This window comes from Acomys russatus, chromosome 28, assembly GCF_903995435.1.
Source record: "Acomys russatus chromosome 28, mAcoRus1.1, whole genome shotgun sequence".
Taxonomy (NCBI): Eukaryota; Metazoa; Chordata; class Mammalia; order Rodentia; family Muridae; genus Acomys; species Acomys russatus.
Genome location: NC_067164.1, coordinates 23,016,195 through 23,138,730, shown reverse-complemented (window position 1 = coordinate 23,138,730; position 122,536 = coordinate 23,016,195). Strand labels below are relative to the sequence as shown.

The 122,536-nt window shown below is 44.7% G+C and overlaps 1 protein-coding gene and 1 pseudogene across 4 annotated transcripts; one reads left to right on the top strand and one right to left on the bottom strand.

The window, feature by feature from the left end:
• Positions 1-37,908: 37,908 nt before the first annotated feature.
• Positions 37,909-117,890, top strand: Tmem150c (transmembrane protein 150C). Of its 4 annotated transcripts, none has more exons than XM_051170639.1 (8): positions 37,909-37,928; positions 98,993-99,082; positions 101,187-101,240; positions 101,327-101,359; positions 101,470-101,537; positions 109,743-109,870; positions 112,279-112,456; positions 117,268-117,890. In XM_051170639.1, the coding sequence occupies exons 2-8, from the start codon at positions 99,003-99,005 to the stop codon at positions 117,474-117,476; spliced, it is 750 nt and encodes a 249-aa protein (XP_051026596.1). In that variant the 5' UTR covers positions 37,909-37,928; positions 98,993-99,002; the 3' UTR covers positions 117,477-117,890. The 4 variants fall into 4 exon arrangements, with proteins under 4 accessions (XP_051026596.1, XP_051026592.1, XP_051026594.1 ...); XM_051170635.1 differs by lacking the exon at positions 37,909-37,928 and adding an exon at positions 38,191-38,426; XM_051170637.1 differs by lacking the exon at positions 37,909-37,928 and adding an exon at positions 38,393-38,519.
• Positions 96,958-98,219, bottom strand: LOC127210458 (chromobox protein homolog 3-like; annotated as a pseudogene).
• Positions 117,891-122,536: the final 4,646 nt, after the last annotated feature.

Sequence of the window (122,536 nt, the reverse complement as noted above, 5' to 3'; positions counted from 1 at the left end):
GCACAGGGAAACCCCCCCACCCCACCCCCACCCTCACCCCAGCAGAAACCTGTTAAGAGAGGTGGGGCAGACTGAGCTCTAGTGTCAGGGGGTACTACTGAGGGGAAGACAAGAGTAAAAGAATAAATTCATATTGCCAGGCATGGTGGCACACACCTTTAATCCCAGCAGAGGCAGGCAGATCGCTGTGAGTTCGAGGCCAGCCTGGTCTACAAAGTGAGTCTAGGACAGCCAAAGCTACACAGAGAAACTCTGTCTCGAAAAAACAAAAAAACAAAAAAACTGAATTCTGAATTCTCTTGGCAGAGCAGTGGGAAAGAATAGAATGTTCCAGAAACACATAAAAAAGTGCACAAGCGGGAAGATGAGAAGGGTCTTGGAGTCTTCATAAAGACCCCAACACTCACGCAGCGCACGCGTGTGTTTGTGTGTGTTGAGATGGGGTCTCAGTCTGTAACCCAGATTGCCTAGGCACTCATAGGCAGCCCTCTTATAGCTTCTGAGTGCTGAGATTGATAGGCAGGCATCAACCTCCATGCCTGACACAGATATTTTGACTTGATTCTTATGGCAGAGGAAGGTGATGGAGAGGTCAACCCTACACTGTGTCAGCCAGTCTTGTAATCTTTAAGTATTCTGACTGTAAATTTGCCTGTTCATTGCTCTGTTATATGTGAACAATTCTGTACCCTTTTTCCAGAATTATACATGGGGGTTTACAGGACATAAAATAGAGAGTAGGTTCTAAATGACACTTTAAAAACCTAATTAAAAAGTTACATTTCACATGCATATGCTCCTTTTGTGGCAGAGTCCAGTATGGACTCTGGGAGGAGATAAATAGGGCCGAAAAAATAGAACCTTTGCTTTTGCATTGCTTTGCATCGTTTGGCTGTTCGTTGCTCTGCTTCGAGACACTCCTAGAGAGAAACGCTCCAGAGAACACTTAGAGGTTCTGGCTATGTAGAATGTGTTTTTTAAGACAGCCTCTCGCTCCATAGTCCAGGCTATTGTGGAACTCACCATGTGGTCCAGGCTGGCTTTGAACTCTTGCTGACGCTCTTATCTCAGTCTTCCTGAGTGCTGAGGTTACAGGTAGGTGTGCTCCACCGCATCTGGCTTTTTTCCTCTTCCCCTCTTGCCCCACCCCCTCTCGTCATCAATGTCAGACCTCAGTGCACACAGGGCAAGCACTCCACATAGCCGCACAGGGTCCTTAAGTGAGTGGAATCTGTTTCACAGCCCTGGCACCGGCGCTCACTTTCCCGGGCAAGCTTGAGCAGGTAGGTTGCTTAATTTCCCTGCCTTCATTTCCTCGTGTGAAATGGAGCTAACAGTAGCATCTCGTGGGCTTTTCCTGCCAGCTCATGACTTAGAATAGTGCCCGGCACATGGTAAGTTATCATTCTCGTTGAGGTAAGGCCAGTTGTTGATAAGAAGATGAGACTGGCAGGACTTACCTTCTGGCAGATAAACAGGCAAAAGCATAAAGCACTAAATACACAGACCGTAGGTGAGTTTACAAAGACTGTCAGTTACTGATAGAAACAGCAGAATAAGGAAGCCATCCAGTGGGGTTCACGGCTCCCTGGTTTATAGATTTGGGGACTAATGTGCCCAGAAGCATCAATTAGATGAGCACTTAGTTTAGATCAGATTATTAACTGCTCATATAGCAGAAGATTTGAAGCTGGAAGGCAGAGATCAAAGGTGCCCATTCCTCTACTGTTAAAAACAATCACTATTCATGTTTTTGCTACACGGTCTTGTACGCGATGTGTCACTTTTCTGTATACATTCCCCGGTGTGCACACGCATACGTGGGAACGTGTGTTTACTTTTTCAAAATCAAGACCAGTCGAGAAAATCATATATACTAGCTTCCTATAGCTGCCACACAAAGTTCCTCAAACTGGGTCACTTAAAACAAAGGAAATGTATTCTCTCCCAGCATTGGAGCTGGAAGCCTGGAAACAAGATTCAAGCAAGGCCTCTGTCTGGTGTGTGTGGTGGGGGAGGTTCTGGTCTTTTACCCTCTGGGACTCCTTAGCATCCCTTGGCTTGCAGCAGTATTGCTCCCAGCCTGCTTCTGTCTCCTGTGTGTCTCTATCAGTCATCCACTTCAAGTCTCCCCTCCCTGTCCAGTATGATCTCTTTTTAGCTGAGCTCATCTGCAAATGTCCCACATTCTAAAGTTCCAGGTTAGCCCGAATTTCTGGGGACACCACTCAGCCAACAGTGTAGCACGTAAGGAAGCTATTTGGCTTCAACCATATGATATGCTATCCACCCCTCCATCCCACAGTAGCCCAGAGCGTATGTTGGAACCCCGTTTTCATTCCGGCCTCTGGTCCAGGCAGGCTAGCCCGGCTTCCTTCCATACCTCACTCTCTGAATGTCTGTTTGTTGACCAGGGTAGATGTGGAGTTCTTCGTGCTTCTGTGGTTATCCAATACCCATGAGAGAAGACTGGTTTTCCTAGAGCCACTGAACCGATAGCTTGAATTTCACCAATACACAATATTACTTTTAGCTGCCATGGTAACCACAGTCACTATAAGGTCACCCTCCCCAAACTGCTGCCTTTGAGTAGAGTCATGTCTACCTGTTTGTGGGCCCACAGTATCTTTTCAGGGTTTTTTTTTTATTGTATATCTGGCCACCAGGCCATCTCTGCTGACCTTCAATGTAATTTTCTACCAAAGCACCTCTGTCTGGCTTTGTTGGTGGAATTATCTAGGGCCCTCTCAATTTACCCCAGAAAAACTGTCAAACATTAAACTTCAGGGAAAGTTGCTGTCACCTCAACCACTTTCCAGTCAGGTCTTGGGCTCCTCATGCAGTGAGTCACCTCCATAGAAACAACTGCTGGCAGGAGGCAGTCTGGAGAAATTGTTGGCTCCACAGAACATGCACTAACTGCTCTTGGGCAACAGATGCCCAGATGCCTGTCCTCTGGTGCTTCCGAGCAGGTGAGTAACTGTGGTGTCACTTTCTCCACAGGAAGAACAGTATGTCTGAGGGGTTCTGCAGAACCAGAGATTCCTCCTGAAGTGTCATCTCCTCTTCTTTAGAAATGGCGCGGCATTATCTTTTCATATGAACACAACATATTAATGCTCCTCACATTTGATACCTTTAGGTGATTTCCCGCTATGATTTAATTGGGTTGAAAATCCTTATTCATTAAATAAAAATACATTAAACACCAACGAGGTGTTTATTCTTTAAAGCCCAGTAGATTTGATAGTCTTTTCTGCAAATATCCCACACTTAGTACCAGGGGGAAAAGGAGCAAACAGTGGGTAAAAAATGGTACCATGCAAATGTGAGTCCTCAGAGCCCTTGTAAAACCAGGCACATTGTGTGTGTGTCTGATCCCAGCACTCCTACAGGGACAGGGAGAATCCTCAGAGGTTTGCAGGCTAACTCACCTGATGTATACAGCACTGAACTACAAAGAAATCCTCTGAAAAGATAGGTGCCTGAGGTTGTCCTCTGACCTCTACTTTCTGACTGTGGTATACATTTAAACATGTATGCATCATACACACATACACACACCCGACACGTGCACATAGCACACACCACACATGTCAAACATACACACACATACATGTACACAATCACATACCACATGTCACACATACATACTAAATACATCGTTCATGTACACACATCACACATGCACACCGCACACATCATACGTGTGCACTTACACATCACACACACATACATACATACACGTACACGCACACTGAAGTGAAGCTGGATGATAAAAATACAGGAATCTCCAGTGGGTGAGGGAGGGACATAGGCTGCCCCCTTGATGTCCCATCTGCCAGGCTGGGAAGGGGTCTTTAATAAAGCAAGCTGCACTCACACATGGGTTTGCATTTGTTGCCGTCTCTCCTTCTGTTGCTTTCCTGACAGAAATCGGCCCACTATGTGAAGATGCCACCAAAAGCAATGTGCCTTTTATACAGGTAATTGATGAACACGCTGGGCTTGGAAAGCCAACAGTGCCCACCAATACAACTAATATGAGAGCTGCTCTAGGACATATGTGAGTCCAACAGAAAGAAGGATGGCAGGGATTGAAAAGCAGCCGGCAGACGACATCCTGGTGAGACATGGCCCAGTGTATTCACAGCGTCTTTTTTTTTTTTTTCTTGAGAGATTTCAGAATTTTATGCTTCTCCGTGGCTCTGTCAACAACCAAGTTGGCACAGGATGAGAGCTAGCAGAATTACCCAGACTCTGAGAGCACATTTCCCCAACCTCCTATTTCAATTTCTTTACTGAAGAGAACCTGCCTGCCTGAGAAATGCTGTCCTGAATTTCAAATGCTTAAGTGATTTTGGCACACCAAGAAGCAAGTTTTTCACAATTTTGTACTTCAGTTTTATCCAAATGCAACATTTTAAATAGCCATATGCCTGAATGTCTGAATGTTCTCAAGCTGGATTCCTGCACTTTTTAAAAAGTATGTGTGAGTTGTGTGTGTGTGTGTGGTGTGGTGTGTGTGTGTGTGTGTGTGTATATGTGGTATAAGTGGTGTGCGTGGGTGTATGTATGTGAGTGTTTGTGGTGTGTGTGAGGGGTGTGGGGGAGTGTAGGGTGTGGTGTGTGTGTGTGTGTGTTATGTGTGTGTGTTATGCAAGTCATCACCGGTGTTGTGTTTAGTGAGCAACAGTTAATGCACAGACTCCTCGGTGGTATAAGTGCTGGGAATAAGTGAATGTTAAATGCTCAGCCCTAAATGGGGTGTCTATCACCCCCTCAAAGGACCATGGACCACCACAGAATACCTTTTTGTGACTCAAAAGTTGGGAAACTATAAAATGGATCGAGACCCCTGGCCCTCTTCTGTTTATTTCATTCCCATACATACATATATAAATGCTTTATTACCTATATAGTTTATTTAAACAGAATATAAATATATACACATACCTATGTGTGCATACATAATTTTCCTCCTTCCCCCATTGTTACACAAAAGATAGTGTGTAGTGAGAATTTTAGTTTCTTTAAAAACACAGTTACGGGGATATGACTTTCTCATGTACTCTGGTGCCTCACATTTGACCATGTCCCCTGGAGGGGGAGACCTGGTGGCACTCAGAGGAAGGACAGCAGGTTGCCAAGAAGAGACTTGATACCCTATGAGCATATACAGGGGGAGGTAATCCCCCTCAGGAACAGTCATAGGGGAGGGGAATAATGGGAAAATGGAGGGAAGGAAGAATGGGAGGATACAAGGGATGGTATAAACATTGAGATGTAACAAGAATAAATTAATAAAAAAAAACCAACACAGTTATGTTCTGTGAGTGTTTTTGTTTTATTTTTGGTTGTGAGCCTAGCCTTTAGCGGCTGAGCCATCTCTTCAGCCTGAATGTTTTTGTTTTAATCCCAGGTGTAGAGTATGAGGGTCCTTCAGAGTATCCACAGCTGCTGTGCTTGTCTCATGCTATAGGAGGAGAGTAATTTTTGCTGCCTGCAGATAGTTTACATTTGGAATTCTGGGGACTCTGGCGAGGGTATAAACAGGAGAGCCATGAGAGGGCCGGTGGTGGCTGCCCCTCCCCTTGCTGCTTCTAGTTCCTGTTATTGCATTTGCTGGATCATTAGATATTCTGATGATGAAGATTGGACTTGCCCCTAGGAACCTGACACCCCTAATCAGCAGGAAGGTCTATGCCCCCTTTTCCCTCTAACTTTCTTTCTCTCCTATTAGTGTTGGATGGTTGAAAAGGATTAGGGTGGCACAAGGGATGGAAGGTTGGTAGATATAAGAACCCAATAAAATAGCTAAAAATGTACAGCTATGTATGTGCCATTCTATGTTCTAACTATAATTAAAAGTATTCCTAAATTCCTATGTAGCCCAAGCTGGCCTCAAACTTATGGCCATCCTCCTGTCTCAGCCTCCCAAGTGCTGGGGTCACAGGCACGAACTGTCACACCTAGCTACTCAAGTGAGCATTTGTCAGCTCCTCGTGTAGCTGGTGCCTCCCTAGTGTGCTGAGGGGTGAGGAGTATATGGTCATCACGGAGCCTGGGAGAGGTGGGTGGGAAGGTGGTGATACAGGAGAGAATTCTGGAATGCTAAGACTGAGAGCACTAATGCTCTCATTAAAGAAAGGAAAGAATTAGACATCAGAGACATGTGAAAGGAGGTGGGTGGGCCCCCAAAAGAACATCGTCTTCTTCCTAGCTGTACCCAAAAGCAGCTCTGTGTATTCAGACGCCTTTACTACAAACTGAACACTGAATTATCCTGCTGCTGTGTTCTGGCTTTACTACTCTAGCCATGGATTAGAATCTAGAGAGGGAACAAGGTCCAGCCAGGAAGTAAGTGCTTGTAGGTAGCTGGTTAGGGTTATTGTCAGCTCTGCGGTTTAAAACAGAACATTTTGTTTCACGATCGAGTTTTCAAAACTCTCAAACATATCATTACACCCACACCAAGAACACAAAGAGGCAGCTTATCTAGGAGCTACGAGCTTGAAGGGGGGTAACATGCAGGGAACAGAAGCCATGTGCACACGCTCAGAGACTAAGTGAACCTTTTCCAAAACTCAAGAGAAAAAAAAAAATCTCAGCCGTGTGCACGTCTCAGGCCTCCGTTCTTCCCTTTGTAAAGACACCAAGCGTTTGTAAGCGTGTTGCCGGAGCCACTGCCCCACCCTGTGTATGTCACGGTGGCCTCACACAGCATTGGTGTTTGAAGAGATTCGTCTGGGATTAAGAAACCCCTCATGCAATACCACGTGTGTTGAACCCACTGAAACTTGACACATATGAGCAGTAGTGTCCTGCCTCCTGAACCCTGTCCTCAGGGACTCCCCTAGCACGTGTGGGTAGTTGGTGGGTCCCCGGCTGCCTTTGCGTCTTCCCTTCTTAGTGACTTGAGTGGACACATATGAGCAGTAGTGTCCTGCCTCCTGAACCCTGTCCTCAGGGACTCCCCTAGCACGTGTGGGTAGTTGGTGGGTCCCCGGCTGCCTTTGCGTCTTCCCTTCTTAGTGACTTGAGTGTTTCTTGCACTCAGAGTCGCAGCAAGCACCACGCTTTGATCTTTTCTTCCTATACCTAATAAATAGCATCTCTACAACACCCAGCTGACATTATCCTTTGTTCGTTAATGATTTTTTTTTTATCATCTTATTTTGAAGCAAGGTCTTGCCATTGTAGCCTAGCCTGGCCTTAGACTCACAGCAATCCTCCTGCCTCTGCCTTCTGAATACTCAGATTGGTGTATGACTCGTCATTCATGGCTTGTTGATAAATTTTAAGCTTTAGAATCATTTTACATTTATATAAAAACTATAAAAACAGGAAAGAGGGTTCATGCCCCACACTGCTTCCCCACTTTTCACATATGGTGTTAAGATGGGAGATATAGTCAGATAAAATGGAATCTATCAGTATGTATTGAAATTCATAGCTTGCTTGGATCTCTTTAGAATGTTGTGAGTATCTCTGTAATATTGCAGAATCCTGTCTAAGATACCACATATATTGTTTGTTTGTTTGTTTGTTTTAGGTTCTTCTTGACTAACTTTTTATATTAGAATTATCAAGGCATCTCTAAGAGCATCATAATACAATAACAAATATACTCAGTACATTAACATGAAGATATGTAAAATGACCATTGGTTTGAAAGTGCATGCTATTGTTACTTTCTATGACATATATGTTTTTATTTAAGTGACACAACTATAGGTGTTAACTGTCCCAGTTGGTGGTAATTAATTATAGGACTAATTAAGCAATTAATATATTTGAAAAAACACTTTCCAAATACAGTTTTTATTTTATAATAGTGTTTTTTTGTGCCTTTGTTTTGGGTTTACTTTGTACTTAGCTGAGCTGCAGAAATCCAGACTGTGGGGGGGTCCATGGAGTCTATTTTAAGTGCATGCTGGTCACCTGTGAAGAACACAGGTCAATAATTCAGAGTGCTTCTGAAGAGGACTACTTGGGGAAACTAGAAAATAATATTAATTTTCTTTCTTTAAAATGAATTTTAGAGGTGCTCTTTAAAACAGTATCTAGTGTACTCATTGAATTTGGTTCTCAGCACAGCCTCATTAGGGTGTTTTCCTACTCACAAACCACCCTGGCGTTCGGCACTCTTGGTGCTGAAAATTTTTTCAACCCTGCACCTCTGGAAGAGGATTCACCTCTCCCAAGACTTATGGTATAGGAACCAGGCCCTACTGGGCTGCCTGCCTGTCTTGCTGTTTCATGTCCCGTTTGTAGCAGCTTCTGTGTCTGTGTTTATGTTGGTCAGCTGGTCATGTTTACTGCTCTGAGAACGCACCCCACCCCTCCTTGGGACTTTTCCTCCTGTGTGCAATCACCTCTTGAGGGATTTCACCTGCGAGTGGCATTCTTGTTTGGCTACCTATAAGAAGGCTCTTTGAACACTGAATAAAGACCGCTAAGGCTGCTGCCGCCACTGCTGCCGCTGCTGCTGCTGCTCTCTTAGCATGAAGGACCCGCTGTGTTATTGTGTGTGTATATGTATGTGAGTTAAATCCGCAGTCCCTCGCCCTTGACTGAGTACCGCAGTGCCACGGGGGCCACATTATGGTAAGAATGACTTCCTTCTTTCAAGCTAGAGTGCCCTTTTGGAAAGTCTTCTAGACTTTAGAGAGACGCAGGATGATACTCTTTCAGGGCCTGGCACCTGCATCTGATACCTAGAACTGTGGGAACCCTCATGAAATTGTGGGGAACTTGGCAAGAAGAGCACCAGCAGGCTGGAATGGCAGGTGAATAGAGGAAGAGTGCTGAGTCACTCAGCCAACCACGCTTAGACCTGCCCTACCGTAGCTCTCCACGCTACATGAGGTGAGGAGCCTTGTTATTTAAAGTAGCTGGTTATTGGTGCCAGAATTGTCCATTGGACTGCAGAAGGCAGCCCAAATCACATGCCTGACTATTCGAGATTAAGGTTAGTCCTTTGGCTCCATGGAGACCACTCTACCTGTACCTAAGTGAGTTTAAGTGTTGTTCTTCCTACGGCTCCAGATTCACCCCAACACTGAACTCACTAGGCAGCATGGAGATTATGACATCCTGGTCTTCACCCCTGTACGTCTGACACAGTCGGCCTGAGCTTTGCAGCTTAAGAGCTCTGCAGCTACTATACAATTTAAACCTGAGAACCATTGATCTCTAAGCCTCAAAGGACACAGAAGGTACATTTGGGAACACTGCTATGATGTCTTGTCACTCAATGCACTGTTCTTTGACTTTCTCAAGTACTAAGTGAACCATGCATTCTAGTTTACCTAAATAATGCCGGTTTGTAACTACAATGAAAACCCTTTAGTCTCGAAAACATCTTTATTTCGGTGACCTTATCTAGAGGACTCCTAGGGTACTAATCAAGACTCTCAACATTATTATTCCCCTGCCTCAGGACTGTGCAAGCGAAGGACTGGGATCTCAACCTTGGAGACATGATTTTAGGTCAGGTTGTTGGTTTGGGAGAATCTCAGCTGTCTTCATAGAAAGTTGAGTCTTTTCCTAGTTACTGTGTGTCCTGATTTGTTACCACTTTGGTGTGCATGTGTAGTTCCACCCAAAGGTAAGGGAATGAACATTCTAAAAGATCCACCACTACCACCACCCATGGTTCTTTGCAACCCCAGGATGCCCTGGCAACACATCCTGCAGCTGTCCTCAGAACTGGGCGACAACACTGTATGGTGGAGCTGCTGAAGAAAGAAACTCTCGATCCACAATGCTGGAGTGAGGCCCAAAACTCAGAAGAGTATCAGAGAAAAGTGGAGCATTTAAAAAACAATATCTAAGGGGAAGATTCAACTTTCTAGCAATGCAGGTTATGGAAGCTTGTATGGGTTCCATCTACCAGGGCAGGGCAGGAGCAGAGAGATCTGTGCATCCTGGAGGTGACAAGAAAGAAGTTTTAGGGGACTGTTCATTGACTCCCAAAAAGCTATGATGAGGACCCATATATATGAGGGAAACATCAAGGCTTCCCTCATTGACTCTTTTTGAGTTTAGACTCTGTTGGAGGGCAAAGTTAAGGCTCTTAGAATTGTCTAGAAACACTGACCCATCATTAATGACACTTAAATGTGAGGCTGGAGGATGACTCGGTGCTCACAAGCACCGGCTGCTCTTCCGGAAGACCAGGACCCATATGATATACGGCAACTCTCTGTAACTCCAGCCCCACAGGACTCCCTTTTCTGCCCTCCATCCAGGCCAAACACACACACACACACACACACACACACAAAACTAGTAAGAAATAAATAGATTTCTGAGAAGAAATGTAAATGACAGGGGCAGTCAGGAGTTTATTTAACACTGAAACCTGAATGTTCAAGTTTCTTGATCTTTACCCAGAGCCTATAGCTCTCCTGTCCCTCTAGGGAAAAAAATCTGAGCCAATTAGGGGCTGTCTCTGTTGGGCATTGCTGTGTATTCAGCCACTCAAAGCCAAGCGGCTGAAACTATCTCCACCGTTTAGTTGCTCATAATTTTATTACCAGGCCAGGGGTAGGTTGGTGCAATCTAGTGGTGCTTCAGGTAGCCTCTGCTGGGACATCCGACTTTGCACCTGGCTGCTGGTGTGGGGGTCTTGGTTCTTTTCCATGAGAACTTCCTCAAGTGGCCACTTAGGTTCCCTCACAGCATAGAGAGCAGATTCCAAGGATAGGAAGACAGCTGAGTGTATGGTTTATAGCCAAGGCTCAGGAGAGGCACGTACATCACACATTGCTGTCTTCATATCAGGTCCAGACCACATGCAGAGAGACGGGGAAACTGCCTCTCAGTAGGGGGAGTAACAGAGGACGTACGCTCTCTTTAATATGCCACAAGGATTGTGGGAAATGTTAAGAGTAGTATATCAAGCTGGGTAGTGGTGGCACTCTCGGGAGGCAGAGGCAGGTGGATGTCTGAGTCCTTTTTCTAGTCTAGCCTGTTAGATTTTGATTGCCAGGGCCCACCTAACAAATCCCTTAAGCAGAAGCAAGGTTGGACTCTGTTGCTTGAACCACAGACTGATAAGGGAACTGCCTAGTCCAGAGTGGAGGGTGCTGAGTCGCCACAGTACACAAAGGACAGGGAATTAGAAAAGAGCATCTAGAACAGTGGTTCTCAACCTGTGGGTCTTAACCTTTCACAGGGGTCACATATCAAATACCCTGCTACCAAATATTTACATTACGATTTTTTTTTAACAAATCTTTTTTTTAAAGATTTATTTGTTATTATGTATACAGTGTTCTGTCTGCATGTACACCTGCAGGTCAGAAGAGGGCATCAGATCACATTATAGATGGTTGTGAGCCACCATGTGGTTGCTGGGCCTTGAACTCAGGACCCTTGGAAGAGCAGGCGGTGCTCTTAACCACGGAGCCATCTCTCCAGCCCCTACATTACGATTCTTAACAGTAGCAAAAGTCCAGTTATGAAGTAGTGATGAAAATAATTTTATGGTTGGGAGGGGAGCATCACCACAACACGAGGAACTGTATTGAAGGGTCACAGCATTAGAAAGGTTAAGAACCACTGCCCTAGAAGGAAGCAGATATCTCCAATATATATATATATGTTAGATTTAAAAAATATGTGCTAAAGCTCATGCATGTGCAAAGGAAGACACAACCACCTCCCATTGAATGCATGGAAGAGACACAGTCTACTGATGTCAAGGCTAAAGTGTCTGACTTAGTCCACTTTTTGTTGCTGGCACAGAATACCCAAGGCTGGGTAGAGAATAGACATTGATATGGCTCACAATTAAGAAGTAATAGTCCAAGAGCATGGTGCCAGCCTCTAGTGGGGCCTTCTTACTGCCTTATAATGTGGTGGAGGACATCATATGGTTAGACAGAGGAGCATAGATGCTTTTCTTCTATAGTCATTTGTGCTCGCACCCAGATCTCATTCTCCTGACATAATCTAAACCTAATCATTTCCCAAAGGCCTGACCTCCAGGTTTCCAACACATAAGTCTGGAGGACAGCCCCAAGCTGTACACTAGAACACAGACTTTGGACTTTATCTGGTATGTTCCAGGGAAGAGAGAATGCTGGTGTTCAGGGGACCCGCTGGAGAAGGGGTGCATTCAGATGTGAAATCCGGTGGCTGTGGAAACGTGGCCCGATAAGACATGGCTGAAGACGTGCGCAACTCTGAAGTATGCTGGTGGTGGCAGAAATGGAAAAACCAATGTGCAAAATGGAAATAAGAATTTGTAAACTGGCAGCTCCCCTGCTTAAAAAAAAAAAAAAACACCCACAAAGCTGACTTTCAGCGTGGGTCTGCACACAGTCTCTGTCTTTATAAATACACTGTATTTACATAGAGTGGAGGAAAAGACTGTAACATTTCCATATGCTGCTACAATATAACTCTCCCCAGCTCTGTGACTGCAGAACTTGCTTCATACATTAGTAAGGAACAGGATAAACAGCCAAGAAAAAAAAAATAGTCTCTGTATCTGTCTATGAAAGCTCTTGTGTGAGTTTTGTATTTACATGTGTGTAAGTATATGTATCGTAAGCACATGTGCATGCACTTGTGTATGTGTATGCATGTTCCTATTTATGTGTGCATATGTATATTATGGTATGTATGCATATATGTGTATGTATGAGTGAGTGTGTGTGTGTATGCATGCACTTATCTTTAATGCAGTTTGCAGCAATGTCTTAGACTTCAGACTATACGTCCAGTTCCCCTGAGGAATCAGATTGCTTCCTGGAACTGTTCTTGCCGCGACTGGAACTGGTGGCGGATACAAGGACTGCTGCTGAATTAGAGGGAAATTCATTCCCTGGACGTGTCGGTAGAAAATAAACTTGGTAGTTCCCAGGACAATGACATTGTAGAGGCTCCTTAACAGTGAGCGAAAGCAACCGCGCGATTTGCAACCTTCCTTCGTCATCCAGTCAAGTCTGTCGATTCTACTTCATAATTGGAAACTTGAACCTCTTCACTGTCACCCACAAAATTCAACCCCCCAAACTACCTTTTGGGTCACAGCATATCCAGTCAGAGTTAGGTCCCAGCTCTCCCGCTGAGGAGACAAGCTGGTCACTGCTTCACATCTCCCTTCCCGCCCTTTGCTAAATAGACAGATGAGAAGCTGGTTCCTGACTCCTGCACCAAACACACCAGGACCAGATCCAAGATGGACCTATATGGTTCCTTCTTTAGGATTTTGGACTTAGGACTCAAAGATGCCAACAAGCTGCTTAAGGGTTGGATCCGAAGCTTGTGGGGGGCCTGGAAGCCATTGAGGGTGGCCGAGTAGACAGAGAAAGTGGAGTTTGTCTGGAGCAAGATAGCACCGATGATGTACAGATGGAGGATGCATTCACCCAGGAGGAGTGAGGAGCTGGAGAGAGGAGAGAGACCCCAGAGGGAGAGGGAGGGGCAGAAGGGGGAGATTACTGGCTTAGTTACCTGGTTTCTACAGTGTTCTCCTTCCGGCTCCCAGAGCTGGTGAGGCCAGCGTTCCTTCCTTAGGTTCAAGCCATTTCCCTAAAGCCCTACAACATCCCTGCCTGCTTTTGAAACAGTTTAAAACAATTCCTTTTTTTTTTTTTTTTTTTTTTTTTTTTGTACCAAACATGCCCTACTCAACATTCTATGGTATTTATTCCGTACTCTGTCTTAACACTAATTGTGTTACATTGTATCTGTTCATCCCGGGTCTGTTTCCTGGCTGGGTTTGAACTTCCATGAGGGTTAGAATTTTGTCTGCTCGTCTTTTGAATCCCAACACTTAGAAGAGTGACTGGCATACAGCAGACCCTCAGCAAATTATCTTGAAAGTATCTTTCAAGTTAGGAGTCAGCCCTTTCACATCCCGTGCTGATCCTGGCTTAGAATGACTGTTTCCCATTGAGTTCTGACAACATAGATATCAAACACAAGCTATTTCTTCTGACTGGCCAGTCTCTGAGTGCTGCAACAGGAACTGGTACATGTCCGACTCCTGGGGTAGGAGGGGCCATGGAGGTCACTGGTGTCTGGAAACGTGACATCATGTGCCATGTACCATCAGTCGTTTGGTTTTAGTTAAAAAAATATCTAACTTCACAGATATGAAACGTAGGCAAAGATTAAATAACAGCAACAAAAATCCATCGAAATGGCCACTTCTATACTAGAGCCTGTGTCAAAAGCCCCAGTTAGTCCTGGTTCACGTACATTCATACAACTTACAGAGCAAGAGTCATCCTCCTGATAAAAATGTATTTCACATGACAGTTATTCATTTTCCACTGTTGTCTGGATTTCCTACGTTTTAATAACAGCTCTGTGATAGCTTAGCTAATTAGATAGGCATACATTTCTTGAGTTTTCCTACAACTGATACTCAGATTGTTTCACTTCTGCCCGCCTTCCCCTTCACTTTCTCTCTCTCCCGCTGCTTCTGTCTCCTCCTCCTCTCTCTCTCTCTCTCTCTCTCTCTCTCTCTCTCTCTCTCTCTCTCTCTCTCTCTCCCCCCCTCCCTCCCTCCCTCCATCCATCCCTTCCATCTATTGCTGATGTGGTTTCTTTGGAAAGTACTGCATTAAACACTTCTTTCAGTTTATTCTTGTAGAATAATTCTGCTCAGATCCACATTGCTGGCATAAGGCTCAGCTTTTGCTCAACAACAAACATTTACTAAGAATCTAGTGCTTTGGCTGCTAAAGGTTGGAGCCACAATGACACCATGTCCTGACTCAAAGGGTTCTCTTGCTGTCTCTTCTGTTCTGGCTTGCCAGAGGATGCCATACAGGCTATAGTGGGGCCAGGGACTATCATCAAAAGTCTTACTCAGCTGTGGTCCCTGCATGTTCCACTACTGACTAGGCAGGCAATAGTGGCGGATCTGTTATGGGGGTAACTAACTGCTGCCTGATCAGAGCTGAGGCCTGCTCCACAGGATGGAATCCATATGTGGTACTGTAAGCCTGGTCAAAAGCTATTTTTCAGGTTGGGGTGGAATCACAGGCATTACTAGAAAATCTGCTGCTAAATGGGCATAATGTGCTCATCATCAAATTTTCATCTAAATAATAATGCTTATAGTTATAGACCAGTGGTACGATTAACTTTGGTCAGGGACACTCCTTTTTGGCAGTTGACAGTAGTAACTGCAGAAATTCATAACTGCTCAAAGTGATGAAAATAAGAGACAATTGAATGTTCAGCCATGGATAGGAGACTCTATAATATCCCTTCCCAGGCTCAGGGAATATCAGGGAAGATTCCAGAAGAAAATGTAAGAGTCAGAGGGAGTGTGGTGAAGCAGAACACTTATTGGGACATGGCATGACTGCCAAACTCTTGATCTCATAGCAAGATTGGGATTATTGATACAAGATCTTTGCCAGATTGGGCCCGTCAGCACCCTGCCACAGTGGGGGATGGTGTCTATGAGGCCTTTAGGAGGAATCGTAAGTACATAATGGTAGCTAGTAGAGATGGTTCATGAGGGTCCAGCCCTGCCTCAGTATCTATAGGCAGTTAATAATTGCTGGAGAGAGGAATAGAACTTTTCTTCAGTGGTGTAGCCACTGGTACACCTCTTGCCCAGGACTCTGTAGGTAACCTAGTGAAACCCACTGGGCCATCAAAAGTAAATAAATGATAGATAGATAGATACATAGATAGATAATATGAATTAGGTAGGAAGAAGAGGATTACAGGGAGCAAGAGGCTATGTAATGGGGGTAAGTATAAGAATACATGACATATATGTATGAAAATCCCATCATGAAGTGTGTATAATTTATGCATGCTAATAAATCAAATATTAAAAATATTTATTCCTGGCAATAGACAGATAATAGCAGATAAATTAGAATATGCCATGGCAAAGTGCTATCGCACAAGGAAGAACAATTAGCTATGAAGCCAGACTCGCCTGTCTTGGAGCTGGCTTATCTACTGCATCTGCTGTTAAAGGATGCCATGTTCTCTGCCCACAGCAACGCAAGGGCGTACTCACTTCCTGTGGGTCCTCTGAGCCCAGTGCCATTGCCAAGGCCATTCAAAGGAAAGAATGTGTGACTCTTCTAGCACTGCTAGTGACAATGACACCTCATTTACTGAGTATGTCTGTTTCTGGATTTTATGGTGTAATACAATGTGACCCTCTTAGTAATAACTGTGCAGGCCACTTTTATTGCCCTTGCTACTTCACTCAATAGAGGTTCAAAGATGTCAAAGAGAAAACAAAAACCAGCTTGCCAGGCTCACACAAATTAAAAAAAAAAAAAGTAATGAAAGAAGAAGCTGGGTGGTGGCTCACACTTGTAACCCCAATACTTGAGAAGCTGAGGCAAGAGAATTTTAAGTACGAGACCAGTCTGGGTTACACAGAAGTTCTGGAGGCAGGCTAGGAACTCTCTAGTTTAGCTGCCAAAGTGCAGCTAGGTCAATACATGCCACAGGTTACCCGAATTGCCCTCTCCCTGGGCCAGGGTGCAGCGGGGCTCTGTGCTACATACATGCAAAGTCCTTCTTCTGAGAGGATTGTTTTGTTGCAGAAGCCTTACAGACCAAATCCCAAGTCTCAATGTGGCCTCCTTTGTTTATCAACCCTCGTGGTTAGGCCTAACCCTCTCTGGGTCCTCAGACAGCACTGGGGTGATCCTTCGAACCTCTTTTGATAAGGCTGTTCTTCTGGGGCGCACACAGGACAATACGCACTCTTTCAGTTTTTATTATTCATCAACATGATCTTCCCAGAAGGTGGCTTTTGTCCTCCCTGGATATTTTGGTTTCTAGCCACAATAGAACATGTAGTACTGCATTCCTAAATGTAAGCTGCCATGACCTTCTGTATAGTCCAACACATGGCGTGCTCACATGTTTCCTCTGTGAGGAATTATTATTAATAAGCCTGAATCCAAATAGGGAGAAGTTGTGTTTGGCTGGGTTCCCAAGAAACAGTCCATGAACACGGGGTCATGAGCACGTGATTTATTGAGAACATGCTCCTAGGGAAAGCCAATAACAGAGTAGGAAAGCCAGACAAGGGAAAAAGGAACGCTGAGCAAGGATAGGCATAGTGGAACTTCTGCTCCTGTCTGACCCTGCGGGGGAGGGGGGGTGGGGAGTGGCACTTAGGAGTATTAATGATACCTCAGGGTTGGTCCCTAGCAAGGCAGAGAGCTGAGCTTTGGTACTCTCCTGCCAGGCAGGGACTGGTTTTAAGGATGTAACCTTGCATGTCTGGCTCTCTCAACTTGAATAAACCGAGCAGCTTCTAGGGAGTCCCCTGGAAAAGATGATCGGTGCAAACTGCTAGAGAAAAAGTAGGCAGAAGTGGGCTGGGCTCCCAGAATACCCAGAGGCACCCTGCTCATATTGGCGTGCAAACAACGTGCAAATGCAGCCTTGTGGTCAAACGCTCGGCCAGTGGGCACTGATCTGGGTGTGCCAGATACAAGACCTGGCTGGCCTACACTTGGTTTCCTCTGCTTCTAGGTGAGGGAGGAGACTTGAGATCTTTGGCTGGAGGGATTTTTTTGATGATGGTCAAGAAGTGGGTTTTCAGGGACCATTGGTTGGCTTAGCTCTTACCTCTGATTCAACACAAAGGTAAACTGTGAAGGTCCCCAGCCCAGATGGACCATATGCCTTTATCCTTGAAAGTTTGTTACCGCCTTCCCCTGTTCCACCCCCCTAAGGTCTTGTAGCTCTGGATACATTTTTTTTTTTAAAGTTCATGTTCATAACAAGACCTGAGTTCATAACAAGACTTTACAGAAAGTTACACAGTCTCCATCTCCCCTCACTTTGTCCATTCAGAAAGCCCCTGTCTTAGAGGCAGCCATAGGTCCAGAACTCAGACAGCAGCTTCTTACAAGTTCTCGCTCACCAGGCCTTTCTATTTTTCATTTTTTAGGATAGAGCTCTTTGAACAGATTAAGAAAGAAAGAAAGAAAGAAAGAAAGAAAGAAAGAAAGAAAGAAAGAAAGAATATAATGAGCCCCTGGAGAGAAATATTTTAAAACTCAGTTTCAACAATTTCAACTTCTCAGCCATCTTGTTTCATCTGTCCCCCACACTTGCCTCCTTGCTATTATCTGAAGCAAATATTGGATACCGTTACCATTCCACCCATGAATATTTCACTATGTACTTGCAAAAGATAAGAATGCCTTTGATTTTAATTTAAAATTAACATATACTAAGACTGCTTTTTTAAAAAATGCAATGAGTTCATGCCTGTGAATTTTTATAGATTTGTGTAAGCATCATATAGATTTGTGTAAGCATCCTTATGACCACGGTGCATTCATGGCTACAATACCATGACCTTTAAAAAAAAAAAGCAGCAACAATAAGATTTCGTGGACAAATGTGACCCTGTCTCTTTATAACCATGAGTCACCTCCCAGTATACTCACAGACTAAGGCATGCTGTCCCTCTTACAAAGGAAAGGGCCCTGTCTGGGCACTCTAGCATGTCCTACATGGCATGCATTCTACGTGGTCTCTACCCTTGGTTCTGACAAGGGGCCCACATGTACATGGGACGTCTCCGCTCAACAGTGCTGGGATGCGGCCCAGCTCTTCATCCATGCTAGGCCAGCTCTCTACCACTGACAGTGTTTTGCTGTGCTTCATTTTGAGGAGGGCTTTGTTACAGGACCTTTGATCCCAATGTGATCCCTGAGATTATGAACTGTAAAAAGCTGTCTTTGGTCCCATGTGATGCATGAGGTTGTGCACTGTAAAAATTTGTCTTTGATCCCATTGTGATCCCTGAGATTGAACTGCAGGAGGGACTTTGAGTTGAGGGGTATTTAAGACAGTATGTAGTAGAAGGCCCTGGTCTTTGGCACTTTTAGCTTTGGCTTCAGGTCTTGGGATCTTAGCTTGAGCTCTTTATCACTTGAGCTTTTAGCTCTTTGTCTCATAGCTCTTGAATTCTCATCTCCTTGGCCTTTGGCTTTTGGGGTTTTGGCCTTGGGTTTTTTGGCCTTTTCTTCCTGGGCAGTCAGCTGAGCTAGTGAGCCTTTGGGATCTTTTTCATCAGGATGTGAGCTGAGTAGGAAGGTCAGCTGGGTGCTTTCTCTGCCGCTCTGAGCTAGCAGGTTTTTCACCCCCAACATCTGGCTCCTGATTCTTTATTGGTAAATAGAACAAGCTGGGTTTTTATTTTTAATTAACCAAATTTCAGTTCTTTATTTATAAATGAGGCGGACAAGCTGGGATTTTCAATGAAAACATCAGGCTTCTTACTGTTACCCAGGCTGGTCTTGAACTCACGACCCGGCCATTCAGCCTCCCTCGTTGCTGAGCTCATAGGTTCTGTGACACTGCACCCATCCAAATGATACTTCTCACAATTCTCTCTTTCTCTTCTACATCTGATTCCTATGTTACCCAGATCGCTTTCTTTGATGGGGATTTTGTGACACCCCAGTTTTCATACAGTACAATTAGCCATCTAACACAACTTTACATTTTCCAGGGGATAGAGTGTTTTAAGATAGTTTTTGCCCCCCTCCCTTTTTTTTTAATGACATAGAATTTTATCTCAACTCAATACTGGTTTTCTTTCTTATGAAACTACCTTCCAGTGCTAGAGCTGAAAGGGAGGTGGAGTCTGTCCCTAAACTGATGGCAGATACCTGTAATGTCAACATTTTGGAGACTGAGGCATGAGGATCTTGAGTTCGATACCAGTCTGGGCTACATAGTGAGATCCTGCCCAGAAAGGGGAAGAGGAAAAGGAAGGTGAAGAGGGAGAAGGGGAGGAACAGGAGAAGGGCAGGAGGGGCAGGAGGGGCAGGAGGGGCAGGAAGGGAAGAGGGTGTGGAAGAGGACGAACTACTTAGTCAGGTCACCTTACTTCACAGATGAGAACGCTCAGGAGAAATGCTGGCACAAAACTGGGTCTAACCGTTGAGGTGTTGCCTCTGTTGTAGGGTTCTTTCTTTTCATCATGCCAAGTGGCAGGGCAATGCTAAGATACTCCCACCATTCCCCCCCTTTTACCCCCATTCCCTCACCCCCCCCCCCGTTGGCAGTGAGCTTTTGTTCTCATGGTCTCAGGAGACCACTAATCGGTCTTTGTGTCCAGACAGTATTCTCTGGATGGTTCATGAAGCACTTCCTTTTGAAACCTTTGAGTATTTCTACCTGGTTATGCATGGCCTGTGGCTTGCAGTAGGGGAACCAAGTTCCAGTGACAGAAAGAATGAAGGAAAGGGCTCCTCTAAAGGCCAGCTGTGTGTGTGGATATTCAGCAAGCTCCTGTAACAAGATGTCTACAAGAAGCCGTGAGGCTTGGTCCCAGCTGCTCTGCAGTGTCTCCATCGTCCTCCGGTCTCCAGTGTTCAGTCCTGAAGACCACCCAGACCTCTCAGCCATCGCTACCCATCTCCCACCCCACCCACCCTATAGGTCACCCTTCTGGCTCCTCCCCCCATGCAGCTCCGAAACAGACTCATGGAAAGGGCAGAGACACAGACGCAGCATGCTCTTAGTGTCTCATCCAAGTGTGGGCCCACCATAGCTGGCTTCTTCTTGTCACTCATAAAACAGAACTAAGCCACGCCCCTGTCCCTACCCCATGCAAGAAGGACCAGGGAATAGAGAGTGACAGTGGGGTGGAGTTATCAAGACTCTGAGCATTTCAGCTGGCGGCCACATTGCCTTGTGAACCAAAGCCAGGTTTGTTGGCAAGAAAAAGAGGGGGAGAGGCTCTGAGATGGATCTTGAGTGGGCAGCTAAGAGTGTCTGCCATGCCAGGAAACTCAAAATGTGCCAACTGTTATGAGATGTTCAGGGCTTTCATGGCATGGTGGATACAACACAAGAGACAGCTGACATGTCAGGCCAGCCCTTTTAATATGGCTGAACTGTTATGCCCCAGTATCTCAGAATGTGGCCGTTTAGAGACAACGAGCCTATAAAGGGGTGACTGAGGTAAAAATGGGCTATTAGGGCCCACCCTAATCAAACCTGGCTGTTCCTATGAGACAACCAGGATGGGGGGCGGGGGGGAGGGTCACAAGACAGAAATGGCCGTGCAAACAGACGGGACAAGACTGGCTGCCTGCCTAGCAAAGAGGGGGGCCCTGGTTGAAGCTGCTCCTGCTGGTGCTTTGGTCAGAAGCATCCAAACTTCAGTGCTGTGGGAGGATTAAGTCTTTGTTTAAGGCCTCCAGGCTGTGGTGTCTCATTCCCGAGACCCGGAGCCCTAGTGCAGCCCAATCTCTACCCTCAGACATCATCAGCCATCCTGTGCTACTACTTTCTTCACTATAAAAGGGGCCAGCTACAATGCCTGCTTGTTGGAATTATGTAGGAAGAGCTCCGACCAGTCCCTGGCACACAGTAACCACCACGCGGGTGCCTGCTTGGTGTATGTGTGTCGTTACATGTTAAATGTGTAATATTGACACGCCTACTATCCATCGTCACTCTTTTATTAACCAACAGCAAATAAATGATCGGATATGAGCCAAACACTGCATTAAATATGGATCAAACGCCGAGCAAGACAGATCGGTGTCTTCTGATTATTCTGAGCATGTGTTCCAGAAGGAGCAAGCAACAAAAAAAATAAGTCAGAGTAAATGTGTAATGGCTGTAATTCCTGATTGTGCTGAACGCTGTGAAGGAAATACATAGCCATGAGACAGAAAGTACAAGGTAAAGGGAACAGCCAAGGGAAGATCCTCCCAGCCAGGGAGACTAGCTGCTGCAAAGGGAAAGAAAAGAGTGTGACCTCAGCTGAACGGTACTGAAGACCAGCATTGCTGGAACACAGTGAGGCTGAAGTCCTGGCCAGACCACACAGCATCTTATAGGTAGGGCAGGTATTTGAGTTTTGTTTTAGTGCAGAGGGGGCCACTTAAGAAAAGCACGTTTCTTCCATATGCTTGTTTTTTGTTTTTGTTTTTGTTTTTTTAACCACGATGGCTGCACAGTGGAGAATGGCTAAAGAAAGAAGAGAGAGTAGATGCAAGGACACAAGCTATAAATAACAGCAGGTTGAAGAAAGGTAACAGTAAAGGAAAAGAGATGCAGAGGGAGAGCTGAACTGTGTGCAGCGCGCGCGCAAGTAAAATGCCCATCCTATACATCATGTGGTTTCTCGGGCTCTCCTGTGTCTTTTCTCGTAGACTTGGGCTGCTTTTTCCTCTCACTCCATCCCTGGTGTGTCATACACACCTCGCCTCCGATACTGCTTTGATGTGCAACAGAGTCCAGGGCTGTTGTATAGAGAGTCGCCCACACAGTGGTCAGGGAGAGGCGACATCTGAGACCAAGGGATGGGCAGGTGTGTCCATTGCTGCCAATTGGTAATGAGGGTAACCGGGCTGGGAGACCCATTAGAACTGGTGATGGATGGAGCTCCCTCTGGAAGAAGCACAGTGTCTCAGGCTGGGATCTCCTCTTCTTGGCTTTGCCTCTTCCTCCTCCCCAACCCTACGCTACAGTAAATGGAAGGAACCCTGTAACATGAACAGACACTCATCTTAGTCTCCCTAGTTAGGCTAGGAAAAGTAAGTGTATTGGAATATCCCCCTGTATCTCTCTGGGTAGGCCAGGAATAGTAAATATACTTGAATATTCCCCTAAATCTCTCTGGCTAGGCTGGGTATGGTAAACATATTTCTCATCAACAACATTTTAGATTCACGATGGTCTTTTCAGAGTAACCTCATCCTACATCAGCCAAGAGGGATCTGTATTTGCAGCCATGGCATTCCTTCCCTGGTTTAGGACAAGGGCAAGCTCTGAAGGGAAAACTGGAGAAATTTTTCATGAATTAGAGGAGACTTTCAAATATTAGCTAAATCTGTGTGTATATGATAGAGAGATGAGTGGGGCATTATTTATTTATTTATTTATTTTATTCAGATTACAACTAAATTGTTATCCCATCACTTGTGCCCTCCCATTCCTCCTCCCCTCCAACTTTCACCCTATTCCCCTCCCCTAGGTCTATGACCGAGGGGGACGTCCTCCCCCGTTATATGGCCATAGGCTATCAAGTCTCATCTTAGTAGCCTGCTTATTCAAGTGGAGCACTCTTAAGGAAGTAAATTCTGTTGTGTTCACTGAAAACTTGAGGCCTGAGGAAGAACAGCAAAAGTGTCCCTCCATGCAGCAAGGACAGTTTGGTTAGAGCTCCACATGATAGCTATGGTCACAAGAAGGTCACAAGTAGCCTTGCAATTATAGCTAAAAAGACCTGAGCCCCTGTGCCAACAAGGGCCCAGGCTGGTTGCCTGGCAACCAGAATGCATTCTCCTTGTTCAGCGTTCGAAGTTTTAATTTACCAACCAAGGCTGTTCTTGATGTTATTTACAATCAGGATTCATCTGTTTACCTCCACTGGGGAAGGCCTTGACTCATGCCCCTCCTGAATGGGGAAATGTAGACTGGAAATGACAGTCTGTGAGCATCCTTCAAGGACAACAGAAAAGCAATAGCTTGTGGGGTGTTAAAATCAGGCTCTGTGAGTCAGCAGGTAGCCCCAGCTTTTTTTTTAATTTCAATTTTTATTTAATTAATTTATTCAGAATACAACTCAATTGTTATCCCATCACTTGTATTCTCCTGTTCCTCCTTCCCTCTCACTTTCACCCTATTCTCCTCTCCTAGGTCTATGACCGAGGGGGACCTCCTCCCCAACTATACGGTCATAGGCTATCAAGTCTCATCTCGGTAGCCTGCTTATTCTTTCTGTGAGTACCACTAGGCCTCCCCACCAAGGGAAGGTGGTCAAATATGAGGCAGCAGAGTTCATGTCAGAGTCAGTCCCCGCTCTCCACATAACTGTGGAAAATGTTCTGTCCATTGGCTAGATATGGTTAGTGCAATAGTTTGAGCAGAGCCCCCTGGACCCTGATCCACCCATCACGATATTCTTCTTGTAGGTTTCTAGGACCCTCTGGATCCTTCTATTTCCCCATCTCCTATATTTCTCTTACCTAGAGTCCCAGGGGGATGTCCACACATCTATCCCAATCTCCTGGTAAGTACAGACTTCCGTGGGACATGCCTTTGGGCTAGTGCCCAATTATAAGGGGATCCAAATGGGAAAGGAGGAAGTCAAATTATCCCTATTTGCAGATGATATGATAGTATATATAAGTGACCCCCAAAATTCCATCAGAGAACTCCTAAAGCAGATAAAACCCCAGCTTTTTAAGAGGGGAAGACGAGAGGGTTTGCAGCTCAGTGAACAGCAAGTGAGTGTCTGTCTTCAGTGTGATGAACCCGCAGAGACAGAGACCTACTGATGGGGTAAGCAGACACCTCCTCCTCGCAGCCCATTCTCGGCTCTGGCTTCAGGCATCCTATTTTAAGACTCATTTTCCTCTTAGCATGAATTGGTTCTCTGCATGCCACTTCCATTTTCACCCCTTTCCCATCTGCCACCACCCCAATGTGGGCAAAGGGGTGTGGGTTGAGTGTGGAGTACTTTGAGAATATTATTAAGCGATTCCAAAAATATTTAGCTTAACTCCTTTCCTGAGACCTGCATTACTCATAAAACCAAGCCAAAGGCATTAAAAAAAAAAAAAAAAAACTATTAAAGCACTCTAATTGGTTTTAAAAGATCTTATTCAGTTCATGTGCTTTCCTAATTCCCCTATTGATGGTTTATCTTTGCATAAATATATATTTAAGAGGATCGCTGTGAGTTCGAGGCCAGCCTGGTCTACAAAGCAAGTTCAGAACAGCCAGGCCTGTTACACAGAGAAACCTTGTCTGGCAAACAAAAACAAACAAAAAAAGAGTTTAGTATCCACAGTTTATTAACATTTGTTAATTGTTTAGCAAATACTAGGTTGCGGGGCAGTGTATGTGTCTTTGTGAGGGCATTTGTCACATCTCATTGACGTGGCGTGTCATGAACCTGAACCACCACTGAAAGCACGCTCTCTCAGGCAGCTTTCATCCCAGAGTCATATGTGTGCCTCTACCACCTAGCACAGGCAAGTGCTGCCGAAGGAGGCATTTCATACATCCTATCAAAACGAGTATAAAGCTTTAATATAAGGCTGGCCTTTCAAGGGTGGAAAGAGAAGGCTGGAAACTTGGAGATGAGGTAAGTATCCATAAGGAGAGACAATGCTAGTGAGTGACGGAAGACTAGGAAGTGACTAGACCATGGCAAGCAGCTGGGCTGCCTTTATTTTGTTTTATCTTGGCTTTTGAGACAAGGTTTCATGTAGCCATGGGGGCCTTGAACTCATGATGTAGGTAAGGATGACCCTGAATTTGCGATTCTCCTTCCTCACCCTCCCAAGTGTTAGTATTACAGTTGTGTGCTGCCATGCCTGGCTTGGACGGTGCTGAGATGAAGCCCCAGCTTAGTGAGCACTCATTACACACTTGCTGAGCTCAGACCATCTACAAGAGTCATTATGGAGCCTGTGGCAAGAATGAAGGCTTGGAGAGCAATATAAGATAATTTTAATATTCATTTTTAAAAATAAAAATCTCATAAAGACCAAATGTGTATTATTTACAATGCTTTTTTTCCTATGATAACCTGATTTGTGTGCGTGCATGTGTGTGTGTGTGGATAGTGTGTGTGTACTCACATACATGTATGTGTGTCTGCCTGTCTTTTGCTGGGAGCTAAACCCAGGCCTTCACACAAGATAGGCAAGTACACTATCAGTTAGCTAGTCCCTCAGCTCATGACTGACTTTAAACTTAAACAAAGAGAAGGATGTAATGACTTGTAAAACTAAAGAGCAGAAAATCAAGCTAGATTTCAGGTATAATGTGACATCGTTTGATGAGGATCCTATTCTTAATTCTCTTTGGTGCTCTTGGTTCCTTTTTAAAAAATATTTTATTAATTTATTCATATTACATCTCAATTGTTATCTCATCCCTTGTATCCTCCCATTCCTCCCTCCCTCCCGCTTTCCCTCTACTCCCCTCCCCTATGACTGTGACTGAGGGGGACCCTGTAAATGCTCATAGGGTATCAAGTCTCTTCTTGGTAGCTTACTATCCTTCCTCTGAGTGCCATCGGGCCTCCCCATCTAGGGGACGTAGTCAAATATGGGGCACCAGAGTTCATGTGAAAGTCAGTCCCCGCTTTGCACTCAACTGTGGAGAATGTCCTGTCCATTGGCTAGATCTGGGTAGGGGTTCGAAGTTTACTGCATGTATTGTCCTTGGCTGGTGCCATAGTTTGAGCAGGAACCCTGGGCTCAGATCCGCCCGTCATTTACACTATGGAATACTACTCGGATGCTCTTGGTTCTTTTCTTCCTCCTTATACAAGTTGATTTGTGGTTCTGATGGTGAAATATAGGGCCTTGTGCATGCTAGGCAAGACCTCTTTCAACTAAGCTACACCCCTAGACCCTCAACCAGAAATTTGTTTCAATATAAGAGCACATATACTTAAGTATATTTACCCTACATATCATTAGTTGTGGGAAGCAAAAGGAAATAATCTAAATATTTATCAAAATGGTTATGGTTAAATTCATTGCAATACATTCAAGCTACGGACTATCCGTAAGGTTTTGAAAAAGTGACACAGCTCAGCTTGTTTATTTGGCAGTGGATTGTTTCCACTTTCCTTTGGCAAAGGCCAACTATGGAAAAAAAAAAAAAAAACAGCACTGTGTTATAGAGGACTGAGTGTTTTCCCTTCAAATCGGGGGAGAAGAAAAATGTTCACTCTGGTCACTTCATTCAATTTTATGTTGGGGGCCCCATGTACAACAATTAGGCAAGAAAAAGGAAACAGGAGCATCCACATTGAAAAGTAAGATGGGAAAGTGCAGGAGATCCTAAGAAACACACACACAGCCAATGAGTTCAGCCAAGCATGGGTTGCAAGGTCAGTACACAAGATCAACTGTGCCGCTTCTTGGAAGCAACGGACACACTAACGACAGAGCTAAAAGACACTCATTGGTAATAGCATAAAAAGCATAAGATATTTATGAATGAACTCAGCAAAAGACAAAACTATACCTTAGAAACTATAAGACATTATTGAAATAAATTAAGTAAAACTCAGGAAAGGGCTGGAGAAGTGGCACAGCACTGGCGGCTCTTCCAGAAGCAGCTTTGATTCCCAGCACCCACATGTCAGCTCACAGCTGTCTGTAACTCCAGTCCCAGGGGATCTAATTCCCTCTTCTGCCTCCACCAGGCACTCGTGTAGTACAGACATACATGCAGGCAAAACGCCCACCCACATAAAATAAATTACAATTTTTAAAAGTATAAACCCTAGGAAAATGAGGAAACATCACCTTGTTGTGTATTTGAAGAATAAACAAAAAGGCAGTGTTCTCCCAACTGTTCTGTATATTCTGTGCAGCCCAAATAAAAATAGCAACTGGCTTTGCAGATATTGACAAGATAATCTAATTATTCACATGCTAATGAAAGTTCCCGAGAACAACCAAAACTATCTCAAAGGAGAAAACTAAAGGTGGAGGCTGTCTGTACACAACAGTACAGAATAATTTGTAGGAACAAAACTGTATTGGCTGACACTTTCTGTAAGCTGGAAAATCCAAGATCAAAGGATTGGCATGCAGAGAGGCCCTTTTCAGTATGCTGTAGCCACACACTAATCCACTCTCGGGTCAAATGCCTTGAAGCCTAATTATCTCCATTGTGACCTACTTCTCAAGTTTGCAATGTATGGTCTTCGGGGAACACGTTCAAAATGAAGCAGAAGATTCATACATCCTGATTTCAGAACCAACTACAGTAATTAAGACAGTGTGGTACTGACATAGGGTAGACACGTGGATCAATGGAATAGAATTAAGAGGCCAGAAATAAACTCTCACATTTGCAGTCAATTGATTTTCAATAAGGGTGCCAAGACTGTTCAGTGGGAGGGAAATAGTGTTTTCAACAAATGATACAGGGCCAGCTGGAGAGCTACATGTTAAAAAATGAAGTTGGACCCCCTTCCTTATACATAAAATAAGGCAAAGACTCAAATAAATGTAGGAGCTTAAACTATCACTTGGAAAAAAATATAATAGTATATCTTGTAAACTTGGGTTAGGTAGGCAAAGTCATCTTAAGCATGACATCAAAAGAGTTGACAACAAAAGAACATAAATAACTAGGAACTAATAAAAATTAAAGATGTTGTTTCACAGAATCCTGTGATGAGCGTAAAAAGGCAGGTGATGGCATGGCCGGAAACATGTGTAGCACATATCTGGTAAGCACGAGGAACTGTCCTGACTCAATGTCTAAGAGTCGAGCCTCCTCCCCTTTAATCCCAGCACTTGGGAGGCAGAGGCAGGTGGATCAATGTGAGTTCAAGGCCAGCCTGGTGTACAAAGCGAGTCCAAGACAGCCAAAGCTAAAACAGAGAGACCCTGTCTCGGAAAAAAAAAAAAAAGTCAAGCCTCCCAGTTTAAAAATGGGCAGAGAGGGGCCTGGAGAGATGGCTCAGAGGTTAAGAACACTGTCTGTTCTTCTAAAGGTCCTTAGTTCAATTCCCAGCAACCACATGATGGCTCACAACCATCTATAAGGAGATCTGGTGCCCTCTTCTGGCATGCAGGCACACATGGGGGCAGAATACTGTATAAATGATAAATAAAATCTTTAAAAAAAAAAAATGGGCAGAGAGCAGAGCATCTTCCAAGAAGATGTACAAATGGGCAACAACCACATGAAAAGGTGTTCAAGACCATAACCATTGTGTAAAAGAAATTAAAACCACAATGAGACGGCAACACTTTAACCATTAGAGCGCAGCTCTTTAAAATTGTTTAGATTATTTATTTTATGTGTATAGATGGTTTTTCTTTTTTGTTGTTGTTTTGTTTTTGTTTTTGTTTGTTTGTTTGCTTGCACAAATATCTATGCAATAGGTGTGTGAAGAGGGTGATGGATCTTCCGGAACTAGAGTCACAGACAGTCGTGAGCTGCTATGTGAGTGCTGGGAATCAAACCTGGGTCCTATGGAAGAGCAACCGGTGCTCTTAACTGCTGAGCCACCTCCCCAGCCTGGATGGCCTGTGTTTGTTTAATGGGGAAATAACAAGTGTTGATGAGAATGTGGAGACATTAGAATTCTCATGCACTGCTGGTGGTATTGGAAGATGGTGTAGCCACTTTGGAAAAAGACATAGGCAGTTCCCCACAAATTGAATGTGGAATCACTGTATAACCCCCCAAATTCCGCTGCTGTGCATGTCCCTAAAAGAAATGAAAATACCTATCCAGAAAAGAACATGAACATTAATATTTACCGCAGCGTTTTTCAAATTACCAAGAGGTGGAAACAAGCCAAATGCCCATCAAAAGATGAATGGGGGCGTGGTGGAAACGTGGCTCGAGGAGTAAACTGCTTGCCATACAAAAGTGAGGAGGCAAGTTCAGATCCCCAGTGCCCCTGTAAAGCTGGGTAGCCCCTCCTTAGCACCACCCCGCCTACACCCAATGCTTGAGAGCTGGAGACGGGAAAATCCCAGGACAAGCTGCCCAGTTGCATGAGCGAAGTCATCAGACTCCAGTGAGAGACTCTGTCTGGTTAGTTTTCTGTTGTTGTGATAAAACACTGTCCAACCCAGCTAGGAGGAGGAAAGGATCTGTTTGGCTTACAGTTCGCCTGACTTTGGTAGTACCACCCACATGGGCGGGGCTCTCTCACATCAATCATTAGTTAAGAAAACAAAAAACAAAAAAACGGGCCCACAGAAATGCTCACAGGCTGGCATAAGGGAGCCAGTTCTTCAAATACGGTTCCTTTTTCCCAGGTGACCCCAGATTGTATCAAGTTGACAAAAACTATCTCGCTCTGCTCCAGCAAATAAGTGAACTTGTTAAAAGAAGATACCTCTGGCTTCTACATGTATATGCACACACGTGTCAGCACCAGCATGCACATCCACAACATATATGCAAGTATGTATACACATGTGTACATACACACGCACAAAAAAGATGAACGACTAAACAAAAAGTTGTATATGTAGTCAATAGACTATTATTTGTTGTTTTGCTTAAAAGAAATTTAGTATTGGTGCAAGCTACAATATGGATGGTCACATTAACAATCCAGGGGGGGGGGGAAGGCCATATATATAATTTCAATTATACAAAATGTCCGGATGGGAAAAGCCATGGAAACAGATTTTTGAAAGCTGTGGAGGTGATGCAGTGGGGACTTTGTTTGGGGGGTAAAGGAAGTGAGGTAAGAGCTATCACTTTTGTGCATGTGTTTGGTACCTAGTGCCTTGTCTCTAGTTGGTGTTCTGTGTGCTGTGTGAACTGGACCTCAGACTGTGTTCTCTTCACAGGTTGACTGAGTCTCCGATAGACTTTTAAGCTAGAGAGGAGAATGCCATAGTAATGCGTGCCTCTGTGAGTATACACATATTTCCGAAAGGTGCCTCCTGGGCTAACATTGGAAGTAGGGATGGGAGGAAGGGCTTGGGGGAGTGGAAGTTTGTCGACATTTTTCATCGTATACATTTAGAAATTTTCACCTTTTTGATTGAAGACAGAACCGTTTAATGTTTTTGCTATTTCAGTTAGTATACAAGGTCATGGGTTTCATTATGTCGTTTTCACACATATGTGTCATTGTAGCTTGGTAGAACTACATATCTTTTCAAAGTGGCGTTAGCCTGGACAATGGACGAGTGGCTCAGTGGTTAAGATCTTAAACTATCATCTTCTTCCCAGCACCCACACCAGGCGGTTTACAACTGCCTGTGACTCACATAGTTCTACCAAAATATAATGACACAGGTGACTGTCAGGACAGCTGAGGAACAAAAGAACCAGTGAGGTGTTTTTTCTCTCTTCTCTCTTCTCTCTCTCTGTGTCTCTCTCTGTGTCTCTCTCTGTGTCTCTCTCTGTGTCTCTCTCTGTCTCTGTCTCTCTGTGTCTCTGTCTCTGTCTCTGTCTCTCTCTGTCTCTCTCTCTCATTTCTATTTTTATTTTTCAGACAAAGACTCACTGTGTAGCTCAGCCCCAGTCTCAAGCGTGTGATTCTCCTGAGTTAGGCTCCCAAGTGCTGGGCTGACAGACAAGCACATCCAAGCACATCTGACTGGTGGGCTTGAAGGAGCACAGGAGGTAGGGGAGGAGGAGCTCAGCAGGACTGCTTCTGGGTCATTCACTGTGGATCTTTGAGGGGGTGTTTCAGCAGAGGAGGGATGGAGCCCAGACTTTTGGTTCAGACAGGTAAAGAAGCACAGAACTCAAATCTACACTTTGGAGAGATTTCTCACTGAAGGGAAGGGAAAAGACGAAACAGGAGCGCGATTCAGAAGGTGGCTATGGAAGGTGTTTCTAGAATGTAGGAAATATGTTTTGTAAGCTGAGAGTGTAGGGCTGTTGTTTAAATAAGGGAGGTATTAGATGCACCTGTGAGGGAATTTGGAGAAAAAGAGTCGTAAGTGGTAGGTTTAGGTCAGGCTCTCATCTGAAAGCAGAAAAGATGGGGAGACCAAAAAGGAGAGAGAGGATGGCAGAGGGTAAGTTGTTTTTTCGGGTAGAGAGATGGTGAGAATATTTTCAATAAGCCTGCATCCGAGAGTGCAGAAAGGAGACCAGCACCAGACACCTGCAGGACCCAGGAGGTCTCGACCTGATTGGGGTTAACTCTTTAGCTGCTGGTGCGGCCTCAGAGTAGAAAGAGATGGAGGCCAACTGGGTAGCAGACTGCATAGTAAGGAATTAAAGCCCTGCGAATGAAGTGTTTCTTGCTTAGGACTTTGAAAGTCTGAATAAATTCCTCAAAAGCAGCCATTTGTGATAAAAAAAAAAAAACACACACACACACACACACATACACACACACCATAAAATCATCTTTAGCTCTCTGCTTTAGAATGGTTTTTTAAAAATAAAGTCAATAATGGATGCCTTACATAAATGAAACACATGTTGCTAAAAGGTCCAAAGAAAGCACCGATTGCAATTAAAACCCTTCACACTTTCTTGGCTTATGTTCTTTGGAGCAAACAACAGACCCTCAGTTAACAAGGAATATGGGAGCCACAGAGAACTCGACAGCTTGAATCCCATCTTTAGCTGAGGTTCTCCCTGGGAATGGCATCGCAAATGCTTCACAGCGCAGCCTCTCCCGCCGGAGCAGAGGAGCAAGAGCGATGAGCACTCAGGAGAATATGGGATAGCGTGTGGGGACTCCCAGGTGACGAATGGCACACAGTGTGGAGACTGTCACCATGGCAATCACATCGACTTTAGCCACATGCCTGCCTCTAAAGGAAGACACTGCCGCCCTTGTCAGAACCCCGCTGGAGGGACTGAACATCAGACAATGCCAACGTGAGGCCTGATGGAGGACCTGAAAATCGGCCCTTGTTGTGTGGTGTGCTGAAACTTTCTTTGAAATATAAATTTCTGATGGATGGAGACCTTGACAGTCACCTAATCGGGCTCCGTTAGAGATGAAGAGACCTCTGTGAACATGCATTTACTGGACGATTAAACTTACATTTAGAAGTGTGGTTCTTTTCATCCAATATCTTTGCAACGTCTATGCTAGAAATCCTAAATTATCATTATACATTATACACCCACAAAAGGGGATTTTGTGACACATATCACGTCTTTATACTTAAAGTGGAGACCTAGAGGAGATGGGCCTCGAGGCTCATGGGATGATGTGGGATGCTTCGAGGCTGGTGCACTAGCCAAGGCACATGGGGACACTCATAAACAGTCGAATTCTTTCCCACCGACCCTGTTCAGAACTGCCCTGTAAACAGTTTGTTTTCTGCCTCCTGATTAATGAGGGCATAGGACCTGTTCTTTGGGGCCTCTTTCAAGAACTAAATAAGCCTGTGATTATATTTAGTGCGAAATATAGACATTCCGGTAATTAATGTGTCTGGTACAGGATAATAACAAAACTACCTCCAGTGGGAAAGGAAGTGACGTAGGTACCTCTGTGCTTCTTCTGGCCTGGCACTTCTCCCTTTCTTTAGGCTGGCTGGCTCCTCCAGGAAGAGTCGGGGAGAAAGCTAAGGAATCCGATGGTTTGGGAGGGCCTACAAGCAGGATGCTTCAGCCCTCAGCCATGTTGCCATACTCTCTTCTGGTACTTCTCAGGCTTGTCAGAATTTGGCTTCTCGCCGATGCCCACTGGAATGTACTGACCATCCAGGATCATGTTGCCCTGACTGGTGGCTTTAGCTTCCTGTCAGCCCCGAGCTTGTGGAGGTAAGTCAGCTGAAGCAAGTCATCTAGTCTTCCCAAGCAGTCATTCATTGAGTGGGATCTCAGTCCCACGCTGTGGCACTCTCTCAGGCTTGACTTCTGTGGGACTAAATTGCTTCCTCCATTGATATGCAGGCTTTTTTTTTTTTTTTTTTTTTTTTGTCAATTTTGGTTCCTCAGACCTGAGACACACCAGTCTATGGTGCTCCTTAGAGTGCAATGGATATACACTGGGCTGTGTGAGACATCTACCTGAAGTCTCTTACAGCAGAAGAAGAGAAAAGCCGTCTTCCCTCTTGTGGGTGCTAAGGAAGGGCCCCTCAGAACTATGTCTACAGAAGCCTTCCCTGATGCTCAGCAAGCCTGCCAGCATCTATTCATAAGGTAACCGAGACATTGCGCCCATACCTCTTGCAAATCCTGTGTGGTGGTGTGTAGCACTGTGTTTGGTTAGTGTTGGCAACCAGTACTATCCGGGAAGAGGGCCTCTGCAAGGTTTCTTTTATCTCTTTTTTCTTTTTCTGTTGTTGTTTTGTTGGCTGCTCGTGGTGGGACAGGGTCCTTCTTTGAGACAGAGTACCTGGCCATCTCAACATGTAGTCCAGGCTAGCCTCAAAGTGCAGGCACTCGCCCTGCCTCAGCTTCCCAGGTGCTAGGATTATGGGTATGTGTCACCACACTGAGCTAAGGACTTCTTTAACAGATAAACCAAATGTCGTTTCTATAAACTTTGTGTGGTTTCAGTGCTGCCAGTTGTTGGATAAGAGCTGACAATAATTTTGTTATGTGGGGGAAGGGGGGGGTTATCATAATGGTTTCTTTTTTTTTTTTTTTTTTTTTTTGCAATTTCACCAGGATTTCTAGAATCTCTGGGAATGTTATTTATGAAGTGTGCAAGTCTGATGTTTCATATAAATAAGGGAAGTGATCCGAACCACAAACAATAACAAACTGGCTGTTCTAGAGAAAGAGACTAAGCAAGAGTATAGAGTTTCCTTGTAGTTCTAAGTGTTCTGTCATCATTTCTGTTAGAATTCACTCATATGAGGAGAGCCAATGACTTACTTGGTTGCATGAACCCCTGTGCAGGTCAGCAGAGGCCAGGCAGTAGCAGACATAGAGCTAGATGGTGCCAAAGTCTCAATGTCTTGCCATGGTCCTGAAAGCCAATGCCCCTGAGCGCTGACCCTCAGCTTCCTGAAAAAGCCTGTGCCTGGCATGTACTACCAAGCAGGCCTAAAGTCTCCTTCCCGTCATGCTTGATTTCTAACTCTGTGCTTGGCCCTTCCTTTAGAGCATGGAGCATTTTAGAACTGCATCAAGAGGAATCTTACACGCATTAAAAGATAACCAGGTCTGGGGTGGTGATGTTTTTATTTTTTGAGGTAGAATCTTACTATGAAGGCCAGACTGGCCTTGAACTTCTAATCATCCTATATTCACCTTATGAATACTGCTGTTAAGTTATGGGCTATGATGCCCCAACTTAGCCATATACGGAATTAATGTCTAAGGCCATAGCAGATGCATAACAGACAACAGATTTTAATGAGTGGCTATCAAGAAAAGAAAAATAAAAGCACGGACAGGCTTGCATTTTGTCTCCAGTTCTCTTGAACTGTGGGGCATAGAACAGAAGTCCCACAAATGATAATAGAATCTGCTGATAACAATGAGTCCTTCTCTGTAGCCAGCGTTTTAACATATTATTATTCTAAACTGTCAAGATCACTGTCAGGACTGTGATTCACGTCACTCTTTGGGTTGATCTGTATGGACATTTCGGAGATGAAGGTGGCAGTGATGGAGTGCTGCTGACCGTGGGCACTGAGCCTGCTAGCTTCAAAAACTCAAGTTGGTTTCTAAAGCAGAAGTGGGCGGGGCTCTAAATGAAATGAAAAGTAACTGTGGAGCAGGCTTTGTCAACTCTTGTACAGAGAATTGAGAAAGCAACTTTCATAGACTGGAGACCTTATTCCCCCCCCCCAAAAAAGGCTGTGACTCTCACAGCCATGTCAAAACCATACCTGGTTCTTTATCAAAATGCCATGGGGCTGAAGAGATGACTCAGTGGTTAAGAGCACTGGCTGCTTCTGCACAGGACAGCGATTTGGTTCCTAACACTCACATAATGGTTCAGTCAAGTGAACCCAGGGGGATCCAACATCCTCTTCTGACTTCCTTGGTCACCAAGCATGTATGTGGTGTACATACATGCAGGTATGCATGTGATGTAAATGCATGCACACAGGTAAAACACTCATACATATAAGATAAAACAGTCTTAAAAAAAAAAAACCTCACAAACACGCAAATACACATATCCCATCCAGGCACGGCAGCAGGCGCTTATGGCATGTGCTTGTGATCCCAGATACGGGGGAAGCTGAGATGAGTGGACTGCAATCTGTGGCCTGCCAAAACCTAGTGCGCTTGGTGGGTAGTGATGACCTGGAGGGAGAGGGAAGGTCATGTGCCAGAAATTAAACAAAACATACAAGTCTGAGAAAGCTGTAACTAGATTCACAAGCTCCACCCCGAACAGTTTGTTTGTTTGTTTGTTTGTTTGTTTGTTTTCTCAACAGGGTTTCTCTGTGTAGCCTTGGCAGTCCTGGACTCCCTTTGTAGACCCCGCTGGCCTCGAACTCACAGCGATCCGCCTGCCTCTGCCTCCTGAGTGCTGGGATTAAAGGCATGCGCCGCCATGCTGAACAGTTATACAAGCAATCACAGTGGCTGGGAAGGGGGAATCCAGTCTTTAACAGGGAATTGGGACAGATTTTCTTCTCTGCATACTTCCTGTCTCCTGGCCTATGACAATGAGGAACAGAGAAGAGTAAACAGAACAAGAATTTATTAAGCCAAAGAGAAAGAGAAAGCTCCAGCTGAGCCACAGGTCAGCAGCAAGGAGACTGAAAAGTGCTCAGTACCAGCACCAAAGGCTCCATGACAGAATTAGAACTACAATCGGCTTTATATCCTTTCATAACTCAACTCTATTATCCACATTCACACCTTGGTGGTAGATAAATCCATAAAACGTATTCAACACTGAAGGTGCAAAATTTAATGTGAAGCTATAGGGCTTCCATTCTGAATGGCTATTCTAATTCTATATGGATTCATTAACTCATATAGACTTTGTGTCTGGTTAATTTTCGTGAATATTTGCAAGGGGTGTGTGTGTGTGATGCAACTCAACTGTCTTTGAGTCATTCTTGCTCCTGTAAGTAGCTCCTTACCCATGCTCTGTAAGCCCAATAAACTCACTCTTTTACCAAGTGCAGCTTAGAATCCTTACTTTAGCCCCTCCCCTCCCCCCACCCACCTAGGCTCTAACTCAAGGGAGCTTAAGATGGGCCTGCGGTTTAAATTCCACAGGTGATTCTGATACACAAGAGGAACGACCAGTTCTTTGGATGGATCTAGAACGCTAGAAGGTCTAAACTAATTAGGAGGCTGTGGATACAGCTCAGTGGTAGAGTGTCTGCCTAGCAAGTGCTGGGCCCTGGGTTCACTCCCCAGCACTATCACACGCATGTACACACACACACACACACACACACACACACACACACACACACACACACCCCTATGCACGCGCATGTATGTGAACACACAAACGAATACATTGGAGGAGCTGAAGAGAAGGTTCAGCCGTTAAGAGCACTCACTGCTCTAGGAGAGGACCCAAGTTGCACCCTCAGCACCCATATCAGGTAGTTAGTATACAAACATCTGTAACTGCGGTCCGTGGGGGTTTGCTGGATGCCCCTGAGCTGCAAAGGCTCCTGCACTCGGTGTGCACTTACCCAAACACAGGCATTCTAACGGACACATCATTAAAAAGAAATAATTTTTAAAAGAAGGGATCTAGCTAGAGGACGCTTCCAATCAATTTAGAAAGAGGTGATTGGCACACTCAGCCCAGAAACCTCAGCGCTTGGGAGGCTGAAGCCGCAGAAAATCTCAGGGATCTGAAAACACTCTCTTCCGGGGCCGGCTTGTTCATTTCTTCTCATGTCTTGGTCAGGTAGTCATAAAAATGTATCCATCAGCATTTTAGTAACTCCTCCCACCCCCAAACCCAACCTCCAGCGGCAGCATGTTCACAACCCCTAGCAGCAGCATGGATCAATGATTTTTCGCCCCATGCACACCCGATTAACTCTCACGGTCCAAATGCAATTTTAACAGCCTCCCACAGAAGGCCCTCTGGTGTCACCACACCAGCCTGGGCATCACGGGAAGGAAACAAGGGGTAGGAGGTGTGATCATTAGACATAGGGTTCGTGGTGGGCCTCAAGCAATTTTTAACTTTGGGGGAATCACAAGCCATCTGGAGAAACACAGTTATCTGTCTTCAGAAAAAGTCCCACACCGTTCCGCATATGCTCCCCGGGGAAATCCTATTCCAAAACTAACTTTTGGTTTGCTGTCTTAAGTGAACAAACAGTAGCCCCGTGCCTTAATATATGGTAAGTAGAAAGCCATGTACAAGTCCTTGAGAATCGCAGTCCAGTGGTCGGAACAAAACAGCGGCCAGAAATCAACGCATGCGCTGTAGGGAACATAGAATTTTAGAAGCCAGTGGTGGAGATTTTGAGCTGGTTGAATTGAGGAGGGATCTTAGAAACTTGTGCTTTAAGAGGCAACAGTTTTAAACAGATAGTGTGGTAGGTTGGTGCAGGGGACCCTACCATACATAGCAGCCCAGTGAAGTAAGTTAATCGTGAAACTAAGATTGAAATGTCACTGGGGGTCATTAACAGTGACTGCGGAAGTTGTGGACTGGGATGGGAGATGCTACTAAAATGCTGATGAATAGTGTTTTATGACGACTCGACCAGGACACAAGGGACATAAACAAGTTGGCCGTAGGAGGGTAGCCTTTAAGTTCTTGGTCCATTATCGGAGTCAGAAGCTGGCCCTATGTCTGTTCAGTAAGATGAAAGAAAACCACGGGAGGGCAGCGGGTGGCAGAGAACTACACTAGGCTAGTGGGCCTGAAAATGAATTTTAGCGGCGGAGTGTAAAGCCCTAGATGTGTGGACATAAGGAAGTCAGCAAGGTTAGAACAGGTCAGGAATAAATAACCAGCAGGCGGAGGATCCCGGATTCTGTCCTGCCTTTTGTTGGATGAGGAGCACTAGGCAAACGCGTCCACCTTGGCTTTGGAAGGAAGAGGTTGGACCGTCCGCCAGCAGCCGCAGCCCCGGGTGACTACGAGGGACTGGGGGACAGGAGCAAGGCACAAGACTGGATCGCGGAGCTCCGCCGTCCACCCGAGGCCCCGCAGCGGGGACCCCGGAGTAAGTGGGAGACCGGCCGCGCTGCGGCGGGTGGGGGCGGGCGGGCAGATCCCACCCCTTCCTGAAGGAAGCGCCCTCCCCGCCGCGACTGCCGCCGCTGCCGCCGCCGCTGCCGCCGCAGGTCACGGCCCGCAAGCCGCCGCCTGGAGCAGGTAGGCGCGGCGCCCTCCTTCGCTCCTTGGCCTGGATGCTAGGCCGGCTCGGCTCGGGGACCCCACCCGGGCGGCGGCCGTGCCTCCCCAGCCCCTGGGCGCGTGCTCCCGAGCCCTAGGCGGGTGGTGCGGCTCCAAGGCGCACCCGACCCGCTCCCCGCCGCCGCAGTGCCGCCTGCGGCCCCCGCCCGGCCCGGTGACAGGTGTCCCACCGCCGGGGCCGCTCCCGGGTGGGGTCCCGAGAGGAGCCGCAGAGCCCAGCCGGCCGGCCCCCAGCGCTAACTTGCGGTGCCCTACCCGCCGCCCCGCGCCCACTCTGCTGGCCGCGCGTTCCTGGGAAGAGCCGGGGATTTCGGGACGAGCATGGGCTGGGGGGGCGGGGGAAGGGGGAAGGGGGCAGTCGCGGTGCACTAGGTGTTCTGGTTATCCACGGTCGTAATAATTTTTAAAAGTCGTCAGCCTTGGGTTATGAAGCAAGCTTTCACTGAGTGGTTTTCCCTCTCCTTAAATGAATCAAAGAAAGAATGGGGCGGGGGGCGGGTTCCCAGTTTAAATTCATGTTCATTAGCCCCCGTTCATCCCCCCCTACCCCCATGGCACTTTATTTTACCCTAAGTACTTTGCTGGTCTTTGGGCCATGGTTATTCCGGCCAGGGCTTTCAAGGCTGAGCAAGGTTTGGGATCGTCAGTGTGAGAACACAGCCCAGGTGGGATGGAAGCCAGCGGATCTCCCTGGGGGATCCCAGGCTGACCTCCTACATGCATGGTCTTGTTAGGGAACCGAAAAACAGTGATGTATTTTAAAGCAGGACAGAATAAAGCAGTTCTTAGGTCTATTACAGTAACGCAGCCTAAAGGGCAATATTAATTTCTGCTTCTTGCAATTCTCTGCTTGACTCGAAGACAGATTTTAACAATGCATGACTGTAACTCTATTCTGGCTGCAGTTAATAAAAAGGTTCGTTCGGGGACTATGGATGTATAAAGTCCACGGTAGCAGTTAATAAGCTGACCCACGTAAAGTTCCCTGTGTTGAGAGTAAACCGTTAGGGGCATACATGTAATAGATGCAAAGTGAATTACTTCACCGTCTCAGCTTTATTGTATCTGATACCTAACTTTTTCTTACATGTGTCCTGGAGAAAACTGTGTTCTCTCTCATCGTTAACCGTATCTCTCTCTCTCTTTCTCTCTCTCTCTCTCTCTCTCTCTCTCTCTCTCTCTCTCTCTCTCTCTCTCTCTCTCTCTCTCTCTCCTCCCTCCCTCCCTCTCCCTCCCTCCCCATCCCCTGAGACAATATCTCTGTATTGCTCTGTATTGTATAATTCCTGCTGTTCTGGAACTTACAATATAGACCAGGCTGGCCTTGAACTCACAAGATACACCTGCTTCTGCCTCTGAGTACTAGAATTAAAGGCGCATACCACCACCACCTGGCAGCTGTCATCTCTTAATGAACTAAAAGTGTGGATTTAATCTCCATGGCATAAACATGGGAATTTTTATGGTTTGTCCTTGGGGTACAAATTACTCAAATGTTTTGCAAGCCTCCCAAGTTGGAAGCAAACAAAGCAGACATAGTAATAAAAGGGTAAAGAGTTCTGCTAGCATTAACAGTATTTGACAGATGTTATGACATTGAGCAAACATAGACTATTTGAAAACCCCACGCTTACTATCATCTGCAGTTATGAAATCCGTTTGACTTACTTAACTTTGCGTTATAATATCTTGGTAGCAATTGCCTAACCCGTGAGTCTTGTCAAATGCTTTGTGAGGGAGTAGCGTGCTTTAGAGGCCCACCGTTTCTCATGAGCACACCAATACTTTCTATTACCCTTTGTTACAGCTGCTCTTGCACGCAGTCGAGTTGCAGGACTCCTGTGTTCAGGTGTGCTGCTTTCGACTGTTGAGGGCGAGGCACTTTATCTTGGTTTCCCTGTGGCCAGCGCCTCTGTAGTCCATGGCCAGATGAGCAAGCAGTCTGGGAGGGAAGGGTAGCCAGCCCCTGCAGTCTTAGTCATTGGTGTCACTGTAATCTGGCCCTTTGGGATCATTTCAGTGGCCAATTAAGAAAAACAACACTGAGAAGACAAGGCATTACCTGGCTCTTCCTCAAAGAGCCTGTAGTATCAGACTCAGGACTCAGTAGTAATGAGGTTCTTGCCAGGCCCGGGTGATTATGGTTATGAGTGTGGTATATACATGCATGCTTGTGTGGAGGCCTGAGATCAGCATTGAATGCCTTTCCTTAATCTCTCGCCACATTTTTTGTTTTGTTTTGTCTTGTTTTTTTGTTTTGTTTTGTTTTGTTTTGAGATAGGGTCTCTCACTTAAGTTGAAACTCCTTGATTCAGTCAGGCTGTCTCAGCCAATGAGTTTCAAGAGGTCAGCCTACCTCCCTTCTCTACCAAAGGCTGGGGTTATAGGTACCCAACACCATGCTTAAGTTTTAACGTGGGTACCAGAGGGTCCAAACTCCGGTCCTAGTGTTTGCATGTCAAGCGCTTTATAGGCTGAGCCTCTCCCCAGCCCAAAGTGGAAATGCTTAACACAAAGAGATTTCAGACAGGACAATGATAGGAGAGGATAAGTTTTTGGTATTTGCTGTCCCACTCAGCCCATTTCATGTTGTTCTGGGTTAAGCCAGCTATATAGTAGGTTAGGCAGACAGAGTATGGGGGACTTCTACCAAATAAGAATGACCAGTTCCCCTTTTAACATCTCTATATAGCCTTTTGTAGCTCAGTACTGCCAAATATAACTTTGTACATCAATGGGAATATTCTACAAATCCGTCTTATATGATAACCACAAGCCACATGTGGCTGTTGAAATGGGGCCAGCACAACTGCGGAACAGATTTTTAAATTTTATTTAACTTTAATTAATTTAAAATGCCGCATAGGGAAAGTGGCTACCATATTAGGTAGTGCAATTCTGAATTCCCAGTACTCATTTCTGATAGACATACATTTGACAGCAATTATCCTTTAATTAAGAGGAAAAAGAAATCTACATCATACTGCTGGGAGCTTTGACTTAACTCCGGAACCCTGGTTTATGGAAAAGGACTTGCGTTTATGCTGGAGTTCGTTTCTACTCTAAGAATAGTTGGCTTTTTGCGTTTCTCTCTCTGCCAGTCACAAGCATAAGTGCCACTTCAAGTTGTTTGGCGTCCTGTTTGGGTTGGTGCTCACAAGGAAGCATGATTCTGTGCGTTGTAGAGCATTTGCTCTCAGTGTTGGTTTCTGCACTTGCTAAGTTTTAAAGCCAAGGAGGAAAGAGTTGGAGAAAGGGAGGAAGGATCGTGGCTTTGTCTGACTGTTCCTTTCCTCTCTAAAGTCGGCCCTGAGGAAAATGGCCACTGGGGTCCTCACAGAACAGTTGAAGGCTGAAGGCTTTGTTTTAAAGCCCTTCCTGTCCAGTTTCTTTCTCTGATGCGTCAGAGTCTAGACACTGCGCTCCCTCCCTTGCTCCACACCGCCTATAGGATTTACTGAATCCACTTAAAATACCGCCTCCTATCATTTTTAGTAAAGTGGAATTTCATTTAGCCTCTACTGGATGGCTTCCATTTTTAAACTAACTTGCTTTGGTTAAAACCGTTATTTTGATGGTAAAGAAAGGACACTTTTAATTATATTGTTTCACATTTCTTGAATGAATGCCCCTCACCCAGCCCAGAGACCTAAGAACCTCTCTGTGGGGGAGAACTGAGGATGCTGGGCGTTCCTGGTCTCTGGGAGGGAGTACCCTGCAGTCAGTTAGTCAGCAATTGTTGCATATGTCGGGATACATTAGTTAGGTAAAAATAACCCTAAGGTATTTGTGCCTTGAAGGTATTAAAAGTATAGAAGGGCAGTTTTCCAGTGACTGCCCACAAGGTGATGGGCATATGCTTAAATGACACTAGTAATTGCTTCATACAGTTTCCACACCAAGCCAAAGCCTCTGAAATGCAGTAACATGTCTATTTAGCTTTTTAAAAAAATTTTGTTAGTGTTTTCATACAACATAGTGTATTTCAAATTGCTTGTCTTGAGTCTTAAAATCAATTTACAGATGAGGAGTGCCATTTTCCTTCTGAAACAGAACCATAAAGTTGTCTGTGCATGGTCCTCTGTCAAAGTTTTTGTTTCCTCCGTGTATAATAATGGCCAGGTCACAAGGGAATGGGCAGAACTGGTTTGAGCACTGGGGAAACAGGTCCTCTGGGTTTAAATCTTTACTACGGTTTGGTTCATCTGTGTCTGTAGTCATTGCAGTGGATGGGTGTGTCCTGGTTCAGATGCAAAGTCCTGCCTGTGAGATTCGTCTCCAGAGCCCTTTGAGAAACACTGATTAGAGGTACATATAGCTTAGCAATGGCTCTGTGCTGGATGACCATGTGAGTCCTGGTTTTCCTTTGATGAGGGGCATTGTGTTTCCCCGCAGCGCCTACATCTCACTTGGTGGTAATCAGTCCGGAGACAGAAGACATGTCCAGTCACCCTCCACCCCGTACGCCCATAGCGTCACATACATAGATGAACATCTACCGACCTGCGGCACTCAGACACTACGCACCACTGTAAGCAGATGTAAGCCAACAGCAGCCATTTTCTGCATGGGACATAGCCTGATGGTGGGAGGGGAGGCACTGCAGTTCTAGGTTGCAGAGACCTCACTGTTGCCAGCCAGTGGTCTCTGAGGTTAGCGCCCTTCATGAGGCTCCCTGGTACCTAAAGAATGTGAGCATCCTGGAGACTGACTACAAATTACATCCCCAGAAGTGTTTTCTGTCCTTGCCGGCATGCCCTAACATCTGCATTCTGGTTTGCAGCAAGCAAATGACCAATGCTATAAGTAAACAGGTCTGTATCCAAGTCTCCTACTGTATGCCGTCACCTACATTTTCTTCTCAAAGTCACCCCTTACCTGTGAATGTCTCCTCACACTTCTTAATGCAGCAAATGGGAAACGGCTGGGACCTTATCCCAGTGGTAGAAGCTTATCTGCTGTTGGAGGGCTGTGGGTTCGACTCCCAGTGCCACAGCTAAAAGTATTGTTTAATATAAATAAGCATATAAATGAAAGAGTCTTGGGGGGGGTCTCAAAACTGAGGCTGGGTACCCTTTCCCCCCACTGTAACCTAGGAACAGATTCCAATTTTCCTTAAAGACCAGCGATTACTTCTCCACAGACCTTGCCTGGCAGAATAGGAGCAGCCAAAGCTGCTGTCATGAATTTTCCTTCTGTTAAAATCAGAGGCTGCGTGTAACATGCTTTAAAAAAAAAAAAAAATCTGTAAAATATTCAGACTTTATTCAAGGCTCTGGAGTTGTCTGTCTCTGCAGACAGTGCTCTAGACTCTGCCTCTGGACTAAGAAAGAGGCTTAAAGAACTGCCTTTTAAAAACACAGAAAGCCATGTAGACAATGCCTAAAAGGTAATGATGCTTAACTATGCCATGGAGGAAATTGGCCTGTGGTTAAGATGGCATCATCTCACCCTGAATTGTTCCTAATAAATGATCATGGCAATCAACCGACTGTGAACCTAAATGTCTCCAAACAGAGCTTAGGAAGATAGCCTGCTTTTCATCAGATGCGGGAGACAGAGCTGTCTCTACAGCCCCTCATTAAATAGTATTTAAAGAAAAGCATCTTGTATGTTTTTCAGTCTCATGTAGCCCAGGCTGGCTTTGAGTGTGTGTGTGTATGTGTGTGTGTGTGTTCAAACTCACCCCCCCCCACTTCCCTTTTCCCCAGATCCACTCCTCCTCTGTTTCCCTTGACTGCTTTATATATTAATACCAGAAGATAACCCAAAATTCCAAATCCTCTTCCCATATGCTGAGATTACAGGCACACGACAAAATTAAACATCTTAATTAGATCTATCCTTGGTTTTCACATGTGTGATGGCTTAGCTGACAAAGGAACATTTTAAATGGCCTTAACTGGAAGTTTTAAAATATAAGTTAAAATTGGCTTTCTATAGCTAAAATGGATGTTACACTCTCTGGACGAGTACTAGGCCATGTGAGCCTTTCACACTGCTTTCCTTCTGACAGTTCATGAGTGAATTAGACCTGTGGTGAGACTAGGGCTGGAGAGATGACATGGTGGTTTAGAGTACCTGCTGTTCTTCAGGGGACCTGGATTTGATTCCCAGCACTCACATGGTGGCTCACAACCATCTGTAATTCCAGTTTGGGTTCTGACATCCTCTTCAGACCTCTGTGTGCACATGAGCAAAAACATACATGAAATAAACAAGGAAAACGATGATGACGTAGTAAAACAATGTAAGTAGAAGTACTAGTTTTAAATGAACTCAGAAGTATTTGTTTATTAAGACGTGACTCCATCTGTTGCTGTAGCTCTCTTAGAGTTCCTGGCAGAAGTTTATCTTAAAAACATCTAACCCTACTTTCCCCAAGACTAAGTGATTTACCCAGAATGATGAAGACACAGCAGTAGCAGGATGTTAAGTTAGGGGAAACCGTTTCTCTTCTTTTATGACACTGTGTTCCCACAAGCCCTCCATTTCAAAAGTCTAACATTTTACCATTGTTGTCAGCGACAGCACAGCGTCTTCAAGGATCATATTTATAGCCTTGTAACTTTAGCAGCTAATGCAATTGGTCTTTAAAAAGACGATTATCTTCCCTGTGACATTTTGATTGGTATTTCTCCCTTTTAATTTCAACTCATATGGGGCATAAAAATTGATTTACATGGAGAGGAGTGGTTTGCCATTTCATACTGTAATTTTGATTGTATATCTAGGCTTGTAGAACTAAAGAGAAAATTTCTCCATTAACTGAATTGCAGGGCAGATCGTTGTGTTCTAAAAGGGACAAATGGTGATTTTTTTTTAAAAGATCAGACCACTTAACAATGTCAGAGTCTGCTTGCAGAGCCATAAACAGAGTTCAGAAATGTGACTTCAGGCGGGTGTGGTGGCATATGCCTCTAATCCCAGCACTTGGGAGGCAGAGGCAGGTGGATCGCTGTGAGTTCGAGGGCAGCCTGGTCTACAAAGCAAGTCCAGGACAGCCAAGGCTATACAGAGAAACCCTGTCTCAGAAAAACAAAAACAAAAGCAAAACAAAAAGAAAGAAAGAAAGAAAGAAAGAAAGAAAGCAGATTAAAGAGGTATTAAAGAGTAGGAGGGACTTTGAGTTGAGAGGTATTTAAGACAGTGTGTAAAAATAGAAGGGGTCGTGCTGGGCATGGTGGCACACTCCTTTAATCCCAGCACTTGGGAGGCAGAGGCCAGCAGATCACTATGAGTTCAAGGCCAGTCTGAGCAAGTCTAGGACAGCCAAGGCTACATAGAGAAACCCTGTCTCGACAAAACCAAAAGAATAGAAAAGAAAAGTGACTTCTTACTAGTTATAGTGACCCCTGTAGTACAGTCCCTGGATCACAATAGCTGTTTGTAGGAGGATGGAGGATGTATGATTGTACATGCATGCATGCAAGCATGTGTGTGCATGTGAGCACGTGCAGCCCAGAGGTCAATGTCAGGTGTCTTCTTCAACTGTTCTTCATTTTGGTTTTTGAGACAGGGTTTCTCACCAAACCCAAAGTTCACCCTTAGATTAATCTGGCTAGACAGCAAACTGAGAGGATCCTCCCGCCTCTGCTCTTTGCATCCTGGAGTTACGGATATGCTTGCCTGGCTTTTACACTACATGCAGAGGGTCTGAACTCAGGTTTCGGCTTACGTGGCGAACACTGTACTGACCAAGCTGTCCCCCTGTCCATCAGGATAACTCCTTCTCTCTCTAGTACCTCCTTATTGTTAATAACACAGATTTTAAGTCATTTTTTTCCACGTAGAAAATTAAAAAGAATTGTTCTAGATGGTGATGGCTTCCCAGCGGGGTGTCTAAAAGCTAGACAAAGCCTTTGGAAGTCACCCGCTTTGTCTCTTGGAGTCTTGGCACAAGTACAATCACCACAGAAGTGGGAGGAGTCTTTACACTTTCAGACCATGGCTGCATTACATGAGGTCTTGACATACTGTTGACCCAGGCTGTTTTAGCATGACTCCCAGCCTGTATCTGAAGGCTCACTTCAGCTTCAGCCCAGGCTTGCTTGTTCCCCCATCTCCTCCCAATTAAATCATCTTCTCTATGTAGCTTTATCTTAGGGCATTTGACTATCTAATGGCAGAGGCCAGAGAAATAGTATAAAGTTTTACTAGACAGAACCATGCTTCTGCTTCTTCATTTCTAGGATGGCTTAGAAACCTTATAAGCGAAGAGTTCAATAGTTGGCTCAGTAAATACTTGGCCCTAGATCTAATGATATCTACTGTCAGGCCTGTTATGGGCTGGGTTTTTTTTTTAATTAAATTTTATCAGCCTTGTGCGGTTTAGATTTAGTTGGTTTGTGCCTTGCCTTCTTGTGTTGTCTAGGGTGCAGCATCCTTCTGTTGAGTGGTCCAGAAAGTTCTTTTTTTTTTTTTACCTACCCGCCAGAAGATGGCACCATATGTCTTTATAGATGGTTATGAGCCATCATGTGGCTACTGGGAATTGAACTCAGAACCTCTGGAAGATCAGGCAGCGCTCTTAACCTCTGAGCCATCTCTCCAGCCCGGCTGATGAAATTCTTAAAGCACTGCTACCATGGACAGCGCCACCCACATGAGACTCTGCAGGGAACCTTAAGGGGGCCCAGGTTCCTTGCCTGGCTGCATGGTAAAAATCATCTGAGGAGAACAACTAAGCTTCACCCTCAAACAGTTAAATCAGATGGGAGGGGCTGTATACAGATACCACACATTTAAAAGGTGTGATTCCATCAAGTTTGGTTGCCAAGGCGGACAACTGAGTATTCCCTCAGGGCATCACAAAGTGTGCCTATGGGCCAGTGGCCAAAAAAGAACACACAAAAGCCAATGAAGTCCATCCTCTTTTTTTCTTTTAATTAATTAATTTATTCACTATACATCCTTTTTGTAGTCTGCTCCCTCCTCTCTTCCTGGCGCCACCATCCCTCCTCTTCCCCCTCCCCCTCGGCTATTCCTCAGAGAAGGGGAGCCCCCACTATTAACCCACCCCCCAGGTCATCAAGTCACATCAGGACTAAGCACATCCTCTTCCCTTGTGGTCTGGCAAGGCAGCCCTGCTGGGCAGGCGTGAGGCAATCAAAAAGCAAGCAACAGAGTCCCTATCAGAGACAGCCCCTGCTCCCCTTACTAGAAGACTCACATGAAGCCCGAGCCACCCATTGGCTGCATCTGTGTAGGCGGCCTAGGTCCAGTCTATGCATGGTCTTTGGTTGGTGCTTCAGTCTCTACAAAGCCCTTCTGGGCCATGGTTAGTTGGCTCTGTTGGTCATCTTGTGGAGCTCCTGTTACCTCGAGGTCCTTCTATGCATTCCCTCATTTTTCCACAAGATTCCCTATGCTTTGCCCAGTGTTTGCCTGTGAGTCTCAGCATTTGTTTTGATATGCTGCTGGGTGGAACCTCTTAGAGGAAAGCTATGCTAGGCTGCTGTGTGCAAGCAGAGCAGAATATCATTAATAGTGTCAGGGGTTGGCTCTCTCCTATGGGGTGGGTCTCAGGTTGAGCTAGGCATTGGTTGGACATTCCCTCAATCTCTGTTCCATCTTTCTCCCTGCACATCTTGTCAGAAGGGTAAACTTGGGGTAGAAATTTTTGTTGGTGAAACCTATCTTCTTAATCAGGGAGACCCTGACAAACCTATGGTGTTAGAGCCAGGGCCATTTTCTGCCATCAGGTTGCCATAGCAACAAAGGCTCGCTTACCCCATAGTGTCAAAGTGCCAGTTTGCTTAGGTGAGAAAGAATTATATGAGCCAGAGGTGTTGAGGATACCAGAAGAACATGGCCCACAGAATCAACTAAACAGGGCTCATAGGTGCTCACAGACATAAAGTAGCAATCTTGGAGCCTGCATGAGTCTGTGCTAGGACCTCTGCGTATATGTTATGGTTGTTAGCTTGGTGGGTTTTTTTTGGGACTCATAATAGTAAAAGTAGAAGTGTCTCTGATTGTTTTGCCTACTCTTGGGACCCTCTTCCTCCTACTGGGTTGCCTCGCCCTGCCCTGAAATGATGGTTAGTGCCTAGTCTTATCGCATCTTGTTATGCTGTATTTGGTTGATATCCTTGGCGGGGAGCTTGCTTTTTTTTTTTTTTTTTTTTTTTTTTTTTCTTTCTGACAGGAAACAGAAGAGGAGTGGATTTGAGGGAGAAGAGAGGTGTGGGGTCTGGGAGGAGTGGAGGGAGGGCAAAGTGTGGTCGAGACATATGAGAGAAGAAAAAAATTGAGAGAAATAAGAAAATTGCTTCAATTAATTTTTCTTTTTAAAAAAAGATTTATTTATTTATTTATTATTATTATACAGTGCTCTGCTTGTATGAACATCTGAGGGGGGCATCAGATCACATTGTAGATGGTTGTGAGCCACCATGTGGTTGCTTGGAATCGAACTCAGGACCTCAGGAAGAGCAATCAGTGCTCTTAACCTCTGAGCCATCTCTCTGGCCCCTTCAATAATTTTTTTAAAAAGACAGATTCATCTTTAAAATGAGAGAAAGTTGGTATAAAACTAACAATGGGTCCCTTGTCAGCTTGGCACAAGCTAAGCTCTAGCTGCTAGCATCGAAGAGGGGCTCTCGATTGAGAAAGTGCTTCATAAGATTGGTCTATGGAGGAGGAGTCTCCAGCGTATTGTCATACTGTCTTCATTAATGATTGATGTGGGAGGGGCAAGCCATGGGGAACAAGCGAGTAAGCAGCATTCCTCCGTGGATCCTGCTCTAGTTCCTGCCTCCAGGACCCTGTCTTGAGTTCCTGCCGTGATTCCCCTCAGGCCTGAGAGCTGTAAGAGGAAGTGAGCCCTTTCTTCTCCAAGCTGCTTTGGTCATGGAACTGTCATAGGGACTCTCCCCAAGTCAACTCCTGAGCCAGGGCCTCTTCACTCCTGACACTCCTGTCCCTAGAGTGGCTGTGTGCCTCTCTCTTCATTGACACCAGTCACACATCTGTAGATTTCACTCATCCAGGCTTTTTTTTTCTCTGCTGTTAGATAAATCAAGTAGGTCGCTACAGTGCCGTGCTCCACTGTCTTTGAGATACTGATAGGAGTGTATGCACGTTGAGTGAACGGTTGTCACAAAAGTAACTGGAAAAAAAATGTTCAAAAACTCAGGTCATTAGCTGCCGGGCGTGGTGATGCACACCTTCAATCCCAGCACTCGGGAGGCAGAGGCAGGCGTATCTCTGTGAGGTCAAGGCCAGCCTTGTCTACAAAGCAAGTCTAGGACAGCCAAGGCTCAAAAAAACAAACAAAAAAACAAAAAAGAAAAGAAAGAAAAAAGAAAAAACTCAGGTCATTAGCTTGGCATTAAGCACCCAATCTGATGAACCATCTCACCAGCCCTACTTACTTAACTTTTAATTGTAGCATAACACACATAAAGCTTAGTTTAGCATCATAGTCATTTTTAAATGTACAACTCAATGATGTGAGGAATAGTTCCATCATTATGTATCCTGTTTCCAGAACTCCTTTGTTTTGCAAAGTTGAAACTCTATATTCATTTAACAACTTATCCCCTCCTGCCCCCTCCCTCGCTCCCTCCTTCTCCCTCTTCCCCCTCCTCCCTCTCTCCCTCTCTCCCTCTCTCCCTTTCTCCCTTCTCTTCTGGAACTCAGAATCCCCCTCCCCCACCCTCCCTAGCACCAGGATTGTAAAGTGTGCATGTCTCACCCAGCTTGTCTGTTCCTGGATGGTCTGCAGCACTTAGTGTAATTTCCTTAGCGCAATTTACTCACACTACAGCATGTGAGCGAACTTCCACCTCTTTAAAACTGAGAAATGCTGCACTGTACAAATATGCCACATTTAAAGTGAAATGATCTCAACTTTGAAGAAAAGCGATGCTTACTAGTGTATGCAGGTATAATACACACACACACACACACACACACACACCACACCACACATACACACACACACACACACACACACCACACCACACCACACATACACACACACACACACACACCACACCACACCACACATACACATACACACACACACACACACACCACACCACACATACACACACACACACACACACACACACACACCACACCACACATACACATACACACACACACACACACCACACCACACATACACACACACACACACACACACACACACACCACACCACACATACACACACACACACACACCACACCACACATACACACACACACACACACACACACCACACCACACATACACACACACACACACACACACACGTACATACACAGAGATCGTCATCTATCAAAATCGGTTTTTTAAATAGTAATATAGAGCAAGGGATGTTACTGCTACTGTGATGGAAAATGTGTCTATATACCTGTAGTTTTAAATGCATGAGACGGCCCATTCCAGTGTGTACACCTTTCTTCCCTATCAACCCATAGCTGGACTATAAGATTAGAAACCAGAACCCTGAAAGCATCTAAGTATTTTGTGGGAATAAAGTGAATGTAGACTGTGATCTGTGGCTTACTGCAGGCCCTTTGCCGACTTAGTCTGATTTGTGCCTGTCATTTTGCCTTTCTTTGCTAATTTAACACCTCTCAAATACTGATTTTATTACATTGAAGACATAATGAAATATAATCTTGCTGCCACAGTATACTGAGCATGTGTCAGTAAATGCTGTTCTTCCCTCTGCTCCTCTGTTCTCTCATCATGGGTAATGAATCAGGAGTAGATTATACTGGGGGCTGTGTAGACGTGTGGGGGAGGGGAACAACCCCTCCTCTAAGAAGATGCCGCTCAGCAGACAGCCGTGGGGCCACCGTGTGCTTATGGTGACATGAGTTTGACTCAAATGAGAGCTAACTGTGCAGGCAGACTTTGTATGGAGGAAGAATTAGAAGTTTGTCACTCATACTTAATTAAGCTCTTAGTATGTGCCAAACACTGAGCTAGGTATGTGTGAGTGTGTGAGTGCAATACACATGCGAATATTTGAGGTAGATTCATTAATCTACTTTTCAAAAATAAATGAGTTGGAATGTCCCATGATGATAAAAAAAAAAAAAATCACCCAAAGTTGGACAGCTAGAATGCAAGGCACCCTGTCTGCTGTCTCGGAAGACTAAGTTTAAGGTGTTTACTGTTCATCATGGTGACTTGCGTTGACTATGATATAACAGACATTGAAATTGCTGCAAGATGGATTTAAGTGTTCTCACCAGAAACAGCAGTATGTGAAGTAACTTCACTTAGCCTCTCCTCAGCGTATACACATATTAAAACATCAAGAAAAAGAAAATATGTGCAGTTTTTACTTGGCAGATGAAAGACAACAAACAAGAAAAAAAACTTATCTTTTATCAACATAAAAGTATAATTTATGGGCTGGGGAAATGGCTTAGTGGCCAATGGTCAGCAATCCTGATGATCTGAGAGAACCAACCCCCAAAAGTTGTCCTCTGACCTCTATATGCACACTCTGGCACGCACGCACGCACACACCTACACGCACGCGCGCACACACACACACACACACACACACACACACACACACACACACACACTTAGATAAATGAGTATAGAATATGTATGTGGTGTGATGTGTAAATTAGAAGGCTTTAGTGGTGTTTCTTTTAAATGGCTATAACGCCACGGCACAGAGGTTTGCCTTTCCCTAGAGGAAGTGAGCCCAGCTAAAGAGGAATAAGGAATAAACGGAATACCGGTAACAACAGTGTATAAAAGGAAGCTTCCTTAGTGATGAGACGCTAATTAAAATGACAGGTGAGGACACTGAGGGGCTTAGCTGTGAATCTCCTAATAGAACTAGCTTTCAAGATTATTGAGTAGGTTTAAAAATATTTTTAAAGTGGCTTAGTTGGAAATTTCCTGTGAAGGCTTCTCTTAAAACAGGTACTCCGGATCAATGAGAGAAGTAACGTCAATTCCAAATTCCAAATTAATCTCCCTGAGGTTTTTCTCTTCATTGACTTTTCTGAGCCTCACCTTCTGTGGGGTCATCTCACGTCCATTCTTACTGTATATTGGCCCAGATATTTTAGTGGGGGGTTGTTGCTATTATACATTTATTATATTTCCATTTTCTTTTTCTTTCTTTCTTTTTTTTTTTTTTTTTTTTTTTTTTTTTTTTTTTTGTATGACTCCAAGAAGTTTGCACTTCTGTGCTTTACCTAACCTGGTATATGAATGCTTATTAACCTCTCTAATACCTTAGCTCGTTCTTTGGCCTCACTGTTTTTGCTAACAGCTCCATTTCCCTATGTCTTTATTTCTGTCTCTTGCTACAACAATGTTAGTAAACACAACAGTATTAATTTACTTTGGTTTTGTTTGTGGGAGAAGCTCTCTCCTATACTAAAGAATAGCATTGGCAGATAGAAAGAGAGGGAGGGAGGAGGGAGAGCGTAGAATTCACCTGCCCCTAGTGTCCCTAGATAATTTTAAGAGATGAACACTGTGCTATTAAATGCGTTGCCATGTCCATGGAGCTCACCTTTGACTCATGAGTGCTTTTTGTCAATAACGTCTATATATTTCTCACAATAAGCTCTTTTTAGTCAGGAGGCTGTTTTGATACTAAATCTGGCTATGCTGTCAGGCTGGCCTTGAACATCCTCTGAGCCCTAGACATCTTCTGCCTTGCCCTCCTGAGTATGTAGGAGAAGAGGCATGCATATTTTAGTGTTTTGTTGATGTCATGTGTTGTGCCCAATTTGGAATTTTCCCCCACGTTGTTCATAAGAGCAGTAAACGTGTATATTATATGCAGTTACCCTTGGGAATCACATTGTACACATATTCTTATGTCCTGAATTTTCTGTCTGTACACTATAAGAATCTTTAGATGATTCATTCGTCAAGACATATCTTAATGGTTGTATGATAGACTATGGATTCCTTATAACTTAATCCTTATAGTTTTTAAAACATACATATTACATGTTTGCTTATTTATTGTGTGGGGGGATGCGGAGACAGTTTGCAGAAGTTCCCTCTTTCCTTCCACTAGGATCGAACTTGGGTCATCAGATTTGACAGAAAACACCTTCACCCACTGAGCCATCTTGTCAACCCCATAACCCCTGTATTTTTATTGCTTCAAGTTTTTCCCGATGCAGGTGTGCATACATGTATATATAAACTTCTATTCCTACCTCTTGTCATTTCTGTTATGTTAGTTTCTAGAGACCTCAGTGAATTGCCACGAACACGGTGGCTTCCAACAGCAGGGCCTTATTTTCCTCCCAGTTCTGGAAGCCAGAAATCCAAAAATTAAATTGCTGGCCCTTCAAAGGCTGATGCTTCCTCTAAGGATTCAGGAAACAGTGTGTCTGGCCTCTGTCAGCTTCTGGCCTTCCTGGCATGTGGCAACCCGTCACCGCGGTCTGTGGCTGTTCTCTACGTGTCTTTGTCCGCCCGTGCGCAAAGCTGAGGGAAATGAGTGCCCATGCGCAGCCCACTCTCTTCACAAGGATGCCAGCCACACACCGTGAGTCCGTGATGGCTTCAAGATGATTGTCAACAGCAGCCTCTGCAAAGGCCCTGTTTTCAAATAGTCGAATTCACAGGAAATAGGAACCTGGACATATCTTTTCGGTAGTGGCCAGATTCAGCCTTACTATAAATTTGTGTTAGAGGGCAGATTTCTTAAGCCCCTTGTTTTCCAAAGCTATACTGAGGCCTGATGCCTTGTCATCAGGTATAGGTCACCCCGTTTACCTACACTCTTCCTTGCATTAAGTAGCTATTTTTAGAAGATCTTTACTTCCTGGGGGACTTTGCTGAATTCAGCAGAAACTCCTGACATTTCTTTCCCATTAATATTTGTTTGTATCTTCTGTCCCATTTCTCTGATGCAGTGTGTGTATCCTTGTCACAGTGTCATTATATATAAAGACCCTCACCCTTTCTTGTGCTGTTTAGAAGAATTCTCACACATTATCGCTTAATTTTTCATTTTTCCAAAAGTTTAGTCCATGTGGTCAAAGCTATCAGTATTCAATTGTGACTTCTTCCTACATTTTAAATTTAAGACAAATACTTTCTAGCGGGCTGGAGAGATGGCACAGTGGTTAAGAGCACTTGCTGCTCTTGCACAGAACCCGGGTTTGAATCCCAGAACCCGTGGTGGCTGATGACTATCTGAAACTCCAGTTCCGAGGGCTCTGACACTCTCCACTGACATCTGTTGACCTCCATGAGCACTGTGTTCACAGGACGCATATACTTACCTGTAGGCAAAACCCCCGTGCACATAAAAATAAAAGGAATAAATGTCAAAGAGAGAAAAGATAAAAAGGAAACACCTCCCCAGCCAGCCCCTAGCTAAGCGTGCACGGCGTTTCCTAGCCGTGTTATAGTTTCGGGTTTTTTATTTTGTTTGTTTGTTTTTATTCTCTTACATTAACTGCTTTTCTCTTTGCTGTTATCCAATGCCTGATAAGAAGCAGATTAAGGCATGAAGTTTATTTGGCTTCAGTTCACAAATGCCGTCCTTCATGGCAGGGAAGGCGGGGAAGACAGGAGGCAGGCGCTAAGGGCAGCTGGTCGCATTGTAGCCAGTGAGAAACGGGAACAAGATGGATGCCTGTGCACCAAGCTGAGGGAGCCCAGTGCCCATGCGCAGCCTCATTTCTTCCTCTTAGTCTGGGACTCCATCCTATAGAATCATGTTGCACACTGACAGGTGGGTCTTCTCATCCCTCATCTAGAAAGTTCCTTGTAGGCTTGCCCATGGTGGTTATAAATCCCATCAATTTGACAATGACCTTATTCCAAGAATAGCTTTTATTTCCATGATACATCAGGCCCTGACCGAACAGTTATCTTTCCAATTTTAGAATTTATTTTCCCAGCACATATATTGAATGATTGTTGTATTCTTCTTTGATTAAAAACAAAAACAAAAAACCAACTGTTTTCAGCTACAGGTAATTTTTGCCTTTCCTGCCCCAGGAACATTTAGCAGTATCAGTAAGTATTTCTGTTGTTGCAGTTGGAGGGGACCGCTTTGAGGATCCAACCGGCAGCGGTGGGGTGCAGCTAAAAACCTTACAATTCGCAGGACAGTTCTCCCGCAACAAGGAGTTAGCCAGCACAAGATGTCAGCAGCAGCTCTACCGAGAAACCCTCTTTTAAACTTTACCATAGGCTTGTGGGTCTTCTTTATTTTAGAAAATTTTAAATACATACTCCCCCCCCCCCCTCACTCTGGTACCTGCTACAAGTGGCCCATTTGAGAAAACAACCTAGGTCAGGATCGGTACCCTCCTTCCCTTAGGTGAAACTGAAAACCCTTATAGATGTCTTCTCGTGCCTTTTTATCTGTGATCTCACAGCTCAGAGTTGCGAGGCCTCGATCGGCCATTCTGCCGCGGATCCTCCCTCTGTGATGTACTCGTAACCTCCCCACCGCACACGTAAATTACTTCTATGCCCTGTGGCTTCAGACCGGTCAAAACAATCTCTCCCAGTTTGATGGGCAGAAGCGCAGCGGTTCTCTGGTGATGCTCTAAACGGACACAAAGCATTTGACTTCTGCAGCTGAGTAGAGGACTTTGTCTCGGGGCTGTGTTTTCTGTTCGGTTGATTTGTGGGTTTCTGTGTAGGGCAACATTATTTTTAGTGCTGAAGTTTATGATACACTTTATGTTTTTATACTGAACATGTGTGAGGGCAGCTCCCTTTGAGGGGTTTTATGAAAACCTGAGTGAGGAAAGTTGGGGTAGCTTAGCTCGCCTGTATGTTGGCATCGCACAACAGGGTATGTTATTTGTCAAGACATGCCCCCCCTTTCTTGGTGGGTTTTTTCCTTCTTCCAGTTTTGTTTGGACAAAGCATTGCTATGGAGCCCATGCTAGCTTGTGACAGCTAAGTAGCTCAGGCTAGCTTCTGACTGCTATGGAGCTCAGGCTAGCTTCTGACTCACACCTTTTCAGTCTCGGCCATCCCACTGTAGTGACTATAGGGGGTACAGTCACATGCCACCCAAAATATACTTCTTGAAACTGTTCTTCCATCCCTCATCATCATGTAAGTTGGGCTGCGGCCCGGGGATCTGCATTGTGGAAGGTGTGCTCTGTGACTTGGAAGCAGTACTCCCTAGACCCCATTTAGAGAGCCGTATGTCCACTGAGCAGCTTCTTACTGACTCTCCTTTTATTTGATTATTTTTATCTTTCAGCCAAGTTTGTCCTCCACGTTATATATCTTGTACATGGTAAATGGATTTTTTTTCCCATTACATCTTGTAATTGTTATTGTTGATATACAGGGGGACTATTGATTTTAAGGGTCTGTTCTGTATCAAACCGATTTGCCCAGCTCTCTTGTCATATTGAATAGTGTTCTAGTTAAAGCTTCTGCAGGTGTGAGATGAAGGCTCAGTTGTTAGAACTTGCTCTCTCCTGGGGATGACACGGGTCTGGGGTGTGAAGGTAGATTAGGAAATGCTTACCTTAGGGTCATTTGATTCAGCCTGAGTCAGCAGGCTCTGGGTAGCTTGGAACTCAGCATGTTTAACATGGGAATAGCAGCTAACTGCACTACCTGCTGTCAGTCCCCCTTTGAGCCCTGTGGCCACTGTAACACCCCTGTGCCGGCCCATCTCCCAATGCGCAGTTACCTTCACACCGCCTGTGCATTCTCTATCGCTTACTGAGAGGGCAGCAGCAGCCAGAGGCCAACACTTGAAAACGAGTTACAAGCAGTTTGGAGATTTTCTTGTATAGTGTTTAAAATCTGGCTCCTTAATACAACTTTCTAATTCCTTATCTGGTATCTGGGTATTTTGGATCTTGCATTTGTCTCCAAGAAAACTAGCATATTAATATTTGTATGTCTGAAATAGTGATTGAGAGGGAGATAGTTATAAAGAGACTTTTTTTCTTGTCTACCTTTCCTCTCCTCTTTTAAAACAACAAAAGATTTATTTTACTTTTATTTATGTGTCTATGTGTGGGTATGTGCAAGTGAGTGCAGATACCCACAGATACCAGAAGAGGGCGTCAGATTCCCCTGGGGCTAGAGTTATGTGCAGTGGTGAACTGAGCAACATGGGTGCTAGGTACCAAGCTCCAGTCCCCCCCTCACAGAGCAGCAAACGCTCTTAACTTCTGGACTATCTCTTCTATCATCCACTCTTTTAACCAGCCTTAGAGCAAAAGCTTTGGTTCCAAGCTGCCCCAACTGGCTAGACTTGGCCACCCATTCCAGCATATCAATTAAAGAGAAGACTAGTGCTGAAAAGCTGAGAGGGGAGATTCAAGAAATAGGCACTGGAAAGAGAACCAGATACACACACACACACACACATGTTCATTTTCAGTGTGCTGACAAGAGTGTTAGGCTTAACTAGAGGAAAAATTGGAGCAGGGGTCAAGATGCATCCGTAATTAACCACCTGTTGTTACTGCAACTTTGGTCCTGTGAGGTGGTCTGATGAATTGCTCATCTATAATTGCTTTTATCACCTGAAGGTACCAGTTTGGTTCCCACATGATGACATCTCCTGTTCCCAGGTTGTAGCCTTACTCTCAGGGGTGGGTGGTGGGGGTGCCAATTCCCTGAGGTTCTACTCTTCCTGGAATCCAAAGTGACAGTCGGTTTAGGACAGTATCTTCTCTTCTGTCTTGCCCTATGGAAGAGGATGGCGTAAGTTAGGCAGATAGAAGTGAGCAGGAGTCTGTTCTGAAATAAAGGAGAAAAACACAAGGTAAAGGCAGAGATATCAGGGTTTCGTCCTGCCTGCCTATTACCTTGTGGGCTCAAATGAGGTGTCAATGCTTTGTAGCAAAAGCAGCTTCCAAGTGCCTGTGGCCAAGAGTGAAGTTTCCAGGTAGAAGCCTCCTCTGAAACAAACTGATTTGGTGGTGATGGTGGGCTCTCTTGCTTTGTAATCTTCAACTGACCCAGTAACGTTGCCATGACACTTGTAATTTATCGAAAGACTTGCTGTGCCCTGGAGTTGGAAGCCACACACTGAGACCACAGAAGCAGAAGAGACCTTTATGGAACACTGAAAATTCCCACCAGCCCTGTGGACAGTAATAATTGACATTTTTCTCTGAGTTTTTAAAGATCTGTGTGTGTGTGTGTGTGTGTGTGTGTGTGTGTGTGTGTGTTTGTGTGTGTACACATGTGTACAGGTCTTTCTCTCCCTTTCCCTCTCCTCTGTATGTGTGTGTATCTCTCTCTCTGTGTGTATACATGTGTGTGCAAATATCTCTGTGTGTATATGTGTGCACACATACGTGTATGCAGCTCTCTCCCTTTCCCTCTCTGTATGTGTGCATTTGTATGTGTGTGTGTGTGCACTTGCATGTAGTCCAGAGGAAGATGTCGGGTATCTTCTTCTATCACTCTCTGCCTAGCCCTTTAAGACAGGTCTCATTCAATCTGGAGCTCATCTGTGTGTGTCCTCTCCCCCGACCCCTGCCCTCAGCTAATAAGCCCAGTGACCCTCCCACCCAGACCCCATACCCCAAGAGTCTGCAGACTTGTGTGCTGTACTCAGCTCCTTGTGTTGTGCTGTGCTGTGCTGGGATCATATTTACACAGCTTGCTCTCTGACCCTCTGAGCCATCTCCACAGCCTTCTCCATACTTGTAAAAGTGATTTTAATAAGTGTAGGAGATAATGGTTTTCTGTATTACACGCTCTTACATGTATATCACTGTGTTTTGCTCATATTGGCCCCATCGCCCTTTCTTATGGCCTCCAATTCCTGCTAATTCTCTGCCTCCTGAACAAGTGTCCTCCCTTCCTTCTCTGCATTCAAATCAGTGAGGGATTGATGCTTCTTAGCTAAAGCAGTTTCTAGGCGTCCGCTTCCATAACATGGAGGTTTCATGACATGGGGCTGAGGAAATGGAAGACTTGGTGCAGTGCTTGCCTGGCATGTATGAAGACCTGGGTCCTGCCCCCAGCACTGTGTCAGCCAGGCATGGTTATGACATATCTGTAACCCCAGCACTTGGGAAGTAGAAGCATAAGAAAAGTCAGGAGTTCAAGGTCATCCTTCAATACAAGGCAGGCTTGAGGCTTGCCTGAGATACATGAGAACTTATCAAGAGCGGGAGGAGGAGGGAAAAGAGAAAAGGGAAGAGAAGACAGGAGAGGAGGGGAGAGATTGGAAACAGGAATAATTTAAGACTCTCCCCAGCCATGCTTGGCCCAAGTTCTTTGAAAAATATCTCACAGATATTATCTATCTTTTCAAGATCCACAGCTCAGATGTAGCACTTGCCTAGCATGGGTGAGGCCTAAGACTTAGTCTCCAGTACCACAAAATGATTGATAGATAGAGTGATGGGTTGATGGGTAGATGGATGGATGGATATATATAGATAAAGAGAGATAATATAGATGATAGATAATAGATAGGTGATGATAGACACAGATACATGATAGATAGATATGTTAGAGGTCATAGATGATAGATAGATAGATAGATAGATAGATAGATGATAGATAGATGATAGATAGATAGATAGATAGATGATAGATAGATAGATGATAGATAGATAGATAGATGATAGATAGATGATAGATGATAGATAGATAGATAGAAGATACTGACAGAGCACCTGAAAATGCAGAGCCATTGGCTAATGTGGATTATATTTAAGGCTGGTGCTCTGGCCAAAGTTCTTCGTTCAGGATGATGGTTCCCTGATAATGCCTGTGGCAGTGCACATTCTGGTTCTCAAGCAGTCTAAGGATTCCATTGATAAAACCGTTCAAAGGGCTTGTTCTTAATGTAACTGCTCAGATTCTAGGTTGGCTAGACACAGAAGAGCTCAGAGGGCTGTAGCCAGAAACCGGTGATGCTGCAGTGACTTCTGGGACAATTATTGTTGATGCAAAGACAGCTTGCAGACTTGGAGACATGGGAGGATGAACACTTTGTGACGTCAGCTTCTGACCTCCTTAGTACGCTGGTTCCATGTACACTTTCAGCCTGTGCTGGGGAATCACGCATCACATTTTGGAGGCAAGCGTCCAGAAAACTGACTATATTCCATGGAAAGTGGCCATGGTAAGGGAGGCAGGTATAAAACTGCACCAAGAGCTGGAGAGACGGCTCAGAGGTTAAGAGCACTGACTGCTCTTCCAGAGGTCCTGGGTTCAATTCCCAGCAACCACATGGTGGCTCACAACCATCTATAATGAGATCTGGTGCCCTCTTGTGGACTGTAGGTATAGATGCAGGCAGAGTACTGCATAAATAATAAATAAATAAATAAATCTTTTTTAAAACTGCATTGGTTTAAAACCATGAGCAATACTTTTATTTTTATTTGGGAATAAAATTGGTCTATCGTTCTCAATTTTTAGACATAACTTATTGATTTTTGGCATCAGAAATAGTCCATCTTCAAAAATAATTTGGGTAGCTTACCATATTTTTCCATATTCTAGCATTTTTTCACATGAAAATGAGCTCTTCCATAAACTGAGAATAACTTTCAGAAAAAGATAACTTTCTATTCTCATGAGGTTATAAAAATGGATACCAGTTAAAGATACCAGTTAAACTGGCTAACCACTGCAGGAGCCAGTGAAGCCAGGCAAGTGCACTGTAGAGCAGCAAGCGGTTCTCAACATGAAAGTCGCGACCTCCACAGGGCTAGCGCATCAGATATCCTGCATGTAATATATTTACACTGTGATTCATAACAGTAGCAAAATTACCGTTATGAAGTAGCAAGAAAAGTAATTTTATGGTTGGGCAGGGGAGGGGTCACCACAACATGAGGCACTGTATTACAGGGTTGAGCGTTGGGAACCCTGAGAACCACCGTGCTAGAGCAACAAGATTGAGCTGCAGGTGAATGGTTCCTAGGGAAGGTGCAAATGAACGCCACTGTGGTTCTTCTGTGCGACAATGAGAAAGGCAGAAATCAGCTGATCTTGTACCTCACTGAACAGAGTCTGAATGTCTCGAGGTGAGAATTGTTATGGGATGCAGGCTATCCAGATGAGACCTGATAGGCTGTCGTAAGACAGTGGGGGAGGAGGACCCCACCACCAGTCAGAAGTCTAGGGGACGGAAATAGGGCAGAAGAGGGAGGGAGGGTGGGAACAGGAAGATAAGAGCGAGGGGACTACAATCAAGATATAAATAAAGTATAATTTTTTAAAAAAGAATTGTTTTATATGTCTCTCGGTTACCTATAACTTAGTTTTATGTAGTATATGTATGTATTGGTATAGGTTTGTGCACACATATATACACCAGTGCGCTGGTGTGTGAATGCCTGTTACAGACACCGTTAACACTATTGCTGTACGTCTTTCTCTTCAAGATATTTGATGTGTCTGTCTTCTGTAGTTGAAGTGGTGATTTAAGAACCAGCTCTCAGATTTCCTTGGGTCGTTTTGCTCCTAAACAAGGCTAAATGGCTGACATGGTCCCAGCACTTAGAAGGCTAAAGCAGATGAATCTCTTGAACCCAGAGAGTCTCAAGACCAGACTAAAAATATGGGGAAGCCCCGCCCCTCCGTTTTTGCTCCTTATTTGTTGCCTTTACTTTATTGATGGCCCCTTCACCATTTTGTCTGTCTTTTTCCAGATGAACAACTAGAACACAAAGTTATTTTCTTTCTTCCTTTTACTTTTTTTTTTTTTTTTTCCGAGACAGGGTTTCTCTGTGTAGCTTTGGCTGTCCTGGACTCGCTTTGTAGACCAGGCTGACCTCGAACTCACAGCCTCTGCCTCCCGAGTGCTGGGATTAAAGGCGTGTGCCACCACGCCTGGCATTCTTCCTTTATTGTAATGAAAATACTATGGACACTAACTTATCCTACAAGTAGCCCTGGCCTACATCATCCAACCTCTTTGGCAAACAAGGAAACATTTTGCAAGTCTATATGCATTCCACCAGCAGGGCCATTTTCACTAGATATTTGCTCATCCATAGGCACGTTACCTCACTGTCCTGTCCGCTCCCCTTTTCCCATTCTCCACAGGCTGCTTCAGACTTCGCAGACTACCCTACTGTGTTCAGATGCTCAGTTTTGCTTTTAGGTCTCTCAGGAAAAGCATCCTTAGACCCCTTACTCCATGTGTTTTCAGGCAATTTCTCCCATTCTTTTCTCGGCCCGATTGTAACCTCCTTTCTGACCCCAGTGGTCTACAAAAGGCGTTTGTGACAGGTCTTGCAGATAGGCACGGATGGCTGAATCTTGTGGCCGCCTCTCGGTTCTGGCTCTTGCACCTCTCTCTCCTGGGCTCTCATGACACTGTCCTCTTCTTGGTTTCTTCTCCTTCCAACACTATCAGCTGCCCTTCTCTGTTGTTGCCCAATGTGAGGGTTCTTCCCGGCCCCCACACCCCCCCTCCGCATCCTTTCTTCTCGGCTTCCATAGTCTACCTGGGCTATGGCCAGGGTACCTTGACTTGAGTAACGCCCACCCCTGCCACATAACACTGACTCCCAAGCCTGTATATTTAACCTGCTCTTCTGAGCAGGCTGTGTAACCTGCTCTTCTGAGCAGGCTGTGTGCCTGTCTCTTGAACGAGGCATCGAAATACAGGTCATCCAGAGTGGTAGATTTATTTGTTCATTTTCCCAGTCTTCTGCTTTTTTTTTTTTTTTTTGTCTGTTCCTTTTTGGTTTGGTGCTTCTGACCTGCCTTGAATGTGTCCTCCATTGCTCTGTGCCATTGTACATCACAGCGCTTCTCAACCTTCCTAACGCTGTGACCATTTAACATAAAAAGTATTATTTTATTAACAATAAAATTATTTTTGCTGCTACTTCATAACTGTGATTTTACTATTGTTGTGAATCATAATGTAACTATCTGATACGGGGCATTGACATGTGACCTTCACCCCAAAGAGGTTACAACCCGTGGGTTGAGAACTGCTGGTATATTAGCAGCTAATCACTGGTGTGGGGGGAGGGGAAGCATCAGCTCCACTTAGAATGTTTGGGGTTTGGGGGGGTTAGTTTTTGTTTGTTTGTTTGTTTGTTTTTGGTTTTTTCGAGACAGGGTTTCTCTGTGTAGCCTTGACCATCCTGGACTCACTTTGTAGACCAGGCTGGCCTCGAACTCACAGCGATCCGCCTGCCTCTGCCTCTCGAGTGCTGGGATTAAAGGCGTGCACCACCAGGCCTGGCTCTTTGTTTGTTTGTTTTTAAGACAAGGTTTCTCTAAGTAGCCCTGGCTGCCCTGGAACTTGTTCTGTAGTCCAGGCTGGCCTCAAACTCAAGAGATTTGTCTGCCTTTGCCTCCCAAGTGCTGGGATTAAAGGTGTATGCCACCACACCTGGCTAAAACAGGATGGTTTCTAAGTATTCTCTGCACCCCAGCCACAGATGAGAATTGCAGCCTTTCCTGTGCCCCCCTGTCATCTTCTCCCTCATCCTGCCTGTCTCTCCCACTTACCCATAGCTCTATCCCTCCATCATAAGGATGGCTTTGCCTTACCTTAGCAGGAAAATGGAGAGTAGTCAAGAACTGATTTTTCACTCTTGTGACATTTGATTCCTCCCTCTTGTGGCCAATTAACCTTCTGCTGAGCTTCTCCAAGTCTTAAGCTGTTATATAGTACAGAGTCTGACCACCTACAGATAAGAATTTCAACTGAAACTCCCAACTTTCAGCCTCCCATCACTTTCCCAGTGCCCATACAGTATGACCAAATCTTTTATGTTTTGAAAAACAACCTCTCTTAACATTTATTTAGACCTCCATTCACTTATAACCATCCTTTTGCCTTTCTTTTCTTATTAATAATGTTTTGGGTTAGGTTTTGTGGGAATATTCTGATTTTTTTAAGATGAGTCTCATATAGCCCAGGCTAGCCTTGCCACTTGACATATGTATAGTCAAGGTTAACCATGAATTCCTGATCCTCCCCCTCCTACCTCTCAATTTCTGAGACTACAGGTATGTTCTACCACACCTGGAAAATAATGTTTATTTTAAACACTTTAAAATTGTGTGTGTGTGTGTGTGTATTCATGCACATGGATTCCAAGGATTGCGCTCAGATCATCAGACTTGGCATCAAGTACCTTTACCATTGAATCATCTTGCCAGCCCCAATAATATCTTTAATGGGCCTGCATTCATTGTATATGGTGTATATAGAGACAGTTTATACAACTATATAATGTACCTTGAGCATATTCCCTGATACCCCCCTCTGCACTCTCATGCCCCCCTTCCTCCCACCCCTCAGTCCTCATAGCTCCCATGGACAGTTTTACGTCTTTCCTGCAAAATTATACATCTTGCCTTTTATTCACACCGAGCCCTTCCTAAAGGCAGACCAGATTTGCTGTATCTTTGTCTCACTTCTTTTTTCCACGCCTCGCTGCAGTAGATTGGGTCTCTGAAGTCCTATGGGAACTGCTCTGAGGTGGGCCATGACTGGTGTCCTAATGGACAGATACCCCAGTCTCTCCTTCACTCTCAACTGACCTCCCTGTGGCATTGGAGACAGTGGCCTCTCCTCTCTGGTTATACACCCCGACTTCCCATCTCCCCAGTGCTCTGTCCATCTCCTGCCTTGGGCTCTGCTTAGCTCTCCTCTATTCCCATTGGTCCCTTCCTTTGTCTTCTGCCCCATGCTCCCTCTCCATCACCACTATGTTTAGATACTTAAATCAGCACCGCCAGTCTTTGCGCTTGCCTGATCTCTAGACCTGAAGTCTAGGAACATATTTCCTGCCTTCTGAATATCTCCATGGTCACGCCTCAGAGATGACAGAAATTGTGGCCCATTGAAGATGATACAGAGAGCAAAAGAAGTAGGTGGAACTGGTGAGGTAGAAGAGCAAGAGAGAAATCTGTGAATAGGGACTGTGTTGTAAATGAATTACGCCTCGCTGCAACTGTTCCTCCTGTGTGCAACGTCTACCACCTCATCCCAGCCCTTCTTAGTGTGGCTATGACTCTCGGAACACGGGCACCTGCCAGTAACATCAACATTAACTGGGAACTTGAAATACAAATCTTGCACCTTCCAGATCTACTGTACTAGAACCTCAGAGCCAGGGCCAAGTCGCCCCTGCAGGTAATTATATACCACCTGAAGTTTTCAAACCCCTGCATGCAGGTAATCTACACATTCTTCATGGTGCAGCATCAGTGGTACCTATCTATTCTTTGTGGTGTGGCATCAGTGATACTATCTATTCTCTGTGGTACGGCATCAGTGGTACCTATCTATTTGCCATGGTGTGGCATCAGTGGTATCTATCTATTCTCCGTGGTGTGGCATCAGTGGTACCTATCTATTTTTCATGGTGTGGCATCAGTGGTACCTATCTATTCTCCATGGTGTGGCATCAGTGGTACCTATCTATTCTTCATGGTGTGGCATCAGTGGTACCTATCTATTCTCCATGGTATGGCATCAGTGGTACCTATCTATTCACCATGGTACAGAATCAATGGTACCTATCTATTCTTCATGGTGTGGCATCAGTGGTACCTATCTATTCTCCGTGGTATGGCATCAGTGGTACCTATCTATTTGCCATGGTGTGGCATCAGTGGTACCTATCTATTCACCATGGTGCGGCATCAGTGGTACCTATCTATTTCCATGGTGTGGCATCAGGGGTACCTATCTATTTGCCATGGTGTGGCATCAATGATACCTATCTATTTGCTATGGTGTGGCATCAGTGGTACCTATCTATTCTTCATGGTGTGGCATCAGTGGTACCTATCTATTCTCCATGGTATGGCATCAGTGGTACCTATCTATTCGCCATGGTACAGAATCAATGGTACCTATCTATTTGCCATGGTGTGGCATCAGTGGTACCTATCTATTCTCCGTGGTATGGCATCAGTGGTACCTATCTATTTGCCATGGTGTGGCATCAGTGGTACCTATCTATTCTCCATGGTGCAGCATCAGTGATACCTATCTATTTGCCATGGTGTGGCATCAGTGGTACCTATCTATTCTCCATGGTGTGGCACCAGTGGTACCTATCTATTTTTCATGGTACAGCATCGGTACCTATCTGTCTGTAGAGCTCTTATTGATTCTTCCAGACAAAATTGATGACTTCCTCTTCCATGTCCCCACAGCATTTCATTTATGCCAATTATGCAGCACTTATTCTATTACAGCTAGCTCTGTAAGATTCTTCCTTCCCCTTAGATTATGTAATCCAAGGTTGTTATTGATCATTGTATTTCCAGCACCAGGCATGTGCCTGGAACCAAACAGACAAATATCACATGATCACTGATTGTCACTCTGTTTCCCACACCTGGAATCCCTTTTCATTTCCTCCATGTTCTTCCTTCTTTTCCTGAAGCCGCCTTCTGAGTACGGATAATCAGAGCAAGATCTTGCCATGCTAAGGAAAAATTTCATAAGGTTCAAGTTGTTAACCCTCTTGCCTGTCTGTATCAGTCAGGGTCAAAGAAAGAAGCAGCTCACACAAGAGTCCATGCACTCATGTATGACAGGATACAGGCATCAGAACCTATGTGGTCACGGAGATACTTGCACTAGTTGTGTAACTCTGATGTCTTGCCTTCTGAGACTGGGGTGTGACACACATTGGGAAGGGAAAGATGGATGTAAAGGAGGCATGGGAGGGTAGGAAAGTAAACCAGATTCCATACCCACAGGCCAGAGCTCATGCGCATGGGCAGGACCCTCCTCCTCTATCCTTGTCACGGTGAGGGGCCTGCTACAGAAAGAATAGGGTACCATTCAGCTCAAAGATGAGCACATTTCTGGCCTATTAGAGAAACTGCAATGCGTCCAGAGAAAAGGGAACAGTTGCAGATTGAACAGCTGTCCTGTGTCAAGGGAGGGATGCCAACAGGCAACCAGTGATGTGTGAGCTACAAAAACATGCCCAGAATTCCAAGAGTAGAGGACAGCGGGTCTGTAGACTGAAGCCATCTATGGTGGGTGTTTAATGTTCTTCCAGTGGGTGCTAATTTGCTTTGTCCAGCAGATCTCCTGCACTGATGCATCTGGTCCTCTACCTTTACCAGAAATATGCCAAACGGAATTCTGGGAAGCCTAATTCAGGGGAGCCTAGCCAAACGGCCCCAATTCCACCACAGCAGTCACAAGTCTGGTTTTGAAATACCAGAATACCAGAGGCTTAGAGGCTGAAGCAAACAATCAGAGATATGGGTGGGGTTTTTTTGTTTTTGTTTATTTCTTTTTTTTCTTTTCCAAAAGCAATAAAACAAAACAAGATGCAGTGTGGGCTGAGTAATGAGAAAAACCCTTCAAAGGTTAGCTTGCAATGAGATTGGCTCTGGAATAATGAGTGAGAATTATATGCGAAAAGAGCCAAAAGCTGCTTCCCTGCAGAAGACTTTCGGTGACCAATAAAATGCAAAATTGTGCTCAGTATTATTGTCTTACCAATAGGATGGATTTTTGGGAAAGATTATCAGTAAGAGATGAAAGTGAAACATCTCAATTTAATTAACTAGCGCCTCATCTAGGCATTAGAGTTAACTGAGAGGTTCTGGCAAGTGTTGAGTGTAATAAAGGCTAATAAAGTTTAGTAGAATGTACTGGTGAGAGTCCAGGAGCTTGGACAGACTCCACCACTTTCAAGCTGCATGGCCCCAAGCAAAGTCCTAAGCTCGGTAGGCCATTGTGCTCTCCTGTAAATTGACAGTAAAGCTGGTCCACGCATCGTAGTTATAATGTGATGAATGACTAACAAGAGTCCATGGAAAGGAGTTGGCAAAACCACTGCCAATAATTCGGCGCCATCATTGTTGTGTCTATTATTTGTATTGTTATTTCCCCCAGGAAATGCTTTCCAGGAAGGTTGATTGCAAAGGCGAGTAATACTGTTGACCATTCTATGGCAGGCCAGTTTGGTAGATGGCGTTCTCATTATCAAAAGGAATCTCCTTTATTTATTTTTGTGGTTTCTTTAAGCTCAAAATCATTTCCAGAGCCCAGCCCCAAAAAGTGTCTCTCGTTTTTCCTGTAAGAAGTCTCTTGTTTGCATTTTGGTCACTGCCTGCCTGTCCAGGCCCTTAGGTGAGCATGTGACTAGTGCCACTACCACCCTCCCTGTCTGCTTGGGAGGTGGGTGACTATGTGTGTGCGCGTGCGTGTGCCGCTTGTGTGAAGAATTGATCACTTGGCCGCCTTACCACTGAGTTGCTGGCCACGGAAAAACAGACTCCTGATCTTCCGCATCTGTGGCTGCCATTTTGCAGCCTTAATCAGAAGCTGTTAAGACACATTGATGCCTGAGAGGGAGGGCTGTGTTTGTTAAACAGTGAACAGCAGGCAGCGGAATGTTGCCCTTTAATTAGGGAACCACTCTAAATCCCCGGCTTCATGTTGAGTACCGCCAGGGTCGCATACATCTTCATCTCCTGTGAATCTTCACTTTTGTCCTCCCCTCTCTCCATCTTTAATTAGAGTTTTGTGGTTTGAGACCACTTGGAGTGGTCACAAACTAGACTTTGAAGACAATACAGTCCCTTCTGGCTTTATTGCTCCATTTCTGTATCGATCCAATCCCCGCTTGTACTCATTTACATAATGTCTTTTTGAAACAGTCTACAGATCCTATCAATGCAGTAATTTCCCCCTCTTTACACAGCCCAAACTAACTTTAGTCGGAGCACATGACTTCCATCAGAATTGACGGGAGGGTTTCTGGTCATGAGAAGGTATGCCTTAGTCCAGCTACATCCTGAGACTAAAATGCCTCAAGTGCTCTTTGTACTTTCTCCTCCTACTGCCAAACTGCTTTTAAATCTCACTGTTTCAGTGCCCGAGCTGGTGTTGCTTTGGTTTGGGGCACCAACTCTCTGCCCAGGAGTGCTGCAGCTTCCCACAGCTGCCCTGTGGCCCACCTTGCTAGGAAAACCTGCCTCATTTAAATCCTGTTTCCAGAGCTCTGTTCACACTGTGTCTGGAGCCACCATACTTTCACTTCACCGGGTAGGGAATTCCTTGCTGGCCACCTTAAATATCACTCTGCTGTCCACCTCACTCCTTGGAGGGGTTATCCCTGCCTTGCTGTGGACTCAGGAGCTTGTCTGATCTAGGAAAGTTCTTTCCTTTACACTGAAACATAGCCGCGTCTGTCTCCTCTGGAGGACTTGGGGGTTCAGGGTTTGCCTTCTTGGTAACCACTTTCTCCAGTGCCCAGAATAATTCTTAATCCAGAGAAGGCCCTAGAATACTTGTCCAGTGGATGACTGGTAAGTGGCTCTCTCTATATCATATAGAGCTCTCTATATATTATGTACTTATATATATAGTTTTTATATATAATAAGGAGATACTAATAATAAAGGCAATTACTTGATTTTTTTTTTGAAGAAACTGGAAATGGATGTAATTTATTTACCATTTGAAAAACATAGGTAGTCATTCATAACTAAAGGATGAAATGCAGGGTTCCAAAAACACATCACTTTAGTAATAGATCTCTACTTGGATGTTGAATGCAATAAATGTGTTGGGGAAAAGGAAAGGCTAGAATTCTTTATGGAAAGAAAGAAAGAAAGAAAGAAAGGCAGAAACAAACAAACAAACGACATGCTGGAATGACCTTATATTCTGCAACCTGTTCTTGAAGTCTGGTCATGCTTTAGTTGTGCTTTCAAAAAACCGGTGACCAGGACGTGGACAAAGATACTTTGCTTGACTAGACTTTAATCAGACTCTGGAATTTTCTTTTAGGCCCATCTGTACATTTCTATAAAAATCTGGGTTTAACGAGAACCTCCGACCCTCGTTATCTAATAAGACTGTGTGACCTGCCACCCTCTCCTGTGTGATGGTTCATTTCATTGTGAGCTTGACTAAGTTTAGAATCACCAAGGAGACGAGCTTCTGAGGGTGTCTGTGAGGATGCTTCTGGAGAGGTTTAAGAAGGGAGAGTTACCTTGAATGTGGGCAGCACCATCCTGGGAAACAGGGTCTCCCTGAGAAAAGGCGGAGGGGGGAGTTCCTGGAGCAGCAGCAGCAGCAGCGCTCAGGCTCGCTGTACTTCCCGATGGACGATATTTCACAATCCTGATGGCGTGTCTTCCCTACCACAACAGGCCAAATCCTCTCAAGCTGTAAGCCAAAGTTGCTTTTGTATGCCGTATTTTTGCCATAGCAACAGTTAAGAATACCCCTCACCAACTGGTGATCATTCTCCTCTGTCTGTGCCCAGCTAGGAGCGTTTAGTCAGAACCAGGCACCTGGCCTGGCTTTTGCTCATGGTCACTCCCTACGTGGCTCCTCTGTGTAGATTCATACCTTCCTGTGATCGAGAACAAGCTCCCTTTCCCTGTACCGCACACCCCACTGCGGGAGCCGTTGTATTATGCTGTCTGTATCTTGTGGCTTTGAGTATCGCCAAAGATGCAGCCTACAGGGCAGGCTCTGTGGACGCTGCCCTCACTGCTCACAGGCAGAATCCATCACTCTTGCTGTGGTGTAGCACACACAGCCATTGTCATCACCACGTGGTGCACGGTCGCTTACGTTCACATGGATACCGCCTCCAACCAAATCTCATTCTTTCAGCTCGCTTTGTGTTTGTTACGTTTCTTTTTTATTATTTCATTGCGTGTATGAGTGTTTTAGTTCTGTGTATGTCTGTGTGCCGCCTGTGTGCCTGGTGTTTATGGAGGTCAGGAGAGGGTGTCAGATCCCCTGGGACCAGGGTTACAGATGGTTGCGAGCTGCCATACAGAGTGCTGGAAACTGAGCCCAGGTCCTCTGGAAGGGCCGACAGTGCTCTTAACCTCTGAGCCATCTCTCCAGGCCCTCATCTTGCTGTTTAGAATCCTCGGCACAACGCAGTGCCTTTCATGTGTTCTTCACCAGACGTCTATAGATGTGGTCTTGTTCTAGACACTGTTGATAAGATGGGGAATAAAAGATAAAAACCCCTCACCCTCAGGCTTGTTGGGGAGAAAAAGGTTTCAGCAAGAGCAGGGGCGGGGAGTGAGAGCAAGTAATAGGGGAGGAATGGGACTAAAATTCATTATAGAGGAAACTGTCAAAGAATTAAAACATAGATTAAATTAGGGGGGCAAAAGAGAGGTTGGGAGAGGGACTGGGAGGGAAGGAGGGAGAAGAAACTGTAGACAAAATATAAAAAGAAAGTAATAAAAAATATAAAATAAATGGATATCAGTAAAAAATTGAACAACTAATTTTTTCCAAATTCCCATTTAGTGATAAGAAAACCCATGAGTAAAATAAATGGGTTAAATACGGGCCAGGATGGGGAGGATGTGCAGTAGGATGGAGAAGGGAATTCCGAAGTTGAGGAATGACAGCCATTTTAAGTGGAATGTTCAGGAAAAGCTTTCCAAGGAAGTCTCCATTTTGCAAAGTCTTGGGACAGGGACAGAGGGCTGGGACAGGGGGCTGGGACAGGGCAAAGGCACAGCCATGTGCCACATTAGGGGCAAGCATGTTTTATAGAGGGACAAGGCAGGGCTCACAAGCCCATGCAAGGCAGCCAGCGTCTGAAGCCTGGGAGGACGCCATGCTGAGGTCAGAGTCACGGTTTGAACCCTTATGTCTGTCTGGCAGGAGTGGAGCCTGACTTGTGTCTTAAAGGTATCTTTCCGGCTACTGTGGGAAGCTGTGTTTTGTCTGAGACCTGTTTTGGCCCAGGATTCCCCGGTACCTTGAACCTAGGGATGTGCAGAGACTGAGGTCTCTGAGATGAATTACCACAAGCCTTTGGAGCAGAGAATGATTACTGTAAGACTGGAGCAAGGCCGCCAAGAGTGCGTCTGTGACCATAACACACACAGGTAAAGGATTTGTAGAATTAAATATGGGGGAAGTCTCCGAGAACACATGTAGGAGTATTCATGGTTAGTTATCAGGGATTTTTACGTCTCACTTTTCAGTTTTTAATTTTGTGTATATATAATCTACGAGTTCAGCCGGGCATGGTGGCACACGCCTTTAATCTCAGCACTCGGGTGGCAGAGGCAGGCAGATCACTGTGAGTTCGAGGCCAGCCTGGTCTACAAAGTGAGTCCAGGATGGCCAAGGCTACACAGAGAAACCCTGTCTCGAAAAAAAAAAAAAATCTACGAGTTCAGGTGACATAAAGAGGGCAAACTTACGAGGCTGTGAGGTCTCTGCCTTCAGTGTACACAGGAAAACAAACAAGCAGAGCTAGGTTAACCAGGGCAGTCAAGCCAGCCCATCTACCTAAGGTCCAAACCCTCAGCGTGGCAGGCTTCTACCCTCATCACTAGCGGATGCACACACACTGGACACCAATGGCACACCCATAACCAGAAGAGAAAGCAGTAGCAATGTTGATAAAGCACTACTAGTTGTTTGCTTACAAAAATCCTTTCTTGGGCGTTAACTGTATATGAAAACCACACTCTAGGCCAAAGGGTAAAGTGTTAAAAATCAAACTTAGAATGGTGTCCTTAAGGATGTTTTTCAAGTAAGAACCATTAAATGAACTGCTATCCTTTTTTTTTTTTTTTTTTTTTTTCTATTTTACTAATAAAAAATCATGTAAGCTGATATATAAAAAGCATGGGCTGATGCCTTGATGCCTTGGTACATGCGTATGTGGCATAATGTTTGAGCCAGGTTAAATATGTCTCAGACAACTGTCATTTTTTATGGTACAACTCAGAATCCTTCTGGCTCTTTAAAGTGTATGGGGCATCTTTATCACCTATAGTCACCCCACTGCGCATCAGCATACCAGAATGTATTTCTCCTATCTCACTGCAACTTATTACCTGCTCCTAGCCTGCCCCCCACCCCCACCAGCCTCTGGCAACTACCACCCTACTCTTAATTTCGATGAGATCAACTGTTTTAGATCCCACGAGTGACAAGATCATGCGATATTTGTCTTTTGGAGCCTACCATTCCATCTAATACAGTGATCCTTACAAATTACAGGTTAGATTCCTTTTAAATCTGAACAGTGTTCACTGTTATATGTACAGTTTCTTCATCCTTGTACTAGTTGATGGTAGGTAGGCTGTTTCTACTTCTTGGATATTGTGCCTAGTTCTGCAGTGCTCATGGGAATGCAGCTATCTGCTGGGCATACTTGCCTCATTTCCTTTAGGAAGAGTACCCATGGGTCTTTAAAGAAATTTCCATAATGGCTACTAACTTGCATTCGCACAGGGTAGGGATTCCCCTTTCCTTAGCATCCTTGTGGGTATTTATCTTTTGTCTGTTGCATAGCAGGAATTCTCAGTAGAGTGAGGTAGAGGTGGTTGCAATTTGATTTGCGTTTCTGTGGTGATTACTGCTGCTGAGTAGAGCTCTTGCCCATAGTCCTGGTAGTTGTCGATGGGCCATTTTGAAGCATGTCTCTTTAGATCTATTCCACCCCCCCTTCATAGGCTGGTTCTCCTGTGCTATTCTGGAGACTATGCAGCTACTGGGGTATAGGAGGGTCCTCTGGATCTTACCTTGCCTCAGATGTGTAACTTGTGGGGCTTTCCTCCCGTTCTGTTGATCATCTCTTCACTCTATGGATTGTTCCCCTTGTTGTGTACAAGCTCTTTAGCCTGATATAATCCTATCTGTCTATTTAATCATTTGTGTTCTGTTTCAGACAAGGTCTCACCATGTCATCCTGGCTGGCCTAGAACTCATGCCGATTCCCCCTAACTCTGTCTCCCAAGCATTGGGTCAAGTTGCTTTTCTCTACTGCCATTTCTTTCCAGAAAACTGATTTGTCTCCTCAGAAATGAAGCAACTTCCCCCTATATGAATGACACTTGCAGACGCTGAGAACCCTAATGCTCACACTCCCCCAGTCAGCAAATTCACCCCTAATTCACCCTAGACAAGAGATCACTCGAGGTATTAGAAGGAGCCCAGCTCATTAGAATATCCTGTTAGTGTTCTGTGAATTGTTTCTATCAGAATGGAGGGTAGAGTGCCTAAAAACTGATGAGATTTTCAACCCCTCCTCATGCCAGAACCCAGGTCTTGAATATGCTACCCCTGACCCAGCTCCTATTGGGCAATTTCATTACCACTGTGTGTGCCCACATGTATGCTACCACATGAATGTCGGAAGGTCAGAAGAAAAGGCAGAGCAGTCAGGGTCTCCACGCTGGGATCCAGGGGCATTGCTTAGGCCCTCAAGCTTGCATCCAAGCATGCTTACTCACCGAGCCCTGTTGCTGGTCCTGGTGTGTAATTCCTAAGAAGTATTTATTCTCTCAGCCCACTCTTGCTATGCTTCTAATCCCATAGGCACCTGCTTTAAGGGTGACGGAGAACAACATAGGCTGGCAGCAGGGGGAGAGGCCCATGAGCATCCAGCCATAGAGAAACCAGAACTAAACCATGGTGGGAGGAGCCTGAAACTTGAGGAGGAGGAGCAAAGGGAACAAAAGGGAGGGGCTTTATGCACACATGTCTGTCTCAGGGGATAGTCCCCACCCACCAACCCTTGCTTGAGAGAAGAAGAGGATGTCACTATCTGACCCACCCTCGTGGAGAAGCAAAGAGGACATTGAAAGAACCTTGGTTCCAGCCACAAAGGGACGGTTAGGTGATGACCACCCAGTAAAATGATTCAGATCTAAAGCCTAGTGTGCCAGCCAGGGCCAGCATATGGGCCTGCTTAGACTCTGAGGTTAATTGCTACCCAGTGCTTTCTGAATATGTTTCCTGATGGCTTCAAGGAGAGTTGGAACACACTCCAGTCCCCTTAGCTACGAGCTTTAAGGTCCTTGTTAGGATGTGTGGCAATTCTGTGTGCTAATTTTATCGACTAACTGTGGAGCCACCATTGTGCTGAAGGCCTGAGTCAGAGTTGTCCCTGGAAACAGAACCAGAGGATACATGTATACACATGCAGTTATGGGAGATGCCTCGTGCCTCGCCAAGGCTCAGAACTACAGTGTGCAGCCTGCTGGCTGGAAACCCAGGCAAGTCCGCGGTAAGAGGCAGCTGGAGTCTGCAGGCCGAGAGCCAGGAAAGCCACTCTGGTAAGGTTAGAGCTGCAAGGCTGGAGAAGCCAGAGTCCTGCTGTCCAAGGTAGGAGAAATGGATGTCTTAGCTCAAGAAGAATGAGTTGGCTTCCCTCCAGATTTCTGTTCTCACTGGGCCCTCAGCAGACGGAACAGTGGCACTCAGACAGGGGAAGTAAATGTTATTTACCTGGCGTTCAGCTCTCCTTCCGGCTCTGTGCATAACACTCTCCCTAGCAGCATCTTAGAGGAGGAAAGGGTTTGCTTTATCATATATACATCTTACACGGTTCATCACTGAGAAAAGTCAGACAGGAACTCAAAGGAGAAACTGAAGGTGGGAGCCACGGAGCGATGGCTCACTCATTGGCTTATGCCCAGCTTTTTTTTTTTTTTTTATCTTCCAGGACCACCTGCCCAGGGGATGCTGCCAACCACCATGGGCTGGGCCCTCCCACATCTACTAATAATCAAGACAGTCCCTCAGAGAAATGCCCACAGACCAACCTGATCTAGGCAGCTCCTCAGTTGAGGCATCTTCTCACACATAAGTCCAGGTTGTGCCAAACTGACAATTTAAGGCAACTTTCTTTTGGACACACTCATTTGTTTGCCCGGTATCCCTTAGCCCTTGCTACGTTGCCGCCTAACTTGAACCACCCTTGGTCTGGGGTGTTGCTCAGTGGTAGAGTTCCTGCCTGGTATGTGTGGGACACTGGATGTGACCCCAGAAGAGCAAACAAAGAAACAAAAATTAACCCCTGCCGTGATCTACCATCTGCATTCACACCCTTATTTATAATCTGTAGTCTCCTGAGCGCTTAAGAGTGACAAAATAACATCAGTGAAAAGAGGAGGGCGGGCCTGAGGGAAGGCAGAATTATTTACGAAGTCTGTTCAGGTTACTTTTGTACTGGGGACTAAATGATGGGAAAGTCCACACGAAGGGAGCATGTACCGGATGAGTGGGGTGGCCACTGGCTTTGGGAGAGTGGGGACTGGGCACTTGTATGCCCCTGCTTCCGATGGTTGCCGATGTATGGACGGAGTAGCGCTGCATGTGTTCGGGGTGGGGGTGGGGGGTGAAGGGGGGGGACTCAGTTCTGCTGTTAATTAGTTCTTGCTGAGGGAAGGATGCCTGGTGACGTACAGCTTGCTTCAGAACCCTTTGGGCTCCAACAAATAACCTCTGGCCTGGTATATTCCATGTGCTTTCTGACTTTCCAGAGAAGTCATCAGCATAAAGTGATTTCAAGAGGCTGCTCGAAGATGAAATATAGATACATAGATATAGAATGAGAAGTCATATCCTGTTTCTCCAAGAGAACTTTGAAGGCCTATCCTATTTGGTTTTTGTTTTTGTTTTTTTGTTTTTTGTTTTTTGTTTTTGAGACAGGGTTTCCCTGTGTAGCGTTGGCTGTCCTAGACTCACTTTGTAGACCAGGCTGGCCTCAAACTCACAGTGATCCGCCTGCCTCTGCCTCCCAAGTGCTAGGATTAAAGGCATGCACCACCACGCCCGGCCCCGCCTATCCTATATCTTTCTGAGTTTCCCTCCAAAATTCATTCGTGGGTACCATTAAGCTGGAATAAATCTACAGTTTTGCTTTCGTTCCTTGGGCCCAAAATGGGGTGGGCAGCAGTGATATTAACACACCCATTTATAATGATGGTTTCCAGCTAGCATGAGCTTAGTATGTTCTTAGCATGTACATATCACTGTTAGGCTAAATCTTAGTCTTAACTGCAGCCAAAAGAAATAGGTACTATATGAACCCCATGTTGTCATGGGAAAGCCGCGGGTTAGTAAGCTTAAGCAAGATGCTTCACCCCACAAATCTAAGTCACGCTCATGGTCCTCGCTCTATTCTGAGGGCCCATAAAATGGATTGTGGGAGAATCATTGTCTTGTTCTTTGCATCTGTAACATTGTCCACCAAGAAGCTGGCAGCTTGATTGACAGGAGCTCCATCTTCAGTGTTCCAGGGTGGCTGGTCCCGTGCACTTCCCGGCCTGGGCGTTCTTCCACAGCCACACAAGATCCAACCCGAGTTTGCCTCTCACATCTTCACCTCATGGGGTTCCTGGGCGTTTCCTGCCCCTGGGGACTTGGATGGGACATTTCTTGGTTTGCTCTGGTTTGCTTCGTGTTTGCTTGTTTTCTCTTCACTGAACTAAGTGTTGAGGACAGCGTCTAGCCAGAGAGGGCTGCATCTTGTGGGCCCTCTGCTTGTTCTGGTGCTTGGAGCTCCAGAGAGCGTACCAGAGAGGTCGCTGTAGTGTCTCTCAGTCTCACAGCTGTGGGGCAGAGCATATGGGGCAGCATGTGGTCAGACTAGTGCTTGGGGTTCTTTGTTTGTTGACTGCCTTTGGGATAGTGATGAAATAATTGCATGTGGTGGAAGGACTGGGAGAGTCTTCAGAACTTCCCCGAAATAATCTCTTCACCATCTACAAATTCATCAATAAGGGAACCCAGCCTTTTTCCTGCCTTACAAGAACAGGGTGTGGTGGCACAAGCCTTTAATCCCAGCACTCACTGGGGAGGCAGAGGCTGGTGGATCGCTGTGAGTTTGAGGCCAGCCTGGTCTACAAAGTGAGTCCAGGACAGCCAAGGTTACACAGAGAGACCCTGTCTCGAAAAACAAGAACAAACACACACACAAAACAAAAAAAAAACAAAAACAAGAGGCTTGAGTGCTTCAGGAAGTATCTGACAAGTAGGGAGATTTGTATAGTTATGAAACCTTTGTGAAAGTGAGGCTGAGGCGTGTAGCATGAACCCTTGTTTAATCCCCTGCTCCACATGAGCCAGGTTTGGTGGTGCATGCCTGTAATCTCAGGCCTTGGGAGCTGGAGGCAGGAGGATCAGGAGTTCAAGGTCAACTTGACTATGTTGCAAGTTTGAGGCCAGCCTGGACTATGTGAGATCCCCTCTCAAGAAAACAAAAAAAAAGAAACAAAACCCCTGAAACGTTTACATACACATGAAAGATTGGCCATTGTTAAGTCAGGAAAACATTCCCTGGCCTTTATCCTTATACTGATTTGGGGGGAGGGTGGGAGACGGACACCCCCCAGTCACTCCAATCTCTTGGATGTCCCCTAATTCCCAGGGCAAGATTGTGTTAGTGTCACCTAAGAATTGTAGAATTTTTCAGGTACCTTATGAACAATGTGACTTTGCCGTTTGGTGAGCTGTTTGGGCTTCACTTGCTGCAGCGTCTGGATGTATTAATTAGCTACAGTAAAAGATCCTGCTGCGGTGGCAGCAAGAATCTAATGACGGAATGGCTTTAAAATGCAGAGGGCTTGTTTGTCTTTCTAATTTATGTAACGTGGAGATGTGGGAGGGACTGACAGCAGCTAGGCCATCTGCAACATAGCGTCTGTGCATGGGTCGCCTTTGACTTAGATCAGAGGGGCTGAGTGAGAAAGCCTTCTTGTCCCCTGCTCCATGGGTAAGAAATTAGTCATGTCACTGTGCCATGGCTCAGAAGAACCGCAGTGTCCTGTAGCTGAGCTGTGGGCGTAGCAGCTCTTCTAATACAGTGGAAGAAGTGTGGGAGGGGTTCATAGACAACTGGTGATCTCTGCTGCCACCAGCTCCTCTCTGGCCCCCAGCAAATCTCCATTCCCTACACTATGCCACCGTTGTAACTGGAGTGTGTGAGTGTGTGAGTGTGTGTGTGTGTGTGTGTGTGTGTGTGAGTGAGTGTAGACAGTGGGTAACTTGCCATTTGTTTACAGTTTGTAAGACTATTAAGAACTACATCTAGCAGCCGAGCTTGGGTGCACACGCCCGTGATCCCAGCACTCTGGGAAGAAGAAGCAGGTGGATCTTTGTGAGTTCGAGGCCGGTCTTGTCTATAAAGCAAGTCCAGGACATCCAAGAGAAACCATGTCTCAGGGGAAAATAACAAAAAACAAAACAAAACAAAAAAAAGCTACATCTAGGCTCAGTAGTTAAAAGGGCTTCCTATGCAAGCATGTCAACCTGAATTACACACACACACTATACATATATGTATACATACATACATATATACAATATATATATACGTATATACAATATATATGTGTATATACATGCACTCATAAATACATACACACATATATATACAATATATACATATATATAATGTGTGTGTGTATATGGTTCATATATATATACAACAGTGTCTTTTTGTTCATCATATGGCATTTGTCAGAATTTCCTTTTATGGCTGGCCTTGCACTTGTGATAACCCTCCTGAAAGCTAGGGTTGTAGGTGGGAGCCACCATGCCTAGGTTGTTTTCGTTTGTTTGTTTTTGCTTTTGTTTTGTTTTGTTCCTTTTTAAAGCTCAGTAATATTCTGCTGTCTGTAAAGTGCCAAACCTTTTCACACACTGATGGGCACTTGGGTTGTTTCTGTCTTTGGCTGGTGTGAATAATGTCACTCTCAGTGTGGGTTTCCATGTGTCTATTCGTGTTCTTGTTTTTGTTCTTATGATTTGAATTAGGTCCTTTTCTGTTGCTGGAATAAAATATATGACCAAAAGCAACTTAGAGGGGAGAGGTGTTTATCTTGGCTTACAGGTCTAGAGGCAGAGGACTGTTGTAGCAGGAAGGAACAGGAAGCCACTGATCACATATTATTTTTCCCCAGTTTTTCAAGACATGGCTTCTCTGTGTAGCCTTGACTGTCTTGACCTCAATTTACAGACCAGGCTAGCCTTGAACTCACAGATATCTGCCTGTCTCTGCCTCCCGGAGTGCTGGGATTAAAGGCATATGCCACCATGCCAGGCTTGCTGATCACATTTTTGTCTGCACACAGGAAGTGACAGAGAGATCAGGAAGCAAAACAGGGCTGTCTAAAACTTCAAAGCCCACCCCCAAGGCCATAATTCCTCCAGCAAGGATCTAGTTCCTAAAGGTTCCGGAACCTTCCTAGACAGGGCTGCCTACTGGGGATCAAACAGTCTCCATTCAAACCATTACCTGGGCAAATACGCATAGTGGAATTTCTGCATCATATGTTAACTTTATTTTTAACTTGTTAAGAAACCACTATTGTTTTCTAGTGATATGTTTCAGCATTTTGTTTCATCCTTCTATGGTGTTGCGGGGGGGTGGGGGAGCAGGGAAACACATATGTGCATGTACCACGGCTTGCTTGTGGAAAGTCAGAAAGCGATCTCAGGTTATTTGTCTTTACTTTCCATCTTATCTAAGGTGAGATCTCTGTTGTTTGCTGCTACACCAGGATGTTGGCTCAGGACCTTCCTGGGACTCTCCTCCCTCTGGCTCCTCCCTCTGGCTCCCATCTTATCCTAAGAGTGCCCCGACCAATATGTCTATAATCCCAGCACTACTACATCTAACTTTATGTAGGTTCTGGGGCTTTGAACTCAGGTCCTCACGTGTGTGCTTCAAGCGCTTGGCCGACCAAGTCATCTATCTCCCCAGCTGACTATGACATTTTAAATTGCCAGCAACAGTTCCAGTTCTTGGCCAGGCACGGTGGCACAAGCTTTAAATCCCAGCACTGAGGAGGCAGAGGTAGATTTATCTCTGTATGTTTGAGGCCAGGCTAGCCTACACAGGAAATGCCAGGTCAGCCAAGGCTATATAATAAGAGATTAAAACGCTCTGTTTTTCCATATTCTGACCAACGTTTGTTTTGTTTTTCTTGGCACTGGGTCTCACTACATAGCCCTTGCTGTCCTAGAACTCACAGTATAAACTAGGCTGGCCTTGAACTCACAGATCTACCTGCCTCTGCCCACCCCCAAGTGCTAGGATTAAATGCATGTGCCATCACACCCAGCTCGCATTTGTTATTTTTATGCTAGCTATTCTAATGGACATAGGATGGTTGTTGCTGTTGCCTTTCTTTAAAAAAAAAAAAAAAGTGGGATGAAATACACATAACAAAGCTTACAATTTCAGCATTTTTAAAAATTTATGTTTTGTGTGTGCATCTGTGTGTGTGTGTCTGTGTGGTGTGTGTGTGTGTGTGTATGTGCTTAAGTGCATGGTCATGCACACAGGTGTGTACAGAGGCCAAAAGGTGTACCAGACCTCCTAGAGCCAGAGTTGTGAGCCACCTGTTATGCTGCTGGGGACTACACTCGGGTCCTCTGGAAGAGCAGCCAGCACTCAAAGTCACTGGCTCAAAGGCCATCACTATATTTCAAAATGCCATGCAGCTATTACACCTAATGTCTAGCTCTTTCATCTATTTGTTGAAGTTTTAAATCAATTTTGTTGGGGGACAATCGGTCTACATGCTTTGGTGTGCAACTCTAGAAAGTAGGAACCTTGTCCCGTTGTTGTGAAATGAATCTTCACAAAGCCATGCTTGCAAGAGAGGGCACTTGTCATGGTCAGGGTGAGTGGTCAGTTACCCAGTCACAGGAGATGAGTAGAGAGAATCTGGTACTGTACCAACCTGAAATGGAGACTTGTAATTGACCTTCATTGTGCTTGGAGATTGGTGGAACTGGACATTTGATGACATCATCAAGGACTTATTTTTTCCACCTTCTTTTCAGTCGTCCTCAATGTGGTGGCTTTGGGTCCTCATATTTGTCGTAGTGTATATGGCATCAGGATGCCACAACATCAAGTAATGTACTTTTACTGCACCATCCCAAGTGAGAAAGAAGGGATGTGGGTGGATAAGGTTTTCCGTAGCTGAGGATACAAACCCTTCCCATTGGCTACTCAGAAGACTTCCTTTTGCATCTCACTGCCCAGGTCCAAGAAACTCTTGTCAAAGGAAAATGGGGTGGCTGTTTGGCTTAACTAGTGGTACCATATAGGGTATCCTTGAGCTAAGTGCATTGCTGTCCTGAGAAAATAAACTGAGTAAAATGTTCTGAACTAAGAAGAAGAGAAGTTATTTTCTCCATACTTGGGCAGTGTTTGTTACTAAGAGGTGTTGCATGGAAATTCAGACCATATTGGGTCCACATGCTAGTAGGAGGGAGTTCCTTTAGGGGTTGTGAGCTCCATCTATTTCTAAGAAAAAGAATCCATGAGTGTAGGTGGACCCTTACAGTCATCTGTTGGGTGAATGAAGGTGACTGGTTTTAGAAATCAAGAAAATGTGGATTTAAAAAAAAAAAAAAAAAGTCACTGCTGGTTCTGTTTAGAAATCATTTATATTTGGGAACCTTCACTATGAGTGTTGGGGCTTTGATTTGGTTTTTGTGTGTGTGTGTGTGTTTATTGTTGTTTGTTTTGCCAGCACTCTTGTGGTGGGGAGCTGACCTTATAGATTTAATGATGCCCCTTATATCTGCCGATCAGGAGGCCAAGTCATCACAGACTCTTAAGGTGACTCCAGGTCACCTGACTCATGACATTCAAAACTTAGGATGAAGTAAAAACAGCTTTTATCTCTGTGCTGATAACTTATCGGTTGGCCCCTTCTTTATTCCCCCATAGCTGACCTGTGTCTCCGAGTCTATAAGAATCATGGGAAAGCAAAACAGATAGCCCTTGTCATTCTCACTTCTAATTGCCAGTGAATTACAGCATAATGTAAGCCCTCCGCGTTTGCTCACAGCACTCATGGCAGAGACACCCAGGAGGCTCTGGTTCATAGCACTGCGACAGCCCTGGCCGTTAGTGGGTGGCTCCTTCGTCCTTTTTGCTCCTTACCGGCTGGCCCCAAAAAGCACATGAAAAATTGCTGTGGCAAGGAGCATGCCTCCTGATAAATTATGACTTGAAGGAAGATAAGCAAAGCCCCACATAGCGCTCACAGTGGAGTACAGAATCCTGTGTCACTCCTGTGTCACTTAACAACGGGGACACATCCTAAGGAGAGTGTCATTTGATGACTTCATTCTCGTGTGAACAGACTTCCACAGGCTGACTACGAGTCACCAGGAGTATAATCTCAGGAGACTATGGTTATATGTGCAAGGTTTGTCATGGACAGAAATGTTAGTCCCTGGCGCATGGCAGCAGTTAGCCGTCCCTGGGAGGCTGGCTAGACAGTTAGGAGTGTTTTTTTAGCCTTTTTGAAAATGGGGTGAGGTCTGTGCCATTATTCTTCCCACTTTACAGATGGGAAAACTGAGGCACAGAGCAAGTTTAACCAATGTCACCTAACTAGTAAGAGGCAAAACCCTTCCAAAGCCCGTGTCCCAAGCAGAGTAGTTACAACTGCCTCTCCCCACAGACCCAGGGCAGACAAACCTTCCATAAAGCACCATCTTAGCTCCTGCAGCAGTCACAGGTAAAAAAGAGTTTCAAACAATAAGATCTGGACTTTCCATCTGTAGGTGGGAGATGTTTTTCCATCATGCAGTATAATGGAAGATGTGTCTTCAAGGAGCATGTACTGGCCACAGAATGCCATTTTCCCAGGCTTTGATAGTCTTATTTATGCTGGAAGAACTACATGGTACTTGATAACAAAAGTATGAATGATGCTATTACCACCATTGTTGGCAGTTTCAAATAGAGCCCCTTTATGAAGCCTTTGCTGACTTCAAACTATGCCTGCCTCCCAAGTGCTGAGGTGACTGACATGAGCCACTATATGTTCAGTTGTGACTTTCACTTACAAAGTTCCCCCCTTTTGAACAAGTTAAAGTGTATGGGATCTTAGATAACAAGCTTATGTGGACATAGAATACACGCTTTCAGGAGAGTGTACCGTTCACTTGGGCGTTTGAAATCAGAGGCTTCCAAAGCGTCAGATATAAATGGTGGGAGATGCCACCATCTTTTAGCTTTGGTCCTTTTTTCCCCCCCTCTGGGGAAAAGCAAGATTTTGGGGGACACAAAAGGAGCAGAGGGAACAGAGGTTCTCACGATGTCACTCAATGCGCTAAGCACACACAGATTGGGTAAGAGTGCAGATCACTCACACTTGTGGAGTGACATTTATTGGATGAGAATACATGGTAAAAGGTACAAAGCTGGCAACGCTGATTCTGTGAGATGCGACCATCTGGATAACAGCTTAGCAAGTCATCTGGATAAATAATGCCCTTTGGAGGAGAGTTTTAAACTAAGGCTAAATGCCAGAACCCTTTCAAGACGGCTTTTGCAATCCTGGCTCTTTCCCCACTTCTGTCAGAAACTCATTAGATCACATTCCAGATCTGCTCGGCTCTTTGTGGCCAGGGGAACATTTATCCTTGGCTTTTCACTGTGAAATATTATTGGAAGATTAGTATCAGCAGAGTAAATACTACACTGAATGAAAGGAAACACAGTTTATTATACAAAATAAATTTTTTTAAGATATTTTATTTTCTATGTATGAGCCTGCACTATGTATGTGCCTGGTGCCCACAGAGGCCAGAGGAGGGCATTAGATGGCCTGGAGCTGTAGTTACAGGTGGTTGTTAGCCACTATGTAGGTGCTCGGACTTGAATCCAGGTCCTCTGCAAGAACAACAGGGCTTTGAGCCCCTGAGCCATTTCTCCAGCCCCAAATAAAATATTTCTTCTCTATCCTTGAAAAGGCTTCTTTAGCTCAGAAGACTGGAACTTATCCTTATGTCTTAGGTTACTGTTGCTGTGATGAAACACCACAGCCAAAAGTCACCGGGGCAAGGGAGGGGGCGAGAAAGGGACCATTTTTTCTGACACTTCCATGTAACAGTTCATCATTAAAAGCAGCCAGGACAGGAACTCAAGCAGGGCAGGAACCTGGAGGCAGGAGCGGAGGCAGGAGCTGAGGCAGGGGCCACAGAGAGGTGCTACTTACTGGCTTGCTCCTCAGCTCAGGGATGGTACTACCCACAATGGGCTGGGCCCTCCCCCATCAAACACTAGTTCAGAAAATGCCCTACAGCTGGATCTTTGGGTGGGGTGGGAGGCACTTAGGGAAGGTAAGTTTTTGGTTTTTCGAGACAGGGTTTCTCTGTGTAGCCTTGGCTGTCCTGGACTCACTTTGCAGACCAGGCTGGCCTCAAACTCACAGAGGTTTGCCTGCCTCTGCCTTCCCAAGTACTGGGATTATAGGAGTGAGCCACCGTGCCCAGGCTTCAGCTTGATCTTATGGAGGCATTTTCTCAATTAAGGTTCCCTCCTCTCCAGCTTGTGTCAAGTTTACATAAAACTAGCCAGTACATCTTACAAGTAAATGAACACTTTGAGTGATTTTTTTAAAAAATTTATGTGTATGTACTCATGCATGCATCGTATGTGTAGGTAGCAACATGCTTACCATGGCACATATGTGGAGGTCAGAGGACAATTTCGTGCAGTTGATTCTGTCCTTCCACCTTTGCTTGGGTTCAAGGGATTGAATTCAGGTTTCCAGGTTTACACTGCAAGTGCCTTTTCCAGCTAAGCCATCTCTCCAGCCATGGTGACATTTGCTAATGTAACTGCAACAGTGGACCAGTTTGGGCTCAGGAAATGTGGGGGGTGGGAGAGGATGGCAGGGGTGATGGAAGAGAACTGCCTTTCAGGCTTTTCCTTCAGTTCTTAGACTGGGGACACTGTCATAGACCAAGGGACTATTACATGTGTATTCTAGGTCCACAGGAGCTTGTTACCTAAGACCCCACCCACCCAACTTTAATTTGTTTAAAAAGGGGGATTTGCCAGATCAAACCTACAGCTGGACATGGTGGCTCATGTCAGTCACCTCAGCACGTGGGAGGCAGAAGCAGGAGGTGTTCAAGGCCAGCCAACACTCCCTTCTTAGACAATTCTGAGACAGAGTCATGAGAGTTGATTTGATTTACCAGGCCGATTGTTGTACACTTTCCCAAGGCTCGTGCAGTTGAGTACATTTTCTGAACTTGCCCTTGATCCCAAACAGCACACAGTCAGTCCTGCTTATCTTCTGGGACAACACACACACACATACACACACACACACACCTATCATACCAAGAATGGAGAGCACATCGGTTGTTTGTCAGCTGGAAATTCTTGTAAGCTGAGTGTGGTTCTCTGTGACAAGAAAAGAGATGCGTGTGTAACAAGGCCCACCAGGGAGGCAGAAAGAAGCAGAAACACCGTGATTTGTCACATGGGACATTGATGGGCTGATGAAACCAGAAGCCATCTTGAGCTTTTCGTTGTGGTCTTTTGGTCTCTAAAGATGGGCTTGACACCTAACAGGGTGATTTGCAAAGGAAAGGTAGGTAAGGAAGTAGAGTAAGTAAGAGGATTTTCTCCCTCCACGTACGCACACACTAGCACTGGCACATGCACACGCACACCTCTGGTCTTAAGCTCACACCTGTTAACCACCAGAAGCACACGGCAAGGTGGGGTCTACATGTCTGATGTGTGTTCTTCAGTACATGGATCTTCTATGACTTCGTCTGACTTAGCTCATCACATGTTTCTCAAGGCTTACCTAAGTAATTTCTAACGGTCTAGGTCTAACAAAACTCAGCAAGACAATGGAGACTCACAGTTTTAAAAGATAAAAAACAGGGCTGGAGAGAGGGCTCAGAGGTTAAAAGCACTGTCTGCTCTTCCAAAGGTCCTGAGTTCAATTCCCAGCAACCACATGGTGGCTTACAACCATCTATAATGAGATCTGGTGCCCTCTTCTGGCCTGCAGGTACACATGCAGGCAGAATACTACATAATAAATAAATAAATAAATCTTTTTTTAAAGATAAAAAACAGATCACACATTTCAATATAAAAAGGACATAGGGAAAGAAAAAATCTGAGATCAAGGAATAAGCAAGATGTTCCCAGGTTTGACATTAAAATCAGGACCTATAAAAAGAGAACTGGGCAGGTTCGGTTTTATGAAGTAGAATTCCTTGACTTCCAAAAAAAACCTTGTAAAGGAGCCAGGTTGTGGTGGACCATGCCTAGATCCAGGCTGCTAGGAGCAGGAGGAAGAACAGGAACTCAGGGTCACCCCCAGGCAGCGGGTGAGTTTGAGGCCAGCCTAGGCTATGTGTGACCATGTCTTAAAAATAAAAGTGAGATGGGAAATGTCTATGGGTAAGAGTCCCTGATGTACAGATGTGATGGCCTGGGTTTGGCCTCCAGCACTCTTGTAAAAAGTCAGAGGTGTCACATGCACCTGTAAAGTCAGCACTAGGCCTGAGCACAAACAAGAGGACTGCCATGGCTTGGTGACTGGCTAGTCTAAAGGTGGGAAGAGTGGTCAGCTCCGGGTTCAGTGAGAGACCCTGTTTCAAAGGCATAGTCGGGAGAGTGATGGAGCAGGACACCTGCCCTGGTCCCTGCACATGCATGCACAGATATGCGTATCCACGCACACATATACACAGACAGACAGACACGTACACAAACACAAAGATCCTGTAAAGTGCTCTTCAGTGGTGAGAGATGGTCTTTAAAAGAAATGGTTATGAGCCGGGCGTGATGGCACATGCCTTTAATCCCAGTACTCGGGAGGCAGAGGCAGGAGGATTGCTATGAGTTTGTGGCCAACCTGGCCTACAAAGCCAGTCCAGGCAGCCAAGATAACATAGAGAAATCCTGTCTCAAAAACAATAAATAAATAAATAGTTATGGATCTCTATGCTTTTAACTCAAAGTTGCCCAAAGCCCCAAACAGGAAGACCCAAAGTTATTTTAAAAAAAAAAAAAAAAAGTTAAGAACAGAGGAAAGGCCTCACAACACTGGATTTGGCAATAGTTTCTTGCTTTAGGACACTAAAACTCAGGCAACAAAGAAAAAAGTAGATACCTTAGACTTCCTCAAAAGTGAAAAACTCGGGCTGGAGAGATGGCTCAGAGGTTAAGAGCACTAGCTGTTCTTCCAAAGGTCCTGAGTTCAATACCCAGCAACCACATGGTGGTTCAAAACCATCTATAGTGAGATCTGGTGCCTTCTTCTGGCCTGCAGGTGTACATGCAGGCAGAATAATAAATAAATAAATAAATAAATATTTTTTTTAAAAGTGAAAAACTCACGTGTACTGAAAGATACATACTAACAGTGAGATGGTGAGTTACAATAATTAAAGAACTTGAATACATGTAGGATATTAATATCCAGGACATCCGAGGAACAGTAAAACAAGTGAAAACATGAAGGGACTATAGCTCGGTGGTACAGCCTTTACCCAACATGCACGAGAGCCTGAATGCTATACCGAGTGTTGCAGAACAACAAAGTATAAGCCAATTAGGTAGCCATTTCTATAGGGAAGATACACAAATGACCAGTAAGCGTGTGACCACACAAATATATGGAGACGGGAAATTTGTATAAAACTAACGGTGAAATGATGAACGAGAGTCAATATGAGCTGGCGAGAGCTGAATAAAGCTGAGCGGTCAGTTACTGGTTGAAGACGCTAGTCATTGACCGATATGCTAGAGATGACCAGTGGGGAGAGAGCGTGAGGAATAGACAGGATTTCACTGCACTATTTCTTACAACTCTGCGCATTTTGCAAGCATGTTAAAAGGGAAGAAAGCGTAGCCTGCATGAGACACTTTGGAAGAGGCACCAGGGTCATTCAGCTGCAAGCTAATAATGCGACCATTCATAGACACCCATGGCATCTCTCCATGGCAAGAAAGGGCAATTTTCATCTAACTTCAGGCGGGAATAAAGAACGTTTCCTATAATTTAGATTTAAGTTTCCCAGGGAGAGTTAACACTAGTGAAAAGAAAGCAATTTAGAAGCCCTTGGCCATGTTAGGTGTTTCTAAAGCAACAAGTAACACAAGAAACAAGTGAAAAGTAACAAAATGTTCCCTGCGTGGCAAGGAAAACCTGAGATCACAGCCCTTGGGAGGTTCAGGCAGGAAGATTGTGTTAGGGTCAGCCTGGGCTACATAGTGAGACTGTCTCAAAAAAAAAAAAAAGACAATAACAAAAACAGCAAATAAGGGAAGGGCTAAAAAGATGGCTCAATGGGTAACGTGCTTGCCATGCAAGCATAGGGACCCGAAGTTTGGATCCCCAACACTCAGGTAACGCTCCAGGCATGGTAGCACAGGAGTGGGGAATAGAGACAGGTGAATGCTTAGAACTGGCCAGCTGCTCCACGTTCAGTGACAAAGGCTGTCTCAGAAAAAGAAAGTGGAGAGCAAAAGAGGAAGACACTGACATCACCCTCTGGTCTTCACATGTGTGTGAACATGTTGACACGCCCCTTTCACACATGTAGCTCCTCAGTGGTAGAGAACAAACAAACAAACAAACTAAGTCTCAGGAAAACAGACCTTAAATATTAAGATGTTAAGATATTTTTTGGAACAGCATTTAAAGAAAAAGATTATTACCAGAAAAGCTATCTGTGCCTGTCTAGAAAAAGTGGCACCCGGAGAAGAAAGTATTGTTGTTCTAAGTTCTCCTCTGCAGATGGGAGCCCAGTGCCAGCACAGCAGCCTCTATAGTTGCAGGCACTTCGAGAACAACTAGCTGCAAGTCTCCTTACCTGTGCCATCATCAGTCCCCAGCACGACCCTACGAGGGAGAAATCACTCTATGGTTAAACTAAAGATCACATAGCCAGTGACGGGAGAGGGGAATCTGTCCCACTGCCTCTTTCACATCCTGAATCTGTCTCACTGCCTCTTTCATACCCTGAACCTGTCCCACTGCCTCTTTCACATCCTGAATCTGTCCAAGCTGCTCTGACCCACTGCCTTTTTCACATCCTGAATCAGTCCAAGCTGCTTTGTCCCTCTGCCTTTTTCCAGGAAATGGTTGCAAACAGCTACCTCGTGGCCATGGTTTTAGAGTTGATGTATTAACTCTCTTTATGTACCTCCCTGCTTCCAATCTTTGATTTCCCATAATTCTAGAAGAAGAGATGACGTGTCGGTCCATTTGACTGTTTGGTTTCTCACTGTACATTTGCAGGTTAGTCTTCTGATTTTGCTACCACACCAATGCAAGCAGGGTTCATCTACAGGGGCCTAATATGCTACCCTTTGGTGAACAACCAAGGTGCTACCACCTGTGATGTCTGGTCTTTGACGTCTTTCTCCATCACCAAATTCAACAATCTCCATGTGGTGAGACAAGGAAATGGTGCAGATTTCAGAAACTTAACTCAGGCCCAACAAGCCAGGTTCTGACCCAATTCTCTTTCCAGGGTAACCATCTTGAGTGAACTCATCCTGTAAGAACATACTTAGTGGGCTGGAGAGATGGCTCAGAGGTTAAGCATACTGACTGCTCTTCCAGGGGTCCTGAGTTCAATTCCCAGCAACCACATGGTGGCCCATGACCATCTATAATGTGATCTGATGCCCTCTTCTGGCCTGCAGGTGTACATGAAGACAGCATTGTATACATAATAATAAATAAATAAATCTTAAAAAAAAAAAAAAAAAAAAAGAACATACTTAGTGACAAGTTTCCTGACCAAGACACTGCTTTCTTCACTCCCTCTACAAATGTCAGCTGATGGAATTGTGGGTCTGTCTGTCTTTTTAGTATAACTGATAGCTTTACCATGGACCCACATACATTAATGAATAGACACTTATTATTCATATTCTATATGCTGCAAATGTTCAAAATGGTGCATTATATTAAAAAAGCCATTGGCCAGTAGGTCATTCAGTAGCTTTTATAGTAGTCGATGCCTATCCATATTCACTTTCTATTGTATTAGTTATCTACACTCAACCATGATCCAAAGATATTAAATGGAAAATTCCAGAAATGAGCATTTCATAAGGTAAATTCTGTGAGGTTTTTTTGTTTTGTTTTGTTTTTTGTTTTTTGTTTTTTTTTTTTTTTTTTTTTTTTTTGAGTGCTAAGGTGAACTCTTCCTAGTGTTTATAAAATCTGGCCCACAGGAGCTGGAGAAAGAGTCACGAGAACACACTCCTCTAATAAAGGACCCAAGTTTGGTTCCCAGCACCCAAGTTGTCAGCTGTAACTCTGGCTTCAATCTGACATCATCTTTTGGCCTCTGCAGACATCTGTGCACACACTCACATTCCTATACATGGACACACAGAGACACAGACGATTAAAAATAAAATTTAAAAACCTGAGTTACAAAAACAGTTAGCCTTTTACTAAATGAAACATTTAAGATATTTATTAGAGTTCTCCCAATAGACTGTTTCCCCCACATTAGGTAAATGGCATTAATAACCGTAGATCTTATGTTACTGGGAAAAACTTCAGTGTCTGTTAGTTTGATCCATTATACAAAACTTCATTATACCCATGAATTCCAGTCCTCTGGGTTAATAATTAAGTAAACAATTACTATTAATAAATTGTGACTCCCTCCAGCCTAAAGGGAAGGGACTGTGTATTTCTTTAAACCTATTATATTTCTAAGATATGCTATACATGTTATAAAATGGCTAATCCTGATTCTGATAGGAATTTAAGTAAAGACAATATTAGGTCATTTTGGTAGAACTGATTACCCCGATCCCTTTAGTCAAATCGTTTGGGGTGTGTAAGTTAGGGTTCCTGTCCCCTCCTTCCATTTTTTGGACAGTGTCTCAAAGTGGAGCCCTGCCTGGCCTGTAACTTACTATGTAGGCCAGACTAGTCTTGAATTCACAGAGACGCCCTTGCCTCTGTGCTCTGAGTGCTGGAAACCAAGGCGTGAAGTGGCGCTGGCCACGTGCAGGGTGGGTCTTCCCACCACAACTGACCCAACTGAGAAAATCTCACAGGCCAACACACACCAGACAGTTCCACATTGATATTCCACCTTACGTGAGTCCACAGTGTGTCAACTTGACTGCAAAACACCAGCCACCACAGGGACACCACATTTTAAGACAGTGCAGGTCTTGATTGAGGGGAACCTGGAAGGGGAGGTCTCTGTAAGAACCAGAGCCTCCGTCAGCTCACAAAACCAGGCAGAAGCAGAGCGTGGGGAAGGAGGGTGAAAAGCTTCCTCTGTATGTGTGTGTGTGTGTGTCTGTCTGTCTGTCTGTCTGTCTGTGGGAGTGTGTGTGTGTGTGTGTGTGTGTGTGTGTGTGTGTCTGTATCTGTGGGGATATCTATGGGGGTATCTGTGTATGTACTGAGATCGGCCATTTTTAGTAGTAAACAAATAATGAATTATGAATAAAAGACCATCAGATGACCAGTAACCATTTCTTTTTATTGGGGATCTACAGGGGTTGGATGGCAGGAATCCAGGCTTTAGTTCTGGAATCTAAACGCTATCTATGGTTTCTGAAAATTGCTATTATTCAACCAAAACATAAGAACTTCTCACAATGAAGTTGGCCGTGACTAAGATTCCTGACTTTGGCTTCTAGAGATGGGGGAGAAGCCTGCTGATAACTGGACTCAACGGCCTCCTTCTGGCCTACACCCCTGCCTTCCTTCTCTTCCTTCTCTGACACTTCAGAAAAGGTAGCCATCAGCTATCTTCAGTTACAGAGAGATGCACATACATGCCTTTTGTATTATCTTGGTAACTGTCCACTGTTTAAGCTCACCAAGGAACTAGCACAAGAGCTAAGATTTGACCCTGTCACTTGAGATTCAAGATCTACCCTTCTCAAAGCGCCCTTCAAACTCCCCTGGTCAGGATGCTCCTGGACTCTGTAAGAGGTTGAAAACAGAACAAAATGGCCCAAAGTCAAAGTCTTGTGCCTTTGAGAGCCAACTAAAAGGTTGTTGTATTTATATAACGTGAGCCTGTGGAGGGAAAGGCCAAGGAGAGTCTCTTTACTTAAAAGTCCCCAGTCCATCACTCGACCATCACAGTCCACCTAAAGTCCCCAGTCCATCACTCCACCATCACAGTTTAGCAAGGCTTCCTTTGTTAATTTCCACTGGAAAATAAAAACATCAGTTGGAAGATGTTTGTATCTGCAATCTCCATTTGCTAACTGGGCTCATTCAGAACCAAAGCTTGGAAATGGTAGATATCTCTTTAGACCATGAAAAACAGGAAAAGATTTTTGATTGTCTTGTTTTCTGTGGGACTTTCCTAGGAACTTACAAAGTTTCATGGTCTAGCACAATGTATACGGGTAATGTTAACTTACACATTATGCTATGTGTAGTTGGGATTCAACTCTCTTTGAATATGATAAATGTACTTGTTAATGTTACTGTGTCTTATGGTACCAAGGGAAAAATAAAAGGGAATCTGTAAGTAAGGGAAAATATTAGAAAGATGTAAGAATTGAAATGCTTTTAGTAAGGATGATTTATGTTAGGAGATTGAGATGGCAGATGCTTTTCCAGAATGGGAAAGAAAACTGGAAAGCCTAAGCAAGTCCCAGAAGCTCTAATTAAGTTACATAAGATATGTGGAAGACAAGACCCAGGTAACTAAACAAGATTTATTAAAGGTATTTGGGTTTTGCCTAAGCTCTAAATATTACACACTTACTAAAGTACCAGACTAGTGAAACAGACTTTCTGGCGGCTCATTCAACATACTAGGGGCGATCCTAATGTTGAAAGAGAGATTAAAAGGGACATTGTGCCCCTTGTCCTCCAATGTCAGCTATGTCCCAGGGACAATGAAACATGTCTCAAGATGACCTTGTATCCTGGTAAGTCAGCTGTTGCTTTGTTTGGAAACCTCACCAGGTGGACTCTAACCACTGTCCGTTCCACAAGAAGAATATCAGCACAGAATAAAACTGTCTTCCATGCTTCCAAGTGAAGCCACTGCCAAGTAGGGCCCTGACTAACCCTCCCAGTCATCTAACAACTGCTAACAGAAAGGCAAAGGAGCCAGGGGCTTTTCCTAAGCAACTCCCAAGGGCCAGACCTTCAACTAGCCTTAGCAAATGGCAAAAATGCTTCATTTTGGCCCCCTGCATGGTCTTAAACACACCGGAAGAAAGTATCACCCAAAGTGAGATTGTCAACAATACAAACCAAACAAACCATAAGCCAGGCCTTACAGCCTCTGGATGGGCTAGTGACGAGCCGGATGAGTGATCACAGCCACCTCCGCTATAATCAAATAAAGGTCTCTCATCCTTTTCTTAGCCATAAACACATTGCTTGTTTTTATATTCCTGGTAAGTTTGCTTTTGTTTCCCTTGCCATACAAAATCAAACTAAGAGCATGTCAACGTCCCCATCCCAATGGTAAAAAGGATATCCAGGTATTCGTAGTCAAGTTGGGTTAAATATCTCATGATCTTAGTACTGATGCTATTGAACTCTGAATCTTGTGCACTCCACTACTGTCTTAATTTCTATCTACTCTTTACAAAGTGTTCACACTCAGATGGTCCTGGAACCATCTAGCTCTATTTTGTTCCTTGGTCATCCTCCAGAAAGTCAATTAAGAGTAGAAACCCTGAGCCCTTCTATACTCCCAGCATCATCTAGAACATCCAGGTTGATGCTATGTACTTCTTTGAAATGACTTTAGGGTCTTAACTCTTGAGGGGAGAGCATTAGGTAGCTCAATAATCATAAGCAGGCTTGGAAGCCATCAAGAACGGCCCTCCTTCATGGCATCTTCTCTCTCCAAAACCTACATTAGGTGGGAAGATAGCATGCTTGGAGGCCACTGAAGAAGGACTGGTCCTTTATAGCATCCTTGTCCTTCAATACCAGAGACTGCCCCCATGATCCCCTGATGAGGATGCCAACCTCATCCTCTGGGAAACAGCTATATGGACCATGACTACACCTTTTCTGCCCATCCCTAGAAGCCAAAGTCAGCAGTATTAGCTGTGGCCAACTTCATTGTCAAAAGTTCCTATGTTTTGGTTAAATAGCAGCAGTTTCCATAAACCACAGTAATTAGCATCCCAGAATTAAAGCCTAGATTCCTGCCCCACCTGACCCCTGAAGACCCTTGATATTGGCTGTTCATAAAAGATGGTTTTTGGCCAGGCATGGTAGCACACGCCTTTAATCCCAGCATTTGGGAGGCAGAGGCAAGCAGATCGCTGTGAGTTCAAGGCCAGCCTGCTCTACAAAAGTGAGTCCAGGACAGCCAAGGCTACACAGAGAAACCTTGTCCCGAAAAACCAAATATATATACATATACTTGTTTTGGTTTGGTTTTTGTTTTGTTTTTTAGACAGGGTTTATCTGCGTAGTTTGGCTGTCCTGGACTTGCTTTTGTAGACCAGGCTGGCCTCAAACTCACAGCGATCCACCTGCCTCTGCCTCCCGAGTATTGGGATTAAATGCATGTACCTCTACACCCAGTGGAATTCTTTTTTTTTTTTTTTTAAGAATATAAAACTATTTATTGACCACTGTTCACCGTTATTTACAATAAAGTAAATATACAGTTGGATGACATTCTGATACAACAAAGTTACTTTTCTGGCTCATCGAACCGGAACCAAATACTAAAAACATTGATCCTACCATTAAGGAATGAGTCAGGGCGAAGAAAAAGCACGCAGGTCATTAACTGATATTAGCAGAGTTTCTTCACTTGCTTATGTCGGCAGGCCGTAAATTGCCAACATCTCTAATGACAATTCCATCTCCACAGCAAACAGATTCCATGAATCATAAAATTTTAGTACAGATTTCAACTTTCGACAGAGGAACGGCTCACCAGAGGAACCTTTGTACAGCCTGGCAGACTCGCTGTGGAGACCAGGCTGGCCTCTAAGTCAGAGACCCATCTGCCTCCAGAGTGCTGGGATTAATGGCATGCACCGCCACACTTGGCTTAAGTCTTGTCATTAAATCATACTGCTACTTTGTCTAATTTCATCTTCTGGAGAAGGAGTTGGTATGGACAAAATTTTGTAAATAAACTACTGTGTTTACATGATAATACATAAATTCTGAGGTGGTTGCCCTTAAAACTATCAAATAAATTACAAAATCTGCTTAATTTGAAAGGCTGTGGTTTCAGGAAAATGTTCATGATGGTGGAATCTCATCAACTTGTGCTTTTGTCTTTGGTTCTTTTGAGTATTTAAAGAAAACAAGACAAAACAAAAAAACAGTTTCACACGCATATAAACAACAACAAAAAACCAGAATGGTTCTTCTGTGTCCCAGTTAAAAATGAGTTCTGACGGAGGAATGACTGTAAAATCTCCCCAGCATTTAAGAGAAGCTGTTCTTCAAAGCCGAGGAGATACAACACGGTATCCAACATTCTGTTGTTAAAGGAAGCAACTACAGAAAGCTCTTATTTGCTCAATGGACTCAGCGCCTTGTGGTGCAAAACAAAACCTAGTAATATGCCAACCACTGTCAATACTTTCAAACCCAGCACAGCAAAGTCGATTTTCATTAGAACACTATGTTTTTCACACTGGTAATTCAAAACCCAAGATCAAGATTGCATGTGTGTGGTGTGTGTGTGTGTGTGTGTGTATATGTGTGTGTGTGTGTGTGTGTATAGTATGTATGTATATATATGTGAGTATGTATGTATGTGTTTATGCATATATGTATATATGCATATATATGCAAATAATTATTGCGCTTCATCTTCGGAACAAGAATGCCAAGCCAGCCTCTCCTCATAGAAGGCGATGACAATCTGAGGACATTTTATATTTATCCCTTTTGCTGGCCCCAAGCCAGCATCATCCAAATCCTTCCATTGCATGAGAAACAGTAACCCTCCATTGCTGCCGCTGGCACCGATGATTCGTTCAGGATCAAGACCTCTGGCAAGGCCCCTCGGTGTGTCGGCAGCATCTCTTCGATTTGCTATCATCAGATTCGCTGTCAGATAAAGATTTCCCTTTTGTACCATCTTTTTTTTTTTTAAGCCAGCTTTTTGAGAATTAAGAAATGCTTCAACTAACTCTGGACAATCTAAATTTTCTTCTGGTTCCCAAGTATTATCAGCATCTGTGAACCTCATTCACTCCTTTTCTACCACAAATTCTTCAGGCTCGGCCTCTTCAACTTTTTAACTCTTTCCATTCTGTTTCTTGCGCATTGTTTGCAATGTAGTTTTATTGGAGCCCTTTTTTTTTTTTTTCCATCGAAAATTTGAAGAGTTCACTATTCAGATGCTCAGGACCGGGGATCCTGCAGCGTCTCCTGGATGCGTGCTTCAACTCTGCCACATCCCAGAATTCTTTTACTTAAACTACTCACCATTCCGCTTTCGCCCTAGCAACGGCTAATCTTGAGTGGTTTTTTGGTTGGTTGGTTGGTTTGGGTTGGGTTGGTTTTTGGTTTTTGGTTTCTCAAGACAGGGTTTCTTTTGTCTTGGACTTGCTTTGTAGAGCAGGCTGACCTCGAACTCAGAGATCCGCCTGCCTCTGCCTTCCGAATGCCGGAATTAACGGCGTGCGCCACCACACCCAGCTCTAATCTTGTTTTTGTTTTTGTTGTTTTTGCTTTGGGGGCTTTTTTTTTTTTTAAAGCTCTCACCCTCCTTCCCCACACACTGCCCTGGGACCACCTCAGTCTGTAAGCGAATGGAGGCTCTGGTTCTTACAGAGACCTCCCCTTCCAGATTCCCCCAATAAAGACCTGAACTGCCTTAAAATGCAGTGTCCTTGTGATGCCTGGTGTTTTGCTGCCAAGTTGACAACACTGTGGCCTCACCTCGTGTGGGGTATCAACGGGGGATTTGTCTGGTATATGCTTGCCTGTGAGATTTTTCTCAGTTGCGTCAGTTAAGGCAGGAAGACCCAGCCTGCGCGTGGCCATCACCATCTCATAGAGCGGCCCTGGGCTGAATAAAAGGGCGAGGACAAACTGAGCACTAGCACGCATGCGCCGCGCTCTGCTCTACTCTGCTCTTGCTGCAGTGACTCTCCTTAACAGTCAGGACTGTGAGCTAAGACAAGCCTTTTCTCCCCTAAATCACCTTTGTCAGGATTTTGTATCACAGCAACAGGAAATGAACCTAAGATGTCCCCAAATGCCCAACATCTGTCGTTTGTCCAGCGTGCTTGCTGGAGCTAACAGAAAGGCATTCTTTTGCAGAGCAGTCATCTTGAGAATCTACTGGAACCACTCAATAACACGCCACGAGGGACGTTCAGATTTGCAAAACATTTGTCGTTTCCCCTGAATTACTAGTTTATTTATTTAGTAGCCATTGTTTCTAACACTCTCTTCTATAGACTTAAGTACACGTGAGATCCATAAGGCCATTAATATTAATAGTCGCTCTATAAGTACTGGGGACAACACTGTGGGTACTCAACCCTTCTATGGTCCACATTGCAAAGTGCTTTGTCCCCCCTCCCCCCCCTTTTTTTTTGTCCCTTCTTAAATAAGTTACTGAGTATGAAAAGCTGACCATTTTCATGAAAAACCTCCCACTGGGTCACAGCTACGATCCAGAATCTCTAAGCTGGTACCACACAATGCTCATGTGTGTTAATCACAGGCTTTCCTAATAAGGTCGTGGCAGTAATAATAGATTTGAATCATGGTTTTAAAAGACATGTGGGGGCTTTTTGTCCCCAGTTGGACTCTCCAACTTAAAGGCGTTAGGTGGAGTCTTGCTTAATTATTAACGCCCATCCATTTGGTTTCAGTGGCTCAGGCATGGACGGGAAGAAATGCAGCGTGTGGATGTTCCTGCCTCTTGTCTTTACTTTGTTTACTTCCGCAGGCCTGTGGATAGTGTGAGTATGCTGTGCTTAACAGTGCAGGGGTTCAAGGCAAAACACAGAAAATCCAAGCTTTGGTGTTATGACATATTTATATAAATGTTTTTAATAAACAACATTATATATAGCAATGGTTAGTTTTTCTAAAATATATGTTTATATGCATGTATACATATATATATATACACACACACTAATTCAACCTTACTAAAGTCTCCATTTTTTTCTTATCCTTTAGTACTTCAAGTAAAATAACAAAAATTGAATAATAAATTATGCAAAAATAGGTAATGAAGAAGACTGGTTTTATTTGTCTTTTTTTTCTTCTTCTTCCCCCCTACTTCTCTCTCTCCCTTTCTCCTCTCTCTCTCTCTCTCTCTCTCTCTCTCTCTCTCTCTCTCTCTCTCCCTATCTCTCCCCTTCAAGAAAAGGTCTTGCTATGCAGACTAGGCTGGCCTTGAACTTGCAACAGTCCTCCTGCCTTGCCTCCTGCATGCTGAAATTACAGGCATGTATCACCGCACGCAGCCATTTGTTTTTCTCAAGCTTTCTTTGTTTGTAAACAGAGTCTCACGCTGTAGGCTGGTATGGAGCCTGTACTGAGATGACCGAGTTATACCACTGTATATTTTGAGAACGTTGTATGAGTTAATATTTGCAAGATTTTCTTACTTGATACCAATGTGCTGTGGACTCCATTTGCAGTTTAGTTATGACAAGATATGAAGTGTTTATAAAATAGGTATCACTATGCCATAAGGCCTGGCTTACCACAAAAAAAAAAAGTCCCCTTAGTTGCAGATTTTAGTCAATATTTGTCTTAAGAAAACTCACGAAGAGTGGTGTGACTGGACTGGGGCTGTGAGGTCAGTGGGAGAGCACTTGCCTGGCACACACTAGGCCATGAATCTGTATTAGCCAGTGTCCTGTTGCTGTGATAGAACACCATGGCCAAGGCAACTGATGAAAAAAGAAAAGTATTTGAGTTGGGGCTTCCAGTTCCAGAGGGTAAGAGTCCATGATTGCAGAGCAAAACCACAGTGGCTGGAACATCTGGGAGACAGACAGAGCTAAGTGGGAATGGTGTCTTTGAACTTTAAATCCCACCGACTCCCCATGACACCAATCTCAACCAGACCACACCTCTTAATCCTTCCCAAACAATTCTACCAATGAGGGACCAAGTATTCACTCTCATTCAGAGCACCACAGGCTTGATTACAAGGAGTGGGAAAACAAAACAAAATAACAAAAAAGGAAGAATGGGAGTCACATATTTCTGAGGATTTTTGTTAATAATAAGTTTTATTTCCCCTCCCCAAGTCTTCAGATTATAATTATCACTGTTGACTTGGGGCCTCTTTTGAAAATTAACTCCTTTAAGGAGGTTTTTGTTTTGTTTTGTTTTGTTTTTTTTCTCATTATATGTATGTCTCTGTGTGGGTATGTGCATGAGCGTGTGTTTGTCTGTGAAGGCTGGAGGCATCAGATCTCCCTGGAGCTGGGGTTACAGGAGTTATGAGCTACCTGGCAAGGGCGCTGAGAACTGAACTCAGGTCCTCTGGAAGAATTACGTGGCCATATCTCTGGGCCATGACACTCAGTGAAGCTTTAATCATGGCATTTAGCTTTAAATCACTAGTGATCTATGGGCAAAGAACTTCAGTCGGCATGGCTGTGGTGGTGCAACGCCTGTAATCCCAGCACTTGGATGGCTGAAACAGGAGGATCGTAAGTTTTAGGCCAGCCTGAGCTACGTAACAAATTCCAGGCCAGCCAGGGCCGTAATGAGATCCTGCCCCGAAAGGAAAATAAATGTAGTTAAAGATCTTTTTCTGTTTCCTGGTTGGTTGGTTTATTTTTTTGAGCCAGACTGGCCTTATACTCCCTATGTAGCTGATGATGGTTTTGAATTCCTGATCTTTCTGCCTCCATATCCCAAATATTGGAGATACAGTTGTATGTGTGCAAACATGCCTAGGTAAGGAACATTTTTTAAATTAGAAAAACCTGGATATGATATAGATAAATTGGATATTTAACCCAATTAAAATGAAAAACTTAATTCTTAGGGTTTTATTTTAATTTGTTTTATAAATCAGCTATTCTTTCTTTCTAGGTACTTTATAGCTGTGGAAGAAGACAAAATTCTGCCATTAAATTCAGCTACAAGGTAAAGATTACCTCAAGAGAACACACTGTTCCCCCACAGTTACCCAGGGCTTTGCTTAACCAGCACCTCTGTTCTTTGTTATCTAGGAAATCTGGTGTGAAGCACGCTCCGTACATCAGGTACCTCTGATTCAGCCTGACCTGCTGAGTTTAAGGAGAGAGAGCATGTCAAATCCATCAAGCTACAGATGTGAGTAGCCAGAGTCTAAGGCTTGATCTCCTCCTTCCAGTTTTGCAGGTGATGACCCTCCCGCAAGCTGTGTGTTCAGCCAAGTGATGAACATGGCGGCCTTCCTAGGTAAGATGAGCAGGAGCAAGGGCTTCCTGTGCCTCTCTGTGCTCTGCCACAGCTCTGTTTTAAATCCTCCCAGACCCATATGAAAACACTGAGGGACCCGGCTGGTAATTTAGTGTCGTGTCACGCTGGTATGCTGAAGACAGCTTTTTGTTTTAAGGACCCCTTTCTCCCTCATAAATCCTTTTTGCCTTCCTCCCAGCCCTCTTCCCTTTACTGATGTCATCTTTTTTCTCCATACTCTGAACTTTATTTCTTTTGCCGCATGAGATAATATATATCACGTGTCGTAAAATCTTGCTGAGAACGTGATAGGGTGCCACATGGTTGCTTTGAAGACAATGCCTTATTTATTCTTTCCCTGATGATGATGGGAACTGAGGTAAGGCTGCGTGATGAATATCTTCATTAACATTGACCCGGGGCTGGAAAGGTGGCTCAGCAGTTAAGAGCACCGACTGCTCTTCCAAAGGACCCAGGTTCAATTCCCAGCACCCACATGGCAGCTCACAACTGTCTGTAACTCCAAGATCTGACACCCTCACACAGACATGCATGCAGGCAAAACACCAATGCACATGCAATAAAAATAAATAAATAAAAAACATTGACCCTAGGATGATGCCCTCCTGTGTCCCCACATACATATCAGGCTGCCATGTAAGGAGGTAGGTTTAAGAAAAAGTAGCATTTCTTTGGGGTCCAAGGCCCTTCCTTTAACATCCTGTCCCCCAGGATCTGCAAATACATACATGATGCTGCCAGTTCTCTGAAGATGGTAGGAAGTAGCTTTTTCCCTTGTTATTTTTGGTTTGGTTGGTTGGTTGGTTGGGAGTTTTTGTTGTTGTTTTGTTTTGTTTTTTGAGACAGAGTCTATGTAACAGCTTTGACTGTCCTAGAACTCATTCTGTAGACCAGGCGGGCCTCAAACTCACAAAGATCCAACTGCCTCTGCCTCCCGAGTGCTGGGATTTAAGGTGTGTGCCACCATGCCTGGCATCTTTCTCTTGGTGAAAACCCAAGCCAGGCCTTCTGGGTATCTTATGAGGGGTCATGGATTGACCTTGCTGGCATGGATGTCCGTGTCAGCATGCTGTGGGGAGACGACAACACGGATGTGTACAGGGACATCACAACACCCCCAGGTTTTTTTTTTGTTGTTGTTGTTGTTTGCTTTGAGGAATGTTTTTGGGTTTTGTTTTGTTTTGTTTTTGAATACTGAGACTTCCATTCCTAGCAAAAGATAGATCATACTGCAAAGACAGCGTCAGCTTTTGGCGCCCTTATTCCCTGTATCCATATAGTTAGTTTATGTACAGAGCCTTCCTTCTCTGCTCTGAAACAAATTTATTTCTTTTTTTTTTTTTGGTTTTTTGAGACAAAGTTTCTCTGTGTAGCCTTGACTCCTCCTGAACTCACTTTGTAGACCAGGCTAGCCTCGAACTCACAGCGATCCGCCTGCCTCTGCCTCCCAAGTGCTGGGATTAAAGGCATGCACCACCACTGCCCGGCTGAAACAAATTTCTACTCCTCCCTAATGTGTGTGCCTCTACTTTGAGATAGGGTTTTACGTAGCCCAGGCTAGCTGCAAACTCACTATATAGCTCAGGATGACCTTGAACTCTTCTGACCCTCCTGCCACTACTTTCCAAGTTCTGGACCTGTAGGCATGGGCCACCATGTCCAGTTCCTGTGGCTCTGGAGATAAAAACCCAAAGCTCTGTGCAATAGACAAGTGTTCTTCCCTTGAACCACGCCCCAGCCTCATGCATATTGTTGTTGTCATTGTCATCATCATCATCGTCATTCCGTCTACCTCTTTCTTTTTGTTGAGGCAGGATCTAATTTAGCCCAGGCTAGCCTTGAACTGACTATGTAACAGATGACTTTAAACTCCTGATCCATAACTTCATTACCATCTTTCCAGCCCCTATGTGTGTGTGTGTGTGTGTGTGTGTGTATATACACACACACACACACACACACACACACATATATATACACATAATTTTTATTTTTATTTTTTAATGTTTGCTTTAGGAAAGGGGAGGCCTGTAGAACCCTGGGAGATTGTTGGTCCAGTATGGAACATGAGCAAAATCTTAGTTGGTCCCAAGAGCTCAAACCACGAGAAACACTCTCATGACAAACATTTTCCCAGAGGGACTGTAAAGATAGCTTCTCTGAAGCTAAAAGATTTCTCCCTGGAGCCAAACGTCATCTTGACTCCACCTTTTCCTGCCCAGGTGTCACCTAACCTGGAAATTTCTGCCCCAGAGCTACCAGAAGGTCGTGAAGCTAGGTCATGGGATCCTTAAAGCAGCATTTCCTCCCTGCCCTTGACCGTGAGGATTTCACGACTCAGACGGTCACAGCATTTAAGGTCACAGCACTCAGCAGAAAGTACTTGTTGTGGGACCAGGGTTGGTCTGAATCGGCTGTTTGGTGATCCCAGCCTTTAGCCTCAGAACTGGCAGCTTTACACTCCTTGTTCCTTCTCTTGACACCTGCTCTTCTAAAACCACCCAAGCCAGGTGTAGTGACACCTTTACAGGTGGTCCCTTTACAGCCCAACAGGCTGGACACTGGTAGACATCAGGCATTTATAATCTGAAGGCAGAGGCTGATAGATACCTGAGTGAGGTAGCCTGGTCTACCTAGTGAGTTTCCAGGCTAGCCTGGGCTACATAGAGAGCCCCTGTCTATAAATAAACAAGTAAGTAGATAAAAAAGTAACCCAGCAAACTCATTCATAACCACGGCCGAAGTGGCCACTAACAAATGCTTGCGGTTGCCCCAAGAGTCAAAAAGCTGAAGAATCAACTTGAACCCCAGGGCTAGGGCGTCCCACAGGCCCTCTGCTGTCACAGCCCACAGGCTGACAGCCTCTGCACCGAGCACCCCTAGGGCGCAACACAGACATCAACAGCCAGGATTTCTACTCCAGCCCACGGCTGAGCGCACGCTAAGCAATGCCTCCTACCATCACAATACCCGGGACACTGCCTTCCCCCAAAGCTGTCCCAGGCCATCTTCCACTGGGCTTTAAAGAAACCAATGAACACGCCGGAAGCCACACATGATTTCCTTTGTATTCTATGCGCAAACTGATTTTTTTTTTTCCTGTAGTCTTTGGTATAGGATCTAAACCCGGACAGTTCGCACACTTCACAAGTTATGTAGTCACAAAGCCTGGCGTTAACTAGTTATGAAAGCATCTGCCGAGACAAGCGGTACCAGCCAAGCCCCTCTTCCGGGTGACCTTCGTCACCAGCTCATTCCCCAGCTCACTCCATTCCACCTAGAAACAATTAAGCTTTTGCTGGGGTACTGAAACAGCCAGCGCTCAGTCGCTGTTATCTGTCATCGTGTTTGATGCCCTCTGATTGAGACTAGTGTTCGGTGACAGCAAAGCAGCAGTTACTTATTTACCAGCACTGGGAGTGGGCAAGAAACACGGCACACACACCCTTTTTCTTTTTTTCCACTAAAGACTCTTGCTGTATATGGTGGCTGCTTTCTTCTCCCTAGGCCGGACCCTGGTCCACCTCAGGCTATATCACTTAAAACTCTCCAGCTGCCTTTAAAAATGGCCTTCACTGCCTATATGTCACTGCTTTTGACAGCCAGAGAGACTGTAATTTATAGCCTACAAAAGAGTCCATGTGGCATTTATTAAAATTAGTTAGCAAAGATCCTTTATCTTTCTGACAGACTAATCAAAGATTAAGTGCTCAGTTATTTTCTTCACAGAATTAGCCGCAATCTTCACCCTGAATGTACATTCTTCTCTTCACTGGGGGATGGGGGGTGGGGGGTGGGGGGGGTGGGGGAAGAGGCCTAAGACAGATGTGTTAAAAAGAGCTTTATTCCCAGCCCTGGGGCAGATACAAGGCTAAAGCTAATAGCTAAATGATTTCAGTCATCTCATAGTAGCCACCTCCCTCCTTAGGCCAAAACAAGCTGGCTGCTGTGTTTTGCTGTAGCCATAAACAGGAATCTCGGATACATAAACAGTCAAAATTAACAAAACAGAACAGAAGTTGTCCGGGTGCCAGGGTAGGACTGCAATGGGAGATGTTATTCTGCCTTCCCAACTTGAAAACTCCAGTCTTCACACGTTTCGTTTTTCAAAGCTGCTATGTTTCTATTTGCGTTTCTTTTAAAATATAGAGGAAAACTAGCTAGGCCACACCCAATAGAAGAACAACAAAAAACTTATGTAGGCTAAAAATAGCAGAGGGGTAGGTTGAAAAGTTCTTTTTCTAAAACTGTTAATAAAAAAAAATTTAATTTTATTTTGTTACATCTTATGGGGGGGCAGTAGCATGCATATGTCACAGTGTGTGTGTGTGGAAGTCAGAGGACAACTTTCAAAAGTTAGTGCTCTCCTCCTTCCATTTGAGTCTTGGGGATTAAAGTCAGGTTGTCAGGCTTGGTGTCTTTACCAAGCCATCTCACTGTCCCCAAATCAATAATTCTTTTATAGTTTATTTATTTTTATTTTATGTGCATGTATGTCTGTGGGTATCAGATTTTGGAGTTACAGACAGTTGTGAGCTGCCATGTGGGTGCTGGGAATTGAACCCGAGTCCTCTGAAAGAAGTCAGTGCTCCCAACCCCTGAGCCATCTCTTTAGCCCCAAATCAATAATTTTTAATGAAACTTAAAACCATATTTAATAATCAGTTGGGGGCTAGAGGGATAACTCATCTGTTAAGAGCACTGACTGCTCTTCTTGAGGACCAGGGTTCAAGTCCCAACATCCACATGGTGGCTCAGAACTATCCAGTCTGAGCCTGCCCATGTGTGGTGCACATACATGCAGGCAAAACACATAAAAATAATAATTAATTTTTTTAAGTTTTAAAGTTTATCTATTGGTCAGAAAGCAGCTGTGGGAGAGTAAACCAGCATATGTGATATGAAATGCCTTTGAAACTGTCCCATTTCCCAGAAGTTACTTTCCAGGTGTTATATCACTACTTGGTTGGAAATTGACTTTTTTTTTTTTTTTTTTTTTTTTTTTTTTTTTTCTTTTTTGGTTTTTCAAGACAGGGTTTCTCTTGTTTAGCCTTGGCTGTATAGACCAGGTTGGCCTCAAACTCACAGCAATCTGCCTGCCTCTGCCTCCCAAGTGCTGAGATTAAAGGCATGCGCCACCACGCCCAGCCCTGGGAATTGACTTTTTTAACAGATAATTTGGCTAGAGACAAATTAAGTTCATAAATTCTTCTAAAGCCAAATCTTTGTTAGTTCCATCTTTCTAAAACTTCAACTGGAATCTATCGGTGACAGAGGCTCTGTCTTTTCTGAGTTGATTAATATAGAGCTGGTGGCTGAAAAGGGCAAAGCCCGGTGTTTGGAATAGAACTGTCGGAGCTGGGTCACGTTATTATATTCAGATAAGTTTCCATTTGTGATAAAAGAACTCCTCACCCATATTCCAAATAGAAAGACACTACTTCCAGGAGGTGGACACACCCTTGTTGCTAGGCAGGACATGCACGGTGCCTAAAGTGACTCACATCTCCTCTGCTGGGCAGGGAGGAACATGCTGTCAGGTGGGTCAATATGAGAAGCTGGACTGGGCTCTGTGTTTACAGTGTCTGTCAAGGTTCTAACACAATATGCCCACAACTTAAAATGCCCAGCAAAGAGTTCCTTAAAAGAGACCAAATGTGCTATGTTTGTGTTTTGTCCTTCTGTGGTGGCATACAGTGTTAACTAACAAGTGTTCCCATGGGGCTTTGTGCTGAGCCCCTCAGTCCTGACCTAAGGCTGCTTTATCAGCTCTGCCTGTAATTAGCCCTCTCCCAGCTTCTCCCTCCTGCTCTCATCCTAAAAACTGACACAGCATCATGCTTATTCCCTCTCCTGCAGGATACAGTTTAATGAACAGTTCGAGCCTAACTGCAGTGATACTGGTTGGAGAAGTGTTGTCAACTTAGTTTTGCTTTGATCAATCATAGGCCCTGGTTGGAACACGTACCAAATCTATATTGGGATGAATAATTTGTATATCAAGGTTTGTCCATATTTTGACTACAAAATCCAGGATATGAATCAAGTTTTTTTCCCGTTGCTGGTCAGAGGTACTAAGAGTTACAAATGAGCTCAACATAGTGAAACCTAGCAGCGTGCGGGTTGCAGACATGTGGGTGGCTACTCTCTGCTGGTGGCTGGAAAAACGAGGGTCTGGAGTCAAGGTTAAACCCCTAGTAAATAATTTCCAGTTAAGTTGCTATATAAATAGGGTAATTTGTCTTGCCTGCTGAAATGTAATATCAAAATTGTCATAGGAGTTGTTAGTACATTCCCTTATATGTAGATATGATTTAAATTGTCAATTATCTTTAATCATTTATAGACTTAACTTTACATGTATACATATATGAACATATATATATATATATATATACACACATACACACACACACATACACACAGAACCTTTTCTGCAATAAGCAGTAATAAAAGGCGATTTTTAGGTTAGTGGCTTGAGTGTGTACTGTCCCCAAGGCATCTATTAGAAATGGGTTTCTTGCCAGGCATAGTGGTGCATGCCTTTCATCCCAGCCCTTGGGGAGGCAAAGGCAGGCAAATCTCTGTGAGTTCAAGGCCAGCCTGATCTACAAAGAAAGTTCCAGGACAGCCAGGGCCGCTACACAGAGAAACCCTGTCTCAAAAAACTTAGAAAAAAAAAGTGAGCTTTCTTTTTTTTTTTTTTTTTTCCCCTTTCCTATTTATTTAAACTCTTTACAGCCTGATCTAAGCCCCTGCCTCCCATCCTCCCAGTGCCACCCTCACACCTCCCTACCCCCATTCCTCCTCCCATGGGTACCAACCTACCCTGGCACATCAAGTCACAGCAGGACTAAGTGCATCCTCTCCTACTGAGGCCAGACGAGGCAGCCCAGCTAAGGGAAAGGGACCCAAAGGCAGGACAGAGTCAGAGACAGCCCCTACTCCACTCATCAGATAACCCTGAAGTGGGGTTTGTTGATATGCCATGGCTGGTTAATACCCATGGAAGGCCTACCTTTTTCTGAAGAATGGAGGAGGAGTGGATGGGGAGGGGGGAGGGACTGGGAGAAAAGGAGGGAGAAGAAATTGTGGCCAAGATATAAAAATAGATAGATACTTAGATGTAGGGCTTGAACTCTAACTTCCCCCTCCCATTCTACTTTTATATTTTCAATTCATTTTTTTAAAGTATCCTTTTAAAAATGAGTGATTAAACGTCATTTGAAAGAATTAGTTTTTAGGGAATGTGGCTTCCCTAGATGTGGTCACCTTGTCCTCTTTCCCGCATCTTCTGCCCTGCTGCTCTCACACTGCTCTAAGCTGAAGGTGACTGATCAGCGAATCCTGAATCCCTGCACGTTCATTTGTCCCTGTCTCCTTTGTTTGTGTGATGCCTCTGCAGTACTCTTCCAGCTGCTGTCCTTGCTGGTCTTGTTTTTAAAAACTCCTAGAACAGCATTATTAGCAATGCTGCCATCCTGGGTCACATACAGCCCTGCTGCTTCAAGTCCCCTCTGACCCCCAAAAGTGAAGGATAATAAAGCAAGCATCTGAGGAGTCTCAGCATTGAATGGAAAGTTCCTGTGAAAAACTGTCAAGAGCTGCAGGTAACTGAGCAATGCTAGGAGTGGGGAAAGCCTTCCCCGGAGGAGGAGCATACCAATTGGTTATCCAATACCAGATAATCAACCCAGAAAACACACAAACAACTAGCATTACACAGACCGAGCAGGTTGGATTTATATATTTAGGGATATATGTTGTATATACATACGCATACATGTGTGTGTGTGTGTGTTGTGTGTGATAACAACTAATGAAAAAAGAAGCCATGAGTGTATACAGGAAGGCTTGGAGGGAGGAAAGGGGAGGAGAAAATGACATGCTTTAACCTCAACAATCATCAAAGAAATAATCAAGAAAACTTGTCTGTGTTGAGATTTAAGGTGTCGTAGGAGAGCCACACATGGTGCATTCAGGAGGCTGAGGGAGGCAGATCCTGAATTTGAGCCTGGACCACACCCTGAGTTCCAGGCCAGCTTGGACTGCATAGTGAGACCCTATTGCAAACAAAGTTTTAGAAGAGTCTTACCTTTTTATGGACGTTGCGGTTTTAGACTCCTGCCTTAGTCTAGGCGTATGACTTACATACTTTAATTTTATGATTTGTTTTATTCCTAGCCCTCGTGGTAGCCGTTCTGCGCTTCATCCAGCTGAAACCAAAGGTTTTAAACCCGTGGCTGAATATTAGTGGTTTGGTGGCACTGTGTCTGGCTTCCTTTGGAATGACCTTACTTGGTAATTTCCAGGTACTTCCTCTGGTTTTGTTTTCCCCTTGCCTCCCTCTTACTCTGGTAAGATTATTGACGTCTAGATTATTGCAGCCTGAAGTGTAGTCACCCTATTAATTCTAAACTTCAGAAACAAGCAGACGCGTTGGTTCTGCATGCACTGTCCCCAGCGTCTCCATGCCTGTTCCCATCAGACACGCGAGTGCTGACTGCAGGTGTAGACCGTTTGATGACTGGGGAAGCAGCTTAGAACAGCTGTGTTCCCCAAAAGGCTTTTTTTTTCCAGCGTGGTTCACACTTTTCTTCATTACAAATTGCATCCCAGCGTGCTTTTCCAGATAATTAAACACTGACCAGCTGTATAGGATGAGAGCACTCATAACCAATTCCTATGAAAGTCCAGGATTTCCCCCAAAATCCCTGACTCATCCTCCTAGAGCTCAGACGCCCTCGGGCGAGCACACCTGGAAGAGGAATTGCCCTTGCCAATAAATACTGCCTCTTCCTCCATTTTTTTTTTTTTTTTTCTTTCCATAGTTGGCTGATTTCCCTGCCTCCATTTGCTCCACATTGTGGCCCACCCTGAGCGGCTACAAATTTTCTCATATGAGCAAACAAGAGATGTATCCAGTCCTCCTCCCGGACCTGTCAAATGAACTCCAAATGATACAGGCACTCGAGACCCTCAGTGGTCTACTGAACGTTCAGTCCTGTTCTTACCAAAACATGCTCGTGGGTTCTCTGCAGCTCTCCCATGCTCTACCCCTGACTCTTGCTTACTCATTAAACCAAGATGGTTTATTCCTCAAGCCTTTACCTTGGTGCACAGCAAACAAATGTTTTGCATAATGTGTTGTTGAGCCGTCCTATTTCTTATCAAGCTGGATAACAGGAGAGCTGCACCCTCGAGAGTGCATTGCATAGGATGCTACGTTGTCAAGAGCATTGCTATTGAGATTGTCGCTGAGATCTTGGTGGTGGCCATCTATCTGCCCTGCCTGTCCTGCAGATGTAGGCACAACTTAAGGAACACACCCATTCCCTCCACCAGAGCACCGAGCTTTGATGCACTGCAGTGCATGTCTCATTCTGAAGTCCTGGAAGAGCCCTAGAAATGGGCTGTCTTGGAGAGTGACAAAATGGAAAGCTATGAATAATGACAGTATGAGGAACCCTTGCTGGAGTATCTGCCAGGAGTGCCAGGGAACAAATAGTCAACCCTCGAGCATATGGGATAAGACATATGTCAATCCCTGACTCCTTTTATAAATTCATAAAAGTTTGAACCGTATGACTGTATTACCTATTTTTAAATTAGGCAAAATAGTGATAATAAACGAAATGGGTTGCACTCAACATGAGAAATTGACGTCCTGGAAATTAAATTTAACATGAGAAGCCATTATTTAAAATAAATATTGAAAATAAACCTTTTGGATTATGAGAAGGGAAAGTGGCTTCCTAGGAAAAGGGGGTTGGGGAGGGGGACCTACAACCAAAAACAATGGGAAAATTGTAAGGGAGAAGTATTACTGATTTGGTACAACACCAATGGGAATACTGCCAGGCAGTAAAATACCTAGGGGCGTTGTGAAGTTTTAAAATCGTAGCTCACTGTGGTTTAAAAGCTGCCTCTTGAGCAGAGTTCATCCTCCTGCATGCACAGTTAAGAAGCAGATGATTTCAGAAGGAGCTTTTAGTGATAGGCGCCCTGTGTAAAGCAGCTGCACAATGATTTTGGGGGATTTTTTTACATCTCTCTAACACCCAACTGCAACGGCCAAGAAGAGCCTTAGTCCTTGAACTCTGCAAAAAGCCTTGAGTATGGATCTTCAACACAGTTGCTCTTTAACGGCTTGCAGGTCTGGCGAACGAGCAGAGCTTGCCGTTTTCTTTATGACTCTAGGAAAACACAACCCACAGAATTCCTATTAACATTGAGTAGGATGAGTTACACAGACGGGCCAATTGTCCCAAGGGTATCACTGTGCGCCAATCAAATCTTCCCCTGCCAGAACTGGCGATTCTCAGTAAGCGCAGTGCCACATCCCCAGCCTCGTTCTCTGAGCTTGAAAAGCTGAGTCTGGGATGTGTGCCCATAGATACTTGACATTTCCCTTTTAATGCAATTCTCCTGCTTTTTAACTTCCTTTCCTTAAAAGCTTTTTCAGGAAAATAATTTCAGGGAATGCATTCTTGCCTCCTGCAGGGTTTTCTAAACAAATGTTTTTAAGTTTAGAGAAAACCACTTTTTTTCCATCCTCTCTGTGGATGCTAACCATTTGAGAATGAACACAAAGAGACTAGAGAGAGGTGTCCAATCTCTCATCTCCTGTCGCCCCACTGTTGAGAAGTTCTGTTCTCTCATATTTTCATCAGCCGACATGTTTTTCAAATGAGCCTCATATTCCTTCTCTGTTCCCTAGCTCACAAATGATGAGGAAATCCATAACGTGGGAACATCCTTGACCTTTGGGTTTGGCACACTGACCTGCTGGATACAGGCTGCATTGACACTCAAAGTTAACATCAAGAATGAGGGACGGAGGGTTGGAATTCCACGAGTTATCCTGTCGGCTGTTATCACTCTGTGTGTAGTCCTGTGTATCCTTTAAAGGTTCTTTGTCAGGGACAGTAGAGCACAGGTAAGTTTTATGACCAGAAGGCCCATCAACCTTCTTGGTGTGTAGAACTGTCAGATGAAAAAGTGTCAGACCAGGATGCCATAGTGAACCCATCGCTTTGTACTCTGGCTTTGAAAAATGAATAGCCAGGGGCCAGAGAGATGGCTGAGTGGTCAAGAGCACTTGCTCCTCTTGCTGAGGACTGGGGTTTGAGTCCCACAGCCACTCGGTGGCTCACAACTGTCTGTAACTCCAAACAGAGGGGCATGTGTCCTGGCCTCCTCAGGTACTGGGCACATTAGGGGTACACATAGATATGTGCAGACATCATTTTGTACACAAAAATACACAAAGAATAAAAACAAATCTTTTAAGAATAAATAAATATCGGGGCTGGAGAGATGGCTCAGAGGTTTAGAGCACTGACTGTTCTTCCAGAGGCCCTGAGTTCAATTCCCAGCAACCACATGGTGGCTCACAACCATCTACAATGTTATATGATGCCCTCTTCTGGCATGCAGGTGTACATGCAGGCAGAGCACTGTATATATAATAAATAAATAAATCTTTAAAAAAAAAAAAAAGTAAATAATAAAACTACCAGTCGAGTGTGGTGGAGCACAGATGTAATCCAAGAACGCAGGAGGAGAAAGCAAGGGAACTGGGAGTTTAAAGTCATAATGAGTTCAAGGCCACACTGGACTACATCAGATCCTGTCTCAAAAATAAAAGTAAGCGAAAAGTAATTTTTTTAAAAAACTACCAGACCATATTTTTATACCAAAACCAAAGCAGGTTCTGCTATCTCAAGATTATTTCAGCCTATGGGAAAGGTCATGCATTCTGTCTCCAGTCATATGTTCTATTTATGAAAACTACAGTACAAAAAAACCTGAGTGTTGTGATATTTTTATCTTTTTAAAAAAAAATCATCTATGACTTTAAGTCCTACTAGGGTTAGGTGATTGATTGGCCTTAAAATGAACTGCAAGGGATGAATGTTTATATCTTTCATGATTATAAGTGTTTCTGGAAAACAAATTCAGAAACTAGATCGCCTACGTGTGTGTAGTTTTTTCAGAATAAATATTTGAGTCTTTAGGGTACTGTTCATTTCCTTTTCTCCCCTCAGAATTTGAACCAATGGAGAACAAAGAAAAGCTAGGTGAAATCGGCCTTTATTCCTAGTAAGCTGGGGAAGAGGGCTCAGGCCCCATCCACACCCTGTAGGCAGTAAACACGGGAAGTGGGCTCAGGCCCCATCCACACCCTGTAGGCAGTAAACATGGGACGTGGGCTCAGGCCCTAGCCACACCCTGTTGTCACCAAGCAGAGGAAGGGAAAGGCAGCACATGCCTCCTTCCCTCAAGCCACAGACAAGTCCCAGAGAGGCTGGTGAGCTAATGCAGGGCTCACTGACACCACCAGTAGCCTGGTCCAGGAGAAGTCAGCAGTAGCTTTTTTGGTCACTATGATAAAATAACCTGACCAAAAGCAACTTAGAAGACAATGGACCCAGGGGGTTAGAGTCTGTCCCAGCGGAGCACGATGGCGGGAGCAGAAGACTGGCTGCTCACATTTTCACTCATACCCAGAAAACAGAGAGAGCAGGACGCAAAGCTATAAACCTTCAAAGCTTGTACGTTATAACATACTTCCTCCACCTCCTAAGAGTTCTGTAACTTTCCCAAACAGAACCACCTGCTGGGGATGGAGTTTTCAAATATGTGAGCCTGCGGTTGTCAGTTGTAATAGTAACTTTTTTTCCTCCATGCTCAGTTGTTGTCTGGGAGGCTGACTGCCTCCTTCTGCTAACCTAGGCCTAGCCCTGGATGCTTCTAGCGTTGGTACAATCTAACCTAGGTCTAGAAACGTTTTTAGCCTCTTAAGACTCACTACTTAATAAGCTCACCCTTACTTATTCTGAGCTCTGGTCTGGCTGGTTCAACTCAGCTGTTCCTGCTCAAACTCCTCTCCCAGCTGACTTACTTAGTCTGGTTTCTCTCTCAGCCTGGAACTGTTCTGCTCGGCCTCAAACTAACTCAGCTATCTGCTGTAATCTTCTGGCTTCTTCTCATTTTCTGGCTTGCTCCATTTTCACCTGAGTTCTGTCTCTACAACCCATCTCCCTGTTACTGCCCTGGTAAAACTTCCTCTCTCTGTGTAAAACTGTCTCTTAAGTAGCTTCCCTTTCCTCTCTCTCTTGAGAGTTGGCTGTATCCTCTGTCAAATCTTCTCTGATTTGTCACCTTTCTGCCACTCAATTAAACATCACTTTCAAACATGGGAGCTTCCTTCTACAAACTAACTTTACCTTTGTTTGGGATTAAAGGCATCCATCACAACACCTGGATCTAAGCTTTTCTTTACCTGATACTTGCTCTATACCAGGCTGACTTGGAACTCAGGATCTGTTTGCTTCTGTCTCCTGGATTAAAGGTTTGTTTGTATTCCAGCTGGATCACACAGACCTAAATGACCTTTGGATGTGATCTCTTGCCAGAACAGCCATGTTCTGAATTAACATTCTTCTACAGTCATTCAAACCCCTACTCGACCCATCAGTTACCCAGAGCACAGAGCAGATGGGGAAAAAACCATCTGCCTTTATTCCCAATTAATTGGGAAGACTGGCTCAGGCCCCATCTACACCCTGTAGTAACCAGTCTTTACTCACACAGGTTCTCCTCAGAAGCCAGAAGAGGAAGTCATGATTCCTAAGTGGTCACGCACAGCTAACACTTGCACACCTCAGTCATAGTGACCCCCCAGTGTTTCCTGAGCACTAACCTTCACTAGGCATCACTCTGAACACTTAACTTTCACTCACAGGCTGAGATTCACTGGTAGGTTAGTTTCTCCAGGCTCACACAGATTGTAGCAACCAGGTACAATATGATCAGAGAAATCAAAGTTGCCATTTCCCCAAGTTAACACAGCCCTGGTGACATTTTCTACCCTCGGTCAGAAGAATGTACACAGACTTTCAGGGACTTTGGGGCTGAGAGCTAGTGGTTCCCACTGCTTTGCATCTAAACACTTGGAAGAGCCCCTGCCTAAGTTAGGGTTTCTATTGCTGCAACACCATGACCAAAAAGTAAGTTGCAAAAGAAAGAGTTGGTTCGACTTACACTTCCGAATTGCTGCTCATCATCAAAGGAAGTCAGGACAGGAACTCAAGCAGGGCAGGAACCTGGAGGCAGGAGCAGCTGATGCAGAGGCCATGGAGGGGAACTGCTTACTGGCTTGCCCACCTCCTTTCTTATAGAACCCAGGACTACCAGCCCAGACATGGCGCCACCCACCGTGGGCCTGACCCTCCCCTAACTGATCACTAATTGAGAAAATGCCTTACAGCTGAGTCTCATGGAAGCATTTCTTCAGCTGAGGCTCCTTCCTCACTGACGACAACTCTAGATTGGATCAAGTTGACACAAAACCAGCCAGTACAGTTGCTTAGTCTCTGGGTTTCCTGCATCCAGGCTAGTTGAGAGACTAAAGATCAGCTGAAGTAGTTTCACCTGTTCTTTTATGCTCAAAGTCTCTGAAGATTTTAGGTCTGTGTATTAAAGATAGAGCACAGATATAAGTTCTTTTTTTTTTTTTTTTTTTTTGAATAAATGTTTCAGGTTCTCAGACTCTTTTCATGTCACAAAAATATTCTGTGAACTTTTTGCTCTTTTCTCAGCTCCTATATACATGGTCATATGCACATGCACACACATATCTATTACATGTTATTTTTTGATATTGGTATGTATGTATGTATATATGGGTATATGAGTGTCACCTGGTAATTTATTGGCATTTTGGGATAATTTGGGGTTTTCTAAAAGTTTTATTTTATTTTTACATGTATGACTGTTTGGAAAAATGCAAAATATAATGTATTTTGATCATATTCACACCCCTTTACTCCTTTTGTCCCTTCTTACTTTTGTGAACCTCTTGTTTTGAGATAGGTTCTCAAGTAGCCTAGAATGACCTCAAACTCACTGTGCAGATGAGGTTAACTGTGAACTCTGGATCCTCCTGCCTCCACTTCCCAAGTGCTAGTGCTCCGTGCGCACACCACCACACTGAGCTCACTGAGCTTTCTCAGTTGCCTCTCTTCATTTGGTTACATGGCGCCCCCCAAAGATTTATTTATTCTCTTATTATGTATAGAGTTCTGGCTGCACGTACACCTGCCCACCAGAAGAGGGCACCAGATCTCATTATAGATGATTATGAGTCACCACGTCGTTGCTGGGAATCGTACTCAGGATCTCTGGAAGAGCAGCCAGTGCTTTTAACCTCTGAGCCATCTCTCCAGCTCCATTGGTTACATGTTTTAATGTGTGACCATGAATGCCTAAAAGAAGAGCTAAGGGGGCACAGTATTAGCACTGTGAGACAAACACTGTAATGTTAAATTGTGTATATTAGAGTAGCAAAACTCTCATATTTAACCAGGCAGATGTAGAATTCAGTCGCGCATAGCCAAGGTGTCTGTGTAAATCCACCAATTCATGTGCTTGTGAGGATGACTTCAGGCAAGTTACCTGCTTGGCCCCTGTTTCTTGGCTGTGTGTAAACCTGTCAAGTGATGACAGAATCGTTGTGTTAGAAGAGATTATCTGCAACGACATCCAGAAATGTGCCCAGGAGAGCACACAGCTCACTATGACGTAACATGTGCAAATACCAGCCTTCAGTGAGCCCTGTGACATGGCTGCCAGCTTAGCCGGTGATGGGGGGGGAGACTGACATAGTGATGTCTGATGACCTTCCTTGACTGCTGTGCCCCAGATTTCATCCTCATGGCCCAAGATATCCACATGTACGCAGCCAGGGTGCAGTGGGGCCTGGTCATGTGCTTCCTGTTGTACTTCGGCACCCTGGCTGTGGAGTTCCGGCACTACCGCTATGAGATCGTGTGTTCCGAGTACCAGGAGAACTTCCTGAGCTTCTCAGAAAGCCTGTCCGAAGCGTCTGAGTATCAGACCGACCAGGTGTAACCCATCAGTCAGTCTGTCCTTGGGGGCTTGGTGAGTGTGAGTACAGGGGAGGGGCCAGGAGGATGCACTCACAGGACTGGACACACCACCTCATGACACTAATCACACACACGGACACACATTCACGGCCACATCTGACAAAGAGCTTTTTCAGGGCGGGCTATTTCTTTCCATGAACAAGCACAAGGCCTCATGTGTGGAAATACACGCCTTCACACTGAAAACACGCCCAGGACAGAGCCAGAAGCTTGTGCATGGTCACCTCCCCACCCCACCCTCCCAGGATGCCTTGCGCTCCATCCTCTTCACGTTGCAAAGTTGGCATCTTCCTCCAGTTCAATAAGGCAGGCTGAGTGTAACATGAGAATGATGCCAACTCCTCAAGTTGCCTTCAGGTCCGAAGGGCTAGGAACGAGCTGGAGGGCAATGTTCTTGGGTGGATGACTGAGTAGCATCTGGCTGGATGCATGCTATCCTGAAGCTGTGACAGCCACGCACTGGCCTATGAGAGGCACGAGCAGAGCTTTCCCACCAGGCTCCCTTCACCACTGTCCAGCGGTCAGCTTTGTAGATCCAGAGAGAGAACGTGCTGCAGAGAGCGAATGGGAGAGCAGACCGCCATCTGCATTTGGACTTGACTCATTCTGCCTGAGGAAAAATCTCCAAATGCCAAAGTTCACAGGGACAGTCTGCCAGGTACAGCATGAGGTATAGTCGAGAGGGCACGGTTTAGTGTTTGCTTCTACACTGTCATGGCTTGCCTTTCTTTTTTTAACAATGCATCTCTCATGGGTCTCTGTAAGGCCTCAAGGACAAAGGTGTGGACCAAAGGAAAGAACCTTGTTTTAGTTTCAAGTATGAAAGGGGTGATACCTGCAGGCTTAATTTATATTTGAAGCAAAAAAAAAAAAAGGGGGGGGGATTCCTGAAGAAGCACAAAGAAATCTGCACAAGGGGGGGAGGAGAGCTTTGGAGGGGGATGAGGGAGCCTATGGGCTCTGAGGAAAGAAGGTAAATGCAAGCCAGGGGAGACTTTCACACATATGTAATTGCCCCAATTCTATCATTTGGGGACTGGGAAATTTTCCAATTTGGAATTTGTAGAAACTAATTAAAACAACGCTTTCCCCAAAACCACACTGGCACAAACAGAGCTGTAAGACTGAACAGGAAATCACCCAATAAAGAGTTCAGAAGTGAGACCATAGACTCACAAGTTCAAGGCCATCCTAGACCCCTTGTGCCAACAGCGTGTGCCAAGTGCACAAGCACCTCCTCCCCAACCAAGTGCACTGTTTCAGGAAATCCCCTGGGGTTTCAGGATACCCCAGAATATGATGTGAAAACGCTATTTTGTAAATTCGACCCAAAGTGTAGCTTCCCAAGGGAGGGTTCAAATGTCGTCTCACCTAAATCTTCAATCCCAGCAGTGCCTCGCACATAGTAGGTGCTCAGTAAGTGTCCACAGAATAGATTGGTTGTTTCTGAGTAGAAGAAAGAAGTATCAAAGAGATTCAGGGATGAGAGACAGAGTGGAAGCTGTCTTGAGTGAGGAAGAAAGGAGTCATCACTACTGGGCAGAGAAGGCACAGGAACCCTCACTGGTGAGTGTGCGAAGGCGCCTCGAGCACAGCGCTCTCTTAGTAAAAAAGCATCTTACTGTAAATAGTCCAGGGTGATGCCCGTTGGTTTTGAAACTGCCTTGGGGTTTGTTTCTTCTTTTTCATTTTTTTATATTTTAAAGATTTTTATCAAAGAACAGTCTTATTCTACTGTACACACTCCAAGTTAAACAGCTTTTGGTGATGCACACGTCTGCTTTCTTAAGAATATATGTAACAGCACATCTTAACAGAATCAAGCAAAGACTGACATTATTCATTGGGATCTGGCCACTAAATAAAGGTGTTTTATGCAAAATTGTGACTGCCTTGTTTCTTACACTGACAGTTCTCCCTAAAACCACGTATCGACTCCCAGTTTGAACAGCTGGGACATCTCTGTTCCGCGGTATCTGGGTCACAGCTGGATGACTTGGAAGACAGGTGGTAAGCAGTGGAGGGCTGATTGATTCTGCTTGGAGCCTGATTCCTCTACACGCGGTGAAGCTGGGTTCCCACACAGCACGGGAGGCGGCCTCCTGGAGCAAATGTGCAACGGCCAGGACTTGACAAGAGTTCAGCCTAAAGGTCAGAGGACTGTGGCAGGAGAGTTGGCCCGTGGCTGGTTTTAGGTGAAGGCTTTTCCTGACTTACAGGCACTACCTTTTCACTGCACCTCACATGGTAGACAGGAAGGAGAGGAAGGGAAGAGACAGTCACAGGGCTGGGAAATAGTTAAACTGGGCACTCACTAGCCCTACTGGAGTAAGGCTTTGTCCTTACACCATTTACTTACTTATGTCTTCATTTATTGAGACAGACTCTTCCTCTGCATCTCTGCTAACCCGGAATTCATGGTCAGATCTTCCTGCCTCAGCCTCTCTGGAGCAATACTGGGATTTCAGATAGCCGCTACCACTCTTCCTTTAGTCTAGTTGCCTCATAAATGCCCATCCCAAAATGTGGCCACACCTATTGGGGACTTCAATATAAGAATTTCAAGGATCAATTCTCATGCAGACAGGGATCAAGAAGTACCACGGCATCCAGTCTGATGAGTCAAAGGGATTGGCTTCACTTTCCCTCACTTGAAAGTCGGCCAGTCCCAGGCAGCTATCCAGGGCCACTTGCTGAAATAGCACTAACCACAAATAGGTAAAATAATAATAATAAAATAACAGACTCAGCCAAGAAGCTTGTTAGGAAAGACAGAGTAAGATTTTGGTGAATTAGGGTGTTGAGAAGCACTGGGGTTTTCTTGGCTCATATGGATTTATCTATCTCCCCCTCCCTCACCTCTCCCAAATACAAAGTCTAATAGCTGGTAACACAGAGTGCAACCTTATTTAGAAAGAGATCAAAATGAAGGCAGACCCTCACTTGCATTACTACTGGGCCTTGTACACACTCTTCCTCTTCTGCGTGGGTTGCTTCCTGCCGTGGCTTGATCTCAAAACGGCTCCGACTCTTCTCCATCAACATAACCAAAACTCCGGCTTTAACAGCAGGCAGCTCTCAACCTCCATCTGCTCTGCAGCCAGGGCGGAGCCTGGGGCTCTGGGCTTGGAACTCGCTGCTTCCGGTTACTTCTGTATTCCTGTCTGCATCACCTTTCCACTTCCCACGGGAAGCCACTGTTTTTTCCAGCAGCAGCACCTATCCAGTTACTCAACCTGAAATCAAGTCCTATCAACCGAGTGTGGCTAGACACCTCTACTGCATCCTTAACGTGTCCACGTCTATTTCTACTGTAACCATTGCAAAGCCAGCCACTGCCACCTAGCCCCTCATTACCACAGTCTTTGATATTGGACCTGGCTGATAGAGCAATCAGAGGAGCTGGAAATTTTAAAACATCCCCGAGACATACCTACCTGTGGTTCTAGGATGGAATTACTCAATGAAATGTGGTAGTGTAATATAACAGAGAGAAGAGCGGTAATCTTCCGATTGCTGCTGGTGTGGGCCAACAAGGCCACTAAATCGAAAGTGTTTGGAGAAGTTGCAACCAATGGGCTTAATAGTCCCTGACCCGGCCAGCTCCGTGGGTGAGCAGCTGTGACAACCGTGCAGGCTTCCTACACGCACCACTGTGGTGCTTTCTGGTGTAGTCCCCCTAGTTAATTAATTCCTCCTCTAAGCCTCCCATCGGTTTGTATAAAAAGCCTTACTCCTTGTTTCAAACTCCTTTGTGATCAAAACACCGAGTAGGGGCTGCAGAGATGGAGCGGGGTAGCAAAAGACACCTGGCGCCCATGAAGAACCCACAGCAAGCAGGTGGTTCACAACTACCTGTGACTCTGGTTTCAGGGTATCTGATGCTGCAGTCTTCTGGCCTCTACCCACAAGCACACGATGGCACACCCATGCACATAAATACTAGAGTGTTTACTGCTTCCACCTTTCCACTCCTAGGTCTTAAAATCTGAGTCACCAGAATCCTCTACTCAGAAGTCTCCAGCAACTCCCTTCTCACTGCATTTAAGACTAAAGTCTAATCATCTTACAAGGTTCCTAATGACCAGGCAACTTCTACACCCTTTCTGTATCCAGCCACTGGGGCCCCTGACTCCCTGGTCTAGAGTGAGAACCGCCTAAATCTCCGGTTTTACGTAGTCTTTTGTGGGTGGATCCCAAGCTGCACCCCCACGCCTTATTTTGTGTTGTCTTTGTTTAGAGGTCTAACATCTCCAGACTATGTGTATTCTGACCATATGGAGAATATGCTCCTCATATGGAACTCAGGACTCACATCTTGACAGAATAAATCTGAGTGACCCAAGGATTATTATAATTTGCAAGACCTGCAGGGTTTTTGTTTTGAGATAGAGTCCTTGTAGCCCTAGCTGCCAGCCTAAAACTCCCAGTGTAAGCCAGGCTGGCCTCTACCTTCAGGGATTATAGATGTAAACCACCAGGCCAGCCCTGCACATTACTGCTGGGTACTGCTGAAGATAGTGTAATTTTGACATTACGAGACATATTATACTTAATGATTTTTCTTTGATAGGAATGAGAATTAGCTGAAACAAGCCCCTTTAAAAACACTGCTGTTAGAACTAGTGGGTAAGCTGTGGTTGGCATTACTGCCAAGCCTGCCCAACTACTTCGCTCCTGTAATAGCATGCTATTGGCTTAAAAATAAAAGAACTGGTTATTCATCTCCCTTCTCTCCCCTGTTGCATCTGATGGAAGGCTTACTTTTCGCAAGGTCTGTGGGGAGACAGCACCACCTGCTGGGCAGAGCCTGTTCTGCACCTATGTTGGCATTAAGACCCTGCTGTACAGCTTCCCTTAGGCAACTCTATAAACATCAGTCACTCCGAGCAACCAAGGCCAGCCTCAACAGCAAACCTCTCTATTCCAGAATTACTGATTAGAGAATCAGCTTTTGAGATTTCTCTCCCTCAAACAACTTGGAAGTCAGTGCTACTGAGAGAGAACAACCAAATTATATCT

Excerpts from the sequence above, each read along its gene's own strand:
- Tmem150c (XM_051170635.1), top strand. The coding sequence starts at position 38,347 with ATGAGGAGCACTAGGCAAACGCGTCCACCTTGGCTTTGGAAGGAAGAG. Across the intron at positions 38,427-98,992 it reads GCCAGCAGCCGCAGCCCCGG|TGGCTCAGGCATGGACGGGA; the intron begins GTGACTACGAGG and ends ATTTGGTTTCAG. Across the intron at positions 101,538-109,742 it reads GAACATGGCGGCCTTCCTAG|CCCTCGTGGTAGCCGTTCTG; the intron begins GTAAGATGAGCA and ends TTTTATTCCTAG.